General features: G+C 43.7%; 3 protein-coding genes across 6 annotated transcripts; all 3 read right to left on the reverse strand.

Annotated features, from left to right (window-relative positions):
* Positions 1-5,735: 5,735 nt before the first annotated feature.
* On the reverse strand, positions 5,736-42,174 carry LOC143806686 (transmembrane protein 272-like). Of its 3 annotated transcripts, none has more exons than XM_077287486.1 (7): positions 41,869-42,174; positions 29,608-29,643; positions 18,873-18,920; positions 11,142-11,201; positions 10,868-11,044; positions 7,916-8,070; positions 5,736-6,801 (listed from the first exon to the last, which is right to left on the reverse strand). In XM_077287486.1, the coding sequence occupies exons 2-7, from the start codon at positions 29,630-29,632 to the stop codon at positions 6,736-6,738; spliced, it is 531 nt and encodes a 176-aa protein (XP_077143601.1). In that variant the 5' UTR covers positions 29,633-29,643; positions 41,869-42,174; the 3' UTR covers positions 5,736-6,735. The 3 variants fall into 3 exon arrangements, with proteins under 3 accessions (XP_077143601.1, XP_077143603.1, XP_077143602.1); XM_077287488.1 differs by having other exon boundaries at positions 18,873-18,917; positions 41,869-42,001; XM_077287487.1 differs by having other exon boundaries at positions 41,790-41,887.
* A 6,561-nt stretch (positions 42,175-48,735) lies between these two features.
* LOC143806687 (uncharacterized) lies at positions 48,736-91,923 on the reverse strand. Of its 2 annotated transcripts, XR_013221537.1 has the most exons (8): positions 91,758-91,923; positions 90,074-90,315; positions 82,485-82,517; positions 74,402-74,461; positions 73,591-73,767; positions 68,953-69,100; positions 50,147-54,378; positions 48,736-49,897 (listed from the first exon to the last, which is right to left on the reverse strand). XR_013221537.1 is itself a non-coding variant. In XM_077287489.1 (7 exons), the coding sequence occupies exons 2-7, from the start codon at positions 90,294-90,296 to the stop codon at positions 54,327-54,329; spliced, it is 693 nt and encodes a 230-aa protein (XP_077143604.1). In that variant the 5' UTR covers positions 90,297-90,315; positions 91,758-91,923; the 3' UTR covers positions 50,121-54,326. The 2 variants fall into 2 exon arrangements, 1 of the variants encoding a protein (XP_077143604.1); XM_077287489.1 differs by lacking the exon at positions 48,736-49,897 and having other exon boundaries at positions 50,121-54,378.
* A 4,810-nt stretch (positions 91,924-96,733) lies between these two features.
* On the reverse strand, positions 96,734-113,836 carry LOC143809594 (uncharacterized). The gene is made up of 7 exons (XM_077292639.1): positions 113,808-113,836; positions 112,772-112,845; positions 101,081-101,113; positions 99,242-99,301; positions 98,988-99,164; positions 98,047-98,201; positions 96,734-96,865 (listed from the first exon to the last, which is right to left on the reverse strand). Exons 1-7 carry the CDS (start codon positions 113,819-113,821, stop codon positions 96,830-96,832), a joined length of 549 nt encoding a protein of 182 aa, XP_077148754.1. The 5' UTR covers positions 113,822-113,836; the 3' UTR covers positions 96,734-96,829.
* Positions 113,837-144,179: the final 30,343 nt, after the last annotated feature.

Genomic DNA, 144,179 nt, shown 5'->3' on the forward strand with positions numbered 1-144,179 from the left:
GGTTAGCGCGTGATGAGGGTAGAGTCATGCCCCTAATCCCTGGTAGCACCTCTGCTTCCCCCACTGGAGAATGGGTAGGTTGTAGAAGGACGGCAGAGACAGTAGCCCCCGGGCTGCAGCCCTCACACGACTGATCCCAGCTGTTCACTTCCCTAGTCCGCCAATCAATGACTGGGTTGTGTTTTCTTCAACCAAGGGAATCCCAAAACAATGGGTGTAGGCATTCCTTCCAAGACGTAGCACGACAGGAACTCCTCATGAGGAGTCCCTATACACATGTGTATATCATCCACGACTTGGATCACCCACCCCTGGCTGAGTGATACGGAATCAATGGCCTGGATGCTTAGGGGTTTAGTGTCCTACACCTCAGGCCATGGGTCTGGACAAAATGAGCATCCACCAGATTGACACCTGCTCCGTTGTCCACAAGCACCGGTATACACTGTTACCCTGCCAACCACCACTTCAGCAGGCAAGGTACACTGAGGGGAAGAAATATACACTCCCTGGTTGCCTCCGTCCACACGACAAGGGGGATGTGGCTTCTTAGGTGGGACAGGTATTTTGGCAGGAGCTGGACAAACACAGATGAAATGACCAGTCCGCCCACAGTAAAAACATCCCCCCACACCACGGTGAACCACAGGCAACCCCGTTTGGGAACCAACTCCTCCCAGCTGCATGGGTTCATCCACCTGCTCAGGTGTGTCCCCCTCCCTAGCAAGGCTACCGGGGGCACATTTGGTGTATGTCTCTCCCTCAAGCGTCTATCTACCCGGATGGCAAGGGACATGGCGGCCTCCAACGACCTGGGGGCGGCGTACTGCACAAGAGTATCCTGTAACCTTGGAGACAGACCCTGCCTAAAATGGGCACAAGAGTATCCTGCAACCTTGGAGACAGGCCCTGACTAAAATGGCTCCTAATGGCAGGGTCATTCCACTGTGTGTCAGTGGCCCACCTCCTAAACTCTGAGTACAGCAGTACTCCTCAGCTGGCCAACCCCCCTGCTTGATTTTACGCAGTCGGGATTTCACCAGGAAGACGCCATCTGGATCCCCATACACAAGTGCCAATGCCGCAAAAAACTCGTCCACGACCGTAAAGATGGAGAACCGGGTGGCAGGGAGAAAGCTCAGGATTGGGGATCACCCTTAAGAAAGGAGATAATCTCCAAACGCTGTTCCTCACGCCTTGATGAACAAGGGCGGAGCCATAAGTACAATTTACAGGCCTCCTGAAAAAACAAAAATGTATCTCTCCCTCCAGAGAACCTGTCAGGAAGAGATATCTTGGGTTCTGGTTGAACCTGCACCTGGGCCAAAGCCCAAAACCCCAACTGCTGCAGCTGTTGCACCCCCTCACTATGCAGCACCTTAAACTCCTCGGTGAGGGTCTGAAGCAGTTGGGCAAAGGCCTGCATTTGAGCCATGGGTCACCAGAAAAAATGGGTCGTTTGGTTATAATGTCACGAAGTGACTGTCCTAGCGTGACATGACCCGACGAGTGGATGGTCACAAAATGGCTTAACACAAAAGGGTACACCAGGGACACTAACAACGGTGGGCCCTGTCAGTAGGGAATGGACACCTTCTACACTCACCTGAGAATGTTCCCTGCTCTTACTAGCGTCCCTATACGGGTTCTATCACTCCGTCGCCCAGCAGGATACCTAATCCCTCACTTGCCCTGCTCCTAGCCCTAAGTAGGGAATTGGCAAGTGAGAACACTGGTCCTACTGCTGCACTAAGACAACACAAGGTAAGATAAGACAAACACCACAGGGAAAAGGAAACACAAAACAACAATTAGCTTTTCTCTGCTGAAATGCACCGCACAGCAGAGTAAGGCACCAAATTACTGCATTCAACTGAAGCACCACTGAACCAGCAACCTTCAGTCTTCAGTACGGTTGGTATCCAAATGGAACTGTATAACCAACAGTCAGCTGATGCATCAGGTGACCTTTTGAAGGATAGTGGGAGTGGTCACCAACCACATCAGCAGACTAGGCAGCAATGTAATTACACCAGCGGCCACCGGGGGAAAAACTGCATTAACTCCCGATGACGTGAAAGGAAAAAAGTTTTAATCTGAGGGAAACCAGATGTGCCACAAATCCAAAAATGGATCGTGACACTTCCTGTATGAATTATTCCAGATTTTCTAGAAACGCCAGTCACATTACCCTTAGCTATAAGCCTGTATCTACTGTAATCAACGAACATTATCAGCAGATCATCAAGCACTTTCCTAGTGAATGTTCTTAGCCTGCACTTAGTAGGATAGGATACATGAATAATGTAAAATTGTAAAATATAAATGCCAACATAAGTTAAGACAAGTGATGAATGAAATGGCCAAATATTCCAATATCGAGCAATAATTCCCAAGAGACAAGAGCATGTAGATGATAAGTAATTCAGTAGTATTGAGTATTTCCTGGAGTAGTCAGAATGCCATGACCATTGGTTAAAGACCTCGATCTCTACGATCCTGTTCAATTACTGTATACGACATACGTCGGGGTATACGTTGAGCAGACATATTGTAGTCAGTCGTGCGATCACTCATAGGGCAGTAGCACTTTATAAAGAAAAATCAAAAATAGAGGCAGCACTCAAAGGTTCAAAGTGAAAAAAGGTGGCGTTTTTGGCACTCATCTAGGTGCAATGTTTAAGTTTCCCAACTGAGACCTTTATCAAGGGAAACACAGTTGATTGTTTTTTTTTAGGCAGATCGCTAAGATCCTCACTTGCTTTTTAGTATTTGTAGGTTATCTGAAAATCTTTTTTTTGTCCTAATGGTTAAGTTGCTTGAAAATGATAGTCGATAATTAGATCGTAGTCAGAGCTCCTGCACACGACCCATCTTCTCGTATGAGTTGGTTTTCACGGATAGCACTCGCACCTATGATACCCGTCTATGGGGCTGTGCACCTGTCCAACTTTTTCCTCGGATGAGTGGGCCACAGAAAATTTTGGAGACGTACGATTTCAATCCAAGCATTGGATCAAAATAGTCAATGCAAACCTATGGGTCTGTGAAAAAAGTTGGGATGTGTAAATGATCCCTGAGTGTGCGATGGATTTTAAGGGGTTGACTGGCATCTTTATCTTAGGGATAGGTCATTACTAGGCGCATATTCCATCTTATGACATTTCTTTTAACCGCTACAGGGTTCGGAAACCCTAAAACAGTTAATAAAATTGACATGTTCAGTCTTTAGGTAGCTTATGGAGTAAAAGTATAGTGTAAAAGACACCGGCAGTGGAGCTGCTGAAAGAATTATGGCAAAACCACTGGCAAAGCTGCTCCAAAAAACGACCACCGGAGCTCTCCTGAAGCAGCTTCGGCTGGGACTGGTGAAACCGCTCCAGAAAAACCATCGGAGTTTACCTGAAGAGGCTTCAGCTGGGAAAACTAAAAGATGTTGTGTTAGCACAGCCTAAGATTTTACACAGCTATTAGAGTTGGGCAAAGAGATTTGCAGAACCCTGATCTACGTCGATACTCCATGGCAGCCAGACCGCTGGAGTGAAATCTTCCTTGATCGGACCTACAATGTCAGCATCCTGGGTGCCTCTTCTGATTAGTAGACCCTTGGGATGCCATGATGTCAAGCAAGATGGAAGATGTCACTTTAAGTAAAGCTTAGTGACTAGGTTGTGGACGTCTAGTAATCACAAGATGTGCTCAAGACACCAGTAATAAATGGGTCGGGCAAGGAAGTTCACAAATCTTTTTGCACAACTCTGACAGCTAGGCTTACAAGGCAGTTAGGAGAAGGGGAGAAGATATTAGAAATAAAACATTTTGAAAAGATGGAAACTTTCTTTGCAACTTTTACAGTTTTTACGCCAGTTTTGGCCACATTTGCCATGATGGGTGGAGACGGGGCTACACGAGTCCCATCGATATTCGCTCTTCTAATTTATGACGAGCTGTGGCGTACCTTACGCCACAAATCTTACTCCAATCTCCACTTTTAAAATGCGCCTGAGTCACTAAGAGATATGCGGGTTTTCATGAATCAGGCGCCTATAACTTCATCCTGCCCGCTCATCCAGGCTGGCGAGAATAATGCCAATCTCGATGAATTGGGGCCCTAATGTGTGATCAACAAAGGTACTAATGCCTCTTCTGACATATGTGGGCTGTAAAAAGGCTACATATACACAGAGAAAGACAAAAATCACACGCACGGTCGTCATAATTTAAGAACTTACATAATTAGTAAATCATGTGTGGTACAGTTAATTGAACCATTATTAATACAACAGCCTCCCGTACACTGACGAGCAGAAATACAGCAATACATAAGTTACAGATCTAGTAACTGTGCAAGAGCTTATAAGAAAATAAAAGGTGTAATAGACTATGAACATCTTTGACATAGAAAAATTGATTTTAAGTATGTAAGCGGTTAGCACCATGGGTTTGTAGCCTTAAGGTACCTTCACACTCAGCAACTTTACAACGAGAACGACAACGATCCGTGACGTTGCAGCGTCCTGGTTAGCGATATTGTTGTGTTTGACACGCAGCAGCGATCTGGATCCCGCTGTGATATCACTGGTCGGAGCTAGAAGTCCAGAACTTTATTTGGTCGTCAGATCGGCGTGTATCGTCGTGTTTGACAGCAAAAGCAACGATGCCAGCAATGTTAAACATGGACCTAACGACCTGTGAGAACGATAAGTGCGTCACCGTTACGTCACAGGATCGCTCCTGCATCGTTCTGGAGCTGCTGTGTTTGACATCTCTACAGCGACCTAAACAGCGACGCTGCAGCGATCAGCTCGTTGTCTATATCGCTGCAGCGTCGCGGAGTGTGGCGGTACCTTTAGTTGACGCCTGGCAGCTAACGCAATTGTACAAATGTAAAGTGATAAGTAATGGGACGCCTGGTCAGAGGTCTGTAAACAAGTACCGAGAGACTAGTTGAAAGAATTTAGATTTTTCAGGTCCAAGATGTGTAAATATGGCGGTCCAGTCTGGGCTCTGTATTCCAGGGGGTATCTAGTATGAGTCTAACCAGAATTATCTAGGTCTGGTCGGATCTCTATACTATTATTTAAAGCATCCAGTGGGTTATCTGTTTTCATTGCAGGATGGGGCATATGCAAACACTTGTTGCGAGTCTTGTTGCAAGTCTTCCTGATTTCTCAAAGGTTCGGAAGTATTTCATATGCAACCTAGGTGACCGATTCCTCCACTTCTCTTTCCTCCTACGGCTTGTATAATTTTCCTCCATGAAAATATGGATGCTTTTCTCCCCCCTCTCCGATTTGGCTTGTACCTCTTCCTACCCTTCCCTTCTGCTATCCATAACACTGAGAGAACGAGGAGAGGAGCAAAGAAGAAAGGATTCAGCGGGACAGTCAGCTACGTGAAATAGTTATGCAGACTCTACAGCAGCAAAATGGGGGGAAATTTTTGCACAATGTTATCTAGAAAGTTGATGAAATTTGCATTAAGGCAGAAAATTAACATTAATGAAAAAAAAAAATCAAAGCAAATGTGGAGATAGCCTTAATAATAATCAGTGATTTAGGACAGAAACCAATAGTAAGTAGTATAACATTAATACAGTTTATAGTCAGGTGTGCTCTAGGACCTATAAAAAGGTGCACAAAGCAAGGCAAATACACCACTCCGATTTCAAAGAAGCCGTAAATAACCGCTAAATAATGACTACCGCAAATAAATTGACATCACAAAGCAAAATGGACAGATGAGTGGTAGAGTATGTAATTCAGCTTCACAAGCTGCTCCATAAGAGGTCGACTACAGAAAGATAGGTGATCTAGTCACAGGCTTAATATTAGCAGAAAACATTCATTCCTTCCAAACAGACAAATCGTGTCATTAATCAAAGAGATCTGCTTGAAATCCTCTGAGCATCCGTTAAAAATAAATTATTCCTCTTCATGGCGGTGAAACAAAATTACTTTTTTTTTCGATTGCTGAACTAGAGCCACATAGAGCTCCTCCTAATTGCCGTCTGCCCAGGACGCATGTACTTTAGAGTTGCTGACGAATAAATGTGCTCCTATGAAGGTCAGACAGGTCTAGAAATACCCTCAAAGGCAACCAGTTGGGTCTAGAAATTTTATGTAAGTAAAAGTGGAGAATGTTTAGCATCCAGAACGCCGTGTTCAGCTCCTTTCCAGTCATCGGGCGCAGCATGGACCGGTCACGGCTGTTCAGTGGATTAATGTCCCCGCTAAGAACATTCACGAGCTAAGCGGGACGTCAAGTGGGAAGGATTGGAGAACAGCTGTGACCTCTCCGTCCTGCCCAGATCTCTCCGTGCTACCTCGATGGCTGGGAAGGAGCAGGACCCAGCGTAATTATAAGATTTAGGAACATCATCACACCACTATAAAAAAAATAATATATGTAATATTTGCACATTTCTCGTAATCTTCATTTGCAATATTTGTACTTCCATCTCACTTGCAGCAATATAGAATATAATATTAGAGATCTTTTCAGTAATTCTCTTTTCCCACAAACTTTATCTAGAATGACGACGTAGACGCTTCCTTCCATAGCCGAAGAGATCGCTTTAAAAAATATATATATTGAGCATATAAGGATCTTGAGAGAAGCCCCAGATTCTATCGGTCAGGGATTTTTCTATGTCCGCATCTCCTTCATCAGCACCCCTATATCCATCCCATAAGACTCAAATAGGTTTGAGGGATCAAGAGTTCAGGTCAGATTTTATTTCAGGGCTTCTTCATCTTCTGGGGAATGGTCTCCGGCAGGAGTCTCGGATGAAGATGCCACCTAAAACAAAGAAAAGGGGAAAATAAAAAGTAACATCGCATCCCGTCTTCGGCATAAGAGACACAACTCAATTTCTAGTAAGTTAAGGCCCAATACACATTAGACGAGGGAGATAACTGACGGACGAATGATTGTTGAGCCGATAGCTATCTCTCCTGACTCCACCACATGCAGGAGGGCTTGGGTTATCATACGCTCATGTGTTCTCGAAGAGTGGGCTTCTGCCAGACTCCACTGGCGGAAATTTAACATCCGGAGAACAAAAGATCGCCCACTGGAAATCTAATATGCTAGGACCTCCTCTGCCCCCGACATCATCTGTCAGGGAGTGTCAGAGGGAGTAGGGAGGCGCCCCATATACATCAGACTGTTTTTCGATCCTGTCGATATCGGTTGGTTCAGAATTTTAGCACAAGATCCTCTTTGACACAAATTTCAGAACTGAAACACATAGTTTTACTATAAAGAACAGCGGTACTCTAGCGCCACTTTTTTCACCTGTAAAAACTGCATAGAAAAAAAACACATTGCAAAACCATGGTAATTTGCTGTAAAACCAGTCTGTTTTTTATATGGTTTTAAGGTCTGTGGTCAAAAGAGTCTATTGTAAATGTGCTCTTGTAATGCTTTTCTACACATTAAGGCCTCATTAAGTCATCAGCCATTTTTCTCATGCACATAAAAAAAAAGTCCAATTTTCATTTGGTCAGTATTTACCAGCGGAGTTTTAACAGCAAATTTTTTGCAGAAAAATAAATAAATTGCAAAGCTTCTCCCACCCTTTACAATGTAGAAAAACGGACAGTACTCAGATGACTTCCATGATTTTCACACACCAAAAGACTTGTACGACCACGTTCACGGATTCAGTATTTGGTCAGTATTTTACATCAGTATTTTTAAGCCAAAACCAGGAGTGGAACAATCAGAGGAAAAGTATAATAGAAACACGTCAACACTGATGTAAAATACTGAACATGGCCTATGGGTAATTTTGAAACATGACTCGGATCAAAAATCGGACATGTGAACAGCCCCACAGACAAAACAGTGATAGAACAGGTGCATGAAAAATGGACGTCTAATGGCCTAAACGTACAAACTCACGACTTACCAGGACTCCAGCACAGAAGCAGAACAAGCAGATTACAGCAACTAAGAGAGCTAAAAAGATATACTCGAAGATCAGGATTCCAAAGGCAAATTTGTAAACAAGATCGTTACAGCGTCTTGGATTTTCTTGGTAAATTCTGAACACCCAGACACTGCCTGAGGGTAAAAAAAGAGCAAAAATACATAAGAGGGAGAAATAGAGCTTTTATGTATTTTTATGAAAAAACAGACAGTTCGATACACATAAGACACAGACATATGCATACCAATAAAACAACAAAGTGGTAAATGGTACATTGGAAACCACAGGCTTGTATTGTGCAGAGCTGTGAGAAATACGCCTTCTCTACAGCTGCTGGAGGACATCAATTTGTACCAAAGGAGCACAGACTTCTATACTGCTTTATGTCTCCTGCACACGTCCGTATAAAACACGTACGTGAAAAAGCGGCACCAGGGTTTTCCATCAGTGTGTCATCCATGTGTCAGAATGTCATCAGTGTCCATTTTTACCATCCATGTGTTATCCATGTTTAGCATCAGTTTTCTCCACCCGTGTGTCATCTTTCTCATCAGTGGGTCCGTTTTTAAAATCTGAATGTCATCCATGTTTTGCATCTGTGTGCCTGTTTTTACCATCAGTGTTTCATCCGGGTGTCCATTTTCACCATGTGTGTGTCATCCATGTTTTGCATTTGTGGGTTTGTTTTCACCATCAGTGTGTGGTCCGTGTGTCCATTTTTACCATTAGTGTCAGATAAAGAAATATATAAATGACAAAGCTTCTGCTATACTTTGCAGTGTTAAATACGGGCGGGACACTGATGCCATCCGTGTGCTGTAACGTGTTTGTCACGGAGCCATAGACTTGTATTGGCCCTTGTCATCCATGTTGTCAAATTAAAGCTGACATGTGTATAGGAGAACGGCGCACAGGGAATAAAATGCTGCAATGCCGTGTGGCTTTGAGGCATGAACACAACCCTGCGGAACTGATCAGGAGGAGAGAAGTTGCAGGAGGGACCGAATTAGCCAGTGCTCCGAGAGGTGACAGTGACAAAGCCAGCCTTGGATATAAAAGGCCAGCGCGCCAAAACAGAAGAGGATTGGACGCCAAGGGAAATGACAGGTGGTCCTACTGCAGATCCAGCAGCCATGACAGTTTACCGCAGCTGTGCGTACCTGTAAAGCCCAGACTCAAACAACGACGGTCAAGCACCAAAGACCAGAGCTACGCTAGGCAAGGTCCAGACTTCACCCGTCGACGGTCAAGCATCGAAGACCCAAACGACGTCGGTCAACAGCCAAAGACCAGCCCCCATCAATAAGGACCAAGGAGACACTGTCAAGTACCGAAGAAGCCTTGAGGATATTCAAGCCTGGGTTGGTGATCAGAAGAGACGTGTGGGATGGGCCGTTACTTTCAGCAGAGACTTACAGTACCGGGTGAGGGCAGAGGGAGGGCTGCCGATCAAATGGGTCTGATGCTAGAGCGGCCCAAAGAGAACTAATCTTTGTTAGGAAAACGTGCAGCTAGTGAGATGGAGCAGCGGTCCTTGCCAGGTCCAGGAACCCGCGGAGGTTCTAAGAGACTGTTCCCGCCAAGTACAGAGTTTACCCAAGTCCCACCTAGGATTAGGTTGGACTGTAGTCCTAGAGTTTAGCCTGATATTCCCCACTGTACATTAACCAATATATTCCTGTTTATACAATTGCTTTGCCATTGATTCTGTGAATACTGTGTCTGTGTAATCTGCCTCTAATAACAATCCACTATTCATATAATTCTGTTACGCAAATAAAAGTAGATTGTTGTACTGCCTGTGTCTCTGCTGTTGTATGTAGTTCACCAGCTTACAATGGTACCAAAGATTATAATGGGTATATGTGGTATCAGTGAAAGAAATGGATGACACAAGTACTGGGAACATGGATGTGTGAATGGGGCCTAAGAAGAACAAAACATTTTTTTATACCTATATTCAAGTTACACATTTTTTAAAACTTAAGTCAATGAAGGATTCACATTTATAAAATATTCCTTCTAAGTCCTCATTCACATTTCAGTTTTTCTCACAAAAAATTAATGAAAAATGGAAGGATTATTTTGATCAGATTTTGATTAAAATAATTTTAGCGTCATCAATTTTTCTCACTTGTAAGGGGGAAGAAAAAAACAAAAAACGTTTCTCCACCTTCTTCTTTCTGACAATCCATGAAGAATGGACAACATCCGAGTGTGGCAAGATTTTTTCATGGGAGGGACTCCTCTGCGAGGAAAATGGACGAGTGCAAATCAGATTAGGAAAAAAAAAAAATCGGATTGCACTCTGACCAATGTTAATCTATGAGTTACAGCTCATCTGCAATTTTTTTCTCAGCTCAGATCGAGATGAGAAAACAAGAGTGGAATGCTGCAGTTGTCCTTGTATCTTGGACGAGATGCGCCAATGCAAGTCAATGGGTGTGATTTAAAAAAAAAATAAAAATCACACGCCACTCAGACCACGTGATCATGTGAGTGCTGTCCGATTTTACACACCCATGTCCTTTGAAAAGATGGCAATTCCAGCAAAGGCTAGGCTGACATCTTTGGGCTGATATTATTAGCATAGGAAAGGACCATAGATATTGGCCCCCTCCCTGACTAAAAACATCAACTCTCAGCCACCAGAGAAATGGCGCATCCATAAGAGGCACCAATTCTGACACTTAGCCTCGCACTTCCCACTTGCCTAGTGGGGTAATAGTTGGGGTGGGGCGTTGGATGTCACTTTTGTATTGTCAGGTGACACGAAGCAAAGAGATTGGCAATGGAGAGGCATCTATAAGACGTGTTGGACCCTCTACACCCCTGATCTGACATTAATGACCTATGCATGGGATATATCCAGACAATCTCTATTTTGCAAGTAAAGTTATTTTCTTTTATAAGAAACACCATGAAATATACCTGCAATGAACCAACAAAAGGAGAAAATGCCCAGAACACTCTCTATGGAATACGCCAACTTTTCAGCGACGATCTTCAGCGGGATAAGTGCAAAAGCCAGTAAGTGAAATACTCCGGCCACTATCAGATAGATGGGGATTTTGGGCTCGATTGGACAGTTGTCGACATGCATGGATCCTGTAGTGAAAAACAAAAATCATTCCAATCAACGCGTTTCATATTTAGAGCCAATAAACTAGATATTCCAGTGTATCTGTATGGTCACCCGTCTTACCTATAATAACCATGGCAATGCTGAGCACCGTCCAGAGCAACACAGAGAATATCTGTGAGGCTGAAAGAAAAACACAAAATACTTCTGTAACTGAGCACTTCAGAAGGTCCCCCTGTGCCATTCCAGAGAAAGTCAAATATAGCATTTCAGCAGAATGGTGATCGAGCATGTGGATAACTTTTTCCATCTGGAATACCCCTTTAACACAGGGCAAATTTAGCTTTTTTTGTCCTAGTCTTGTATTTAAATATCCAGGCCAAAGTGGGGAGTGCACTCCCTCAGGTCCTGGGGCAATGTTCTGTTCTGGGGTAATGTTTCATATTACCGACACCTGTTACTTGCCACAGGTGAGTTTGAACGAGCATCACAGGCTTGAAACAAAGTTGTTTACCCACAATTTTGGAAAGGTGCCCACAATTTTATCCAGACAATTTTGTGGGTTTTGTGTGAAATTATGACCAATTTGCCTTTTTTTCCTCTCTTCTTTGTATTGCTCCAATACGCATAAAGGAAATAAACGTGTATTTGTACTTAATTTTTTGGTACAATTTCAAGGGTGCCAATATTTTTGGCCTTGACTGTATTAGCAATTTGGATATTTTAATATCTTAGATAAACAGAAAAAAAAAAAAAGATTCCATCACCAGATGGAAAATATTATCTCTCAAACTGTATCCTCTGCGATCTCCTGCTGTAATGTCAGGATTGTTTTTGAGCGGAGAACACAGCACAGGAAGGAGGGATAGCACACGGGGTAGACTGGTCAAAGAAGAGAGCACAGACGGGAGAAGTCAGCACATGGGGATAGACACTGGATAGGTGGGTGAGCACATGGGGGGAGAAATTCTCAACGCCGCAAAGCCTGCCCCCATCGTGACATTACCGCCCTCCCGATGCGATGGCATCGGGCCTCCACCAAGTTATAGTAATATTAGCAAAATGTAGTATAGTTCTCCTGATTCGCAATGTGGCTTACCCCATGTGCAGTGGAGCCCTAAGCTCAGATGTTACCGTAGTATGACAAAGTATTTCGGATGATCACCCATGTTGTGTTACGTGGAAATACATGGATCAGTTAGGTAAAGGTGTACATGTGCGAGTTTTCTTGCCGATTGGTAAATGTGGATTGTACTGACATCTAGTGTCAGATAAGAAAACTGCATTAAAGGGGTTGTCTGAATTTCATTTTGAGCTTTAACCCTTTGATCAAGAGTCGCAACGACATGATCAAAGAAAGTTCCTCCGGCAACTGGGTCCTTGGATTATTTTAGCGACACTATTGAGAACTGGGGGACCTGTCATGATACTCTGGGGTGTGCCCGACCAACCCCCTCCAACCCACCGATAAACCCAGCTCACTTTTAAAGAAAGTGCAAAAATGCAAAAAGTTGCAGAAATTAGGATTTAGGGCTCAAGCAGACGTTCGTGCTCGTACAGAAGTGCTCAAGGCTGGCTACGGATCTCCTGACCAGAGCATGGCGGATTCATATACTTCTATGAGACAATAACACTCGGGTCAGGACTCTGCACATTGCCGTCCGAGATCGGGACGCCTTGTTGTTTTTTTTTCATTTATTTATTTAATCATTAAAAGCTGTCCAATAAGCTCCACATGGTGCAATTTTATAATATGTTGGGGGGTTGTGCAATTATAAGTCTATATATCTGTCTGTTGATATAACTCTCTATTTCTATAGCATTTACTGATGTCTAAAAATGCATGCCAAAAATGCTACAGAAAGGCAACAAATCCACAGTCATTTTTAAAACCTGTGTTTTTGATTGACTTCATTGATGTCAATGGGTGAAAAAACACAGTAAAAATGTACACGCTGCAGATTTGAAACTCAACCAAATCTGCAAGGCATAAATAAGCAACGTGTGCACGTGACATCAGGATTCCCTTAAGGTTTTGTGACAAATCCGTGCGGCAAAAATGCAACGTGTGCACACCGCCTTACTGTCGCAAACTAGGTTGCCTGAGAATATATTTCCTTTGCAAGCAAACTTCCTCAAATCACTTGAATGGAAACTGTCAGCAGGTTTTTGTTATGTAATGTAGGAACAGCGTGAGGCTGAGACACTGATTTCAGCAATGTTTCACTTATTAGGCTGTATGCTGTTGTTTGACACAATGAGTGTTTTATCAGCAGGAGATTATCACTGTCCAGACTAGTGCTCATGTGCTTCCTGGTTCAGCTCTGACCCCAGCAGTGAATAGCAGCTTACTCTCAATATGGAGAAGTAGCCAAAAGTGTTGGCACCCTTGAACTTGTTCCAGAAAATGAAATATTCCTCCCAGAAAATTATTGAAATGACATGTTTTGTTATACACACAGTTATTTCCTTTGAGTGTATTGGAACAACACAGAAAAAAACGGCAAATTGGACATGATTTCACACTAAATCACAAAAATGGTCCGGACAAAATTGTTGGTACCTTTCCAAAATCGTGGGTAAACAACTTTTTTTCAAGCATGCGATGTTCGTCAAACTCACCTGTGGCAAGTAACAGGTGTGGGCAATATGAAAATCACACCTGAAACCAGATAAAAAGGGGAGAAGTTGACTCAATCTTTGCACTGTGTGTCTGTGTGTGCCACACTAAGCATGGAGAACAGAAAGAGGAGAGGAGAACTGTCTGAGGACTTGAGAACAAAAATTGTTGAAAAATATCAACAATCTCAAGGTTACAAGTCCATCTGCAGAGATCTTGATGTTGCTATGTCCACGGTGTGCAACATACTCAAGAAGTTTACAACTAGTGATGAGCGATCGTGCTCGTGTCTTAATTGAGTATTTTTTGACATGCTCGAAAAAGATGCTTGAGCTGCCATAGCTGCATGTCTAGCGGCTGTTTGACAGCCAAAAACCATGCAGGGATTACCTGTTTGTTAGGCAATGCCTGCGGCTGTCGAACAGCCATGAGAGACATGCAGCCAGGGCGAACCGAGCATTTTTTTTAGCTTGCCGAAAATACTCGATTATGACATGAGCACACTCGGATAACACCTTATCCAAGCACGATCGCTCATCACCATTTACAACCCATGACACTATAGCTATTCTCCCTGGACGTGGACAGCAGAGAAAAATTGATGAAAAGTTGCAATGCTGGATAGTCCGGATGGAGGATAAGTAGTCCCAATCAAGTTCCAAAGGAATTACAGCTGTCCTGCAAGCTCAGAGTGCATCAGTGTCAGCGTGAACTATCCATCAATATTTGAATGAAATGAAGCACTATAGCATGAGACTCAGGAGAACCCCACTGCTGACACAGAAACATAAAAAAGATGGACTGCAGTTTGCCAAAATGTACATAAGTAAGCCAAAATCCTTCTGGGAAATCTGTCTCTGGACAGATGAGACCAAGATAGAGCTTTTTGGTAAAGCACATCACTATTGTTTACCGAAAAAGGAATGAGGCATTAAAAAAAAAAGAAAACAACAAAAAAAACCACAGTACCTAAAGTCAAATATGGTGGAGGTTCAAATATTTTTTTTGCTGTTGTTTTGCTGCCTCTGGCACTTGGCGCCTTAACTATGTGCAAGGTCTCATGAAATCTGAAGATTACCAAAGGATTTTGGGTCACAATATAGTGTCCAGTGTCAGAAAGTTGGGTTTGCGTCCTAGGTCATGGGTATTCCAGGAAGACAATGACCCCAAACACACTTCAAGAAGCACCCAGAAATGGATGGAAACAAAGCTCTGGAGAATTCTGAAGTGGCAGCAATGAGTCCAGATCTAAATCCCATTGGACACCTGTGGAGAGATCTTAACCCCTTCATGACCTTGGGATTTTCCGTTTTTCCTTGTTTGTTTTTCGCTCCCCTCCTTCCCAGATCCATAACTTTTTTATTTTTCCATCAATATGGCCATGTGAGGGCTTATTTTTTGCAGGAGGAATTGTACTTTTGAACGACATCATTGGTTTTAGCATTTCGTGCACTAGAAAACGGGAAAAAAATTCCAAGTGCGGTGAAATTGCAAAAAAAGTGCAATCCCACACTTGTTTTTTGTTTGGCTTTTTTGCTAGGTTCACTTAATACTAAAACTGACCTGCCATTTGAATTCTCCAGGTCATTACGAGTTCATAGACACCTAACATGGCTAGGTTACGTTTTCTTTAAGTGGTGGAAAAAAATTCCAAACTTTGCTAAAAAAATAATAATAAAAAAATGGCGCCATTTTCCGATACCTGTAGCGTCTCCATTTTTCGTGATCTTGGGTAAGGTGAGGGCTTATTTTTTGCGTGCCGAGCTGACGTTTCTATTGATACCACTTTTGTGCAGATACGTTCTTTTGATCGCCCGTTACTGCATTTTAATGCAATGTCGCAACGACCAAAAAAACATAATTCTGGCGTTTCAAATTTTTTTCTCGCTACGCCATTTAGCGATCAGGTTAATACTTTTTTTTTTAATTGATAGATCGGGCGATTCTGAACGCGCCGATACCAAATATGTGTAGGTTTGACTTTTTTTTTTAATTGTTTTATTTTGAATGGGGCGAAAGGGGGGCGATTTAAACTTTTATATATATATTTTTTTTTTCACATTTTTTTTTAACCTTTTTTAAAACTTTTGCCATGTTTCAATAGCCTTCATAGGAGGCTAGAAGCTGGCACAACTGGATCGGCTCTGCTACATAGCAGCGATCATCAGATCGCTTGTATGCAGCAGAAATGCAGGTGTGCTATGAGCGCCGACTACAGGGTAGTGCTCACAGCTAGCGGGGATCAGTAACCATAGAGGTCTCAAGGACCTCTATGGTTACAATGCAGAAGCATCGCTGACCCCCGATCATGTGACGGGGTCGGCGATGCACGCATTTCCGGCCGCGCGTCCGGAAGCGGTAGTTAAATGCCGCTGTCAGCATTTGACCGCGGCATTTAACTAGTTAATAGAGGCAGGCGAATCGCGATTTCACCCACAAAACAGCTGACATGTCCCGGCTTTGATGCGGGCTCACCGCCGGAGCCCGCATCAAAGTGGGGATCCTGACCTTGGACGTACTATCTCGTGCGAGGTCAGAAAGGGGTTAAATTACTGTCGCCTTCAAATATGAGAGACCTGGAGCAATCTGCAAAAGAAGAAGAGTTCAAAATTTCAGTAGAGAGGTGTAAGAAGCTTGTTGATTGATTACAGTTATTTATTCCAAAGGGAGTGACCAAATATTAGGTTGAGGGTGCCAACAATTTTGTCCGGACAATTTTAGGGGTCTTAAGTGAAATTATGTCCAATTTGCCTTTTATTCTCTTTTTTTGTGTTGTTCCAATACACAAAGAGGAAATAAACACGTGTATAACAACACATATGTAATTGAACTCATTTTCTGGGAGAAATACTTTATTTTCTCTATTTTATATAAATACTCTATTTCTCTAATTTCAAGAGTGCCAACACTTCCGGCCGTGACTGTACCATGTGCATAAAGAGCCTGCTGTGGGCAGGTTTAGCTTTCTCAACTCTGCTTCATGCTGCATCTAAAAACTCTGATTGCATCATAACTGCTGCACCAAGTAAACTAAGTGATACATCATTGGAATCAGTGTCTCTGCCCCTACTTTATGCTGCTCTCAGATGGGGTATCAAAAACCTGGCGACAGATTCCCTTTAAAGAGTTATTCCCATCTGTACTCACAATGTACTGCAGAAGCTGCCTGCAGGCGTGGTAAGTGCTCTGTTCACATGAAGCACTTTAGATGCACAATTTCAGGAGAAAGGAGGGTCCAAAAAGGTCAAACCCCCAACAATCAACAAGAATAGGTGATAACCGGCTAAGATTCGAATAACCCTTTATGTCTTTAGATGGAGACCACGTTAGCTCTGAGCTGAGGGTGCAGAAGGGGAAAGTACGATTGCAATATTTCTATTTTTCATGAATTTTATTTTAATTATGTGGTCAAAAATTAAGAAAAAAATATGTGTAAAAATGTAAAAAAATATACAGTATATACAGTGGGGCAAAAAAGTATTTAGTCATTCAGCAATAGTGCAAGTTCCACCACTTAAAAAGATGAGAGGCGTCTGTAATTTACATCATAGGTAGACCTCAACTATGGGAGACAAACTGAGAAAAAAAAATCCAGAAAATCACATTGTCTGTTTTTTTATCATTTTATTTGCATTTTATGGTGGAAAATAAGTATTTGGTCAGAAACAAAATTTCATCTCAATACTTTGTAATATATCCTTTGTTGGCAATGACAGAGGTCAAACGTTTTCTGTAAGTCTTCACAAGGTTGCCACACACTGTTGTTGGTATGTTGGCCCATTCCTCCATGCAGATCTCCTCTAGAGCAGTGATGTTTTTGGCTTTTCGCTTGGCAACACGGACTTTCAACTCCCTTCAAAGGTTTTCTATAGGGTTGAGATCTGGAGACTGGCTAGGCCACTCCAGGACCTTGAAATGCTTCTTACGAAGCCACTCCTTCGTTGCCCTGGCGGTGTGCTTTGGATCATTGTCATGTTGAAAGACCCAGCCACGTTTCAACTTCAATGCCCTTGCTGATGGAAGGAGGTTTGCACTCAAAATCTCACGATACATGGCCCCATTCATTCTTTCATGTACCCGGATCAGTCGTCCTGGCCCCTTTGCAGAGAAACAGCCCCAAAGCATGATGTTTCCACCACCATGCTTTACAGTAGGTATGGTGTTTGATGGATGCAACTCAGTATTCTTTTTCCTCCAAACACGACAAGTTGTGTTTCTACCAAACAGTTCCAGTTTGGTTTCATCAGACCATAGGACATTCTCCCAAACTCCTCTGTATCATCCAAATGCTCTCTAGCAAACTTCAGACGGGCCCGGACATGTACTGGCTTAAGCAGTGGGACACGTCTGGCACTGCAGGATCTGAGTCCATGGTGGCGTAGTGTGTTACTTATGGTAGGCCTTGTTACATTGGTCCCAGCTCTCTGCAGTTCACTCACTAGGTCCCCCCGCGTGGTTCTGGGATTTTTGCTCACCGTTCTTGTGATCATTCTGACCCCACGGGGTGGGATTTTGCGTGGAGCCCCAGATCGAGGGAGATTATCAGTGGTCTTGTATGTCTTCCATTTTCTAATTATTGCTCCCACTGTTGATTTCTTCACTCCAAGCTGGTTGGCTATTGCAGATTCAGTCTTCCCAGCCTGGTGCAGGGCTACAATTTTGTTTCTGGTGTCCTTTGACAGCTCTTTGGTCTTCACCATAGTGGAGTTTGGAGTCAGACTGTTTGAGGGTGTGCACAGGTGTCTTTTTATAGTGATAACAAGTTTAAACAGGTGCCATTACTACAGGTAAGGAGTGGAGGAAAGAGGAGACTCTTAAAGAAGAAGTTACAGGTCTGTGAGAGCCAGAAATCTTGATTGTTTGTTTCTGACCAAATACTTATTTTCCACCATAAAATGCAAATAAAATGATAAAAAAACAGACAATGTGATTTTCTGGATTTTTTTTTTTCTCAGTTTGTCTCGCATAGTTGAGGTCTACCTATGATGTAAATTACAGACGCCTCTCATCTTTTTAAGTGGTGGAACTTGCACTATTGCTGACTGACTAAATACGTTTTTGCCCCACTGTATGTGTGTATATATATATATATATATATATATATATATATATATATATATATATATATATATATATATATATATATCTGAATATTTCTTGTAAAAAATGGAGATGATACTTTCTGCTGAAATTTGTGTCAACTTTTTAAGAAAACATTTTTTCTTTTAACTTACCCTTACATTCCATTTTTAGGGAAAACTTAGATGTCCCATGACTTCCTGCTGAAAAAATCAAAATAAACACTTTACAATCATTGAATTTCTAGCTGGCGTTCCAACACTTGGGCTTTGCTCCTTTTAGTGGATCGTGTTTGCAGAACGCAAACTATCAAAATAAATATTTTCCTTAGGAAGGAACGCATTTGTTCTGAGAGCTTCCTGTTATTCTAGGGAGGAAAGGTTCACATGGAGACGTGGGTCATTCCTGTGCCAGATATTTCACACCTAATGTTAAGTAGAATTTTACAAAGTTCAAATTCTTTCCACTTTCAATAATTCTCTAAAAGGGCTGTTCTCAGGTTTAAAAGTTCATTCTTAAAGGGGTGTTCTAAAGTCAAAAAGGTATCCCCTATCCAAGTGATAGGGGATAACTTTACAATCGATGAAGGTCCAACCACTGATCCTGAAAACTTGGGCTCTGAATGGAGCAGAGGTCAGTCAAGCACGCTGCCGCTATATCTTGGCAATCTCTGGCGCCCACATTATGTATAAATGGAGCAGTAGTGCACTTGACCGAACTCTGCGCCATTAAGCTGGGGTTGTTAAGATCCCAGGTTCTCGGGATCAGTGTGGGCCACAGAGGTTGAATCTCCAGCGATCAAAAGTTTTCCACCCAATCCTTTCATAGGACAGTGTACCCCAACTCCAGTCCTCTAGAGCCACCAATGGATCATGTTTTCAGTGTCATGACTCTATTGTCAGGTGTCCTGGGACCAAGGGATCCTTTCCTGTCCCTAATGCTAGGGGTGCCCTAGCTCGCCCTGTTTCCCGAATTACTTCTGATGGTGAAGATGCCAGGGCCAAGTACCTTGCCTTATCTGCTGAATCTGCCCTCAGTCTGTACCCTTCCCCCATCCAGGGAAGAGGAGAGTAGTAGAGTACTGTAATACTCCAACCAGACTAACAAGGTAATACGAACAGGGATAAAGGAAAATACTAATCATGCAAATATACTCACATAAACAACAGAGGTAAACACTGAAGAGTGGAGGATGGGGAAAAACCAAAGTAGGAGAAGAATGGGATTAGCACACACCCAAAACCTAGCAACAGTCTCAGATAAATCCATCAAACGCCTTCTCAAACAACAACCACAAACCACCATCTTCTAACCATGCAGCATAAGCTTGTTCTGAAAATGAGTGCTAGCTAGGGCCCAAAATATATAGGAGAGGGGAGTCGCTAACATTGAATAGCTGAGAGCCTTAATGCAGTAAAGCTTCTGGATTGCCCCCACATAAGGGCAGTGGGGTACTCGGTACCGGGTCCTTCGGTTCGGGGGATGTCACGGTGGCCCGAAACGGTCCATGGCCCTTTGAGGGACGTCCAATAAAGAGAAGAGTTTTTATGGTTTTGGGAAAGGTCTTTAAAGGGGTAGTTCATGACGCCACCTGTGGTAATCGGTCAGGGTGACCGACGCTGCTTAGGGGTCCACTGGGGGTGATGTGATGGCAGCTAGATGGTATACCTTCCCACAGGTGAAGTGTATCCCCAGGGCTTCCCAGAGGTGTAGGTGGTGATGGTGGATGGTATAAGGGTCAGTCAAGAACGAGGACACAAGGTTGCAGTCTCTTTACCTTTACTGAAGACTTCAGCATCCACAGTCCAGGGCACAGATCACAGGGTAGGCAGAGTCCGGCCGGTCTGAAGGCAAATCCAGAGTCCCCTTATCCAGGTGGAAATCAGTAGCCTTCCACTAGCGCCTGTGTGTTGTAGTACCTCCCTGCTGAGCTTCTCAGTAAGGTCCTCACAACTGTTCTAGATGTTATGTCTTCCTCTCTGTCCCCCAGATGGTGTGGATAGGGCAAACCCGTATGACTGATGGCCTGAGGCTTGTTTATAGGGACCCTAGAGACGCCCCGACCCCCACAAGTTGCCACCGTGTCTCCTAGGTATTAAGGTCGGGCAGCCAACTTGGAATTGACTGTCCTGCCGGTCTCTGGAGCAAGGCTTGGAGATGGTTGCTCCCTCGGTGTTCCGGCCACCGGCTACGCGCCTCAGAAGGAGGCAGCCTATTACAGGGCAGAACTCCTTCTGGTGTTATCTCCTTGTGCTATGACTTCGTTTCTCACCCTCTACAACACAATTCTCTTCGTGTCCTTTCTTAGGATGCTGCCACACGTGGGGCAGGCGCAGCTCCGTGTCTTTCTGTCTTGCTAGGCTTCTAACAGGATCCCACCCCTGTCAGGGACCCTCTGTCTGCAGCTCCGATGTTCCTCCTTTCCCCCTGTCTGCCTGACAGGTGTTGCCTAGGCAAAGCCCAGTCATCTTCTCTCTAACTTTCTATCTAGCCCACCAGTGGTCTGGAGTGTGAAGTGTGGTGTATGGTTTGTGATACCTGGTAGGAAGATCTCCTTTATTGCCATCAGATGCAATATCACTCCCCCTGGTGGAAGAACGACATTACTGCAACGACCAGGACCAAGAGCTCTCAATTGAGCAGATTAACCCCCGCACTGCTAAAAGAAACGTTTAATATGAAGGTGAAGTGCTTATACACAGTGAAGGAGTAGGAGAAATCAGACACGGCGGTTTTCTGGCTCCTCCCTGGAGTCTGGAGTTGAGGAACACTGGGATAGTAGATAATTCTTAAAGGGGTGTTCTAAAGTTAACTTTTGAACATTAATCAATAGTATAATATGTACTGGTCACATATTATCCTGTATATATCATGTTCTGCACATAATATTGATAATATCTTTTGATAAATTGTACATTTTTTATACATTTTTTTTTATCATGTCTGCAAACTACAGTAGATCGTTTCATCTTATTTTTGCACATGTCAATTTATTTAGTCTTGCATCTTCAAATCTGCTATTAGATAGGCACTAATACTGCATACATAATTCTGGCAAAAATCAGAATCGTGCTGAAGAAAAAAGGAGATTTTTGTGTACTCACCGTAAAATCTTTTTCTTCGAGCCAATCATCGGGGGACACAGGACCATGGGTATTATGCTGCTTGCCACTAGGAGGGCACTAAGTACACACAAAGCGTTAACTCCTCCTGTGCAGTATACACCCCTTGACTGGCCAGTAACGACTCAGTTCGGTAGTAAAGCAGTAGGAGTATAAGAAAACCAAGAAGCACCGACCGACCGAGTCAAATGCGCCCTAATCCCTGCTGGGACAGGGGTGTTCCTGACGCGGTAGGATTCCTGAATAGTGGAGCTAATCCACATGGCTAGAGTGGCCTTTGAGGCGGGTAGACCTTTCCTATGTCCCTCCAGAAGCACAAACAGGACATCCGACTTACGGAAGGGAGCCGTGCGAGATATGTACCGCCGAAGAGCTCTAACCACATCCAGAGTATGGAGCGCTTTCTCAATGCGATGGGTTGGTGCCGGACAGACAATGTCCTCATTTAGATGAAAGGAGGAAACGGCTTTAGGTAGGAAAGAGGGAGAGGTTCTCAAAACTACCTTGTCTGGGTGAAAAATCAGGAAAGGGGGTCGGCAAGAGAGAGCCGCCAACTCAGAAACTCTCCTGATTGACGTAATCGCCACGAGAAAGACCACCTTCCAAGAAAGAAGGGTGAGAGAGATGTCCTGCAATGGTTCGAAAAGGGCCTCCTGAAGAACTCCGAGAACCAATTTAAGATCCCATGAAGCCAAAGACATTCTATAGGGAGGGACCACCCGGGAGACTCCTTAGATGAACGTCTTAACTGGCAGTCTGGAAGTGATCTTTCGTTGGAATAGAACAGACAATGCAGACACTTGTCCCTTGAGCGAGCTTAGGGCAAGGCCTGACTTTAAACCTGATTGGAGAAACTCCAGAATGGACGGAATGGAAAAAACCAGAGGAGAACGTCCATGGGCATTGCACCATGAAAAGAAGATGCGCCAGGTGCAATGATAAATGCGCATGGATACGGGTTTCCTTGCGCGAATCATGGTAGAAGAAACCCCTGGAGAGAATCCGGCTTGGGCTAAAATCCAGGATTCAACAGCCACACCGTCAAAGACAGGGCCCTGGAGTTCTGGTGGCAAAACAGGCCCTGTGAGAGAAGATCCATGCGATCTGGAAGCCGCAAGGGAATGTCGGCGACCATTTGGACGAGTTCCACGTACCATGCTCGGCGCGGCCAGTCCGGCGCGACGAGGATCACCGGTCTCCCCTCTGCCCTGATCTTCTTGATGACTCTCGGGAGCAGAGGAAGAGGCGGAAATATGTATGGCAGCTGGAACCGATGCCACGGCAGGATCAGAGCATTTGCCCCAATGGCGCAAGGATCGCGGAATGAACTAGGGAACCTGGTTGTTGAGCCTCGAGGCCATGAGATCCACATCCGGCGTCCCTCAGCGAAGACAAATCTGCTTGAAGACTTCCGGATGGAGGGACCACTCGCCCGAGGCAAGACCTTGGCGACTGAGGAAGTCCGCTTCCCAATTCTCCACATCCGGTATGTGGATCGCTGAGATGAGCGAGTGATTGGTCTCGGCCCAGCGCAGGATGTGGGAGACTTCGAGCATGGCTGCCCTGCTGCGGGTTCCCCCTTGCCGGTTGATATACGTCACGGATGTGGCATTGTCTGATTGGATTCTGATGGGATGGCCTGCGAGAAGGTGGTGACAGTTGCGTAAGGCAAGTGTGATCGCTCGAATCTCCAAAATATTGATTGGAAGACGCGACTCTCTTGTGGACCAACGACCCTATGCTGTGTGGTGATTTAAAACTGCGCCCCAGCACAAAAAGGCTGGCATCGGTGCACACCACTAACAAGCGCACTGGGAGAAAGGACTTCCCTTTGTTCAGGGAGGACTGTAGCATCCACCACCTGAGGGTCTGCCTGACCTGTGGGGACAGGCGAAAATGACGGTCGAGGGAAAACGGACTCCTGTCCCAGGCTAACAGCAGCGCCTGTTGCGGCTTCCATCGCCGCAACCATTTTCCCGAGGATGTGCATTGCGAAGCGAATGGAGTGAGGGACTGGGCGGGAGAGCTTGCGCGCTCCCTGTTGTAAGGACAAGACCTTCTCTGGAGGGAGACTAACCCGCGGGAAGAGTCCAAAATCATGCCCAGGAAGCAGATTTGCTGAGCCGGCACTGGAGATTATTTCTCGAAGTTGATTTTCCAACCCAGGCAAGAAAGAGAATCCACAGTGATAGGCCGGGGTCACACTGGTGCGAGATACGGCCGAGTCTCGCTGGTTAAAAGCAAGCTGTGGCACCGGCACTCCGGAGCGGAGCGTGCAGCTCCATGTATTGCTATGCAGCTGCACGCTCCGCTCCGGAGTGCAGGTGCCACAGCTTGCTTTTAACCAGCGAGACTCGGCCGTATCTCGCAGTAGTGTGACCCCGGCCATACTTACAGACTCCTCACAGGCAGAATGGGACGGACCCTTGATTAATAGGTCATCCAGATAAGGCAGAACTACCACTTCCCGAGCGTGAAGAATGGCCATGACGGCCGCAATGACCTTCGTGAAGACTCTGCGGGCGGTGGCGAGTCCGAAGGGCAAGGCCACAAACTGGAAGTGTTCTTCTTGGACTGCGAAGTACAGGAACTGCTGATGAGAGGGAAAAATTGGAATATGTAGATTTGTATCCCTGATGTCTATGGATGCAAAGAACTCTCCTTTTTCCAGGGACGCGACAACGGAACGGAGCGAGTCCATCCTGAAGTGTCAGACCCACACGAACTTGTTCAGCAGTTTGAGGTCCAGCATGGGCCGTAGAGTCCCGTCCTTCTTTGGGACCACGAATAGGTTGGAGTAAAACCCCTTGAACCATTGGTCTCGAGGAACCGGAGCGATGACACCGTCCCTTTGAAGCGCCTGTATGGCCTGAAGAAGATGTGACGCCCTTGATTTGGGGGGAGAAGACTGGAAGAAGCGCGGAGGGGGATGGAAGAAAACTCGATTTTGTATCCGGAAGACAAGAGCTCTCTGACCCACTCGTCGTGAACGACCGAGAGCCAATTTTGACGTAACGAAAGAAGGTGTCCGCCTACTTTGTCGGTGTCCGCCAGACACGTCGACGAGTCATTGTGTAGAAGGTTTAAGGGATGCGGATGCCTTAGGGCCAGAAGGTCTCGGTCCGGGTTTCCAGGAACGGTTTGGTCTGTATGAGACCTGGGGAGTTCTGCTTTCCCGCTGTCCCGAACCAGGAAAAGAAGAGGACCAACTGGAATTGTTACGAAAGGACCGAAATTGAAACTGCTGTTGATTCCGAAAAGGCCGGGCAGGTTTTTGCTGGGGAAGAAATTTACTCTTCCCTCCGGTAGCGTCAGAAATGATTTGGTCTAGTTTCTCCCCAAATAAACGGCCAGTTTGGTAAGGTAAAGAACTCAGCGACTTTTTAGAAGCAGAATCTGCTCGCCAATCGCAGAGCCATAAGGCCCTCCTGATAGAAATTGCGTTTGCAGCCTCTTGTGCTGCGCAATTAGCCGCATCGAAGCGTGAACTACGAAATCTCCGGCCTGACCTATCTGGTTAGCTAGTCTGGCTGCCTCTGGGGAAAGATTACTGTCATGGACGGTAGAGGTTAACATCTCTGCCCAGGCCACCATTGCATTAGCCACTTAGGTAGCGGCAAAAGATGGAAGGAGAGCTGCTCCTGAGGCCTCAATGACTGAGCGAGTCAGGTCGTCAATTTGATGGTCAGAAGCATTTTTGACTGATGAACCGTCGGACAGAGATAAGACTGTTTTGGATGCGAGTCGCGATACGGCAGGATCCACAGAAGGAGGAGAGAGAAGCAACTCCTTCACCAGATCCTTGGAGAAAGGATATTTAGCTTCCGTGGCTTTTCGAGCCGTAAATCGCTTCTCCGGGTGTTCCCTGTGTTTTTGGACAATGTCCTGAAACTCAGGGTGATTAGCAAATACCTTTTGAACGTGTTTAGTCTTTTTAAAAGACACAACGTGTTCCTGAGTGGATACCGATTCCTCATCCACCATTAGTGTTTTGTTGACTGCCTCAATAAGGGAGTCAAGTGTCTCCTGACCGATAGAGGAGTCTTGGGTTAAAGATTCCTCCGACTCGTATTCTAAGTCATGTACGCTGCGACCCTCAGGAGTGCGAGAAGATGAGCTCACAGATGCTGAAGCTCCTGCATGGATGGGAGATGAGGGAAGGGTTCTTTTTCTGGCACCCCGAGAGTCCCGTAGTACGGTACGCCCCCTGTGGTCGGACGGCCCAGCACCGTAGCCAGATTCCGTTGCAGCCGACAGAGGTGACTTCTGGCTTAAGGAGGACCCCCGTAAAGAGTCCAATGCCTTGACCAAGGAATCCATTGAACGTGACAAGGACGCGGCCCACTCAGGAGGGTTAGGCTTGGCGGGGTCGGTGGGGACATTGGAGGTGGCGGCAGAAGGCGGCTGCGCACAGGCCGGGTCACAGTTCTGGCAAAAAGGGGTATTGTGGACACGTGGCAACACAGAATTGCAAGTGGCACATGAAGTGAAAAGCACAGTGTGCTTTTTATTGCCCCTTTTTGCCTCCTTAGATTGAGACATAGTGTATGTCTATTCTCCAGTAAACTGCTAATAGCAGGGCTATGGGTGTAGAGAAGGGGTTAAGCTTTTCCCTATGGAGTGGAGCAGCTTACCCACGGTCCTGTGCTGGTGTCCCCAGGAAGGAAGAGAGGGAAGTAGCGTTTTCGGCTGTATTTCCCTGCAGCAGTGGAGTCCCAAGATGGTGCCGAGATTTGCAGGGCTCTTCTCGTTCTGAACGAGAAGCGCCTGAGTAGTGGGCGGGGCTCCGGCGGTGGGCGGGATTTTTGAATTGTGGCCTAGTCCAGCTGAAGAAGCCGGGGACTAAATTAGTGGAGCCGGCCAGCGGAGCGCGCAGGCGGTCGCGACACCGCGCCTAACGATCTCCGCTGGCATCTAGCCAGTGCGGTACCTCTCCCCAGGGACCCGGACCGCACCTTCCCACGCCAGCAGCGTGAGGAAGGGTAGTACTCACCGAGGAGGGAGCCACCTCCAGCTCAATCGATCCTCCCTATGCTGGGGGACGGAGAGCGTCCAGATGTGTGCTTGCCGCAGGGGACTTACAGCTGTGCCTGCCGCAGGGGACTTGGATGTGCCTGCCGCAGGGGGCTTACGGCTACTGTGGAGACTACATGACGCCAACAGGTGAGGGCTTAATTGCGGAGGAGCCCGGGAGATGCACATAAGAGGTATACTCTATGTGCTCGCCATCTTACAGGGGGGAGATCGGGACCGTATAGGAACCGTCGCCCTAGCGTAGATTAGGTGTGCCCCAGTTGTCGCAGGAAAGGTACGGGGAGGCATACTCGCCGTGCTTGCCTGTTGATGGTTCGGGGGAGAGCGGACCCTGAAAAGGAATCTGTCGCCCCCTTCACTACGTTATCTTAAAAAACAAAAATTTACAGAAAAAATAAAAATAAAATAAAAAACGTTGGGGTCTGAGAACAGACCCAAGTGCCTCCTACAGACACTAAGCAAGAACTGGGTCGTTACTGGCCAGTCAAGGGGTGTATACTGTAGAGGAGGAGGAGTTAACTCTTTGTGTTTACTTAGTGTCCTCCTAGTGGCAAGCAGCATAACACCCATGGTCCTGTGTCCCCCAATGAGGCATAGGCGAAATGGCAAATTAATTCAACTAATTGAGCCGCAGTAAACAGTGCTATAAAATGTATAGTTTTCATACCCTATGGCGGACACAATATAAAAAATTATGGCTTTCAGAATATGGCCCCAAATTTTTTTTTAAAATAGACTGCCGGGATATTTATTTTGCAAAGGATTATTAAAAGACCACCTCAATTAGTGTACGGCCAGACAGTGTGGCTTAAACTTAACCCGACATGATGGCCAATTGGTGCTTGATTTTGCTTTGCAATTGTGCAGCCAATAGCCCACCCTGGGTGGACAGAACTTCGACAGAGCGGCCACTACACCATTTGGCCCTACCCTCAAAAAGAACCCATCAACAGGTAAAAATGTATAATTTTTTAAATTTATGTCATTCCCTTTGCTGTATTAAGTAATATATTCTATTTTTCTTTTTTTTTTTTTTTTTTTAAAGCCGCCATTTGGTTTCAGAGATATGGGCCTATTTATTCAGTGCCGATTTGTATGGTCTTTACAAAAGGGTATAGTTGAGTTAATCCCTTTCCTGAAAATACTGATCTACTTAAGGGCAGGTGTAGATCACCGTTTTCTCCACATCCAAGAAAATTGGTTTGATTATGCTAATTCGCCCGTATCCGAGGAAAAATAAAGTCATATGTGTGGTCCCATAGAATAACATGGGTACAAGTGTTATCAGCCAAAACCACGGATAGCACTCATCTGAGTTACACGTCCTAAAATTGTAAAATTTTATGTAACACGTAAACGCAAACAACTTTTCAGGACATGTCACAAAACCTATCTCTTCTTTGAAGAGCACAAAACCTAAATCCCAACATTCTCCGAAGCACTTTAGTCTGGGTCAGCTTACCAATTATGTGCTGTTTGGAGAAGCAGGAAAGAAGTTTTTAAGTTGGCCATATGCCAAAAAAATAAACAGGGGCGCACATAACTGGGAATTTTCGTTTTTTTTTATTTTTATTTTTTACACCCGCCACAGCAAGAATGACCATTTTAGGAGGGGAGCAGGACTTCCCAACCTTATCGATATCACTATAGCTATACAAGTTCTACTTTTAGCATTTTTTAATCGGGTGAAATCAACCATTCTAAACCCCTTGGGGCTTCATGGTGTGAAGTGTAAGTGTCACGGATAGTTTGGCTTAAAGGCTCTACGACGCACATCTAGATCTGAAGGATCGCAGGGACACAGCAGGAACCAAGAAGGTACTTACAGGGGTTTTCTCATTGTTATCGTTATTGTAAAGCAAACTTTGCAACTTTTTATTAAAAATCCATTCCATGCTCAAGAATGTTAATTTTATTGTATACTGCTTGTTGTCTAGGATACCTGCCACCTCCGTCCTCTATCAGCGGTGGCCAGTTTTCTAGGCAAGGAGTGCGCTATTGCAGGCTCTTTTTTAAGTCAGAAGTATTGCGGGGAAGCTGGCTGGATCCAGACATGGGTGGGCAAACAGTTCAGGAAAGCAACTCCTCTCGTTAAGTTAGGAGGTCAAAGGGCGGTGCGCTTGTGAATATATACAGATCCTTATTTAACAGTTGGTATTCGAGAAACCTTTGATCCCGGTGGTTCAAAGCCTTAGATGCGAAGGAGAATAGTCATGATGGCATCTGAACAGCTTGACAAAGAAGAGTGTTCCCTCTGTCAGTCCACTGATGGGTCGCAGTAGCAACCGAAGGAGACCTAACAAAGTCTATTTGCCACTAGTATCTGCCTATTAAGGCGCAGTCAGGCGGGTGTATAAATCGGAACGAGATTGGAAGACAGTGCAAGGACTGGCCGGCGGCTCTCCCTACCCAAGGATGACAGCTTCATGCATTTCTATGCAGCTGTCACATTCGGGTGGGTTGAGCCGCCGGTCAGTCCGTGTACTGTTCCGATTTATAAAGCAGTCTGACTGCGGTCTTAGAATGGTAATAGCTATTGGAGAATTGTCTTTCAGTTATTTAAAAAGAAAGAAATCCATTGTTTATTTAGAATTATGCAGTGAAAACATTAGAGTTTGGCTGAATGCCTAGGTCCCATGACAAGCATTCATATAAGGCAGGGCTATGGTAAACTTCAATTAATGTTTACTTCTTAGGATAGAATTTAATATAAGAAGTAAACATTATTACTCACCCGATGTGGCTGTAATTTCCCCCATCTCAGCGTCTCCTGAAATACAGAAAAGCAGGTTTAAACATTAGCGCAAAACAGAAGAAATGATAGAACATACTTGTCTTCATTATTTTGCCAAAAATTGAAAACAGTTTTACAATTGTAAAATACAAGGATGGCTGGATTCCACAATCCTGAAGCAAAACATTCTGGGGAAATGTCAGATGAACACACCTTGGTTCTGTCCACAGTTCAGCTGGAGGAACAGAAGGGTGCGGCTTATCAGGGAGTAGGTTATCTTTGTTCACAAGGAGGGGAAGTAAAACAAAATCCAGGAACAGGGAAATATCATGCAATAGGTTGGAAACTTAAAAGTTAGAAAAAAGTTATCTTTAAAAAAAGAAAAAAATATATATTTAAAGGGAGTTTCAATTATTTTAAGGTCCCGCTCACAGGAACGTACAACCCATCTGGGCCCATTTAATTCTATGGGGCAGTGCGATGTGTGATGGTGCGAGTGGCTCCCCAAACTGGCTCGCACACACCCATTCAAGTCTACGGATGTGTGTAAAACATCGGACTGCACTCAGATGTCATCCGAGTGCAGTCCAATTTATGTGGACTGTTGTGAATTCTGTTCTCGAACTCCCCCTGTGGTTGTGAATGGTACTTCGGCGAGTTCTGTCCATGGACTCCCTCTGGTGGCTGTGAATGGAGCTGCTGGTTCTGAGGTTCCTTCCCCAGCTGACATCGTTTAGGCCTTGGCTGGCTGCTCTATTTAACTCCACTCAGATCGTTACCTGATGCCAGCTGTCAATGTCCTAGTACTGGTTCAGTTCTCTTGGATCTTTCAGATGACCTGTCTACTTCAGCAAAAGCTAAGTCCCTGCTAGCTTATTTGTTACCTTTGTTTTTGTCCAGCTTGCTATCATGATTTTTTAGCTGGAAGCTCTGGGATGCAGAGTGGCACCACCGCGCCGTGAGTCGGTGCGGTGGTTTCTTTTGCACACTCTGCGTGGTTTTTTGTTAGTTTTTATGCTGACCGCAAAGAAACCTTTTCTATCCTCAGTCTGTTTAGTTAAGCCTGGCCTCCTTTGCTGAAACCTGTTTCATTCCTGTGTTTGTGACTTCCATCTTAACTCACAGTCAATATGTGTGGGGGGCTGCCTATTTCTTTGGGGAATTTCTCTGAGGCAAGTTAGGCTGTATTTTCTATCTTTAGGGGTAGTTAGCTCTTAGGCTGTGAAGAGGCGTCTAGGCAGAGTCAGGAACGCTCCACGGCTATTTCTAGTTGTTGTGGTAGGATTAGGGGTTGCGGTCAGCAGAGCTCCCACTTCCCAGAGCTCGTCCTGTATTGCTAGTTTGCTCATCTGGTTATTTCTAGTGCTCCTAACCACTAGCTCATCATAACAGTACAGCTGGCCCGTAAAGTGTTAATGCATCTCAATAGAGGGATAAGAGAAGTTCTGAGACCATTTTTTTTTTTTTTTCCTCTGCAGCGTGTTTTGTATCTCTTTTCCCCTAGATCTCTGGGTGGTTCAGGACACAGGTGTAGATATGGACATTCAAGGTCTGTCCTCTTGTGTGGATCAACTCACTGCAAGGGTACAAGGCATTCAAGATTATGTAGTTCAGAACCCGATGTTAGAACCCAGAATTCCAATTCCTGATTTGTTTTCTGGGGATAGATCTAAGTTCCTGAATTTCAAAAATAATTGTAGATTGTTTTTTGCTTTGAAACCCCACTCCTCTAGTGACCCCATTCAGCAAGTAAAAATCATTATTTCTTTGCTACGTGGCGACCCTCAAGACTGGGCATTTTCCCTTGCGCCAGGAGATCCTGCATTGCGTAATGTAGATGCGTTTTTTCTGGCACTTGGATTGCTTTATGATGAACCAGATTCAGTGAATCAGGCAGAGAAAATTCTGCTGGCTTTGTGTCAGGGTCAGGATGAAGCGGAGGTATATTGTCAGAAGTTTAGAAAGTGGTCTGTGCTTACTCAGTGGAATGAGTGTGCCCTGGCTGCAATTTTCAGAAAGGGTCTTTCTGAAGCCCTTAAGGATGTTATGGTGGGATTCCCCACGCCTGTTGGTCTGAATGTCCTTGGCCATTCAGATCGATCGACGCTTACGTGAGCGCAAAAAAGTGCATCATTTGGCGGTGTTTTCTGAGCAGAGGCCTGAGCCTATGCAATGTGACAGGACCTTGACCAGAGCTGAACGGCAAGAGTACAGACGTCAGAATGGGCTGTGTTTTTACTGTGGTGACTCCACTCATGCTATTTCTGATTGTCCTAAGCACAATAAACGGTCCGCTAGGTCTGTCACCATTGGTACGGTACAGCCAAAATTTCTTTTGTCCGTTACTCTGATTTGCTCTTTGTCGTCCTATTCTGTTAAGGCATTTGTGGATTCAGGCGCTGCCCTGAATTTGATGGACTTGGAGTTTGCCAGGCGCTGTGGTTTTTTCTTGGAGCCCTTACAGTATCCTATTCCATTGAGAGGAATTGATGCTACACCTTTGGCCAAGAATAAGCCTCAGTACTGGACTCAATTGACCATGTGCATGGCTCCTGCACATCAGGAGGATATTCGCTTTTTGGTGTTGCATAATCTGCATGATGTGGTCGTTTCGGGTTTGCCATGGCTACAGGTCCATAATCCTGTATTGGATTGGAAATCAATGTCTGTATCCAGTTGGGGTTGTCAAGGGGTACATGGGGATGTCCCATTGTTGTTTATTTTGTCTTCCCATCCTTCTGAAGTCCCTGAGTTCTTGTCAGATTACCGGGATGTATTTGATGAGCCCAAATCCAGTGCCCTACCTCCTCATAGGGATTGCGATTGTGCTATTAATTTGATTCCTGGTAGTAAGTTTCCGAAGGGCCGACTGTTCAATTTATCTGTGCCAGAACACGCTGCAATGCGGAGTTATATAAAGGAGTCCTTGGAGAAAGGGCATATTTGCCCGTCGTCGTCACCATTGGGAGCAGGGTTCTTTTTTGTGGCCAAGAAGGATGGTTCTCTGAGACCTTGTATAGATTACTGCCTTCTCAATAAAATCACCGTCAAATTTCAGTACCCTTTGCCGCTACTGTCTGATTTGTTTGCTCGGATTAAGGGGGCTTGCTGGTTCACCAAGATAGATCTTCGAGGGGCGTATAATCTTGTGCGTATTAAACGGGGCGACGAATGGAAAACAGCATTTAATACGCCCGAGGGCCATTTTGAGTACTTGGTGATGCCATTCGGGCTTTCTAATGCTCCGTGTTTCAGTCCTTTATGCATGACATCTTCCGAAAGTACCTGGATAGTTTCATGATTGTATATTTGGATGATATTTTGGTCTTTTCGGATGATTGGGAGTCTCATGTGAAGCAGGTCAGAATGGTGTTCCAGGTTCTTCGTGCTAATTCCTTGTTTGTGAAGGGGTCTAAATGTCTCTTTGGAGTTCAGAAGGTTTCATTTTTGGGCTTCATTTTTTCCCCTTCTACTATCGAGATGGACCCTGTTAAAGTTCAGGCCATTTATGATTGGACTCAGCCTACTTCTGTGAAGAGCCTTCAGAAATTCCTGGGCTTTGCTAATTTTTACCGTCGCTTCATCGCTAATTTTTCTAGTGTTGTTAAACCATTGACTATTTGACCAAGAAAGGTGCGGATGTGGTCAATTGGTCCTCTGCGGCCGTTGAGGCTTTTCAGGAGCTGAAGCGTCGTTTTTCTTCTGCCCCTGTGTTGTGTCAGCCAGATGTTTCGCTCCCGTTTCAGGTCGAGGTGGATGCTTCTGAGATTGGAGCAGGGGCCGTTTTGTCTCAAAGAGGTTCTGATGGCTCTGTGATGAAACCATGTGCTTTCTTTTCTAGAAAGTTTTCGCCTGCTGAGCACAATTATGATGTGGGCAATCGAGAGTTGTTGGCTGTGAAGTGGGCGTTTGAGGAGTGGCGACATTGGCTTGAAGGAGCCAAGCATCGCGTGGTGGTCTTGACGGATCACCAGAATCTGACATCTCGAATCGGCCAAGCGATTGAATCCTAGACAGGCTCGATGGTCGCTGTTTTTCTCCCGCTTCAATTTTGTGGTTTCGTACCATCCGGGTTCTAAGAATGTGAAGGCTGATGCCCTTTCAAGGAGTTTTGTGCCTGATTCTCCGGGAGTTCCTGAGCCGGCTGGTATTCTCAAAGAGGAGGTAATTTTGTCTGCCATCTCCCCTGATTTGCGGCGGGTGCTGCAGGAGTTTCAGGCTGATAGACCTGACCATTGCCCAGCGGAGCTGTTTGTCCCTGATAGATGGACTAGTAGAGTTATCTCTGAGGTTCATTGTTCGGTGTTGGCTGGTCATCCTGGAATCTTTGGTACCAGAGATTTGGTGGCTAGATCCTTTTGGTGGCCTTCTTTGTCACGAGATGTGCGTTCTTTTGTGCAGTCCTGTGGGACTTGTGCTCGGGCTAAGCCCTGCTGTTCTCATGCCAGTGGGTTGCTTTTGCCCTTGCCGGTCCCGAAGAGGCCCTGGACGCATATTTCCATGGATTTTATTTCAGATCTCCCTGTCTCTCAGAGGATGTCAGTTATCTGGGTGGTTTGTGATCGCTTCTCTAAGATGGTCCATTTGGTATCTTTGCCTAAATTGCCTTCCTCCTCTGATTTGGTTCCATTGTTTTTCCAGCATGTGGTTCGTTTACATGGCATTCCGGAGAACATCGTGTCTGACAGAGGTTCCCAGTTTGTTTCAAGATTTTGGCGGTCCTTTTGTGCTAAGATGGGCATTGATTTGTCTTTTTCTTCAGCTTTCCATCCTCAGACAAATGGCCAAACCGAACGAACCAATCAGACTTTGGAAACATCTGAGATGCTTTGTTTCTGCTGATCAGGATGATTGGGTGTCCTTCTTGCCTTTGGCTGAGTTCGCCCTTAATAATCGGGCCAGCTCGGCCACTTTGGTTTTGCCTTTTTTCTGTAATTCTGGTTTCCACCCTCGTTTTTCTTCAGGGCAAGTTGAGCCTTCGGACTGTCCTGGTGTGGATTCTGTGGTGGACAGGTTGCAGCAAATTTGGACTCACGTAGTGGACAATTTGACATTGTCCCAGGAGAAGGCTCAACGTTTCGCTAACCGCTGTCGCTGTGTTGGTCCCCGACTTCATGTTGGGGATTTGGTTTGGTTGTCGTCTCGTTTTGTTCCTATGAAGGTTTCGTCTCCTAAGTTTAAGCCTCGTTTCATTGGTCCTTATAAGATTTCTGAAATTCTTAATCCTGTATCATTTCGTTTGGACCTTCCAGCTTCTTTCGCCATCCATAATGTGTTCCATAGGTCGTTGTTGCGGAGATATGTGGCTCCTATGGTTCCCTCCGTTGATCCTCCTGCCCCGGTGTTGGTTGAGGGGGAGTTGGAGTATGTGGTGGAGAAGATTTTGGATTCTCGTATTTCGAGACGGAAACTTCAGTACCTAGTCAAGTGGAAAGGTTATGGTCAGGAGGATAATTCCTGGGTGGTTGCCTCTGATGTTCATGCTGCCGATCTTGTTCGTGCCTTTCATTTGGCTCGTCCGGATCGGCCTGCAGGCTCTGGTGAGGGTTCGGTGACCCCTCCTCAAGGGGGGGGTACTGTTGTGAATTCTGTTCTCGAACTCCCCCCTGTGGTTGTGAATGGTACTTCGGCGTGTTCTGTCCATGGACTCCCTCTGGTGGCTGTGAATGGAGCTGCTGGTTCTGAGGTTCCTTCCCCAGCTGACATCGTTTAGGCCTTGGCTGGCTGCTCTATTTAACTCCACTCAGATCGTTACCTGATGCCAGCTGTCAATGTCCTAGTACTGGTTCAGTTCTCTTGGATCTTTCAGATGACCTGTCTACTTCAGCAAAAGCTAAGTCCCTGCTAGCTTATTTGTTACCTTTGTTTTTGTCCAGCTTGCTATCATGATTTTTTAGCTGGAAGCTCTGGGATGCAGAGTGGCACCACCGCGCCGTGAGTCGGTGCGGTGGTTTCTTTTGCACACTCTGCGTGGTTTTTTGTTAGTTTTTATGCTGACCGCAAAGAAACCTTTTCTATCCTCAGTCTGTTTAGTTAAGCCTGGCCTCCTTTGCTGAAACCTATTTCATTCCTGTGTTTGTGACTTCCATCTTAACTCACAGTCAATTTATGTGGGGGGCTGCCTATTTCTTTGGGGAATTTCTCTGAGGCAAGTTAGGCTGTATTTTCTATCTTTAGGGGTAGTTAGCTCTTAGGCTGTGAAGAGGCGTCTAGGCAGAGTCAGGAACGCTCCACGGCTATTTCTAGTTGTTGTGATAGGATTAGAGGTTGCGGTCAGCAGAGCTCCCACTTGCCAGAGCTCGTCCTGTATTGCTAGTTTGCTCATCTGGTCATTTCTTGTGCTCCTAACCACTAGCTCATCATAACAGTGGACACAGACAATGGAGAAGATGGAGAAATTAAGTTCTCCATCTTCTCACCTGTGCTATGATTCTCAGCTGAGTGAATCAGTTGGCTCATACTCTGATCAGATTCATTACCATAATCGATCAGATTCTCTGGGAAGAGAGAATAAATGCTAGTATGAGTTAGTGAGTTATGAGCTAGTGAGTATGGGCCCAGGAAGGGGCAGTTTTGGCAATCTAAACCGGCCACATCATATAATAGTAGCTGCAAATTGTCATTTTTTCTTATTTCTTCCCTCTGTTGCAGAGAAATTAGTTTGTAAAGATTAGTTATAATTTACGTTAAATCCAAGGGGGTGTTATCAGAGAATCTCTTTTTTTTTTCGGGGGGGGGGGGGGGGGGGGGCGGCAGTTTCCTTTTTCCACTCCATGTCGTAGACCAATCATGAGCATGAAGCATCATACAGAGAAAAAAAAGAACAAGCCCCAAGATAAACTTAGAGCAGGCTTTCAGCTGGGTAAGGCCTCTTTCACACTTCAGTCTTTCAGCTCCCGACACAGTCCGCCGTTTTTTGAGAATGCAGGAAACTGCATTTTCCCATAGACTTGTATTAGCGACGGATTGTGACGGGTAGCCATCCGTTTCATCCGTCTTTCACTGGATCCTGCATAAAAAAACGGTCCGTCGGGCAGAGAAAACATTCAGAGGAACGTTTTTTCTGCACGTCGGAAAATCGGTCAGCGACGCATCCTGCGCTGTCCGTCACTGGCTACAATAGTAGCCTATGGGTGCTGGCTGTGAAAAGCAGGAATCCAGCAACGGGTCCCTCCTTTTCAAAGAGAGCATGCATGGAAGAATTTCCCGTCAGGGAAATTCTCTCTCGCTCGCTCGCTTTCTCTTTTTTCTATTGATGCTGCCTATGCAGCATCAATAGTAACAAGATAGAATGTGAAAAATAATTTTAAAAAAAATCGCAATATCCTCACCTACCGGCGTTCCCGCGCAGCGATGCTCCGGGCAGCTAGCGTTCATAGTAATACATTGCGAAATCTCACGAGAAGTCGCGGTCTCGCGAGACCACGACTTCTCGCGAGATTTCGCAATGTAGTACTAGGAACGCTAGCTGCCGGGAGCATCGCTGCGCGGGACGCCGGTAGGTGAGAATACTGTGATTTTTTTATTTTTTTTTAACCTGGTTTGTGTTGTGTATGTGTTTTCGCAGCGGAAAACCGCTGCGAACACACATACACAACAGGTGCAAATAGCCTCGACGGGTCCGTCAGAAACACGGGCCCCGTGCCCACGTTTTCCACAATCTGCACAGGATCCGTCATTTCAACGTCTTGACGGATCCTGTGCAGATTTGGAAGACGGAAGTGTGAAAGTAGCCTAAGACATTAATAGCAGGCAGCCATTCTTTCAGCTACTGTGCAGGATAAAACTGAGTGGAGTGTGATTACAAACATTTCTGGCTTCCATCTCCCTGCAGTCAGTGTGGGTGAGGCAAAGTAGAGCTGAACTGAGTTGGATTACAAGCACAATTGCAGCTCTTCTCACAGCCCTGCCAGCTTGGCTGTACCCCTTTACCCCCCCATACTGCCTGCCTGACATGAAAGCTGGAAGTGGAGCGCATGGAAAATGTTAAAATATTTCCGGTTTCAAAAAAGAAATGTGCAACTTTGGCATGAATAAGAAAGACATTACATTATTGCAGCATTGTATCATTTTACTCTGGGATCCATGTTATGACATGGACATGACATGCTATGCCTGACATGCCAAGCTGAGCATACTTTTAAGCCTTGCAATGCTCCTCTGGGAAATAAGTAAATTGTCTCTTGAGAGAGGAAGAGGACTAGAACAAGACTAGACTAGACTAGACTAGATGGCATGAGAGTTCTAGTCCTCTTCCTCTCTGAAGTGACAATTTGAATGTTTTACTCAAACACCGCGCCATTTCTGAGAAAACCGGCCAAAAACTATACATCTCAGATGACTAGTCAGAAGTTGGTCCCAAGCAGCTTTTCCCTGCCCTGCTTCCATAGGGGTCTCGTCCTATTTATATAGTTCGGGCAGCATGAACCTACTGTCTGCTTCCCTTTAAAAAATATGTATTAAACTTTTCGGTTTAGTAAATAAAGATTAAAGGATTGTTCTATTTTTTTCTTTTCAGGAGTGCGCCGCTCCCTAGCCAGCCAACTTTCTGGTTACTTGTGAGAATGGGAACTCCTTCTTGAGTGACAGTTCAGGCCAGGAGGATCGCCGCACTACTTGGCTGGACTGTTCACACTCCCAATGATGCCACGTGAGGCATCATCAGAAACGAGTGGTGATAAGAAGAAGTGGGATTAGAAGCTAACAATCCACTCCAGCAAAAGCGGCCGGCTTCAGTGCAGCGCTTACAAGCTTGCTAGGAAATAGATTGTAAGTGCTCTGCATCTTCTAGACTGTAGAAATGGCAACACAAAATAATTTATATACATCGGAAAAAAAATTTTTAAAGTTTTTTTTCTACTTTATGACCAAATAAGATTGCAAACTTCTTGGAGAGAGCAAGCAAATTTGCAATTTACTAGTTATGAGAAAATCGTCTCCGTTCTCAAGTACGGAGAGAATTTTAATTCCCTGTATTGTTCACTACTCTATGATTAGGTTAGCAGCCACCTCTGAGAATTGACAGTCTCCTAGGTAAGGAGAGCAGCACCTACAAGCTGTTTGCCAAAGAGCTTGCAAGTGCTTCTCTGAAGCTGGCCAGATTAATGGGTGCAGAAAATCTGCAATATCATTAACTCACCAAAAGCTCATTGTGGGAACGTAGCCTTAAAGGAAAAAAAAAAAAGAAAGAAAAGCAGCCCCCTCCCCCACAAATGTATAGTGCTTTAAAAAAAAATTAATAAATAAAAATTGACACATATTTGATTCCACCTTATCAATAACAAAACTTTAAAACTATCATGTTATATTTTCCACAATGTGAACTCTCTAGATTAAAAAAATAATGGCAGAAATGTTGATGTTTTGTTAAGAAAAAAAAAAAAGACGGAGTGAAGAATGATCAAAAAGTAGCTTGTATCCCAAAATGGTATTGACGAAAACTTGTCCTGCAAAAAACAAGTCCTCATATAGTTACATTGTCAATAAAAATAATAACAATGTTATTGTTCTGGGAAAATACATATCAAAAATGCCAAAAAACGTATTGAGTGTGTATCACTAATTGTTTTCTTTCATGTGTGAAAACAACAAACCAAACGCCTTGATTTCCATCAGTATTGGGTCAGGGTGTCCGTTTTTTCCATAGGAGATTCATGAATTTTATTGTGCACAAAAAAAAGAAAAAAAAACAACTGATGGAGATTTCTCACGTTTCTCCTAGCAGTCACTAGGATGACGCACTGATGCCGTCAGTTTACTGTCCGAGGTTTCCAAACATCCATAGACTTGAATGTGGAATTTTGATTTATGACTTAGATAAAAAAATGGACGTCTGTTTTGTTTTTTTTTGCTGACACTCGGTACACAAAAAACAGGGATTTATGAACAGCCTCATAGACTATAACAGGTGCTAATTCTAGCCGTGAAAAATAAGGATAGAATGTTGATGTCAGGTGTAACAGAAAATCTACTATATAATTGTCTAAGGGTCACTTCCATCTTTCTGTCTGTCTTTCTGTCATGAAAATCCCAAGTCGCTGATTGGTCGCGGTCAAATAGCCATGACCAATCAGCGACGGGCACAGTGCGGCAGCGAAATGGCCGCTCCCTACTCCCCTGCCGTCAGTGCCCCCTCCATACGCCCCTCCAGTCAGCGCTCACACAGGGTTAATGGCAGCGTTAACGGATCGCGTTATGCCGCGGTGTAACGCACTCCGTTACCGCAGCTATTAACCCTGTGTGACCAACTTTTTACTATTGATGCTGTCTATGCAGCATCAATAGTAAAAAGATCTAATGTTAAAAATAATTTAAAAAAAAATTAAAAAATCATTATATACTCGCCTTCCATCGGACCCGGATCCAGTCCAGGCCTTTCCCGCTCCTCGCGATGGTCCGGTCCATGCATTGCGGTCTCGTGAGATGATGATGATGTAGAGGTCTCGCGAGACCGCTACGTCATCATCTCGCGAGACCGCAATGCACTCTTAGGACCGAAGCGTCACGAGGAGCATCGGTAAACACCTGGGCTGGATCCGGGGGCCAACGGAAGGTGAGTATATAACTATTTTTTATTTTAATTCTTTTTTTTAACAGGGATATGGTGCCCACATTGCTATATACTACGTGGGCTGTGTTATATACTGCGTGCACTGTGTTATATACTACATCTCTGTGCTACATACTATGTGGGCTGTGCTATATACTATGTGCGCTGTGCTATATACTATGTGCGCTGTGCTATATACTACGTGGCTGTGCTATATACTACGTGGCTGTGCTATATACTACGTGGGCTGTGCTATATACTACGTGGGCTGTGCTATATACTACGTGGGCTGTGTTATATACTACGTGGGCTCTGTTATACACTACATGGGCTGTGTTACACGCTACGTGGGCTGTGTTATATACTACGTGGGCTGTGTTATATACTAGGTGGGCTGTGTTATATACTACGTGGGCTGTGCTATATTTCTCTCATGTAACTGTGCATCATGAATCGTGGTATGTGTTAAAGACGGGGGCCCACTGAGACTCTTTCGCCCGGGGCCCTCAAAAACCTGGAGCCGGCCCTGGCTTCACTGATTGGTCACGCCCGGGCGTGACCAATCAGCGACAGTCGCAGTCTGCCCGCGAATTGGTGCGGAATTTGAACCACGCTTCGCTAATTGGTCGTGGCCGGCCGAATCCTGTGTATTCATTGCATTATTCTGAAAACTTCATAAATAAACTACATACATATTCTAGAATACCCGATGCGTTAGAATCGGGCCACCATCTAGTAAATGCTATAAAAGTTTGATGTTTACTTTATAGTCAAACAAACAGAAAACACAAACACAAGAAAGATAATACAAATATACAACTATCATACAGTAAACGTGTGACAAATGTGGGCTGAGAAAGAACGGTATCAGAGGCGGAGACTCTTCAAACGGCCAATCACGAGATTAAATGCCCAACAATCGTTTTGTGCAGCCAATCAGCGGTTGTCTACTGGCGGAAGAACATTCTATGCATGGAATGTTGGTTACTATGACTCCAGTGCATGTCAGCACATCACCGAACCGGAAAAGGCGCTGACGATAATGACGATTTTTAAAGGGGTTTTCCACTTTAACAAAACTCGTCCCCAAACACATCACCGCTGCAGCCAATCACTCAGCTAATAAAACTTGTTCCCAAAAACACATCACCGCTGCAGTCACTCACTCAGCTCAGTGGCTCTAATGATAGAGATAGCATGAACCACGGAGATCAGTGATTGGCTGCAGCGGTGACGTGCGCCGTTACCTGTGATGTCACCTCTGCAGCCAAAACACAGAGATGGGAACTAGGACTAAAAAGCGGCACTGGAGGTGGAGAGGGCGTTTGTTATATGTTTATATGCATAAAGGAGTTTGTGGACCACATTTGTTAGAGTGGAAAGCCCCTTTAGGACAGACTAAAAATAATCCCCCCCAAACATCTGCTCCGCTCATTCCCCAATGTTTGGCTCGTCCACAGAGGCCATGAGGTGGAGACGTGCGTGGAGGTCCAGCGGGCTCCGGCATCGGGCGGGATACTCAGCACTTCTCCCGGGAAACTTTCCCCGACCTTCAGAGCTGTGCACCGCATCACCGCCTGCACCGACCACTCCCCTGCAGAAAGTTTATCGCGACATCCAGGGCAGCCATCACCTGCGATATGACTGACGCCCGCGCTTCCCCACACACTGCGGCCGCGTCCTCCTTACACCCCGCGCTGCCCGGATCTCACCTTGTACACAGTCCGGTGTGCGGCGCGTCCTGCTGCCCGGGATCAGCCCGTCCTGGTGCCAGTGTGAGGAGGCACGACAGCCGCAGGCCCGGCCCTCCACTGCAGCACAGGAGGGCGGGCGGGGGCCGGAGGAATTTGGAAGCAGTTCAAGTTCTGTGGAGAGAAACAGCTGAATGTGGAGAGAGGAGCCGAGAGTGACGGGGCCGAGCACACTGACTGGCTGAGGTGGAGAGTGAGCCACTACAAATCCCAGCAATCCACCCAAGATCACAGCCCCCCATCCAGGTCACCTTCACCACAGATCACAGCCCCCCATCCAAATCACCACCACAGATCACAGCCCCCCATCCAGGTCACAGCCCCCCATCCAAATCACAGCCCCCCCATCCAGATCACAGCCCCCCATCCAAATCACCTCCACCACAGATCACAGCCCCCCATACAGGTCACAGCCCCCCATCCAGATCACCTCCACCACAGATCACAGCCCCCCATCCAAATCACCTCCACCACAGATCACAGCCCCCCCATACAGGTCACAGCCCCCCATCCAGATCACCTCCACCACAGATCACAGCCCCCCATCCAGGTCACAGCCCCCCATCCAAATCACAGCCCCCCCATCCAGATCACAGCCCCCCATCCAAATCACCTCCACCACAGATCACAGCCCCCCATACAGGTCACAGCCCCCCATCCAGATCACCTCCACCACAGATCACAGCCCCCCATCCAAATCACCTCCACCACAGATCACAGCCCCCCCATACAGGTCACAGCCCCCCATCCAGGTCACCTCCACCACAGATCACAGCCCTCCATCCAGGTCACAGCCCCCCATCCAGGTCACCTCCACCACAGATCACAGCCCCCATCCAGGTCACCTCCACCACAGATCACAGCCCCCCATCCAAATCACCTCCATCACAGATCACAGCCCCCCATCCAGATCACCTCCACCACATATCACAGCCCCCCCATACAGGTCACAGCCCCCCAATCCAGATCATCTCCACCACAGATCACAGCCCCCCATCCAAATCACCTCCACCACAGATCACAGCCCCCCCATACAGGTCACAGCCCCCCATCCAGGTCACCTCCACCACAGATCACAGCCCTCCATCCAGGTCACAGCCCCCCATCCAGGTCACCTCCACCACAGATCACAGCCCCCATCCAGGTCACCTCCACCACAGATCACAGCCCCCCATCCAAATCACCTCCATCACAGATCACAGCCCCCCATCCAAATCACCTCCACCACATATCACAGCCCCCCCATACAGGTCACAGCCCCCCATCCAGATCACCTCCACCACATATCACAGCCCCCCCATACAGGTCACAGCCCCCCAATCCAGATCATCTCCACCACAGATCACAGCCCCCCATCCAAATCACCTCCACCACAGATCACAGCCCCCCCATACAGGTCACAGCCCCCCATCCAGATCACCTCCACCACAGATCACAGCCCCCCATCCAAATCACAGCCCCCCGTCCAGATCACAGCCCCCCATCCAAATCACCTCCACCACAGATCACAGCCCCCCATACAGGTCACAGCCCCCCATCCAAATCACCTCCACCACAGATCACAGCCCCCCATCCAAATCACAGCCCCCCGTCCAGATCACAGCCCCCCATCCAAATCACCTCCACCACAGATCACAGCCCCCCATACAGGTCACAGCCCCCCATCCAGATCACCTCCACCACAGATCACAGCCCCCCATCCAAATCACAGCCCCCCATCCAAATCACCTCCACCACAGATCACAGCCCCCCCATACAGGTCACAGCCCCCCATCCAGATCACCTCCACCACAGATCACAGCCCCCCATCCAAATCACCTCCACCACAGATCACAGCCCCCCCATACAGGTCACAGCCCCCCATCCAGGTCACCTCCACCACAGATCACAGCCCTCCATCCAGGTCACAGCCCCCCATCCAGGTCACCTCCACCACAGATCACAGCCCCCCATCCAAATCACCTCCATCACAGATCACAGCCCCCCATCCAAATCACCCACCACATATCACAGCCCCCCCATACAGGTCACAGCCCCCCATCCAGATCACCTCCACCACATATCACAGCCCCCCCATACAGGTTACAGCCCCCCAATCCAGATCATCTCCACCACAGATCACAGCCCCCCATCCAAATCACCTCCACCACAAGATCACAGCCCCCCATCCAGATCACCTCCACCACAGATCACGGTAACCCATCCAGATCATCTTCACGAAAAATCACCCCTCTTCACAATCAGATAACCTCCACCACAGATCCAGTAAGGCTACGTTCACATTTGCGTTGTTGGGCGCAGCGTCGTCGACATAACGCATACACAACGCAGCGTTTTGTGACGCATGCGTTCGACGTTAACATGAAATTTGCTGCAGAAAAAAGTGCATCATGTAGCGTCGGCTGCGCCCTGACTGTTGCGCCCAAATGACGCATGCGACACAAAACGCTTGACAACGCATACCGGCGCATGTCCATGCGTCCCCCATGTTAAAGATAGGGGCGCATGACGCATGCGTCGGTATCCGTCGACGACGCTGCGCCCAACAATGCAAATGTGAACGTTACCTAACCTGTCCAGATTATCTCCACCACAGATCACCCCCACAACCAACTCACCTAAACCACAGATTACAGCCCCCAAACAGATCACCTCCACCACAAATCACAGCCCTCAGTCAGATCTCCTCCACCGCAGATTAACCCCTTAACCCCAGAGCTTTTTTAGTTTTAGTTTTTCGCTCCCCTCCTTCCCAGAGCCATAACTTTTTTGTTTTTCTGTCAATATGGCCATGTGAGGGCTTATTTTTTGCGGGACGAGTTGTACTTTTGAACAACATCATTGGTTTTAGCATGCCGTGTACTAGAAAACGGGAAAAAAATTCCAAGTGTCGTGAAATTGCAAAAAAAGTGCAATCCCATACTTGTTTTTTGTTTGGCTTTTTTTTCTAGATTCACTAAATGCTAAAACTGACCTGATATTATGATTCTCCAGGTCACTACGAGTTCATAGTCACCAAACATGTCTAGGTTCTCTATTATTTAAGTGGTAAAAAAAATTCCAAACTTTGCTACAAAAAAAAAATTATTGTGCAATTTTCCGATACCCGTAGCTTCTCCAATTTTCCTGATCTTGGGTCAGGTGAGGGCTTATTTTTTGCGTGCCGAGCTGACGTTTTTAATGATACCATTTTGGTGCAGATAAGTTCTTTTGATCGCCCGTTGTTGCATTTTAATGCAATGTTGCAGAGACCAAAAAAACGTAATTTTGGCGTTTTGATTTTTTTTCTCGCTGGCAGAAAGGGGTTAAAGCCCTCGACCCAGATCACCTCCACTTCAGCTTATCGCACCCCAACCAGATCACTTCCACCATGGATCACAGTCCCCTAACCAGATACTTACACAGCTGATAACACAGGATCCACCAATCACAATAGGCGATGTCACAGCTCACCTGCTCTTCTTCCCTTTACAATGAGCTTTGCACATGCTCATTAGATGCTTCTATACAAAAGATAAGGTCAAAGTGAACCTGTCGGCAGGATTGTGCTCAGTAACCTACAGATAGTGTCAGGTTGGCGCAATTATACTGATTACAATGATACCTGGTGATGAAACCCGTCTTGTGGTTGTTTAAGCTTTATTTTCAGTTTTGTGTTAATGATATGCTCGTGCTCCAGGGTAGCTCGTGGGGGTCTTCATGTGGTGCTCTGATTATATATTCATAATGTAGACTGCTGACAGGTCACTGATCCCGCACTGACCTGCCCCCTAGTTTATATAATGAATATATGTACATAGTGAAAAGAAAACCCCTTCTGCAGGCCGGCACTAGCCGTGGCTCCTGCGCTGCTGCATAAGCGCATGTGTACTGTGTATATAATTAATATGTTTCAGGTTCTCCTGATATTAAAAAAATATAAATTTGAAAATGGCGCCCGCCGCACCTGCGCAGTAGCATCTATCGTGTATATAGAGGTGATCGCTGATAGCTGCTATTGGACAGGCGGCGCCATCTTGCTAGAGAAGAAAAAAGAAATCTCCAAGATGGCGCCACCTGTCCAATAGCAGCTATCTGATCACCTCTATATACACCGATAGCTGCTACTGCGCTGCAGGAAGCAGACTACTGTATGAGGAATCAAAGGGGAACACTGCTACTGTAAGGGGGCATTATTACTGTGTAGGGCCTAAAGTGGATGTGGTGAAATATGTGTATATATATATATATATATATATATATATATATATATACAGTGAACTATGTATGGGTTTATTGTGTGACTAGTAATAATGTAACATCTGTCCTGAGGGCTGTATGTCTCAACCAGGTGTTAATATGTATTTTCCTGAGACAGGAGACTTCTGTCCCCAATCTCACCAGGGGGTCGTGCTGGGAACCAAGAAGAAAGGGAACATTTGACACCTCCTAACTCTTTGGAAGAGAGATGTCAATTGCAGCCTGACACTGTCTATCTGTGGGAACTTTTACACAGGGAGTCTCGGAGCAAATGGTGTCTTCATTGGGGGAGCGGCCACGGTCCAAACAAAACCAAACAGTTATGGTGTTGGCCTGAGGGGCTGGTCTGGAAGTCTGACCTCCAGAGTAAATCTATAAATTAGGCATGTATACATAGAATCGTGTTCTCATGTGAGGGCAGCCTGGGAAGCTGCTGTGATCCAGTCTATATTCATCCTACCCTCAGGGAGCAGAAAGCAGACTACCAAGTTAGCTATTTTTGTAAGTTTTCTCCTGTTTATTTTATACTGTTTTGCATACCTGTATGTCTTTTTATTATCATATTTTTATAGCTTTTTCTTACTGTAAGCACTGAACCTTTTTGAAGCATAAAACTTTAACAAGTTGAACCTCGTATGTTCTAAAGAATCCATAGCCTTAAACTGTATGATAGCCTTATGAGTGGCAGACAGTAGTAGTATTTCCGGGACTCAGCATCCGTGTGTTCGGTGAGTGGTAGCAGCGTGTATGAGCGGGTGTGTGGCCTGAGTCGGTGTGTGATTTATGCTCCCTTTACTGCATAGGACAGAGGTTGAATGCTGGACTGAGAGTGGGGAGATAGATTAACCCTTGCAGGCACAACCCCAAGTCACGTGCTGAGAGCGGGTACGTGACAAATTAGTGACAGCAAGGAGAGAGGGATCCATGACAATTGGTGGCAGCGGTGGGATAGAATGATTTCTATTGGAGCATTAGTGCATGGTTTAAGCAATTATTCCCTGTTCTAAAGAATTGGTATCCTTGCGAGGAGTGCACCAGTTCTAAAAGGTTAACATGTGAGGGCAGCCTGAGATGCTGATGTGTTCCACCAATTCCATATTCACCCCCCCCCCCCCCAAGGAGCAGAAAGCGGACTACAAGTTAGCTATTTCTGTAAGTTTTCTCCTGTTTAGTTTATACTGTTTTGCATACCTGTATGTCTTTTTATTATCATATTTATAGACCTTTTTCTTACTGTAAGCACTAAACCTTTTTGTATTAAAGCATAAAACTTTAACAAGTTGTACCTTGAACGTTTTAAAGAATCCTTGGCCTAAACTGTGTGAGCCTTATGAGTGGTAGACAGTATTAGTAATAGTCCGGGACTGTATGAGTGGGTGTGTGGCCTGGGTCGGTGTGAGATTTATGCTCCCATCACAGCATAGGACAGAGGTTGAATTCAGGACTAAGAGTGGGGAGAGTTACCCTTGCAGGCACAACCCCAAGTCACATGCTGAGAGCAGGTACGTGACGAATTAGTGGCAGCAAGGAGAGGGATCCGTGACGGGGGCATTATTACTGTGTAGGGCCTAAAGGGGCATTATTACTCTGTAGGGCCTAAAGGGGGGCATTATTACTGTGTAGGGCCTAAAGGGGGCATTATGGATGGGGAGTTGGTATAGAAATGAGTAAAAGGTGGTGAGGGTGCTGGAAAAAATGGGCGTGAAATTGGGTCTCTAAAAAAATCTTCATGGTGCCTTTGTCTACATAACGAAAACTGGGAAACTGAGGGAGTCCAATCAAAGAAAACATTTTCTGTGAATCAATGTATTTTTTACACAAATGCTTGAAGTTTGAGCTGCAAATAATATTGGCTATTAGGCTTCATGAAAAGTTTTGCCATATTCCTTCTATAGCCGCTGTGTTGAACTGTCTATTGCTGTCCGCAGTGTTGTGGGAGTTTAGGGGAGAATAACGGTAGCACCATGAAAGGGCATAAAGTCATCAGATCAATAGCAAGCATATAAGGGTTCTGCACCCTACAGCTACATTTATGAAACCAGGAAATGTCTAAAACAATTCCCCCAAATTAACAAAACCTACAGTCTAGTTATTTAAAAAAAAAAAAAATGTGATGCAAAATAAAAAAAACAAAGTTATTTAGCTGAGATATAAATTGTCTTAAATGATAATAAAAGCAAGCCATAAAAAATAACTATAACACCTGGAATCCATCAGCCAGCTCAGTCTGATGGGGATTTTTGTTAACTCTTTTATCTCTTTTTTCTGGACTTCTCAGCTCATTTATCAACAACATTGAATGTGCAGGGAGGCTAAGAGTCCGTGAAAGTGGAATGGTGCCAAATTTTTAATAAAAACCATTTGCAAAAATCATTTTTAGCCCCAAATACATGCATTGGAACAAAAAATGTCCATGAAGGTGAAGAATGTTGACACATGGCACGAGCGACATGCAATAATTCCTCTAAAATGATGAAATGAATGCAGTCTTGGAGGATTGCTCTATGTGTGGCCGTGCTCATACTCTACTATGGAATGTCGTATTTAGAATTGCTTAGATTGCACACTTGGGCTCGCCAGGCAGCAGGACATGTTATATATTATGCATATACAGGAAACGTCTTTATTGAGCACATAGGGTTAGAACTGCTGATATAGGATATGTATTATCCACCAGTTACATGTCTTCCTATACAAGTAAATGCAAGGTAAATATTTACTACTCTTTGTGTAGTTGTGTGTTCTCTCCCCCAGTTATTTGGGTGTCTCTTGCCTCTCAATATAAGCATAAGGCTGAGTTCACACATAGCAGTTATGATGCATTTTAATTTCAATATTTTTATAAAATTGCTTAAAACCCTCCAGAATTTTTCATATTTCTCTATAAATTTGACCAAAAAACTACATCAGATTTTCACAAAAGTCCTAAAAGTAAATACAAAGTATCAAAGTAAAAAAATATATTTATTTGTTATTTTTTAGAAGGTGAAATTAGAGTCTGGTGTTTTCAAGCAATGGGATGAAAATCAGATGTGAGTGGGTGACCTGTTTTATTTAAAGGGAACCTGTCAGCAGGATTGTGCACAGTAACCTACAGACAGTCAGGTCGGCACTGTTATAATGATTACAATGATACCTGGTGATGAAGAACATGGTGAATGGTTAAAAAAAGGAGAGGAGGGGGTGATTGGAAAGGGATGGAGGAGGGACAGTTGTCAACGCGTTTCAAGATAAACGCTCTTAGTCCAAGACTAAGAGCATTTAGCTCGAAACACATTGACAACTGTCCTCTCCCCATTCCAATCATGCTCTCCTTTCCTTTTTTAACCATTCTTTGTGCCAGAACCAGACTTTTTTTACTAAATAAAAGTATAAAAATAAAATCAAACCATATAAAAAAAGTATTGACACCACTTTTACATAAAACACATTTTATTTTACTGAACACATCCAAAATAATACAGTCCCAAATATTTATTATCTCCATAACATTCAGAACATGTGAAATAAACACAGAGCAGCACGGTGGCTCAGTGGTTAGTACTGCATACTTGCAATGCTGGGGTCCTGGGTTCAAATCCCACCAAGGACAACATCACTGATTGGCTGATTTCTGTGCACAATCTACCATATATACTCGAGTATAAGCCGAGATTTTCAGCCCAAATTTTTGGGCTGAAAGTGCCCCTCTCGGCTTATACTCGAGTCATGGTCGGCGGGTGAGGGGGAGAGAGGACTGTCGCATACTCACCTGCTCCTGGCGCTGTCCCTGCCTGTCCCATGGTCTCCGGTGCTGCAGAACTTCCTCTATTCAGCGGTCACATGGTACCGCTCATTAAAGTAATGAATATGAACTCCACTCCCATAGGGGTGGAGCCGCATATTCATTCCTGTAATGAGCGGTACCAGTTACCGCTCACTACAAGAAGAAGCTGCTGGCACCCGGAGACATGGGACAGGCAGGGACCGCGCCAGGAGCAGGTGAGTATTTCATTTTCACCTGTCCGCGTTCCATCCGCCGGGCGCCGCTCCGTCTTCTGCGTCCTCTGCTGTGACTGTGCAGGTCAGAGGGCGCGATGACGTATTAGTGTGCGCACCGCCCTCTGCCTGAACAGTCAGTGCGGAGAGACAGGACGCTGAGGAGCAGCGGGCAGCGATGAGAGGTGAGTATGTAATTTTTTTTTTATTGCAGCAGCAGCACTACATGTGGCACAATGCTATATGGATCGTCTATGGGGCCATAAGTATGTGTGTGTTTGATGTTTAACCCCTTTCGGTCATTGGACGTACTATTCCGTCCATGTGGGGTGGGCCCTAATTCCCAAGGACGGAATAGTACGTCCAGCGCGATCAGCCGCGCTCACGGGAGCGCGGCCGATCGCGGCCGGGTGTCAGCTGACTATCACAGCTGACATCCGGCACTATGTGCCAGGAGCGGTCACGGACCGCCCCTGGCACATTAACCCCCGGCACACTGCGATCAAACATGATCGCAGTGTACCGGCGAAACAGGGAAGCATCGCGCAGGGAGGGGGCTCCCTGTGGGCTTCCCTGAGACAATCGGTACAAGGCGATGTGCTCACCTTGTACCGAGCGTCTCCTCCCTGCCGTCCCCAGATCCAAAATGGCCACGGGGCTGCATCCGGGTCCTGCAGGGTGGTGACGTCACAGCGCCTGCTCAGAGCAGGCGCCGGAAAGCCTTCCTGCTTTGCACGTCAGATCGCTGATCTGACACAGTGCATAGCAAAGTGTCAGATCGGCAATCTGTCACTTTACTGTGATGCCCCACCCCCGGGGCAAAGTAAAAAAAAAGAAAAAAATCACGTGTAAAAAAAAAAACCTAAATAAATAATAATAAAAAAAAAAATGTATTGTTCCAATAAATACATTCCTTTAGCTAAATAATAAAAAAAAAACGATAAAAGTACATATATTTAGTATCGCCGCGTCCGTAACGACCCGCCCTATAAAAATGTCCCACTAGTTAACCCCTTCAGTGAACACCGGAAAAAAAAAAACGAGGCAAAAAACAACGCTTTATTATCATACCGCCGAACAAAAAGTGGAATAACATGCGATCAAAAAGACAAGAAATAAATAACCATGGTAACGCTGAAAACGTCATCTTGTCCCGCAAAAAACGAGCTGCCATACAGCATCATCAGCAAAAAAATAAAAAAGTTGTAGTCCTCAGAATAAAGCGATGCAAAAATAATTATTTTTTCTATAAAATAGTTTTTATCGTATAAAAGCGCCAAAACATAAAAAAAGATATAAATGAGGTATCGCTGTAATCGTACTGACCCGAAGAATAAAACTGCTTATCCATTTTACCAAACGCGGAACCGTATAAACGCCCCCCCAAAAAAGAAATTCATGAATAGCTGGTTTTTGGTCATTCTGACTCACAAAAATCGGAATAAAAAGCGATCAAAAAATGTCATATGCCCGAAAATGTTACCAATAAAAACGTCAACTCGTCCCGCAAAAAACAAAACCTCACATGACTCTGTGGACCAAAATATGGAAAAATTATAGCTCTCAAAATGTGGTAACGCAAAAAACATTTTTTGCAATAAAAAGCGTCTTTTAGTGTGTGACGGCTGCCAATCAAAAATCCGCTAGAAAACGTGCTATAAATAGTAAATCAAACCCCCCTACATCACCCCCTTAGTTACGAAAAATAAAAAAATGTATTTATTTCCATTTTCCCATTAGGGTTAGGGTTAGGGCTAGGGTTAGGGCTACAGTTAGGGTTAGGGTTGGGGCTAAAGTTAGGGTTGGGGCTAAAGTTAGGGTTGGGGCTAAAGTTAGGGTTAGGGTTTGGATTACATTTTTACGGTTGGGATTAGGGTTAGGGGTGTGTCAGGGTTAGGGGTGAGGTTACAGTTGAGATTAGGGTTAGGGGTGTGTTTGGATTAGGGTTTCAGTTAGAATTGGGGGTTTCCACTGTTCAGGCACATCAGGGGCTCTCCAAACGTGACATGGCGTCCGATCGCAATTCCAGCCAATTCTGCGTTGAAAAAGTAAAACAGTGTTCCTTCCCTTCCAAGCTCTCCCGTGCGCACAAACAGGGGTTTACCCCAACATATGGGGTATCAGCGTACTCAGGACACATTGGACAACAACTTTTGAGGTCCAATTTCTCCTGTTACCCTTGGGAAAATACAAAACTGGGGGCTTTTTATTTTCACGGCTCTGCGTTATAAACTGTAGTGAAACCGTTGGGGATTCAAAGTTCTTACAACACATCTAGATAAGTTCCTTGGGGCGTCTAGTTTCCAATATGGGGTCACTTGTGGGGGGTTTCTACTGTTTAGTTACATCAGTGGCTCTGCAAATGCAATGTGACGCCTGCAGACCAATCCATCTAAGTCTGCATTCCAAACGGCGCTTCTTCTGCCATGCGCCCAAACGGTGGTTCCCCCCCACACATTGGGTATCATCGTACTCAGAAAAAATTGGACAACAACTTTTGGGGTTCAATTTACACTGATACCCTTGGGAAAATACAAAACTGGGGGCTAAGAAATAATTTTTGTGGGGAAAAAAAATAATTTTTATTTTCACGGCTCTGCGTTATAAACTGTAGTGAAACACTTGGGGGTTCAAAGCTCTCACAACACATCTAGATGAGTTCCTTAGGGGGTCTACTTTCCAAAATGGTGTCACTTGTGGGGGTTTTAATGTTTAGGCACATCAGTGGCTCTCCAAACGCAACATGGCGTCCCATCTCAATTCCAGTCAATTTTGCATTGAAAAGTCAAATGGCGCTCCTTCCCTTCCGAGCTCTGCCATGCGCCCAAACAGTGGTTTACCCCCACATATGAGGTATCAGCGTACTCAGGACAAATTGTACAACAACTTTTGGAGTACAATTTCTTCTCTTACCCTTGGGAAAATAAAAAATTAGGGGTGAAAAGATCATTTTTGTGAAAAAATATGATTTTTTATTTTTACGGCTCTGCATTATAAACTTCTGTGAAGCACTTGGTGGGTCAAAGTGCTCACCACACATCTAGATAAGGTCCTTAGGGGGTCCACTTTCCAAAATGGTGTCACTTGTGGGGGATTTCAATGTTTAGGCACATCAGGGGCTCTCCAAACGCAACATGGCGTCCCATCTCAATTCCAGTCAATTTTGCATTGAAAAGTCAAATGGCGCTCCTTCCCTTTCAAGCTCTGCCATGCGCCCAAACAGTCGTTTACCCCCACATATGGGGTATCGGCGTACTCTGTACAAATTGAACAACTTTTGGGGTCCATTTTCTCCTGTTACCCTTGGTAAAATAAAACAAATTGGAGCTGAAGTAAATTTGTGTAAAAAAGTTAAATGTTCATTTTTATTTAAACATTCCAAAAATTCCTGTGAAACACCTGAAGGGTTAATAAACTTCTTGAATGTGGTTTTGAGCACCTTGAGGGGTGCAGTTGTCAGAATGGTGTCACACTTGGGTATTTTCCATCATATAGACCCTTCAAAATGACTTCAAATGAGATGTGGTCCCTAAAAAAAAAATGGTGTTGTAAAAATGAGAAATTGCTGGTCAAATTTTAACCGTTATAACTCCCTAACAAAAAAAAAATTTTGGTTCCAAAATTGTGCTGATGTAAAGTAGACATGTGGGAAATGTTACTTATTAAGTATTTTGTGTGACATATCTCTGTGATTTAATTGTATAAAAATTCAATTTTGGAAAATTGCGAAATTTTCCAAATTTTCGCCAAATTTCCGTTTTTTTCACAAATAAACGCAGGTAATATCAAAGAAATTTTACCACTATCATGAAGTACAATATGTCACGAGAAAACAGTGGCAGAATCATCAGGATCCGTTGAAGCGTTCCAGAGTTATAACCTCATAAAGGGACAGTGGTCAGAATTGTAAAAATTTGCCCGTCATTAATGTGCAAACCACCCTTGGGGGTAAAGGGGTTAAGCTTTTCATTTATTTATTTTAAAAGTTATTTCGAAAAGCAAATGGAGGAAAATCACTGATAAAACTTGGTCTGTTTTTCTTGCGTGGTAAAAAAACTGATGTGTGAATGAGGCCTTACTGAGACATAGGCTTCACTTGTGCGACCCACTTCTACTCTGGGCCATACCATCTGTGAAGGGGGAGCCGGTTCTGCACAGCAACTGAATAGTAGGTGAAGCCTTGAACTTAGATCTGGCAGGATTTATGGTGAACCCGTCAATTCGCCTGTTTCAATGTTTTCTTGAGTTGTGGGTCTATAAAATATTAAAAGGAAAATTGATTTGCCTATTTTTCTCATAAATTTGACAAAAGCAAAACATAAACACGGTGACATTGTTCATCAATGCATCCAAATGGACACAAAACACAAATCAAATGAAAATTGTCCTCACCTCCCATCACAATATTTTTTAAGCCATCAGACATCCCTGTGTATTATTTAGTCTAGCTATAGGAGGAGGACATAGCTGCTTGTAAAGGATTAATCAGCAACAGGATTATAGAACTGCTAATAAAGGGCTAATCTTAAGGTACCGTCACTTTAAGCGTCGCTGCAGGATCGCTGTTTCGTCGTGTGGTCGCTGGAGAGCTGTCACACAGACAGCTCTCCAGCGACCAACGATGCCGAAGTCCCCGGGTAACCAGGGTAAACATTGGGTTACTAAGCGCAGGGCCGCGCTTAGTAACCCGATGTTTACCCTGGTTACCAGTGTAAATGTAAAAAACAAAAAACATACTCACATTCCGGTGCCTGTCATGTCCCCCGGCGTCCGCTTCCCTGCACTCCTGCATCCTGTGTAAGCGCCGCCGGAAAGCAGAGCGGTGACATCACCGCTGTGCTCTGCTTTACGGCCGGCCGGCGCTGACACAGTGCAGGGAAGCGGACACCGGGGGACGCGACAGACACCGGAATGTAAGTATGTAGTGTTTGGGTTTTTTTACATTTACAATGGTAACCAGGGTAAATATCGGGTTACTAAGGGCGGCCCTGCGCTTAGTAACCCGATGTTTACCCTGGTTACCAGTGAAGACATCGCTGAATCGGCGTCACACACGCCGACTCAGCGATGTCAGCGGGTGATCCAGCGACGAAATAAGGTGCTGGCCTTCTAGCTCCGACCAGCGATGTCACAGCAGAATCCAGATCGCTGCTGCGTGTCAAACACAACGATATCGCTATCCAGGGCGCTGCAACGTCACGGATCGCTATCGTTATCGTTGTTAAGTTGTTCAGTGTGAAGGTACCTTTAGTCTGTCTCTTCATACACACAGCACCAAGAATAACTACAATGAAGAGGAGACAGGACACATTTCACCTTTTGTTGCTGCTGTTTCTAATCTCCTCCTTCCGATGCTTCATAATACACAGGATTCTTCCATTACTTCCAATATAACTTCATTCAGCATGAAGACAGCAGCACAGATCATATTTGAGTTAACCAGCTGCAAACTCACAATCTGCCCCTTACACTGAGATCTCAACTTAAAAGATATCTCCCAACTCAGAGGCGGGAAGTCTCACAAAGCTGTAAAAGTAGTGAGACAGTGGAGAGCCTTTCTCCAGTCTACCTTTCTTAACCCCTTCCCAGCATCCATGATGTCAAGTGACAGCAGCAGCAATCAGAGCTAGTTCCAACTGCTGCTGTAAATAGCTGAAAGTGGCATTTAAAGAGTAACTCATTATTTTATATTGTTCAATAGTACATGTAAAAATAGCTTTCTAATAAACCATATTAGAGAGATCTGCATCTTTCTCTTCCTGGACTGATCTTTCATTTTAAATTCACATGTCTTGAGTGATTACACATTTTCCAATTACTGAGACAGAAGATGACAGTTGGTGCTCATAAAGTTCTATGGAGAACTGTAAGGCCATGTGCACACGTTCAGTATTTTTTGCGTTTTTTTCGCTATAAAAATGCGGAAAAAAACGCAAAAAAAGCTTACATATGCCTCCCATTATTTTCAGTGTATTCCGCATTTCTTGTGCAAATGTTGCATTTTTTTCCGTGAAAAAATCCCATCGCGGAAAAAACAACATGTTCATTAAATTTGCGGAATTGCGGGGATTCCGCACACCTAGGAATGCATTGATCTGCTTACTTTCCGCATGGGGCTGTGCACACCATGCGGGAAGTAAGCAGATCATGTGCGGTTGGTACCCAGGGTGGAGGAGAGGAGACTCTCCTCCACGGACTGGGCACCATATAATTGGTAAAAAAAAAAGAATTAAAATAAAAAATAGTCATATACTCACCTTCGATGGCCCCCGTAGTCTTCCCGCCTCTCATCAGTGCATGCCTCCGCTTCCGTTCCTATAGATGGTGTGTGTGTGTGAAGGACCTGCGATGACGTCGCGGTCACATGACCGCGATGACGTCGCGGTCACGTGACCGTGACGTCATCGAAGGTCCTGCACACACACACCATCTATAGGAACGGAAGCCGCTGAGGAGATCGGCTGTCTGCAGGTGCATTTTTTTATTTTTTTTATTATTTTTAAACATTCTCTCTTTTACTATTGATGCTGCATAGGCTGCATCTATAGTAAAAAGTAGGTCACACTTGTCAAACACTATGTTTGACAAGTGTGACCAACCTGTCAATCAGTTTTCCAAGCGATGCTACAGATCGCTTGGAAAACTTTAGCATTCTGCAAGCTAATTACGCTTGCAAAATGCTAAAAAAAAACGGGAAAAAAAGCGCAAAAAAAATGCGGATTTCTTGCAGAAAATTTCCGGTTTTCTTCAGGAAATTTCTACAAGAAATCCTGACGTGTGCACATACCCTAACTGTCATTTCAGGAGAACGTGCAGTAGAATGTCTATCTTCCTCTACCTCCTCCCCATCTCCATAGAATTTTTAAGCACCAATTGTCATCTCCTATCTCAGTAATGGGAAAATCTGTATTCACTGAATGAAATGAAAATTAAATTAAATGAAGGAAAGGAAAAATCAGTCCAGGAGGAGAAAGAAGCAGATTTCTGTAATAAGATATATTACAAAAGTTCCTTATTGTCATGAGTACTATTGATTTATGAAATAAAAATTAAACTGATGGATATGCGTTAAATGACTAGATCCTTGAGGGGTTCTTTTGTAGTGCATTGACCCATTCATAATGTGAGCACAGGGGCTTGTGCTGCCTTGTTTGTGGCTGCGCTTCACAGGAGACTGGTAATTTAACCCCTTTCTGACATCTGACGTACTATCCCGTCGAGGTGGGGTGGGCCCGTATGACCACCGACGGGATAGTACGTCATACGCGATCGGCCGCGCTCACGGGGGGAGCGCGGCCGATCGCGGCCGGGTGTCAGCTGCATATCGCAGCTGACATCCGGTACTATGTGCCAGGAGCGGTCACGGACCGCCCCCGGCACATTAACCCCCGGCACACCGCGATCAAACATGATCGTGGTGTACCGGCGGTATAGGGAAGCATCGCGCAGGGAGGGGGCTCCCTGCGGGCTTCCCTGAGACCCCCGCAGCAACGCGATGTGATCGCGTTGCTCCGAGGGTCTCCTACCTCCCTCCTCGCCGCAGGTCCCGGATCCAAGATGGCCGCGGCATCCGGGTCCTGCAGGGAGGGAGGTGGCTTACCGAGTGCCTGCTCAGAGCAGGCCTGCACAGCAGATCGCCGATCTGACAGAGTGCTGTGCACACTGTCAGATCACCGATCTGTAATGTCCCCCCCTGGGACAAAGTAAAAATGTAAAAAAAAAAATTTTCCACATGTGTAAAAAAATAAATAAAAAATAAATTCCTAAATAAAGAAAAAAATATATATATTATTCCCATAAATACATTTCTTTATCTAAATAAAAAAACCAAAACAATAAAAGTACACATATTTAGTATCGCCGCGTCCGTAACGACCCAACCTATAAAACTATATCACTAGTTAACCCCTTCAGTAAACACCGTGAGAAAAAAAAAAAAAACGAGGCAAAAAACGACGCTTTATTACCATACCGCCGAACAAAAAGTGGAATAACACGCGATCAAAAAGACAGATATAAATAACCATGGTACCGCTGAAAATGTCATCTTGTCCCGCAAAAAACGAGCCACCATACAGCATCATCAGCAAAAAAATAAAAAAGTTATAGTCCTGAGAATAAAGCGATACCAAAATAATTATTTTTTCTATAAAATAGCTTTTATCGTATAAAAGTGCCAAAACATAAAAAAATGATATAAATGAGATATCGCTGTAATCGTACTGACCCGATGAATAAAACTGCTTTATCAATTTTACCAAACGCGGAACGGTATAAACGCCTCCCCAAAAGAAATTCATGAATAGCTGGTTTTTGGTCATTCTGCCTGACAAAAATCGGAATAAAAAGTGATCAAAAAATGTCATGTGCCCGAAAATGTTACCAATAAAAACGTCAACTCGTCCCGCAAAAAACAAGACCTCACATGACTCTGTGGACTCACATATGGAAAAATTATAGCTCTCAAAATGTGGTAACGCAAAAAATATTTTTTGCAATAAAAAGCGTCTTTCAGTGTGTGACGGCTGCGAATCATAAAAATCCGCTAAATAACCCGCTATAAAAGTCAAACCCCCCTTCATCACCCCCTTAGTTAGGGAAAAATAAAAAAATTAAAAAAAATGTATTTATTTCCATTTTTCCATTAGGGTTAGGGCTAGGGTTAGGGCTAGGGCTAGGGTTAGGGCTAGGGCTAGGGTTATTGCTAGGGTTATTGCTAGGGTTAGGGCTAGGGTTAGGGCTAGGGTTATTGCTAGGGTTAGGGTTAGGGCTAGGGTTAGGGCTAGGGTTAGGGTTATTGCTAGGGTTAGGGCTAGGGTTAGGGCTAGGGTTGGGGCTAGGGTTAAGGCTACAGTTAGGGTTGGGGCTAAAGTTAGGGTTAGGGTTTGGATTACATTTACGGTTGGGAATAGGGTTGGGATTAGGGTTAGGGGTGTGGTTAGGGTTAGGGTTTCAGTTATAATTGGGGGGTTTCCACTGTTTAGGCACATCAGGGGCTCTCCAAACGGGACATGGCATCCGATCTCAATTCCAGACAATTCTGCGTTGAAAAAGTAAAACAGTGCTCCTTCCCTTCAGAGCTCTCCCGTGTACCCAAACAGGGGTTTACCCCAACATATGGGATATCAGCGTACTCAGGACAAATTGGACAACATCTTTTGGGGTCCAATTTCTCCTGTTACCCTTGGGAAAATACAAAACTGGGGGCTAAAAAATAAGTTTTGTGGGAAAAAAAAGATTTTTTATTTTCACGGCTCTGCGTTGTAAACTGTAGTGAAACACTTGGGGGTTCAAAGTTTTCACAACACATCTAGATAAGTTCCTTGGGGGGTCTAATTTCCAATATGGGGTCACTTGTGGGGGGTTTCTACTGTTTAGGTACATCAGGGGCTCTGCAAATGCAACGTGACGCCTGCAGACCAATCCATCTAAGTCTGCATTCCAAACGGCACTCCTTCCCTTCCGAGCTCTGCCATGCGCCCAAACAATGGTTTACCCCCACATATGGGGTATCAGCGTACACAGGACAAATTGGACAACAACTTTTGGGGTCCAATTTATTATGTTACCCTTGTAAAAATACAAAGCTGGGGGCTAAAAAATCATCTCTGTGAAAAAAAAGAGGAATTTTTATTTTCACGGCTCTGCGTTATAAACTGTAGTGAAACACTTGGGGGTTCAAAGTTCTCACAACACATCTAGATAAGTTCCTTGGGAGGTCTAGTTTCCAATTTGGGGTCACTTGTGGGGGGTTTCTACTGTTTGGGTACATCAGGGGCTCTGCAACTGCAACGTGACGCCTGCAGACCAATCCATTTAAGTCTGCATTCCAAATGGCGCTCCTTCCCTTCCGAGCTCTGCCATGCGCCCAAACAGTGGTTCCCCCCCACATATTGGGTATCAACTTACTCAGGACAAATTGGACAACAACTTTTTGGGTCCAATTTATTATGTTACCCTTGTAAAAATACAAAGCTGGGGGCTAAAAAAATCATCTCTGTGAAAAAAAAGAGGAATTTTTATTTTCACGGCTCTGCGTTATAAACTGTAGTGAAACACTTGGGGGTTCAAAGTTCTCACAACACATCTAGATAAGTTCCTTAGGGGGTCTCCTTTCCAAAATGGTGTCACTTGTGGGGGTTTTTAATGTTTAGGAACATCAGGGGCTCTCCAAACGCAACATGGCGTCCCATCTTAATTCCAGTCAATTTTGCATTGAAAAGTAAAATAGCGCTCCTTCCCTTCCGAGCTCTGCTATGCGCCCAAACAGTGGTTTACCCCCACATATGGGGTATCGTCGTACTCAGGACAAATTGCACAACAACTTTTGTGGTCTAATTTCTTCTCTTACCCTTGGGAAAATAAAAAAATGGGGGCGAAAAGATCATTTTTGTGAAAAAATATGATTTTTTATTTTTACGGCTCTGCATTATAAACTTCTGTGAAGCACTTGTTGGGTCAAAGTGCTCACCACACATCTAGATCAGTTCCTTAGGGGGTCTACTTTCCAAAATGGTGTCACTTGTGGGGGGTTTCAATGTTTAGGCACATCAGGGGCTCTCCAAACGCAACATGGCGTCCCATGTCAATTCCAGTCAATTTTGCATTGAAAAGTCAAATGGCGCTCCTTTCCTTCTGAGCTCTGCCATGCACCCAAACAGTGGTTTACCCCCACATATGGGGTATCAGCGTACTCAGGACAAATTGTACAACAACTTTTGGGGTCCATTTTCTCCTGTTACCCTTGGTAAAATAAAACAAATTGGAGCTGAAATAAATTTTGTGTGAAAAAAAGTTAAATGTTCATTTTTATTTAAACATTCCAAAAATTCCTGTGAAACACCTGAAGGGTTAATACATTTCCTGAATGTGGTTTTGAGCACCTTGAGGGGTGCAGTTTTTAGAATGGTGTCACATTTGGGTATTTTCTGTCATATAGACCCCTCAAAATGACTTCAAATGAGATGTGGTCCCTAAAAAAAAATGGTGTTGTAAAAATGAGAAATTTCTGGTCAACTTTTAACCCTTATAACTCCCTAACAAAAAAAAATTTGGTTCCAAAAGTGTGCTAATGTAAAGTAGAAATGTGGGAAATGTTACTTATTACTTAAGTATTTTGCGTGACATATGTAGCGCCCCCACTGCCGCAGGGCCGAGGGGTACCCGGTACCGGGCCTCTGAGTCTCTGCTCTGGGGTTGTCACGGTGGCTAGACCCGGTCCGTGACCCTGCTGAGGGGCGTACAGTAATAGATGTGGATGATGGTGGTAGTGTAGTGCCGGTCGCAGTCAAATAACTAGGACACCAGGTGTGCAGTCTCTTTACCTCTTTACTGAAGGTCTCTGGGTCCTCAGTCCGGAATACGGTTCACCAGGCTGCGCAAGTCCGGCCGGTCCAATGACACCTCCAGAGTTCTCCTTGCAGGTGGAAATCTGTGCCTTCCTGCTAGCGCTATGTGTTGTGGTCCTCCCCTGCTGTGCTTACGGAAAGTCCCCACAACTGTTGTGTCTGTTTCTCGTGTTCCCTCACAACTCGATTAGATGATGTTCTGCTAATCCGTCCCTCCCGGTGTTATGGTTGGGACGCACCCGTATGACGGGTAGGCTCGGAGCTAGATATATAAATACTTCCTCGGCGTTCCGGCCGCCGGCTGTGCGCCTCAGTAGGATGTTGCCTCGGTCTTACAGCACGACTCCTACTGGTATTCTCCTTGTTGCTTTGATCTCGTTTCTCACTCAGCACAATATATCTCGCTTCTGATCCTTTCTTTGGGCACCGCCGCTATGCTAAGCAGGCACGGTCCCGTGACGTTCTTTCTGGTAGCCAGGCCACTGTCAGGGTCCCAAACCTGACAGGGACCCTACCGAATCTTCCCCCCACAACACCCTCTGCCACAAAGTGTTGCCTGGTTCCAACCCAGTCAGCTTTCTTCTCTCACTTCCTGCCTGACCCCCAGTTTTACCAGTATGTGAGGAGTGGCCTAATGAATAGTACCCTTAGCTCCCCCTGGAGGCCCGACTGTGAAATGTATTGGTGTCTGTGATACCTGGTCAGATGAACTCCTTCAGTGCCATCAGACGTACCATAGCCCCCCTTAGCGGCGGAGCCACAGTACTGCAACGACCAGGACTCTGGGGCGCTGCACTCCCCCCCGGTTAAATCCAGTACTCCGGGACTGGGAAGAAAACAACAATACATGTCAGCAAAAAGACATACAATTTTGGAAATGCAAGTACAAGTAAACTTTTTAACAGTGCTTCCCTTTATGGGAGGTGAGGACTCTTGAACGTTACAAACATGGTTAAATACTTTCAATAACAGACTATAAATAACTTCTCTTACCCAACCGGGTATTCTACTAAGTGCAAAATTTGAACAATAGTTTAACATTGCCTTTAAGGACGTACTCGCTAAATCCACTAAAGACCTTCTTATAATCACATTATAAGGCTAATCAACTTTTATGCATTCTCCTTCTTTAAATCTGCAGGACCGCCTGTCCTAACTGCTCCAGACCTACTGCCTCTCCTTTCTGTTACAGGACCGCTCCTTTCCGCCCGAGCCTACTGTCCTTCCACTACTATACACAGTATAGAACATATCATTTTTCTTTCAGCTTAAGATCACTGAGCCATCCCTATATGGCCCCTAAGAGGACTCACCACTAACCCCTACGGGTTCACTTCCTGTCCTCATTCTCTATCACATTATTAAACATTTCTTACAATCAACTAGTTGGTTACATTTAACTTTCACATATCAACATCATCAATACTTTCTTTTCAAGGCATTATTGCCATCTAACCATCTTAAGGCAACACTGTTCATAAGTGCAAGATGTGAACATCCCCTTTAAGAGGGGACCAAGTCTCTACGAGGTAGTGCAACTTCTCAAGCCGCAAGTCCGTATGCAGCAAGGACTCCAGTGCAGGTTCCAAGAACCGTATCTTCGCAAAGAGTCCGTCTTTTATGTAAAACCAGTAGAGATCACCTTTAAGAAGGTGCAAACTATATACAAGGAGTTTGTATCATGCATTGTTCATGATTCAGCAGTTCTTTGATAACTTGTGCAAAACGTAGAAAACAAACAAAAACAATAGGGATCCCGGGTCAACAAAGGGATCCCTTTAAGAATAACCCTAGACGGGTTTTAGCAGCAAAGTAGCAGAAAACAAACAGTTTGAAGAACTATTTACATATTCGGAGTTTTAAGATCTTACTCTTGTGGTGCAGACGGTGGTTTTTGGTTCCCGGCCGATGCAGCACCTGTGCTGGTAGTTGGTCTCCCAGGTGCCATCATTTCAGCCGGTGTCTGGATTTGAAGGCTAATCCTGCTTGCAAGCTCGGCTGCTGCTACAAGGCGGACGGTGGTGATAGTAACGAGATCTGTCAAATCCGGATCAATCGGGGTCACGGCAACAGGTGACGCTCCCTCAGGCTCACACCGGTGGACGTTCCGAGCGCACCATCCTTGTGCGTTCCGGCGGCGAGTGTAAGTCACCTGATCCCCCCTTTGCAATGGGTCACCATCTCGACTGCAGCAGGGAGTTTTTACGTTGTAGCTAGTAACGAAGACGTCAGTTGGCAGTCCCGGTTCCTGTATGGAGCCCCAACCCCTCTTCGGGTGGAAGGCTAGCACAGTCCCCCGCTTTACCACGTCGTTCCTGCGTTGCGTCTTCGGCATATCAGATTGTTCTGTTTCGTCTCGGTTTTTCCAGTGTTGGATCAGACATTGTTTATACTGTTCCCAAGTGAGCACAGCAAGGGTGAGGCTCTCCCCCGGAGCTCCATATGGCTCGTTCCAGGGGGTGTCTCACCGGAGGATCACCCCATCTGGGCCCACATCTATGGGTTCCCCCATCTTGGTCGGTAGGGGAGGTACCAGCTTCCCCATCACGTCGGGGGTGAGTACCACCCGTTCCACCGTAAAGGCGCGGTTATTGCTGCTGGGGTGAGGAGCGGTCACCGGAGCGGGATCGGTCAGGGGAGCCGGATCGGTCGGGAGAGCAGAATCGGCCGGGGGAGTAGGGGTGCCGTCCATACCTGCGCCTGATGTGATTCCACCGATGTCGATCTGTTCCGTTGACGAGGACACTGGAATCGGCTGCAGCCCGGACCGCGGCCCTTCCGGAATGGCCTCTTGATGTGGTTCCGCCCTCCATGGCTCCGTGGCTGGGATAGGTAGGCTCGGCTCCTCCACTGGCGGCTCCCAGGAATTCAGGTCCTTCACGGGCGGTGGACGCGAGTCCGCCTCTGATGGGTGAGGGCAAGCCGGGATCACCTCGCCGTTGCTCGGGCACTGGCTGCTCATCGTCGCTGTCTGGCATTCGGCGGCAACGCATGCACCTGGCTCCGCCATTTCTCCGAGGTTGAGCTCCTTCTTCACCTCGTTCCCGCCGTTGCAGATCAGGGGGCGGTTCTCCTCTGCTGCTGGGTAGGTCGTCCTCTCGCAGCAGGAGTCGGAGGGGGCGGTCGCTACTTCTGGCGCCGCTTTGGTAGTCTCCTCCCATGGCACGCCCTTCTTCTCCCCCTGCGCTCCCCGTGGCGCTGCAATGGCGGCGACTTTTGGCGGGAACTTTTGGCGGTAAATGGCACAGTACAGTCTTTGCAATAAATCACAGTCCCAAGTATAATAAATCACAGTTCCAAGTATAATAAATCACAGTTCCAAGGCACACATGACCTGATTCTTCAAGCTTAAGTAGATTCTGTTCGTGACGCCAAGTTGTAGTGCCCCCACTGCCGCAGGGCCGAGGGGTACCCGGTACCGGGCCTCTGAGTCTCTGCTCTGGGGTTGTCACGGTGGCTAGACCCGGTCCGTGACCCTGCTGAGGGGCGTACAGTAATAGATGTGGATGATGGTGGTAGTGTAGTGCCGGTCGCAGTCAAATAACGAGGACACCAGGTGTGTAGTCTCTTTACCTCTTTACTGAAGGTCTCTGGGTCCTCAGTCCAGAATACGGTTCACCAGGCTGCGCAAGTCCGGCCGGTCCAATGGCACCTCCAGAGTTCTCCTTGCAGGTGGAAATCTGTGCCTTCCTGCTAGCGCTATGTGTTGTGGTCCTCCCCTGCTGTGCTTACGGAAAGTCCCCACAACTGTTGTGTCTGTTTCTCGTGTTCCCTCACAACTCGATTAGATGATGTTCTGCTAATCCGTCCCTCCCGGTGTTATGGTTGGGACGCACCCGTATGACGGGTAGGCTCGGAGCTAGATATATAAATACTTCCTCGGCGTTCCGGCCGCCGGCTGTGCGCCTCAGTAGGATGTTGCCTCGGTCTTACAGCACGACTCCTACTGGTATTCTCCTTGTTGCTTTGATCTCGTTTCTCACTCAGCACAATATATCTCGCTTCTGATCCTTTCTTTGGGCACCGCCGCTATGCTGAGCAGGCACGGTCCCGTGACGTTCTTTCTGGTAGCCAGGCCACTGTCAGGGTCCCAAACCTGACAGGGACCCTACCGAATCTTCCCCCCACAACACCCTCTGCCACAAGGTGTTGCCTGGTTCCAACCCAGTCAGCTTTCTTCTCTCACTTCCTGCCTGACCCCCAGTTTTACCAGTATGTGAGGAGTGGCCTAATGAATAGTACCCTTAGCTCCCCCTGGAGGCCCGACTGTGAAATGTATTGGTGTCTGTGATACCTGGTCAGATGAACTCCTTCAGTGCCATCAGACGTACCATAGCCCCCCTTAGCGGCGGAGCCACAGTACTGCAACGACCAGGACTCTGGGGCGCTGCACATATGTCTGTGATTTAAGGGCATAAAAATTCAAAGTTGGAAAATTGCGAAATTTTCAAAATTTTCGCCAAATATCCATTTTTTTCACAAATAAACGCAAGTTATATCGAAGAAATTTTACCACTATCATGAAGTACAATATGTCACGAGAAAACAATGTTAGAATCGCCAAGATCCGTTGAAGCGTTCCAGAGTTATAACATCATAAAGGGACAGTGGTCTGAATTGTAAAAATTGGCCTGGTCATTAACGTGCAAACCACCCTTGGGGGTGAAGGGGTTAACAATATACGGTTCTGCAATAGTAAATATTGCAGGATCAAGTGCTCTGGTGGGCTTAAAAAAAATCACTAAACAAAAACTAAAGTAAAATTCAAGGTCAAATCACCACCTCTATTTACATTTACAAGGTTTGATATTTTGGTCTCCTTTAACTCTTTGAAGTTTGCACCATGTGCCGGAATACTCCTCCTATTCCACTCCACTATGCCACATGTGTGGGCACCCTTACTGAGCAGGTATCTGGATGGGTAGGGGTATTCTGCTACATTCAGGACACAACTGACCTATTGAATAAACTATTAGCAATAGGTGGATGTGGAATCTATGTACTCCAATATCCCACACCAGGATGGATTAAATGCCTGCAAATTCTTCCTGGGAAACACAGGGACTGATGCAGATTCTGTGGTGAAACTTATAAAATTCATCCTCACCCACAATTACTTTGAATTTGACAAGAAGATCTATCTGCAGTAGACTGGCACAGCAATGGGAAGTAAAATGGCCCCACAGTATGCAAATCTTTTCATGGCCAAACTTGTAAGCGACTTTTTATCCTCATGTCCCATCAGGCCTCTGGCGTACTACCGCTACATTGATGACATTTTAATCATCTGGACGGAGTCTGAGCCACAGCTAAAGACGTTTCATGAACAGTTTAATCAATTTCATCGCACCATCAACTTAACACTCAACTACTCCTGCACTGAAATTAACTTTTTGGACATCCTCATTAGGCTGCAGAACAATGAAATAGAAACATTCCTGTATCAGAAGCCAATCGACCGCCCAACATACCTTAAATGGGACAGTTTCCATCCAAAACACATAAAAAACTCCATTGTCTACAGCCAAGCCATCAGATATAATCGTATATGTTCCAACCCCGTGGATAGAGATGAACACCTTGGTCGCCTCAGAAAGGCCTTTTTGAATCAGGGCTACCAACCAAGAACAATTCAAAACCAAATTACAAGTGCAACTAGGATATCAAGGAATCACCTGCTACATTACAAAGCTAAAGAAGAAAATAACCGGGTACCTCTAGTACCGTAGTTACCTACAATCCAAATCTGGAGGCACTAAGGGGAGCTGCATGGAAATTACAACCTTTACTACAAAAAGATGCCCGATTACAATCCATTTTCCCAGACCGCCCACTACTGTGTTTTAGGCAGCCCCCAAATCTAAGAAGCATCATTGTCAAGAGCTCCCTGTCCTCTCCAACAGCTGCAGGAACCTTTCCTTGCAATCAGAAAAAATGTAAAACCTATCCATTTATAATGACCACGGACAACATAAAGATCCCCAATTCACATCAGGACTACAAGATCCCAGGTACTTTCAGCTGCGACACTTCTAATGTGGTATACCTAATTATTTGTACTAAATGTCCAACTGGGGGTCTGTGTGTGGGGGATACAGGGCGAAAACTGAGGACAAGGATGAATTCTCACCGCCACACAATAAGAGAAAAAAAGAATGGATCTACCTGTGGCAATACATTTTTGTATGCCCGATCATAGCACCATGGACCTGAAATTACTTGTATTGAAAGGTAACTTCAAATCTCAGAGAGACAGGAGAATCTGGGAATATAAACTTATGATGACCTTTGACACATTCAGTGCAGGAATGAATGTGTCTCATGGATTTATGTCTTTTTACATCAATTAAGGAATTTGCACTTCAGACCATGTTGGGTCATCATTACAGAACCAGACCCCAATCAGAAGACAACAAAACATTCACTCCTAATCTAGGAACTTTCCAATATTTATGGACACAACTATTTATCACTTATCACTCTCCCATAATGACAGTTCTGTGCTGTGTTGTGTATAAATATGTGACTCTTCAGAATTTGCTTTAGTCTATGCCTGATGAAGAGACCTGAGTAGTCTCGAAAGCTTGCAATTTGTTATCATCTTTTCAGTTAGCCATTAAAAGGCATCAACCACTGAGGACCCTCAATTCTAAATATTTTTCTATCTACTGCCTAACACAGTACCAAGATATTTATCTTTCCTGTATCACTATGCCACATACATTTAAAAAGTAGCAAAACTTCCACAACATTTTTTTAAATATTTGGCAAGAAGTGTAATTGCCTGCAGATCGGTGGGGGTCCTGATCCTTAGACCCCCACGATCACTCAATAGACCCCTGAACAGTGCACAACTCCGCAGCATATGCTTTCTATTGAATATACTGCTCTATGTGCGCTCAGACAGGAGCTGTGTGCTGCTGTCTCCCCATATGTGCACTGTTTGGGGGTCTCAGGACCCAGACCTCCACTAATCTGCCACATATGAAAAACACCCATAAACTCCTTGAATCTGCCAATAAAGCTACATGTTTGTCATCCTTTTGGATCCACTTTAAATTTTTTTTTTTTTTGCATTTCACTCTTTAAGCACAAGTGTGAAGAATAGGGCAACGTTGTATATAAAGTATATTCTTATGTGACTGATAGTGAGATGTTACACTGTTGGTTTAAAAAATAATAATTCTGGTGTAAAGTATGTGAATGTTTATTAAACATGTTCACTTTTGATATACTTTTATTCCAAAGGCATCATTAGAATTATTACAGTTTACACATCATCATTACATTTTTTTTTTTTATAAAATCCAAAACAAAGAATAGCAAAACCTTGGGCGCAGCATTGTAGTCATATAGCAACGGTTGGATTATAAGGTATTTGTGCTGACTCTTTCCTATAAACCGTTCTGTATTCAGATCCCGGATGACAAATATTTCCTCAACGTATCAATACAGTGAAACAAGTAAATGTGATACTAACCCTTTAGGTTTGGAACAGCAGAAATAAAATATACATGCCAGCCATAAAACAATCCATTCAAATGTCATAACGCCATATGCAAATAAGTAAAGGTTTGTAGCGCATTTGCCTTCTTTTTGGTCAAACATGTTAAAAATCCAGAAACTTCCTAGAAGTAAAACAACAGAAATGATTAAATATTCCCATATATATAATATATATATAATGTGTGCATGGGATATTAAAAAACACTGTTTGCATGGAACCAAATCTTCACTTGGAATGCCACCTATCTTGGATTTTTATGTATGAAAAAAATAGTTAAAGGGTTAATCCAGGACTAAATTATTATTATTTTTGTTTTACTCTGGGGCAAAAAAACTGGCAGCGATTCATCTGCTCCTTGTTAACACAGCAGCTCGTCTTCTTCCAGACTGCTCTGTTGATAGGGCTGTGCCTGCCGACATCATCATGCTGATTGACAGCCGGCACCCCGCAGCTCTGCAGTAGGAAGCCGACTGTCAACAGAACTGAGCAGAAGAGAAGCCACTGCTATGTCGATGCGACGTCAGCAAAAGCCACAGAATTGCAAGCGGGAGCGGTCAACCACTCCGTACCGGCAGAGATCGGCGCTGAGCACAATAGGTATGTAGATAGCAACTACCTGCCCTTAAAAAATATATATATACACACTGTGTTCCAAATTATTATGCAAATTGGATTTAAGTGTCATAAAGATTTAAACGTTTTGTTTTTCAAATAAACTCATGGATGGTATTGTGTCTCAGGGCTCAATGGATCACTGAAATCAATCTTAAATACATGTGATAATTAGTTTTCCAGGTGATTCTAATTAAAGGAAAACTACATAAAAATGATGTTCCACATTATTAAGCAGGCCACAGGTTTCAAGCAATATGGGAAATAAAAAGGATCTCTCTGCTGCTGAAAAGTGTTAAATAGTGCAATGCCTTGGACAAGGAATGAAAAAATTATATATTTCACGAAAACTTAGGAGTGATCATCATACTATGAAGAGATTTATGACTGAAACAGAGTTCATGCAGATAGAAGCATATTGAGGAAGGTTTCTGCCAGACAAATTCATTGAATTAAGAGAGCAGCTGCCAAAATACCATTACAAAGCAGCAAAAAGTTATTTGAAGTTGCTGGTGCCTCTGGAGTCCCTCAAACCTCAAGGTGTAGGATCCTTCAAAGGCTTGCTTTGGTGCATAAACCTACTATTCGGCCACCCCTAAACAGTGATCACAAGCAGAAATGGTTGCAGTGGGCCCAGACATACATGAAGACGATTTTTCAAGCAGTCTTGATTGCTGATGAGTGTCGAGCAACCCTGGATGGTCCAGATGGGTGGAGTAGTGGATGGTTGGTGGATGGCCACCATGTCCCAACTAGGCTGCGACGTCAGCCAGGAGGTTGAGGAGTCATGTTTTGGTCCAGAACAGCTGGTAGGACCCTTTAAGGTTCCTGAAGGTGTGAAAATGACCTCTGCAAAGTGTATAGAGTTTCTGACTGACAACTTTCTTCCATGGTATAAAAAGCAGAAACGTGCCTTCAGGAGCAAAATCATCTTCATGCATGACAATGCACCATCTCATGCTGTCATGCTGCAAAGAATACATCTGAGTCATTGGCTGCTATAGGCATAAAAGGAGATAAACTCATGGTGTGGCCACCATCTTCCCCTGACCTCAACCCTATCGAGAACCTTTGGATTATCATCAAGCAAAAGATCTATGAGGGTGGGAGGCAGTTAACATCAAAACAGCAGCTCTGGGTGGCTATTCTGACTTGACCTGTTGGGATGTTTTGGAGTTAAATAGCTTTTTTGTTCAGTGAATGTGACCTCCTAATCCTGCAAATTCTTTTTTTCAGTTCTTTAAAACATATCAAATGTTTAGAAATTCTACTGTGCCTAATAATTTGGAACAGTGCATTTTGAGTTTTTATTCATTTTAGAGATTATACTGTTATCATTGGGAGGTTTCTTCAATAAAATTCAATGTATACGCTAAGGGGTGATGACTTTTATTAGACTGACTGTCATTTGCACCGACCATTTAGGACACTCAGAGAAAAATGTCACTTGCATAATAATTTGGAACATAGTGTGTGTATATATATATATATATATATATATATATATATATATATATATATATATATAGTCCTAGATAACCCATTCGATTTTTATTCACCCATGTGCAACATTTCACCTCTGTTTTTTTATTTTTACCATTCAGTCAGTTATTTGATGTGATAAATAAAGTGTAGAAGCCAGGAGAGCCAACATTTTTAAATTGAACCCACCTATAAAAATGTTTTTGTAAAATGCATTTAAAGGGGTTTAACCGGACTGAAGTATCTGCAGGTTAATAGTGTTATGAAGGTACTTGGCTGCTTTACTAAAACTGCAGCACCTGGGAGTAAATGGACTTTATTTCTCCCAAGAGCCGCTGACTTTCAGCCATACAAACAGGCTGGCACAGCTACAGTCGTCACTCACTAAACTGTAAGCGGCGACGGTAAGAACACAGCGGCACTATGACTGACAGCCAGCTCTGCAGTGTATCAGTGTAGAGCCAACTTTCAGTCATTCAAGCGTGCTGGTGTGGCTACAGTCATTGCTCACTATACAGTGAGCGGCAGCCGTAAGCACACAGCGGCACTATGACTGACAGCCAGCTCTGCAGTGTATCAGTGTAGAGCCGACTTTCAGGCATGCTGGTGCGGCTACAGTCATTGCTCCCTATACAGTGAGCGGCAGCCATAAGCACACAGCGGCACTATGATTGACAGCTAGCTCTGCAGTGTATCAGTGTAGAGCCGACTTTCAGTCATTCAGGCATGCTGGTGCGGGTACAGTCATTGCTCACTATACAGTGAGCGGTGGCCGTAAGCACACAGCGGCACTATGACTGACAGCCAGATCTGCAGTGTATCAGTGTAGAGCCGACTTTCAGTCATTCAGGCATGCTGGTGCGGGTACAGTCATTGCTCACTATACAGTGAGCGGTGGCCGTAAGCACACAGCGCCACTATGACTGACAGCCAGATCTGCAGTGTATCAGTGTAGAACTGGCTGTCAGTCAAAATGCAAGGGCATGCTTACAGCTGGCGATGTTCTTCTGCCTACCAGTTTCCTGCCTGTCGGAGGCGTTGCGCTCCTGATTAAATGACAGTTCGGACTCTGCGTGGCTGAGACACTGGTCCAAACTGTGCGCTCTACCTCGCTCCAAGTAAAAGCAGCTGCCTCTGCAGAATCAGAAGAATGCACATCCTCTGAAGCTGATTTATTCTGGCCAGGTATACATATAAGATTCCTCCATTTACAAGAACGGAGAATATTTTTAAAAAGCAGTGAATTGCAAAGCGTCTTGATTTGTTTTAACAAAAACTTTGCAATTTAACCCTTTTAACAAGATGAGAGAAGATCCCTTTAAGTTAACAAAAAAAAATTGTATCAAAGTTGGAAATTAATTTTAAGTTGGGCTCACAGTTTCTGGAAAAAAATCCCACAGTTTGTCTAGGCAGATTTTGCCATAGGCTGTGCTGAAGATTTACTTTGGATTTCACCCCATATCTTCAATGAGTAAAATCCATGGTGGAAAACCGCATCATCTTTACAATATAATGCAATTTGAAAATCTGAAAGATGGCGGTTTTGACTCCCAGTTAGGGATGGGTGGACCTGTGGAAGTTCAGGATGAGCGGACCCGTGGAAGTTCGGGATGGGCGGACATGTGGAAGTTCGGGATGGGCGGACATGTGGAAGTTCGGGATGGGCGGACCTGTGGAAGTTCGGGATGGGCGGACCTGTGGAAGTTCGGGATGGACAGACCCATGGAAGTTCGGGATGGACGGACCCGTGGAAGTTCGGGATGGGCAGACCTGTGGAAGTTCAGGATGAGCGGACCTGTGGAAGTTTGGGATGGGCGGACCTGTGGATGTTTGGGATGGACGGACCTGTGGAAATTCAGGTTTTGGTACCCAACCAAACTTTACTCCAAAGTTCGGTTCGGATACCAGAACTTAAACCTGAATCCCATTGAAATCAATGAGGACCTGAACTTTGGAGCTGGAAAATCTCACATTTATGCAGCAATGATGACATTATTACAGCATAGGATGAGCGGTATAAGTAACATACAAAAGGGAATTTATTAAAGGGAATCTGTCACCAGGTTTTTGCTACCTAATCTGAGAGGCGCATGATATAAAGACAGAGAACCTGATTCCAGTGATGTGTCAGTTACTGGGCTGCTTACTGTAGTTTTGATAAAGTCACTTTTATCAGCAGGAGATTATCGCTAGCGGACTAGTAAACCTGCTGCCTTGTAGTCCAACCCCGCCCCCACCACTGATTGGTATATTTCTGCATATGCACAGTGTACACAGAAAGCAGCCAATCAGTTTTGTGGACGGGGTTATACAGAGCTCAGCATTCAGAGAACTGCTATATCTACAGAAGATAAATCCGTGATTTTATCAAAACTGCAGCAACTAGTAATGTAAGTGATACATCGCTGGAATCAGGGTCTCTGCCCTTATATCATTCTGCTTTCAGATGGGGGAAACAAAAACCCGTGACAGATTCCCTTTAAGACTGTCTTTCTTTAAAAATATATAAATACATACCTGCAGCGAACCAGCAAAATATTAATACAAACATCACGTTGTCTAAACATACACTAAATAGATGCCGTAAGATTCTTAGAAGTAGAATGGTGGAAATCACAACGTGAGTAACTCCTGTCCCCAAAAGGAATATCGGTATTTTCGGCTGAATGAGGCAATCGTTTTTGTACAGACCTCCTGTTAATAAAAAAAAAAAAAAAAAAGAAAGAAACGCGGAAGTCTTAGACAAATTGTGTCTTTTGCTCGATATATCGGATAAGAATATGCATAAACTGAAGTTAAAGGGAACCTGATAATACTATTAACCTAGAGATATGGGGCTAATCTGCAGGTCGATAGCATTATGAAGGTGCAGCACCTGGGAGAAAATGAGCTTTATTTCTCCCAGGAGCCGCCAGCTTTCAGTCACACAGGCGATTACAGTCACTGGTGACAGCACGAAGAGTGGCAGCTGTAACCACGCAATGACACTGACTGGCAGCTGGCTCAGCAGCACTGGTGGACACAAACAGAAGAAGCCCCTGTGCCAGAATAGTGTATGGGCCCTTTACAGTCCAATTCATCAGAATGCAAAATTCCACTTGCTTTGGAGCTGGATGTGGCCGCCTGCCTCTTAGGCCGCTGTGTGGATGCTCCAATGGTAGGTCCACACCTGCTCAGCAGGGTATAGTAATGACTGACAGGTATCTCCCTATACATGCACACAAGGAGAGACCTGTCACTCAAGGGGAGTGGGCGGGGAGAAGTCAGGAGACCCGCCTTTCCAACTAGTCTCCCTTGCCTCTCAGGACCTTTCACATAATCAACTTACCCATAACAATCATGGAAATGCCAAGCATGATCCAAACTGTTATCGCTGATATCTGTAAATCTAGAGAAAATGTATAACATTCAGTAAAATAAAAATAATATATGTAATGTTATGTCCCAAAACAACAGGATTCCAACTCTGGAGGGGAGGTAGGGTACACACCATGCATGTACTAATGTCCGAATAGACAGAAGAAAGTTACCCTACTGCAATCATATCCACTAGCATTATTAAAAGATCACTTTTGTTAGGTATTATTTCAAATGAATAATGTAATATACCCGACAATTACTAAATTACACAGGTCAACAAAAAAAAATTTTTTTTCTGGTGTCCAAAATATTTTAATGAATTTAGGGTATTTTTGGGGTGCTGATTCTGAATATGCTATCAGTTTTGCCAGATTGGCTCAAGTTTTTGACATTTTTGGTATCTTATTTATAGCACTTGTTGGTAAATGCGACGCATCATCTCATTAATTTCTTTGGATTAGTACTTGAACTGAGCAGTTCTCAATATAGTTTTGTGTTAAATAGTGTTCTAAAAGTTTGTTCATAGCTTGATTTTTGCACTAACTTTATGTTGTTGTCTGTTTTCCAGTGAAAAGCATGAACTCATCAAGAAGAAGTTGTCTTAACGATCCAGACTCATTCTGTTACATTTGTGGTGAATACACACTGCCAAAACATAGAAGAAACATAACAGACTTCGTAAAAAAAGTGTATTTTGCCTATTTTGGGGTTATGCTTGGGGACCAAGACAAGTTTTGGGCACCACACATAGTGTGCAAAGCATGTATCGAATTATTACGAAAATGGAGCAAAGGACAAAGAAAAAGCTTCAAATTTGGTGTTCCAATGGTGTGGAGAGAGCCAAAAAATCATCATGATGACTGTTATTTCTGTGCAGTGCAAGTGCAAGGATTCAATAAGCATAAGAAACGAAAATGGGAGTAACATGGAATCTGCAAGAAGGCCTGTCCCTCATTGTGAAGATGTGCCTGTACCTGTGTTTACCATAAATAACAGTCATCATGATGATTTTTTGGCTCTCTCCACACCATTGGAACACCAAATTTGAAGCTTTTTCTTTGTCCTTTGCTCCATTTTCGTAATAATTCGATACATGCTTTGCACACTATGTGTGGTGCCCAAAACTTGTCTTGGTCCCCAAGCATAACCCCAAAATAGGCAAAATACACTTTTTTTACGAAGTCTGTTATGTTTCTTCTATGTTTTGGCAGTGTGTATTCACCACAAATGTAACAGAATGAGTCTGGATCGTTAAGACAACTTCTTCTTGATGAGTTCATGCTTTTCACTGGAAAACAGACAACAACATAAAGTTAGTGCAAAAATCAAGCTATGAACAAACTTTTAGAACACTAATTAACACAAAACTATATTGAGAACTGCTCAGTTCAAGTACTAATCCAAAGAAATTAATGAGATGATGCGTCGCATTTACCAACAAGTGCTATAAATAAGATACCAAAAATCTCAAAAACTTGAGCCAATCTGGCAAAACTGATGACATATTCAGAATCAGCACCCCAAAAATACCCTAAATTCGATGAAATATCTTTGGCACCAAAAATGCTGTTGACCAGTGTTATTAATGTAAAAATGATGGACTGAGTCCCTAATGTGCAGATTTTTCTGTCTAATTGAAAATCACTATTTTTCAACTTTCCTATTGCTGCAATAGTTATATCGATGTGTTTGCAGAACACGAAGCATTACTTCGTTTGTTTAAAAAAACAATAACACACAAACTCCCAGGTTTCGCCACTAATCTGGCTTCTGCAGGAGTAAAGGAACTTTTTGTGTAGATCTGACAATCTTTGGTGCCCCACACAGTAATAGTACCCCTCCTCCCCTACAGTACTAGTGTCCCTTTTGTGATGCCACACAGTGCGACGATGACATACTCAATATGCCCTGAACTCAAGTTTAAAAGGCAGGTCAAGGGGTTATTAAGTTACATTCCTTCTTTTATATTAAGAGCATTATTTATAACAAAAAAAGTCATTACTTTTCAAGCTCACGATGAGACTAAAATGATAGAAAATAAATTTATACTTACAGAAAATAAAATGACTGTGCATATCTTGTACATCTGAAAAAAAATACAAAAGAATAATCAGATTACAGCTACAAAGAATGGAAAGATCTGTAATTTTTATCGTAGGTACACTTCACCTGTGAGAGACAGAATCTTAAACAAAAATCCCCCAAATCACATTGTATGATTTTTACATAATTAATTTGCATTTATTGCATGAAATAAGTATTTGATACAATAGAACTTAATAATTGTCACAGAAACCTTTGTTTGCAATTACAGAGGTCAGATATTTCCTGTAGTTCTTGACCAGGTTTGCACACACTGCAGAAGGGATGGTGGCCCACGCCTCCATACACATCTTCTCCAGATCTTTCAGGTTCCGGGGCTGTCACTGGGCAACATTGAATTTGACTCCCTCCAAAGATTTTCTGTTGGGTTCAGGTCTGGAGACTGGTTTGGCCACTCCAGGACCTTGAAATGCTTCTTACGGAGCCACTCCTTAGTTAACCTGGCTTTTCGGATCATTGTCATGCTGGAACACCCACCTACCACCCATATTAAATGCTCTTACTGAGAGAAGGAGGTTGTTGGCAAAAATCTTGTGATACATGATTATATGATTATAGAGCATCGTGATTATATGGTATAGCAAGACTTTTACTGATTGATTTGATACCATTATGGAGTCTGATGCAGCACCTGTACGGGGCAGTTTACGAGCCGGCCGGGAAGATGCTGGTAATTATTTTAAAGAGTGCGAAAAAGCGGACGAAGTGCATATGCTTAGTACTAAATCATTAGAATACAAACTTACTAACCTCTCTGAGAGAGAGATTAGACTCTTCTGGACAAATAACTCGTTACAATCGTATGTGGATAATAATCGGGTTCCCAGAGGTCTAAGAGTATGGAAGGAGATTTCTCACCACAGCGGTGATGCGGCTTTTAAAATCGAATGGGAGCAAATCATGCTCAAATGTTCTCAAGACCTTTTAAAATTGGTTTTGAAATCAAATGTACAAAATTATGAACTACTAAATACCGACATTTCCAAAACACAAATTGAACTTAAGAGCAGATTGTCGGAAAGTCAATGGGCAGCCTTTAATAAGAAATTGGATTCCAGGCTAGTCCTTGTACAAGCAGAAACGAAACAAAGAAAAAGAGACAAGTTTTTACGGGACAAAAATGACTATGAATCTAATAATATTTTCTCCTGGAATAAAGGATACAAAGACAATTCTATGATGCACACCCAAGGAAGTAGATTTAGACAACGCAAGAGGAGCTTTAACAAAAAGAAGAAATCTCATCCACCAAATAGCAGAGATTATTTAACGACAGAATCTGACTCCAGCCTGAGTGAGAGTTTATCCACTAACATGGACTCCCCAGGTGAAATTCCCCTTGAAGCACAAGCTACTACATCGATCCCTTTAGGAGGAAAACACGGAGGGGCCAACGGAAACACCGGTCCCGAATGGCGACGCAAAAGGAAATTCGTCTCATGGAGACAGGAACGATATTGAGAGTTTCTCCTGATGACTGTGTGGTGAATTTAACCCATCGTATATTGAATCCGGCCCAACTTTCTTTACTTGCAAAAGGCTTGAATTATTGTGTACCCGATAATTTTGACTTTGTTTCTTTCCAGATAGATATGTTTAAGGCGACAAGAAAAATGCATCTATATAAGTTTTTTCGTTCCAGCACTAAAGAGCCAAGCAGCTTTGAAGGAGAACACCCTTGTAAGGTGGGACCTCTAGGTTTCATGGCAAATACACAAAACGAAGTATTGGCAGATTTTCATGATGATGCTAAATTTCTACTCAGCCTTAATCATCCTATGTTAGACAGTAATGTTTCTATGCCTAGTAATAGTGAGATTTCTCCCTTTTTAGGTGGAGTGCCTTCTTCATACATGCCCCCAACTTCCCCGGGCAACATGATAGATTTATTCGAAACCCTTGTTTTGAAAGACATGGAGGCCCTGATATACAAAAAAGCTGCCCCCAATTTAACAAATGAGGAGAATAAGGCCTTAAAAGAAATAACTAGCTGGACGGATGTAATTATCCGCCCTGCAGACAAAGGGGGAAAAACCGTTCTCTTACCAAAAGAAATGTATTTGGCTGAAGCCAATCGGCAATTGTCAGATACATCTACTTATATTAAATTGCAAGGTGATCCAACTTCTAAGTATAAAAGTGAACTATGCACGTTTCTTAGAATAGCTGTAGAAAATGGGGTTATTCCACAAGGGAAAGCAGAGAAATTACTTCCCAACTTTCCCATCAAACCCCATTGGTACTACCTCCCTAAAGTTCACAAATCTTTGATTGCCCCCCCTGGGAGACCAATCGTATCTGGGATTGGCTCCTTAACAGAGCCTTTATCCCAGTACATTGATTGGCTCCTACGTCCTCTTTTGTCTGATGTGCCGTCCTACATTAAGGACACTAATTCATTTTTGAATCAGGTACAAGGCTTTGAATGGCAGCCGGGGTTCTCCATGGCCTCCATTGACGTGGTCAGCCTGTACACTAATATTCCCCAGAGATTGGGTGTGAATACTATTAGACGTATATTGAATACCACAAATAATAGTCAAGGATATATTGAATTTGTATGTGGAGGCTTGGACTTTATATTAAGCCACAATGCCTTCACTTTCCTTGACATCTGGTACAGGCAGACCACTGGGACTGCCATGGGGACCCCGGCTGCATGTACATTCGCCAATCTGTACATGGCTGTCTTCGAAGAGGACTATATCTATTCACAAAAAAATAAGTTCCTGATTCACATAAAACTCTTTGTGAGATACGTCGATGATTTGTTCATGGTATGGGACGGCACCGAAATCGAGTTCAACCAATTTGTAGACTATCTGAATAGTGACAATACAATGGGTATGTCTTTCACCCATAAATTTGGGGGCACCAATCTGGAATTTTTAGACGTATTTGTGGAGGTGATACAGGATAGGTTATGTACATCAGTTTTTCGAAAACCTATTGCAGTAAACTCAATCTTACACTATAATAGTTTTCACCCCAATCATATAAAAAGATCGCTGCCATACAGCCAATTATTGAGAACGCGACGTACCAATAACACACAAGAAGGTTTTGAGCGACAGTCGGAAGAACTTTTGACCAGGTTGCATGATAGAGGTTACCCTGATGAGGTGCTAGAATCTGCGGTGAGCCTGGTTAAAGCTTTATCACAGGGCAAAAAAGAAAGTAGGCAGAACAGGTCCGAGCGACAATTTACTTTTAGCTTTCAATTCGGTCCGTTAGATCGAGAGATCAGATCAATAATTCGAAAGCACTGGCATATTTTGGAGAGAGATAGAGAATTGGTGGGTAAAACTGAAGGTGGCCCATTAATATCGAATCGACGAGGGACCCGTATTAGAGATATGCTGATACACAATCGAGTGACAATAGATAGAACTATGTGGCTAGAACGAGCCACCCCGAAGGGGAATTATCGATGTGGCCATTGTCACTATTGTCGGTTTCATATAACTGGACAAGCATTAAATATTGGTCCTGTTGTGCATACTGTGCGACAATTTATTTCCTGCAAAACGGAGTATGTAGTTTATGTAGTGTTCTGCCCGTGCAAAAGGTTCTACATTGGTAAAACCATTCGGAAATTATATGTACGGTTTAGAGAACATTTTAAGTCGATTAGTTCGGGGAAGGGTGTTCCGAGATTGATTGATCATATCAGAGAGATTCATGGAGGGAACCCAGACGTTTTGACCTTTGCAGGTATTGAGAGAGTTTTTCTCCCTGCGCAGGGAGGCGATCTCCATAATATACTGTTACGACAGGAGACTAAATGGATTCTACGTACGCGAGCTACTGGCCCCGCTGGCATGAATGACAGAGTAGATATGTCTGTTTTCCTTTAAATCTAGGATTGAGAAATAATGTTGTCCCGTATGTTCGTTTTTATAATTCGTTAGTAGCATTCATTTGATTATGTTTGTATACGGAGTTATTTTTTTCTAAATGTTTCTCTTTATTTCACAGGTCCTGTGATAATTCATGTTTTGATCACAATTATATATAATGGTTGCTTACCACCGCTGTGATTATGGTGTAGTTCCCGCAGTGAATTTTCTGTTATTCTTCTTGTTTTCTTTTCTTCTATTTAAAAAATGTCATCATGTATAAATTGTATTCTTAAGCGATGCATTTCATGCTTGTTTTAAGTTGTTTTTAATAGCACTGTGCACTTTCACACCTGATTGGAAATTGACGCAGGAGGAGTATTGTAATTACTTACCTTCTTAATGTGGCGTCATTTCCTCTCAGATAGACCCGTAGAAGCGCTCTCATTCAGCGCGAAACGGCCGTCGTCTCGTCTGCTATTGTCTTGCACTCTCCCACACCCTGTGCCGTGAAGATGTCTTTGTGTGTAATCCAATAAAGAGAACGTGAACTGCAACCTGGTGAGTGCTATGGCGCAATTTCTTCTGGCAACTACTAACTTTATGTTGTTGTCTGTTTTCCAGTGAAAAGCATGAACTCATCAAGAAGAAGTTGTCTTAACGATCCAGACTCATTCTGTTACATTTGTGGTGAATACACACTGCCAAAACATAGAAGAAACATAACAGACTTCGTAAAAAAAGTGTATTTTGCCTATTTTGGGGTTATGCTTGGGGACCAAGACAAGTTTTGGGCACCACACATAGTGTGCAAAGCATGTATCGAATTATTACGAAAATGGAGCAAAGGACAAAGAAAAAGCTTCAAATTTGGTGTTCCAATGGTGTGGAGAGAGCCAAAAAATCATCATGATGACTGTTATTTCTGTGCAGTGCAAGTGCAAGGATTCAATAAGCATAAGAAACGAAAATGGGAGTAACATGGAATCTGCAAGAAGGCCTGTCCCTCATTGTGAAGATGTGCCTGTACCTGTGTTTACCATAAATAACAGTCATCATGATGATTTTTTGGCTCTCTCCACACCATTGGAACACCAAATTTGAAGCTTTTTCTTTGTCCTTTGCTCCATTTTCGTAATAATTCGATACATGCTTTGCACACTATGTGTGGTGCCCAAAACTTGTCTTGGTCCCCAAGCATAACCCCAAAATAGGCAAAATACACTTTTTTTACGAAGTCTGTTATGTTTCTTCTATGTTTTGGCAGTGTGTATTCACCACAAATGTAACAGAATGAGTCTGGATCGTTAAGACAACTTCTTCTTGATGAGTTCATGCTTTTCACTGGAAAACAGACAACAACATAAAGTTAGTGCAAAAATCAAGCTATGAACAAACTTTTAGAACACTAATTAACACAAAACTATATTGAGAACTGCTCAGTTCAAGTACTAATCCAAAGAAATTAATGAGATGATGCGTCGCATTTACCAACAAGTGCTATAAATAAGATACCAAAAATCTCAAAAACTTGAGCCAATCTGGCAAAACTGATGACATATTCAGAATCAGCACCCCAAAAATACCCTAAATTCGATGAAATATCTTTGGCACCAAAAATGCTGTTGACCAGTGTTATTAATGTAAAAATGATGGACTGAGTCCCTAATGTGCAGATTTTTCTGTCTAATTGAAAATCACTATTTTTCAACTTTCCTATTGCTGCAATAGTTATATCGATGTGTTTGCAGAACACGAAGCATTACTTCGTTTGTTTAAAAAAACAATAACACACAAACTCCCAGGTTTCGCCACTAATCTGGCTTCTGCAGGAGTAAAGGAACTTTTTGTGTAGATCTGACAATCTTTGGTGCCCCACACAGTAATAGTACCCCTCCTCCCCTACAGTACTAGTGTCCCTTTTGTGATGCCACACAGTGCGACGATGACATACTCAATATGCCCTGAACTCAAGTTTAAAAGGCAGGTCAAGGGGTTATTAAGTTACATTCCTTCTTTTATATTAAGAGCATTATTTATAACAAAAAAAGTCATTACTTTTCAAGCTCACGATGAGACTAAAATGATAGAAAATAAATTTATACTTACAGAAAATAAAATGACTGTGCATATCTTGTACATCTGAAAAAAAATACAAAAGAATAATCAGATTACAGCTACAAAGAATGGAAAGATCTGTAATTTTTATCGTAGGTACACTTCACCTGTGAGAGACAGAATCTTAAACAAAAATCCCCCAAATCACATTGTATGATTTTTACATAATTAATTTGCATTTATTGCATGAAATAAGTATTTGATACAATAGAACTTAATAATTGTCACAGAAACCTTTGTTTGCAATTACAGAGGTCAGATATTTCCTGTAGTTCTTGACCAGGTTTGCACACACTGCAGAAGGGATGGTGGCCCACGCCTCCATACACATCTTCTCCAGATCTTTCAGGTTCCGGGGCTGTCACTGGGCAACATTGAATTTGACTCCCTCCAAAGATTTTCTGTTGGGTTCAGGTCTGGAGACTGGTTTGGCCACTCCAGGACCTTGAAATGCTTCTTACGGAGCCACTCCTTAGTTAACCTGGCTTTTCGGATCATTGTCATGCTGGAACACCCACCTACCACCCATATTAAATGCTCTTACTGAGAGAAGGAGGTTGTTGGCAAAAATCTTGTGATACATGACCCCATCCATCCTCTCTGCAATACTGTGCAGTCATCCTGTCCAATTTGCAGAAAAGCACCCCCAAAGTATGATGTTTCCCCCACCATGTTTCACAGTTGGGACAGTGTTCTTGGGTTTGTACTCATCCTTCTTCTTCCTCAAAACACGGCGAGTGGAGTTGATAACAAAAAGTTCTATTTTGGTCTCATCTGATCAAATGACCTTCTCCCATGCCTCCTCTGGATCATCCAAATGGTCACTGGGGAACATCAAACGGGCCTGGACATGTGCTGGCATGAGCAGGGGGACCTTGTGTACCCTGCAGGATTTTAAGTAATGTTTAAGACTGTGTGTGCATAAATACCAAAGTAAAAAAAGCAGCAATTCCTGAACGTGGGTACATGCCCTGAGAGACAGAATTCTTGCTGGTTGGTCGGTGATCAAATTCTTATTTCATGCAATAAAATGCAATTTAATTATATAAAAATCATACAATCGATCACAGCATTTAGAAAGTAGGCAGAGGGAGGAAGCCCCTTCTGCCCTTGGATCAGCCCCCCCACTAAATCATTGCGGGGGCCCCGATCGTTGCTATGGTGAACCGATTTCGTCAAAGCCAGCAAACTTGCTAGATCATTCTCAGCGCATGATCTAATAAGTTTGTCAGTGCAGCGCTGAGTTTTGTACAGCATAGGGATAAAAAAGTGAAAGTCTCATAGTGGGACAGAGTAAAAAAGTGAATAAAAATTGTAAAAATATTTTTTTAAAATCACAAAATAATAATAAAAAAAATATATTGTACCCATAAATAAATATTTTTATTAAAAAAAAGTACTCATATTTGTTGTCACCACGTCCGGAATGACCCAACCTACAAAACTATCGCACTACATAGTAACATAGTTATTAAGGTTGAAGGAAGACTTTAAGTCCATCTAGATCAACCGATAGCCTAACCTAACATGCCCTAACATGTTGATCCAGAGGAAGGCAAAAAAAACCATGTGGCAAATAGTAAGCTCCACATTGGGGAAAAAATTCCTTCCCGACTCCACATACGGCAATCAGACTAGTTCCCTGGATCAACGCCCTATCAAGGAATCTAGTGTATATACCCTGTAACATTATACTTTTCCAGAAAGGTATCCAGTCCCCTCTTAAATTTAAGTAATGAATCACTCATTACATCATACGGCAGAGAGTTCCATAGTCTCACTGCTCTTACAGTAAAGAATCCGCGTCTGTTATTATGCTTAAACCTTCTTTCCTCCAGACATAGAGGATGCCCCCTTGTCCCTGTCTCAGGTCTATGATTAAAAAGATCATCAGAAAGGTCTTTGTACTGTCCCCTCATATTTATACATTAAAATAAGATCACCCCTTAGTCTTCGTTTTTCCAAACTAAATAGCCCCAAGTGTAATAACCTATCTGGGTATTGCAGACCCCCCAGTCCTCTAATAACCTTGGTCGCTCTTCTCTGCACCCGCTCCAGTTCAGCTATGTCTTTCTTATACACCGGAGACCAGAACTGTGCACAGTATTCTAAGTGTGGTCGCACTAGTGACTTGTATAGAGGTAAAATTATGTTCTCCTCATGAGCATCTATGCCTCTTTTAATACATCCCATTATTTTATTTGCCTTTGTAGCAGCTGCCTGACACTGGCCACTGAATATGAGTTTGTCATCCACCCATACACCCAGGTCTTTTTCATTGACGGTTTTGCCCAGAGTTTTAGAATTAAGCACATAGTTATACATCTTGTTACTTCTACCAAAGTGCATGACCTTACATTTATAGCCATTAAAGCTAATTTGCCATTTGTCAGCCCAAGCTTCTAGTTTACATAAATCATCCTGTAATATAAAATTGTCCTCCCCTGTATTGATTACCCTGCAGAGTTTAGTGTCATCTGCAAATATTGAAATTCTACTCTGAATGCCCCCTACAAGGTCATTAATAAATATGTTAAAAAGAAGAGGGCCCAATACTGACCCCTGTGGTACCCCACTGCTAACCGCGACCCAGTCCGAGTGTGCTCCATTAATAACCACCCTTTGTTTCCTATCCCTGAGCCAGCTCTCAACCCACTTGCACACATTTTCCCCTATCCCCATTATTCTCATTTTATGTATCAACCTTTTGTGTGGCACCGTATCAAAAGCTTTTGAAAAGTCCATATACACTACATCCACTGGGTTCCCTTGGTCCAGTCCGGAACTTACCTCTTCATAGAAGCTGATCAAATTAGTCTGACATGAACGGTCCCTAGTAAACCCGTGCTGATACTGGGTCATGAGGTTATTCCTCTTCAGATACTCCAGTATAGCATCCCTTAGAATGCCCTCCAGGATTTTACCCACAGTAGAGGTTAAACTACTACTAGTTAAACCCTTTAGTGAACACCGTAAAAAAAAAAAAAGAAGAGGTGCTTTATCATCATACCGCTGAACAAAAAGGTGAAATAACGCATGATTGAAAAGACGAATGTAAATAAAAATTGTACTACTGAAAATGGCATCTTATCCTGCAAAAAATAAGCCACTATACAGCTCAATCAGCGGAAAAATAACAAAGTTATAGTTATCAAAATAAAGTGGTGAAAAAATAATTATTTTTTCTATAAAATAGTTTTTATTGTGTAAAAGCGCCAAAACATACATTTTTTTTTTAAAATGAGGTATCGCTGTAATAGCACTGACCCGAAGAATAAAGCTGCCTTATCAATTTTACCAAACCCAGAATGTTATAAAAAAAAAACAGAAGCAATTCCTGAATTGCTGGTGTTTGTTCATTCGGCCTCTCAAAAATCTGAATAGAAAAGCGATCAAAAAATGTCACCAAATGGTGCTAATAAAAATGGCAATGGCAAAAAACAAGTGCTCACATGACTGTCACACCAAATATGTAAAAATTATAGCTTTCAAAATATGGCAATGTAAAAGCTAGTGTTTGCAAAAAAGCTAAACATAAACATAAGAACCTGATACAAATCTGGTATCGATGTAATCTCACTGACCCAAAGAATAAAGTTGCCTAATCACTTATACCAAATGAGGAACGACGTAAAAATAAGTAAAACCATTTTTTCACCTGCTGTTGATTTTTTCATTCTGCCTCCCAAAGATCTCACTAAGGCTCGGCTCTATCCTGTGCTCTGCGCAGAGCGCTTACATCGGAGTTTCTATATAAATCTATGAAATAAGTGATTGAGACGGAATCTCCGGCAGAAGGTTCCCTATAATGAGGCAGAGAGAGGCACTATATACGCCATAGGACCTGTGATCCAGCGGTGTTCATGTTATTAGGGGTGCATAAAAGTGCACTCGGCCACAGTTTTGTGTACTTCTGAAAAGAAGGACACCACTGAACAGAGGCCAGACGGAGTCCAGAATGACTCTGCTGACTCATTATAGTGAGTGGCTCCCTCGAGGTTTTATCTGAATCACATCACTCAGAGAGTTAGATGGAATCTCCAAAGTAAGTGCTCAACATACAGCACAGGATAAATGTGATCTCAAATGTTATGTAAAATGTTCCTAACTAAAGATTCAAATAAATCTAGAAATAAAGCAAGTCCCCACTCAAGCCTGTCATCTGTGAATGGAAATATAGGGGCTTCCATGTTACTGGTAGCACAAAGCCCCTGGAAAAGCGCTATGGCTCCTCGCTTCCCAAAAGAAATCCAGCAAATTCTGCGCTCCCCAAACCAAATGCCCCCTCCCTTCTGAGCACCACAATGTGCCTAAAACCACTGTTAGCGTCCATATGTTTGGCATTTCTGTAGAGATGAGAGCTCGCCTAATTTTCGGGTGCATGTCTCCAGAAGCACGACCTGGCCACAACATACTGGTCATTACAACGTACTGGTCACTACAATGGCAGTTTGCAATTTTCTCTCAGCAGCATCCACTGCTGCTTGTTTCTGGAAAACACCCATGCAGTCAAAATCATCACTACACCTGTAGGTAATTGTTAAACAGGTATAATTTGCAAAATGGGGTCACTTGAGTGGCAATTCTGCTCTTCTAGCCCTTGGGGCTCAGTACATGGAGTCCACATACTATTCTAGGAAAATCTGCACTCCAGGAGGTAAATAGGGTTCCAGGAGGCAAATAGCACTCAGTCCCTCCCGAGTCTCGCTATATGGTGAGTACAGCTACATATTTCTACATTCAGTGTAAATTGTGGGGTAAATTTTGGTGCAATTTTTACCTATTTCCAAGTGTGAAAATGTAAAATCTAGTATAAAATTCTGTGACCCTCCTGTGGTGTCAATATGATCACTGCACCCCAATATGAATTCATTGAGAGTTGTAGTTTAAAAAATGGGGTCGTATGGGGGGGAGGTCTGCTGTTCTGGCTCCTCAGGGGCTATGCCAATGTGAAATGGCACCCTCAAACCAGTAGAGCAAAATCTAAACTCGAATACGGCGCTTCTTCCCTTCTGAGCCTTGCACTGTGCCTCAAAAGTAGTTTTCGACCACACATAGGGCATCATTCTACTCAGGAGGAATTGCGAAAGAAATATTATGGGCCATTTTCTCCTGCTATCTTTGTGAAATTGAAAAAATATGGGGCTAAAACAACAGTTTTGTGGGAAAAATATATATTTTTTTGTTTTCGCAGATCAATGTTGTAAAATTCTGTGAAGCGTCTGTGGGTTCAAGGTGCTCACCACACATTTAGCTAAATTCCTTGAGGTGTCTAGTTTACAAAATCGCGCACTGTTGTGGTTTTCCACTCTTTAGGCACATCAGTGGCTCTCCAAATGTGACATGACACCAGCAGACCATTTCTATAAAATCTGCATTCCAAAATGTCACTTCTTCCTTTCTGAGCCCTGCAGTGCGCCCAAACAGTAGTTTCCCCCCACATATGGGGTATCTGCGTACTCAGAAGAAATTGCACAACAAATTTTTGGATCCATTTTCTATTGTTACCCATGTGAGAATAAAAAATGTGGGGCTAAAAGAACATTTTTGTGGCAAAAAATTGATTTTATTTATTTTCACAATTTTCTATGTTATAAACTTCTGTGAAGTACCCCGGGGGGGGGGGGGGGGGGGGGGGGGGGTTTCAAAGTGCTCACCACACATCTACACAAGTTTATTGAGGGGCCTAATTTTCAAAATGGTATCACTTTTCAGGGGTTTCCACTGTTTAGGCTCATCAGTGGCTCACCAAACGAACATGGCGTCCGCTAATGGTTTGAGCAAATTTTACATTCAAAAAGTCAAATGGCGCTCCTTCCCTTAAGAGCTCGGTCGTGCACCAAAACAGTAGTTTTTTTGCCATTATCGAGCAACAAATTGGTAGGTGCAATTTCTCCTGTTACCCTCATGAAAATGCAAAATTTGGGCTAAAAAACATTTGTGTGAAAAATTTGATTTTTTATTTTCACGGCTCAACGTTATAAACTTCTGTGAAGCACCTGGGGGTTCAAGGTGCTCACCACACATCTAGTTAAGTTCCCTGAGGGAACATGAGGTGCTCTCCAAATGCGACATCGCGTCCGATAATTAATCCTGCAAATTTTATATTTGAAAGGTCATAAATGGCGCTCAAACAGTGATTTTATGTCACATATGGGATATCTGCATGTTCAGGAGAAATTGCACAACAATCTTTTAGGTCTATTTTTTCCCCGTTACCCTTGCGAAAATAAAAAAAAATTTGAAAAAAAAAAGGTTTATGAAAAAAGTTAGCGTAAATGTTAATTTTTTTCCTTCCATATTCCATTAATTCCTGTGACGCACCCAAAGGGTTAATAAACTTCTTGAATGTGATTTTGAGCCCCTTGATGGTGTAGTTTTTAGATTGGTGTAAGTTTTGGCTATTTTTGGTCATATAGGCTTCTTAAAGTCACTTCAAGTATGAGGTGGTTCTTAAAAAAAAAAAAATGGTTGTGTAAATTTTGTTGGAAAAATGACTGGTGAACTTCTACCCCTTATGACTCATAACTTCCTACTAAAAAAAAAAAATTATGCTTCCAAAATTGTGCTGCTTTAAAGTAGACGTGTGGGAAGTTTTATTTATTTACTATTTTGTGTGACATAATGCTCTGATTTAAGGTTATAAAAATAAAATGAAAATTGCAAAATTTTCAAAATTTTTTGCCAAATTTACATTGTTTCACACATAAATGAAAGTCATATCGAATAAATTTTAGTACTATCATAAAGAACAACATGTCGCAAAAAAAACTATTTCAGAATGAGTGGAATCCGTTAAAGCGTTTCAGAGCTATTACCACGTAAAGTGACACTGGTCAGAATTGTAGAATGGTCAGGAAGGTGAAAACTGGCTTTGGGGTTAAAGGGGTTAAGCTTAAAGCGGACCTGTCACCAATTTTGTCCCATTTGAGATAAGGCCACCACTTTTCAACCCTGATATACAGCATTCTAACGTGTTGTGTATATGCCCCCAATCTGGCCTGCAAGACAAGAAAAGACCTGTTATAATACTCACCCACAGGGTGGTCAGGTCCGATGGGTGTTGCTCTTCTTACAATGCCGTCCTCCTTCTTGCTTGGTGTGGATGACGCTTCCTATGTCATCCACACAGTCTCCCCTGATATCATGCTTCTGCGCAAGCGTACTTTTTTCTGCTCTGTCGAGAACAGTGCAAAGTACTGCAGTGGGACAAGGCAAAGGTCACAGGGACCTTTTTTCCTTTTTTCAATGGAGCATTATTAAGCACTAAGATCTTTACAGACTGAAACGCATCCCTGAATTTGTCATTGTAATTCAAGTTTTACTACTTTTTTGTCTCGGATTATATATCCTTTTTACTTCTGCTAATAAATATAGACCTTTAGAATATTTTTTTCTACTGGACCTACATTTCTTAGTTAACATGCCTAGTTCTGCTTCTTTAATATTGTTTACATAATATATTCAATATTTTTCATTTCCTGAAAATCAAGGTGGAAATTATGGAGAAATGACCAATCACACTTCATTGGCAAATTACCGGTAGATACTGAGTTAGAACCAAACAGACGGCTTCTTACCTTGTATCGATAAGGCCATGTGCGCACGGTGGATTTTTGACGCAGTTTTGCAGCGTTTTTTCTGTATGGATTTTTCACAAAAACCTGAAGGGAATCCTGGTGTCAGCAAAGTGAAAGAGAGTCCTGAAAGTCTGGATTGCAGGTTTCTTTCCGAATAGACTGAACCTACAGAATGTGTACGATGTGCTGTGGGTGAAGCTGCGGTATTTCTTTTAGGTTCCATAGAACTTTCTTCTTGGATGCTATGAGTTACAAAAAAAAAAAAAAAAAAGAAATAAGCATTTTTTTTTCCATTGGGACCATGTTATCAGTGATGTTCCAAATGGAAAAAAAACCCATGCTTATCAGTGATTTTATATGGCTCATTATAAGAAAACCTTTCTAATTTGAAATTGTGTTTTTTTCTCCTCTACCATCAGATGATCAGCTGTTATGGGAAACTCTGGAGTCTACAGAGCTGGTGTGGTATTGTTTGCAAGTGAAAAGCTGTTTTTACAGTACTGTTGAGGAGAGCCATAAGATCAAATACTTAATTAACCTCAAGATATAAGAAATTGAGAGAAGCGACCCATAACGTGTACTGTTTAACTTTACATAAGCTTTCTTAGATCACAGTGAGCCGCTAAAGATGGCTGCCATTTCCTGTATCAGCATGCCATGTGCTGATATCCAAGATGACCAGTGGGACACTAAAGATGGCTGCCATTTCCTGTTTCAGCACACCATGTGCTGGTATCCAAGATGACGCCCACCCTGATGACCTCATGGATCCACCCACAGTGACGCCCACCTTGATGACCTCATGGACCAACCCACCCTGATGACCTCATGGATCCGCCCATGGACTAGATCATTGCCCAACCCACTAACCAATAGAATACATACAATCACTCCCATCTCAGAGCTAACCGAGCCCCCCTTACAGGGGTTATATAAACCTGTGTTCTGATTAAATAAAGGCCCTTAGAGCTGAGCCATAGATTGATCAAGGAGAGTTTACATCTGACTGTGTGTTGTCTGATGTTATTTCTTTAGTGCGCACCTGATCAATATCCATTAGGCCAGGAGTAGGCAACTTGGGTGTGCATTTCTTAATTGTTCAACCTAACAGTACCAGCAAAAGCTGACATTTCAGAAATCTTATGCAAATACCGCACTTGTTTTATTTTCCTGACCGAATTGGAAAACTGCAGCTTTTTTTTAAATAATCTTCAGCATGTCACTTCTTTCAGCATTTTTAGTGTTTTTTCACCCATAGAAAAACTAGTGCAAAAAGCCCAACCATGCATTTTTGCAGTGTTTTTGGTTAATAAAACTTTACTAAACAAAGTAAACATATAATCTGCACCAAAAAAAATAAGCAATAAGTCACAAAAATGCACCAAGAAAGGCATTTTTTTTTTATGAGCTTCTTTGCTACCATGACAGCAGGTTTTGCCTGCAGAAAAAAAAAATGCTACAAGAGCACAACTTGTGATCATAGTCTGAAACTACGTTTCAATTTTCTACCGATTCCTTTATCACGCACATCGTAATGAAATTAGCAATTTTCCTTGTGTCGCTATATTACTAGTCTAAATTTCTTCTAGTCTACAAGATTGCCATCCTCTTATTTTTTCGTCTTTTCATAGGCATTCGAGATCATATTAAATTATTAGTTGACAGATAAATATTGGGTACTCACCTTTTTTACCCCACAATTTAAATTATCCCTGCTGCTGTTCTATGTAAAAAATAAAATAAAAAAAATTATGGATTATGATTGAAGCAATGGTCTTTCTGGTCGGCTAAGCGAGCAAGATGTGGAAGCTGTTCATGACGTTCTTGTCCTTTGTACCTTGAAAGGTTGAAGAATGCAGTAAATCTGCTCCTGTTACCTTCTATAAATTCTTTGGCTGAAAATTTGACTCAGAAAACAGTGCCATGGGCAGGGTGCATAATTATCATAGGTGCAGTGGTTGCAATCTCATCCGGGCGCTGGAGCTTAGGGGGAGAAAAAGGTCCATTTGGCCCATGTGAAAAGACTAATTGTGACGACAACATTTAATCTTAATTATCCAAACAAATTCAGTAGACATACACTATTATCTTTATGTTGACTGAAATGTATGTGTCTTTTTTTTGGTTGGTTAATTAACTGACTATTGTTTCTAGGAGCCTGAATGGGACTCTGGCGTTGCAGTTTGCTGCAAGCTCATTGTCTGCAATCTTTGAGGGAGAGAGACCTAGGGTAATGGAATAGATGTTTGATAATACGTTGATTGATTATTACGTGCGATCCTGTGGCTTATTGACTTGCAAACGAGAGTGTAAAAAAAAAAACTATGCAGATTGATTAAATATGCAAACAATATGAGTTACTCTCATCACACCTTCCTCTTACCATATGGATGATGTCTTGAAGGACAACAGTTGTAAACTATATCAGGTGGATATGCTTCTGTAACATGAGACCCAGAGACTTTTCAAAACCACAGACAGCAGCGAGAACATCATGGCTCCATCATGAGGGGCACAGATTTGACATTCTACAGGATGCCAGCTTTTTTTTGGGGGGGGGGGGGGGGACCACAGCCCCAGCTGAAAGAAGACAGATCTGCTTCATCGCTGAAACTATGGATATGTTCGAGGAAGTCAGAGTTTGAACCCACCGGTCACCTGGTTCCATTGAGTTGTTCGGAGAAGCAGGTCTCAATGGCGCGTCAGCTTTCTAAACTTGTAATTCCGTCCTCTCTGTGGGTGTAAGGGTATGTGTCCACGTTCAGGAAACGCTGCGTTTTTGACGCAGCATTGAGCAGCATGCATAAAAAACGCAGCGTCCAGATGCAGAGGCGTATCTAGGGTTTCTGGCACCCGGGGCAAGATTACATTTTGGTGCCCCCCCCCCTCCCCCAGGACATATGTGATTTTCACACTCAGTCATGTGCCCGCGAGCTCCTCTAACTAATGCTTTCAATATTCAGTGAAAAATTGAGAGAAGCAGAAGAGAAGCTCGTTGTCACAGGACCATAAGTATGAAAATCGCATATGAGTGAAGTGTCCATGTGACGACTACTGGAACCTGCAGAGCTGAATCCTGACATTGCAGCTTCTGAATTCTCACAACGCATGCACTGCACACTTTTAGGATTCTCCCTTGCCGGTGGACGGTCATGTCAGCACAAGCATGTGATTTATATACTTCTGACCACATTCCGACTAGACGTGCCCAGCCTCTCTTAGTTCATTTTCATTGACGGAGGCCACACATGTCTAGTCAGCATGTGACCGCATGTATGTAAATCCCCAGCACGAGAGAATCCTGACAGCGTGCAGTGCGCACTGAGAATTCAGAAGTCTGCAGTCACAAAGAATGACTGCAGACTCATCACAAACCTGGACATCCCCTTTAATACTCCTAACAAATAAAAACATGAGAGTTAGTCAGTATCACAAATAACATTTACATCCAGGTACCTGATAGATGATGTCGCCTCTGGAGTCGTTCTCCTTTTCTTCATCTTGTCCAGACCCCATGATGAGTTTTCTCATCCACAGCCGTCTCTGCAGACTTCCACCTTCTCCGTTCTTTTGCAGAAAATCTCCACATGATCCCCTTAAAGATACAAGTGTCATTATAATGCTCCTGAGTTAAAAATTGCCCCTCACTATATTGTCTGCACAAAATATGACCCCACATTGTCCCTCTTATGGTACATGCTCTTCACACTGACCTCTCCTTTCCATACCGGCCCTCTCCACACTGTCCTCTCACACTGTGTCCCCCCTATAGGGCCCAGTGTTTATACTGTACTCTCTCATCACAGTCCCCCTCCTTGGTATACTGTCCCCTCCTGGCTGTGCCCTTACACTGTCCCCCCATGATACGAACCCACTACTGTTTCTATTCTGTGCCCACTCACTTTTCTCCCCCATAATGTCTCCTTACTCCATTCCACCTCATCCATCATTTCCTCATCCCCCTCCATCCCAATTATTGCACTCTCCCTGTCAGCCCCATCATTGCCCTCGCCTCTCCTCCCCGTACACACACAAAACCATTTACGTCTCTGCACATTCACCCGCAGCGCTACGCATGCACGCACACACACACTGCGTACAGTATAATGGCCGCATCTAGTTACTCCTACACACGCAGCTGAGCTCCGTACACCTTGCACACGCGGCTCTGCTCCGTACAGCTTGTACACACGCGGCTGTGCTCCGTACACACACACGGCTCCGCTCCGTACACCTCGCACACACGGCTCCGCTCCGTACACCTCGCACACATACGGCTCCGCTCCATACACCTCGCGCACACACTGCTCCGCTCCATACACCTTGCACACACGGCTCCGCTCCGTACACACCCAGCTCTGCTCCATACACGGCTTCCGCTCTGTACACCTCATACACACACAGCTCTGCTACATCCACACAAACCACTCCTGACCCCACACAAACCTTTCCTTCGTCCAGCACCATGAGAACCAGTAGAGTCCTGCACTACACGAAGGCCCTTGATCATGTGACTCCTGACTCCTCCCCTCCTCTGACCTCATCCCAGGTCCTGTGCGCACAGAGCAGCGGCAATAACAGCTGTGGTGTGTGGCTCTGCTGTGGGGTAATTACGCTGCTGGGATTCCACGCGCAGAACTTTCTCTGAGCCGGCTGTTAAATTGACAGCCGGCTCAGAGAACGGGACTCTCAGTGTGGGGGCGGCAGAAAGCAGCCGACGAGGAGCCTCCTTGGCCCGCCGCATCATCAGGCAGCCCGCTGGCGCCCCCTGTCGGCTGCGCCCGGGGCACATGCCGCGGCTGCCCCCCGGATACGCAACTGTCCAGATGTTACTGCATAGTGGAGGGGATTTCATGAAATCCTGTCTCCACTATGCAGTAAAAGACGCATGCGGCACAACCGAGAAAACTCACATGCGGCGCGTCTTTTAAGAACGCAGCATGTCCTTACATTGCAGAAAAAAAAAAAAAAAAAAAAAAAAACCTCAAGGACAACGCAGGTGACCTGCCAGTGACCTCAGGTGAAGATTTGGTCAGGATTTTACCTGCATAAAATCCTGAATGTGGACACATACCCTTAGGGTATGTGTCCACATTCAGGATTGCATCAGGATTTTCCATCAGTATTTGTAAGCCAAAACCAGGAGTGGAACAATTAGAGGAAAAGTATAATAGAAACACATGCACCAATTCTGCATTTATCACCCACTCCTGGTTTTGGCTTACAAATACTGATGAAAAATCCTGACCAAATCCTGAACGTGGACACATACCCTTACAGATTGGGGTAGTTGTTCCTGGAAGCCACGGCTGCTTTAATCCCAGCAAGTCAGCTGAAGGGTGAGACTCTAATTTTGCACCATCTTAGTTATTTGCTGTGACTGTTCGAGGTGTTTGTCATTTGGCAAAGTATTGCCACTCTGTTTTACCCTCACCCTGTGTTGTCCGAGCAGTATTATGCCCATGGATAAAGCGAAGGTATTTATTAAAACCATCAAAGTCAGAATGGGAGGGAGTACATGTATCTTTAAAGCCTGGCCAATCTACATTTCTTCTGTATCAAAATTCCATTAGTATAGTGAAGCTGCACACTGCTCCTTAGCATCAGAGCTCCCATCTTTTAAGGATCATGCAGACAACCACGAAACCCAGTCTGAGCATAGACAATATGCGCACAGACTGTCTGCAGGTCTTTTAACTGGAGCGTTACCACCTCCTAGGCATAGATCAGGCTAGCAAGTTCGTGTCAGGAGACCCCTGGGCAGTCTGTACTCCAACATCTGCATGAGCCCTTACTGTGAGCCAGCCAGCCGTGCCAGGGTGTATTAATAGTAATGATGAACCTTGGTGACTGCCATTTATAGAAATATGATGTTGCTGTCACATACGATGGCCAGCCTGTTTACCGTTCTGAGATTTTTTCTGGCACAGTGATAACACTGACCATTACTCTTCACATATTTATTGTGGTAGTTACTGTAGTTCTAATTGTTTCTTATGCGGCGAGATCTTACTTTTCATTTTGTTAAGTGCCAAGATGAATGTCACCAGGCAACTAGGTTCTATTTTCCTGCACAACACTCCGACAGAGAAACACACCCACCTCTTCAAATTGAGGACCCATACACGCCAGTAATCAGATTTACACAATCATTTAGGTTATGAACACTTGATTTACACAAGTTAAAGCTCCTTGCTGGCTCTTGTACGTGAAAAGTTTGGCGCTTTGTGAAAACAAAAAAAACAAAAATTTGGCAGTCGTGAAAGGTCACACTATCCAACGGATTTTTTTTTTTTTTTTTAAACAAATTAAGGATGTATTCCAGCACTCTGGTGGAATTTTCACATCACAATAAAATAAGCAAAATCTTCAGTGGCAATAATCAAGGTTTCCAAACTTTGAAGGGATTAAACGACGTGATACAAGATGTAACATTTGCACAGCAATGATTTTACATTGCTGTGCACCATGTTCACTTTCAGTAAGTTTCTCTGGGCTTTTTCAGGTGGGTTGCAGGCAGGATACCCCTGAAAAAGATATATGCACATAAGCTTTACTCCTTTAATGCATTTTGCCATTCAATATTTGTAAGTGAGAAAATCATTCACGCTAGAGATATTTAGTTGACTCTATGGGGCAAGGAGTAGAAAAACCAAAAGATATTTCAAAAATGCTTTATTAAAAAAAGATAACAAATCTAAGTACATCAAAAAGGCAATTTATGGTGTCTTAACATTCTCGTAGAAATAGATGTACTTATTCCGCATTAACATTTGTGACAAATCTTGCAGCCTAAAAAAAAGAAAAAAAATTAGTTTTAATTATTTAATATAAGCAGTAATGGTTAACCCATATATTACATGGCTGCAGAGTGAGAACAGACTGTAGCTAATATTTTCTATTGCAACTCCTATCTAATTAGGGCCCATTCAGATGTCAGTTTCTCATCCATGTATTTAATGGACAGAACATGTACCCGTGATAGCCTGTGGCTGTTCGATTTTCAAAATCGAAGACCTGTTTTACGGAAATAAAACTAATGATAGAAATTGGTGAATAGAGGACTTTTTGCATTTAATAGTCATTTGAATGAGCCCCAACTTGATTAGGATTTGCTGCAGTTCCACGCACAACCAGTGAACCTGTGTGGCGCTGCTTAGCTCATTCAGCCTTCTGAAAAATCACCATTTGAGAAGTGAAGTGCAGCTGTGATGTAGTGCAGTTACAGTTCGGTGTCACGTTAAAGGGATATTCCAGCATCGGATGGAGACATTGACATCACATCTTCTGCCAGGATTTGTGAATCCGTCCTATTCTAGGGTCTAGAACATGTGCACAACACCAATTCTACAGCAACCTCACAGGTATCGGTAGAATAAAGTAAACTGGGCATACAAGTATACCAATAAAATATATTGAATTAAAAGGATTGTCCTGTGCCGACCTAGTCTAAGGACACAGCACCAATTTCATGCTTCTACCCCATCCCACATTGATGACCCATCCTAAGGGTACAGTTGGACGGCCATATAAAATCGAACGAGATCAGATTGCACTACACAGACTGGCCGGCGGCTATACCGAACCGAGGATGGCCACTTCATGCATTTATATGCAGCTTTTGCACTCGGGAGAGCCGCCAGTCTGTACACTTAATTCCGATTTACATGGCACCTTAAGGATTGGTCATCGATAACTCAATCCCGGATAAACAAGGCACACAGACACGTCTCACCTTCATGTCTGCACTATGGTTTATTACCAGCTACAAGCTGAATGGTGCCATAGTGCTACAGTCATAAAGATCCACACTGCCCTACTATACCAATGCAATTTAATATAAGAAGTCTGGGACTCAATGGCAAACAAAGCCTACAACTGTAGTAGAGTCAATGCAAGTGCAGCTCTGCCATGTGTACGATGTCCAGGAGCATGCCGATATATCGAGGATTTCTAACGGTACAGACACTTACCATGAAACTTAAGCAAGATGAGCAAACGCAGAAAAATGACAATATAAAAGCTAATAAGATGTATTGAAATAGGAGGGCTCCAAAGGCAAAGTTGAAGAGAATATAATGGCAGTCCTTGGAAGCGTCATTATAAATTGTAAACACCCAGATGCTGCCTAGAAAGAAGGGAATACATTTCTTAAGAATGAAATCTAATAGTGTGGCATACAACTGCACGGCAAACCGTGTCCATTAAAGTTAGCAGGTAAATTGCATAAATACACAGTACATAATTTTTCCCATATATTGGGGAGGACTTCATTCAAAATGGATTAATCACCAGATTTCACAGGCAAGCTTGCATACTAGTAGGCTTGTCCATTTACTTTGAAAAGTCATGTAAGAAAGAATGTACAATCCTGTAATTAAGATGAGCATTTCAAGAATCAAGCCAAAGAGTTCTCCTGAGTCCAAGTGTATTCAGTCTCTGCTGGCACAGCCTGACAAATTGCCGCAGCTTGTAGTGAGCAGTGTCAGATCGCAGCAGGGAGGAGTGTCACTGAGAAGCTGTTAAGGCGTTAGAAGTTTCACAGAGTATTATACCGCCATTCTGATATGGATTTTAAAAATATCCCAGTTTCTCCATAAACTAGATACATTTTAGAACTGAAAATGGAATATTTTGAAATTCCATATTAGAATAGCTGTATTAAAAAAAAAAAAAATTTAAGTTTAACTCATTCCCTGTCCACTTAGCCTAATTAAACAGCTTCTCAGTGACCCTCCTCCCTGCTGCTATCTGACACTACTCAGTTCAAGCTGCAGCAGTTTGTCAGGCTAGAGACTGACTACGCGTGGACTCGTAAGCACTCTTTGGCTTCATTTCTAAGATGCTAATTTTAGCCTTTCCAACATCCATTTTCAAATTAAGTGGACCACACGCACCCACGTTTTTACTTTACCTAATGCAAACCAACAGACTGAGAAGATGCACAGGAACACCTCCAGGACAAATATCAGCTTTTGACAAGCCTTATGAATTAACAGCAGCACAACGCCAAATAGAAATACTGAGCCGGCCACGATCAGATAGATGGGAATCTTTGGATCCGTTGCGCACCGATTCATATACAAGGTCCCTGAATAGACGAGAGGAGTTTGGTAAGAAATTACAGCAGTATATTGTCATTACTCATAATCCACGAGAAAGCTTTACCTATAACAACCATGCCTATGGTGAAGGGTATCCAGACCACCACACAGAAGACCCGGGAACCTGAAATTAAACCATTGTAATAAACAGAAGTGAGGCCATCAGTAGTGATCAGGCACAGGTCAGACATTTTCTCAATATAGTATTGATCTAATTTCCCCCCCCCCCCCCATTACTAATTAGTCAAGGGGGCTTGAACCTGTGATCGCACTCTTTAAAGTGATCGCTCATGGCCGTTGTACATGTATGGCAGTAATAGCAAAGGTGATAAGGAGGCAGGTGAAGTATGGGGTCTTACAGGAAATATTCCATCATCAAAAAGTTAATAAATCATGCACCTCAAACGTAAGAAACTTGCAAAGAAGTTTTATTTTATTTTTACAACAAAATCTGCAGCAATATTCACTACTGAAATGTCCTTCTATCCCACCCCCACACTTGTAGAGGTCCACAGTGCAAGGGTCACGTGGACACAAACCAAGGCTCATGAAACAAGGATCATGTCTTCAGTTACGCTGTGCTGAAGTGTTGACCACTTTGTAACTGCAGCAACTAACTCACAACAGCAAACAGGACAATGATCTGAACAGCTGCTCCATGGCACCACAGCTGAGTAAAAGTGTCATCTTTTAGCAAAAATACCCCCCAAAAAATCCAGATCAATGGCAGTTTTTTTTTTTTTTAAGTCACTTTTCTTTCTCAACTTTCAACTTTAGTTGTTGACGATTTTTTTGCCTTTTATTCCTATAACTGGTTTTACAACTTATGGTATTCGTGAATGGTGCTAATATTTGTTGGACTATAACATCTTTTTTCCCCAAAATTTTTTTTGGGAGAAAATGGAGGTGTGTCTTATAGTCCGAATGCACTTACCAGGAGTCAGGCAATTCTGCCAGCCCACAGCTGGGAAGAGGGATTGTTTCATGGTCCAATGATCTGACTCCCATCCCAGGCTGCTGCGGCAGGTTCAGTGGTGTGGGGGCTCCGCCAACATTTTGTTAAAGCCCCTGCACATCATTTGATGAAATGCAGTGGCCTCCTTGAAAACGGCCACCGTAGGCGAGATGAGATCTCATTGCCAAGATCTGTCTGCACATGCGCCACCTCCAAGTGGCCATCGCATTATAGCAATGGGAGTGCAAGAGGCTCCAGGCTTTCATAAATTGTCGGCGGAGCCTCTGCACCACCAAACCTGCCTGGGATAAGATTCAGATAGTCGCCAGACCACCAAACGCCTCCTGTGACTGCGTTCCCGATTCTCTCCCCCCCCCCCACCCACGCTGAATTCTAATTGTAAGGCCGGGGTCACACTTGAGGGTACAATGCAAGAAACTGGCATGAGCCTCTCGCATCAATACTGCCAGGTATTGAGGCTAGTGCCCGGCCTCAGACAGACCCCCCCCCCCCCTTATTTGATGCATTAGTTCAACCGCCCCCCCCCCCCCTCCTTTTCCTTCTGAAAGTTTCAGGTGCATCCTATAGTCTGAAGATTACAGTAATGCATCAAAACACTCAAAGTTACTCCGTCCAGTGCTGGAGTAGACTTACACAACAACTTAAGGTTGCAGAAAAATTCTGCAACTTACCATATCCACCAGAGTGAATGGATCTGGGGTGGGAAAGGGCATGACCACTTCATTAAAACCCCCACACAACCTGACTGGAGTATCATTTCTCACAAGGGGCAAACACATCATTATAAAATATATAACATGAGCTGCATTCCTTGGGTTGCCAGCCTATGACATTAGCAAAGAAAAAAAAATAAAAATAAAATTATATATAATACTAACTCAGAATGGAAAAAAAAAAACACAAAAAAAAAACAACACATCTTCTCACCTGGATTGCCTGAAAGACGTTCCACTGATGCTTCTGAAACAAAAATAGGTTTTAGTAGATTTTATTGAAAAGAATCCCAAAATCAACTTAATGTTTAAAGTCCACAGGAATGCTGCAAAATCAAAAACTAACTAAATACTCATCATAGGAACATAGCCCAAGAAGCCATAGAAGGCTATGAGCCCACATTGTAGAATAGTAGCAGATTTTTCCTCAACAAAACCGCATGAGGATTGAGGGTTTTTTTCCTGCACAAATAAAGTTGGGACAAAAAAAAAAAAAAAAAAAAAAAAGTATGCATCATACCAGCCATCATCCAGGAATGATCCGAGATTGTCGTCTCCCTGGATTATGGGATGGCATGATGGGATACCCATGATATCACTTCCCATTTGCTGCAGTTTTGATTTACAAAACCACAGCAAATGTGCTTGAAGCCGCAAACATTTTTAATTTGCAGATTTCAAGTGTTCAAATACAAGTCTATGGTGGTGGCATAGCCGCGATTCTGTAAAAAAAAAAAAAAGCCAATGAAAGTCAATGGGGCGAGAAAAATACGGATTACACACGGACCATGCGTGTGACTTGCGAGAAATACGCAGCGGTGTTCTCTAGAAAAGCCGGCAATTCAGTGCCATGTACAGTAAAATCACACTGAGAATAGATATAGATATTTCATACAGCGCTAGATATCATAAAAGCTGGTAATTCAATTGCCGGCTTTTGCCATCTCCTTCCGAAGCCCGACATGATGATATGAGACACGGTTTACATACAGTAAACCATCTCATATCCTTTTTTGCATATTCCACACTAATGATAGTAGTGTGTATGTGCAAAATTTGTGCGCTCTAGCTATTAAATTAAAGGGTTAAATCACGGAAAAAAATTGGCATGGCCTCCCACGCAATTTTCTCCACCACAGTGGTAAAGCCAGTGACTGAGGGCAGACATTAGCCTAGAGAGGGTCCATGGTTATTGGCCCCCCTGGCTAAAAAAAAAAAAAAAAAAAAAATTATAAATAAATCTGCCCCCAGCCACCCCAGAAAAGGCAAATCTGGAAGATGCGCCTATTCTGGCACTTGGCCACTCTCTTCCCACTCCCGTGTAGCTGTGGGATATGGGGTAATGAAGGATTAATGTCACCTTGCTATTGTAAGGTGACATTAAGCCAGATTAATAATGGAGAGGCGTCAATTATGACACCTATCCATTATTAATCCAATAGTACGAAATGGTTAATAAAAACACACAGAATTACAAAGTACTTTAATGAAATAAAGACACAAGGTGTTGTAATATTCTCTTAATCCACCTGAAGACCCTCGTTCTGTAAAAAAGGAAAAAAAAAAACAATATCCCATACCTTCCGGCGTTCTGGAACGTCCAACGATGTAAATCATTTTACACCCAGGAGCTCTGCTAATGCAGTTATGCTCGTGGATGTAAAACTCCAGGGAATGAATGGAGTGCAGGGGAATGTCCTGTAGTTACCTTGAGTTGCGGTGATGCGCCCTCTGCTGGATGTCCTCATATGAACTCGAGCGTGGAAAAAAAAAAAAAAAAAATGGGGATATGAGATGGTTTACTGTATGTAAACCATGTCTCATATGTCGGGTTTGGGAAGGAGATAGAAGCCGGTAATTCAATTGCCGGCTTTTGCTATGCCATCTAGTGCTGAAAATTATATATATATATATATATATATATATATATATATATATATATATATATATATATACACACATACACACACACACCCGCTAGTGTGATTAGTGCCCTATCACCTACACGGAAAGGGGAGACAAGAAACAAAAACAATGATCGACTAACCAGCACTGACAGTACTAGGATTGCTTCCAATCCGAATGTTTCTATTATCACAATGGGTGTATGCAAACCAATTATATGCAACTCTCCAAAGATATGGGTATATGGATGTAGATTGCACCCATTAAAATCAAGTTACATAGTGTAATTGTGTCTTGGTATCAGACCTGTATCAACTTAGGCCTAAAAAGTTGCCTATAATCTGTTAGAAACAAAAAATGTATGTTATGTGTCCAATACAATTATCAAGACACCACATGTAGTTATTCCTACTCATATGACCAATGAAAAAAAAATGCCATATGTGTTTGAATTAGAGCTCTGTCAGTGCAAATGTGCAGCACATATCTAGCATTTCAAAGTGCCATTAACATAAGAATAACCATCCATACATCTATGGGATACAAATTACTCATTTACATCATGAGTTTTCCCCATAGATTCATTCAGGACACGTTATGTTCAAAGGCAGACAGTGGAATAATGTATTTGAGAACTAAGATGCATGAGACCATGTATATTAAATAAACCCATGCGTTTGGGTAGATCTCACCACATATTCATCACCCGCCATTCCTCTGTCTCTGTACACATTGTGCCGAGCCCTTGTGTAGAAACTCAGTGCTGTGAAAATCGTCTCCCAACGCATTTCTTCCTCATGGATTCATCAGGGGAGAATGCTAGTCCTGTCCGCTGCTATTGCGGGTCTCACCCCTCTGTGATATTTGTAGATTCCGCTCAGTGCCGCGTTGAATAGACTCCGCCCTTTGGCGTGTAACACGCATCATGAGCTTACTCTATTTCCGGTCCTAAGGCCGGCGTCACACTCGGCGTAAGACAATACGCCACGTATTTTACGGCCGTAATACGGCCGAAATACGGTGAAATGTTCCCAAAATAGTGATCCGTAGTCAGGGTGTGTCAGCGTATTTTGCGCATGGCATCCTCCGTATGTAATCCGTATGGCATCCGTACTGCGAGATTTTTGCGCAGGCTTGCAAAACCGACATCTAATGGATTTATGTGCTCAAATGTTCGGGAAACTATATATACATATATATGTGTCATTGAGACACATATATATATATATATTCTGTATTTAGATTTCATTCAGCGCGATATCTGTGAACAGCCGGTAATTCAATTGCCGGCTTTTCATTTCTCCTGCACAAACCCGACATGATATGAGACATGGTTTACATATAGTAAACCATCTCATATCCCCTTTTTTTTTGCATATTCCACACTACTAATGTTAGTAGTGTGCATGTGCAAAATTTCAGCGCTGTAGCTGCTAAAATAAAGGGTTAAATGGCGGAAAAAATTGGCGTGGGCTCCCGCGCAATTTTCTCCGCCAGAGCGGTAAAGCCAGTGACTGAGGGCAGATATCAATAGCCAGGAGAGGGTCCATGGTTATTGGCCCCCCCTGGCTAAAAACATCTGCCCCCAGCCACCCCAGAAAAGGCACATCTGGAAGATGCGCCTATTCTGGCACTTGGCCACTCTCTTCCCACTCCCTGTAGCGGTGGGATATGGGGTAATGAAGGGTTAATGCCACCTTGCTATTGGAAGGTGACATTAAGCCAGATTAATGATGGAGAGGCGTCAATTATGACACCTATCCATTATTAATCCAATTGTAGGAAAGGGTTAAAAAACACACACACACACACAATTGAAAAGTATTTTAATGAAATAAACACAGTGGTTGTTGTAATAATTTATTGTTCTCTCAAATCCATTTGCAGTCCCTCGCTTGGCAACATAATAAACGCACAAGATACATACCTTCTGCTGTCAGATCAGGTCCCACGATGTAATCCATCTGAAGGGGTTAACTAATATTACAAGCAGGAGCCCTGCTATAATGCAGCTGTGCTCCGTGCTTGTAATTCCCCTGCGAATGAATGAAATGTAGGTCATTGACCTACATTTCATTCATTCGCGGTGATGCGCCCCCTGGTGGATGTCCTCATATGACCTGGAGCGTGGGAAAAAGTTCCCAGGCTGCAGTTCATGAGAACATCCACCAGAGGGCGCCTCACCGCGAATGAATCAAATGTAGGTCAATGACCTACATTTCATTCATTCGCAGGGGAATTACAAGCACGGAGCACAGCTGCATTTGCAGGGCTCCTGCTTGTAATATTAGTTAACCCCTTCAGATGGATTACATCTTGGGACCTGATCTGACAGCAGAAGGTATGTATCTTGTGTGTTTATTATGTTGCCAAGCGAGGGACTGCAAATGGATTTGAGAGAACAATAAATTATTACAACAACCGCTGTGTTTATTTCATTAAAATACTTTTCAATTGTGTGTGTGTGTTTTTTAACCCTTTCCTACAATTGGATTAATAATGGATAGGTGTCATAATTGACGCCTCTCCATCATTAATCTGGCTTAATGTCACCTTCCAATAGCAAGGTGGCATTAACCCTTCATTACCCCATATCCCACCGCGAGTGGGAAGAGAGTGGCCAAGTGCCAGAATAGGCGCATCTTCCAGATGTGCCTTTTCTGGGGTGGCTGGGGGCAGATGTTTGTAGCCACGGGGGGGCCAATAACCATGGACCCTCTCCTGGCTATTAATATCTGCCCTCAGTCACTGGCTTTACCGCTCTGGCGGAGAAAATTGCGCGGGAGCCCACGCCAATTTTTTCCGCCATTTAACCCTTTATTTTAGCAGCTACAGCGCTGAAATTTTGCACATACACACTACTAACATTAGTAGTGTGGAATATGCAAAAAAGGGGGATATGAGATGGTTTACTGTATGTAAACCATGTCTCATATCCTGTCGGGTTTGTGCAGGAGAAATGAAAAGCCGGCAATTGAATTACCGACTTTTCACTAACAGCGCTGCGTATTTCTCGCAAGTCACACTGCAGGTCCGTGTGGAATCCGTATTTTTCTCGCCCCCATAGACTTTCATTGGCGATTTTTTTGCGCAGTACGCTGACAAACGCAGCATGCTGCGATTTTGTACGGCCGTAGAAAGCCGTATAATACTGAACCGTAATATACGGCTAATAGGAGCAGCCCCATTGAGAATAATTGTGCCGTATGTTATGCGAGTTTTACGGACGTAGTTTCTGCGCTCTTACGTCCGTAAAACTCGCCAGTGTGACGCCGGCCTAAGGGGACGCTCTCCCGGTTTGTCAAGCGCTGGAATTCCCTGTCATGGGGCGCATGCGCTCCACTATACAAGGGCCGAGCGTAGTGCGAGATATGAGCTGGCTCCTGCCTATGAATTAATGGGATGTAAATGCATATGTGAATGCCAAGTAGTCCCCCAAAGTGCCTACTTCTGTTATAGTGCAGATATTTTCTTTTACGCATTATGCTGCATATATGATTGACACCTTGGAAACAGGAAATTTAATATGACTTTAACATAATCCTGTTCACTGATTGATAAGATTCATGAATTACTTAGCATATTTCTATGACCCCTATTGTGGCCAAACAAAGGCTGGTTGTTTACCTGTCATACTCAATTGCACCATATGTTGTTTGGATAAGGAGAGTGAGCAAGGACGCAAGAACTTTATAATTGAAAAGCCGGATTACTTACCGGTAATGCTCTTTTAATGAGTCCAAGACAGCACCCCACATGAGAGAGAGGGATCCACCCCATAGGAACAGGAAACCTACAGAATAAAAGGAGGCGGTCCCCTCTCCTCAGTTTACAGAGTATAAAAAGGGAACCGCAAAAGCTTTAGTATTAATTCTTATTCAGCAACATCAATTTCTTAAACTCTATACAACCATTATTTGTGAACTTAAAAGAGCTGTGTATAATCAGCGAGGGTTGTAAATGGGTGCTGTCGTGGACTCATTAAAAGAGCATTACCGGTAAGTAATCTTGCTTTTTACCCTTCACCACGACAGCACCCCACATGAGAGATTCAGAGTCATTATCTGGGTGGGATTACTGTACTAAGAACAGCTCTACCAAAGGTTAGATCAGAAGATGTGGATAGATCAAGTCTATAATGGTTGTAGAAGGTATAGACCAAGTTGCGGTCTTACATATCAAATGAATTGGTACATCCGCCTGTTCCGCCCAGGAGGAAGCCATGGCTCGTGTTGAATGTGCTTTTATGCCCACTGGAGGAACTTTGCCCTTTGACGTATAGGCCAAACAGATTGCTTCTCTGATCCACCGAGATATGGTAGCTCTTGTAACCCCATGTCCTTTCTTGCGGCCCTGAAAGGAGATAAACAGAGCCCTACTCTGCCTCCATGTCTGAGATCTCTCTATGCAAGTCAGGGTGGCTCTTCTGACATCTAAGGTGTGGAACTTATGTTGTTCTGGGGTTACAGGGAATCAAAAAAGGAAGGGAGAAAGATTTCCTGAGATCTGTGATAGGTGGATGCCACTTTAGGGAGGTATGAGGGATCAGGCTTTAAGACTATACAATCTTGAAATACTAGCAAGAAGGGTGGGTCTACTGAGGGCCTGGATGTCACTAACCCTCCTAGCTGAGGTTAGGGCTACCAATAGGGCTACTTTATACGTTAGAACATTTAGAGGTGTGGAATCTAGTGGTTCAAACGGGGAGCCAGTTAAGGACTCTAGTACTAAATTTAAATCCCATGGAGGTAGACGGGGAATATGGACCCGATTACTTTGTTCACAAGATTTAATAAATCTGGAGACCCATCTATCAGCTGCTATATTACATCCATATAGGGCTCCTAATGCTGAGGACCTGGACTCTTAAGGTGTTTACTGATAATCCTAATTCTCTACTTTTTCGTAGGAACTCTAGAATAGGCGTCACTGGAACTTGCCTAGTGAATGGTATTGTATAAAAGTTTAAGAATTTTTTCCATACCCTACTATATATTAGGGTGGTAGATTTTTTCTACTTAGTAGCAGGGTGTTTACTAGTTGTTCTGAAAATCCCCTTGAACTTAGTAACTGCCGCTCAAATTCCACGCCGTCAAGTGAAGCCCTTTCACTTGCGGGTGGAAGAAGGGCCCCTGGAACAGCAGTTCCTTGTCTATTGGGAGAATCCATGAATCGCATAGACACATGCTCTGGAGACAAGAGAACCACGGTCTCTTTGGCTAAAAGGGTGCAATGAGGATTACCCTTGCTTGTTCCCTCCTGATCACTAGTGGAATCAGAGACATAGGAGGAAATGCGTATGCCAGTTTGAACTTCTAAGGATGGTGTAGAGAGTCCAACATGTCTGGAAGATCCCTGAAGTTCAGGGAAGCGAATCTTTTTACCTGTCTGTTGCTTCTTGTGGCAAACAGATCTATTTGAGGTATACCCCATGATCTTGTTATTGCTCTGAATAGGTCTCTTTTAGGGTCCATTCTCCCTGGCGTAGCATGTTTCGACTGAGGTAGTCCGCTTTGGTATTTTCTACCCCTCTGATATGTAGGGCTGTTAGAGATGCAAGATGAGTCTCTGCCAATTGGAAGATCTCTCCTGCTATGGTGAGACTTCCTGACAGTGTACCCCCTTGACGATTTACATAGGCCACTGTGGTGGAATTGTCCGAGAAAACTCTTACATGTGCTCCTTGAATCTGTGGAAGAAAATGAATGAAGGCATTTTCTACCGCTCTTAATTCTTTCCAATTGGAACAACATGTTAACTCTGCTCGTTTCCAGGTGTCTTGGACCACATTATTCTCCCTATGTGCACCCCACCCCGTAGGGCTGGCGTCAGTAGTAATTATTTTAGATGGGTCTAATATCCAAAGGTACACCCTCTGAAAGGTGTTCCATATCTAGCCACCATGATAGGGATTTTATGACATCCCTGGAAAGATTTAGTTTACTCTCCAGATGTAGTTTTTTCCCCTGGATTGATAATACTTCATACTGTAACTGACGGGTATGAAATTTAGCCCACGGTACAGTTGGGATACATGAGGATAATGATCCTAATAAGGACATAGCCTTTCTTAGTGTCATGTGGGGGGTTTCTATTGCGTCTGACACCTTTGACTGTATAGTTACTTTTTTTTAATGCGGGAGGAAGCTTTTTTGATTTGAGCCTAGCTGGATCCCTAGAAATATTTGAATGGTCTCTGGGTTCAGTCTGGACTTTTCGATGTTGACGATCCAACCCAACTCCTGTAGGGATGAGATAGTGTTAGACAATCGTATTTTACACTGAGTTATAGAATCTCCTACCACCAGAAAATCATCCAGGTAGAGTATTACCAAAGTGTCCCGTTGGCGTAGATGAGCCATCACTTCTAATATCACCTTTGTGAAGATGCGGGGAGCCATAGAAAGCCCAAAGGGCATTGCTACATATTGAAAGTGACGAACCTGTCCCTCCAGGACGACTGCTACCCTTAGGTACTGCTGGTGTTCAGCATGTATGGGAAGATAATAGGCATCTTTTAGGTCTATCCCAGCCATGACACACCTAGGGAACAAAAGTTTGATGGCAGAACTAATAGATTCCATCTTGAAAGTATGGTTACGCAAAAAGGAATTTAATCTCTTGAGATTTATGATGGTTCTAAATGAACCATTGGTTTCTTGATCAAGAACAAAGGGGAATAGAACCCCTTTCCTTCTTGATCCCGGGGAACTTCTATCAATACTTTAGATAGAAGAGATAGGATCTCAGATTCTAGAGCTTTTTGTTGTTCCTGTCCTCTTGGAGATGTTACTATAAAAGAATCCCAAGGGATGCTCTCAAACTCTAAATTTTAATCCATATTTAATAATGTCCAGAATCCAATGGCTAGATGTTATTCGCTCCCATTTAGAAAAGAAATATTTTAATCTACCGCCCACTTCATAGTTAGCGGTACTTGCTACGTTTTGGATTATAGGATCCAGTAAACAGAGCACCTTTTTGTTTTGAATCCTTTGTTTCCCAGCGCTCCCTTTGCTCAGTTGGTTTGTTCCTGGTAAAGGGGCGTCTTCTGAAGGCTCTCCTGTAAGAGGGAAAATATTGGTTAGGGAAGCCCTTCTTTGACTCTCCTGCTTTATTTAAGAGCTCATCCAGTGTTTTCCCAAACAGGAGCTCACCCTGGCAGGGGAATCGCACAAAGTTTTGCCTTGGCCTGTGCGTCCCCTTTCCAGTTTTTTAACCAGAGTGTTTGCCGGGCTGTGTTCACTAGGCCGGTTGACCTGGCTGCTAGGCGTAGCGAATCCACAGAGGCACCGGCTAGGAACGCTGCTGCCTCCTTTATTAGAGGGATTTTCGATAGGATTGTATTTCTCGAAGATCTACCTCTAATTTGTTCCTCCAGCTGCTCCATCCGCTCTAGCAGCGACCTTGCAGTGCATGTACCAGAAATAGCTGGCCTGAATGCCCCAGTGTTAGCCTCCCATGACCTTTTAAGTAAGGCTTCTGCTTTTCGGTCTAATGGGTCAGTTAGAGTCCCCGAGTCTTCAACAGGCAAGACCGATTGCTTGGAAGTTGAGGCTACTGCGGCATCAACTTTTGGTATTTTTGACCAAGAATTTAGCTTTTCATCACTGAAGGGGTAGCGTCTCTTAGCAGATGATGGTAAGAATCCTCTTGTATGCTGTTTTTCCCCACTCCTTTTTAACTAGTTCTTCAATTGTGGGTATGATGGGGAAGGATCTACGCTTTTTTTGTCCTAACCCTGCAAACATAATGTCTTGAGCTGATTTCTTTCCCTTCTCATCTGGGCACCCCATCGTGCTTCTAACAGCTTTTACTAAGTTGTCTACGCTGCTATTGGGTAGACAAAGTCCCCCTTCATTTTTGGATGAACTCGGCTGAGTTTCATCTTCCTCTGAGGATCTATGTACCACCTCCGACTCCGAGCTTGCTGGAGATTGGGACCCGCTTGGCTGTCGGGTAATGGTGCTACTTGCATGCGCCAAACCCTGCATCTCCTCACGGATTATGGCTCTAACGTCAGACGGAGTCATTACATTTTCCTGCCGTAAAGTTAGTATGATGCATTCTGAGCATAACCTCTTTGTATATGAGTCCGGGAGGGGTTGCGAACATAAGGCACATTCTTTGTGTTTGGATTTATGTGTCCTTTTCTTAGTCTAGAGGAAGGGGATACAGGAGGAACATATATCAGCATATGGGAAGAGGCTTTTTAAAAACTCACCCAGTGAACCTGACAGGTACCAGTTCTGGAGGCGGATTCTTTGGTAAAAGATCCCTCTGTTTGGTGGCAGATCGCTTTCCTGAGGTCAATCCCCACTTTTAGCACTGCTCCTGGCGCTTGTCTCCTTGCTGGGAACGCTCTGTCGCAGGCAAGTGCGCTACATCAGCCGGTGAAGCCATACTTACACACACACACACACACACACACACACACACACACCATCCGACGCCAGCGCTGCATTTTTAAATCTGGCGCCGAATCTCTTGCCTCCCTGGACCCAACCCGGAAGTGCTCCAGCGACTTCCGGGTTAGACGTGCCGTTCCTCCTCACCATGCAGCGGCTGCTGGATAAGAAGCCGGCCGCTGAGCGCACGCGTCCTCATGAGCCGGGCGGACCAGTGGCACCGGACCCGGACCATGGTGGCTGACCAGACGAGGGGGAAGGCTGCAGACAGTGGCTCCCCCGCCGCTGCCTCTGGAACCGCAGCCCCTGCCGTTCCCACAGACACCGACGCAGGTGGGTGCATGGCCCAGGAATCCTCTTGCTGCAGGTACTTCGGATTCCCATAGAAACAGGAAACCTAAACTGAGGAGGAGAGGAGACCACCTCCTTTTATTCTGTAGGTTTCCTGTTCCTATGGGGCGGATCCCTCTCACTCTCTCATGTGGGGTGTGGTCGTGGCGAAGGGTAAAAATCACTGCAATATTGAAGGGATAAAAAGGAAAAATACAGGCTAAAGGGATAAAATCCCAGTATGCCGGACAACACCCACCACCATATGTGGGAAACAGTGACCCTGTGGATACCCTACTTTCATATATCTATACTCCTTGTTACCTACCTATTGCGGAGGTTGGCACCCCAAAGAGAAACCTGCGCATATGGCGCCCCCACTCGACGTAGACTGTCCCTAAATAGCGTTCCCTGTTAAATCCTCAAACCTACAAAGGATAGCTAAAACAGTATATAATATATATATATATATATATATATATATATATATATATATATATATATATATCTCAAAAGTTGGTTAACAAAAGTGTATGTATAACCCTATTTAGATGACCCTACCTGTCGTGGGGGTTGGCGCCCTAAAATCCTGCGCATATGGCGCCCCCACTCAGCAGAGGCCATCCTTAACAAAACCCTACCAGATGTTGCATATAAACTGTTGGAACATAAGAGTAACTCTCTACGATTGTTGCTGTGGGTTTATATAAACTAGCTATACGATTGTAACTCATTCAATCCAGAGGGTTGTACAGTTTTTAGCATGAATAACCATCTTGTCTCCTTTTGGAGTATTAGTTTGTCCCAGTCACCCCCTCTTTGTGGAGGCACTATCTTATCAATGCCCATGAAATGAATTTTTTTTTTTTTTTTTTTGGAGGTTTATGTGGATTGCCACTGGAGTTTCTCTTATTCGCAGTGTCACGAAGGTGCTCGCCAATCCTTTTGCGAAACTCCCTTATCGTCTTGCCCACGTACTCTAAACCACAATCACATGTGGCCTTATAAATAACACCTTTTGTGCGACAATTTATGACCATGCAGTTGCCGATTACCTGATTGATTTTTTTGTGCATACCACTACTAGCAGCACAGTGTCCCATTTAGGCTAGGTTCACATGTGCAGTGATCATGCTTAAAAACTGATCCAGCAGCAGTTTGAAAAAAAAAAAAAGTTCTTAGCAGTAAAAAAAAAAAAAAAAAAAAAAAAAAAAAAGTGTAACACCTCTGGTATTGTCTAGTTTCTTAAGACTTGCATTCACCTGGATTAATTAAAGTATGTTCATCAGTCATTGCATCATTGGAACTTGCTGAAGGTTCTCCCATCATTGATGTTCTGAAATATAAAAAAAAAAAAAAAAATTATATATTATTTAGTTTAAATGAACAGTTATGTTACCTAGTCATTGGCAAACAGACAGAAGAGGCCCCTAGGTAACAATATATGGGCCCTGTGCAATCCAATAGATTTGGAGGTGGCTAGTTTATTTTGCAGTTTCATTGACTGTTTCTAATGACTACAGTATTACATACAATCAAATGACTTGCACCCTGACCCTGGAATTCAATTTTAATCCTTCTTTTTGGCACAGTACACTGTATGATAAAGCAAATAATGCCACTAAAATCCACAACTTTCTAAAAAAAAAAAAAAAAAAAAATTTATATATATATATATATATATATATATATATATATATATATATATATATATATATCAATTATTTTTGCAAAAATTCCTGCAACAAATAACATGTACACATACCCTTTGTGGGATTACAGATGGATGAAGGAAGAAATCATACAGGGTGAAGACGGAGCCTGAATATCTGCAGCAAAGACCAGTGTGTTCCTCCATGCTCAATCAGGTTTAGGCTAGGTGCACACGTAGGAAGAGAGGTGCAGAATTTTCTGCACAAAATCCGCATCTCCTGGCAGAATCCGCAGCCGCAGATTTGCCGTGGTTTTTATGCGGAGTTGATGCCGATTTTCTGCGGTTTTTACCATTGCGGTTTTTTTATCATGGAGGGGTGCAGAAACGCTGCAGATCCACACAAGAGTAGTGACATGCACTTCTTTGAAATCCGCAGCAATTCCACACTGATTTTTCCACACCATATGCACATTTTTTTTAATCCCATTGAATAACATTGTACTGTGCATCACAGTACGGATCTGCAGCGTTTCTGCGCAGAAAAATCCGCTGCGGATCCACAGCAAATCCGTATCTTGTGCACATAGCCTTATACATTAATGGATCATTTTTAGGTCAGTACATAGCATCCCGGGCTGTGTTACCTGCCATTCCTCATCACATATAGTACATAAACATTCAATGAAGAAGAATGACCACCAGCCCCACCATGCACAAAGCAGGCACCGGTACATACCTTAGTGGGACAGCATGCAGAATGTGGCTGCTGGACTTGCTTTATTATAAGAACACCTAAGGTTTCTCGTTAAGACATGGAGCCAAAGTTAGATTCAGGTGTGTATGACTGCGATCACATGTGTGACTGGCAAAAAAAAAGCCACAAAACACTAAGGGTTAAGTCTGTTGTGCAATTTTTCCACGCACATTAAAAACAAACTTCTGACAGTCCGTGATGTCATCTGAGTGTGGTCTGATTTTTTTTCACGGTTCCATAGACTTACCAAGTTAGATCCGACCCTCTGATCAAAAATCGGTCATGTCTCCCTAAGGCTACATTCCCACGATGAGTATTTAAAATTGCAAATTTTAGCAAAAATTTAAGTAAGCTATTTTAATCAATGGGTGCGGAAATAGTGCAAAAACATCTGCAACATCAAAAACTCACCAAAAGATCAGAGCGGGAATGTAACCTAAGGCCATGTGCACACGTTGCGGAATTGCCTGTGGAATTTTTTGTGTGGATTCTGCATATCTTGGCCGAAAACGCAGGTGCGAATTGGATGTGTTTTTATGCGGATTTTGTTCGGATTTGCTGCAGATTTACTGTGGATTTTGTACAGATTTCTTGCATTTTTTACCCCTGCGGATTTCTATAATGGAATGGATACAAAAACACTGCAGATCCGCAAAAAGAAGTGACATGCTCCTTCTTTTAATCTGCAGCGTTTCCGCACGGAATTTTCCACACCATTAGCACAGCATTTTTTTTTCCATTGATTTACATTGTACTGTAAATCACTTGCGGAACTGCAGCGTTTCTGCACAGTAAAAAACGCTGCAGATCCGAAGGAAATCCGCAACATGTGCACATAGCCTAAAAGAGACATAAAGCGCAGTCAAAAACACAAGAAAAACGCTCTCAGAAATGCAATGAAAAAAGGCAAATAGCCTAATTTATCGAATAGGTGCAGAAAATCTGCAACATCAAAACCTCGGCAAATACTGATCATGGGAATATAGCTTAAAAAACAGAATACACATTACGTTTTTCATGGCGAGAACACGTATCCATTATTATTATTATTATTTATTGTTATAGCGCCATTTATTCCATGGCACTTTACAAGTGAGGAGGGGTATACATAATAAAAGCAAGTACAATAATCTAAAACAATACAAGTCATAACTGGTACAGGAGGAGAGAGGACCCTGCCCGCGAAGGCTCACAATCTACAAGGGATGGGTGAGAAAACAGTAGGTGAGGATAGAGCTGGTCATGCAGCGGTTTTGTTGATCTGTGGTTACTGCAGGTTGTAGGCTTGTCGGAAGAGGTGGGTCTTCAGGCTCTTTTTGAAGGTTTCGATGGTAGGCGAGAGTCTGATGTGTTGTGGTAGAGGGTTCCAGAGTAGGGGTGATATGCGAGAGAAATCTTGTATACGATTGTGGGAAGAGGAGATGAGAGGGGAGTAAGAGAAGGAGATCTTGTGAGGATCGGAGGTTGCGTGTAGGTAAGTACTGGGAGACGAGGTCACAGATGTATGGAGGAGACAGGTTGTGGATGGCTTTGTATGTCATGGTGAGGGTTTTATAGTAAATAGATCAATGGCTGCACTCAAAATTTACTGTTCTAAGACAAGGAAAATGTGCAATACATGAAATGTGAACAGCATAATGGCTAGGGAAATATATGAAAAAACACATGAGATTCTTAGCACAATATTTGGCCAAACGTTGTGAGCCCATCCACCAAACGTCAAGGTGATCTCAGATCGGATGGGTAACTGAGCTGACTGCCTAGTGTGAACACGTACCTATGGCTAATAACATGGTAAAGCCTGCTTTTATAGGAAGCTCAGAACCAACTGTGTATGGATGTAATTAAAATCACAGCATGGTGAAGGGCGAGGAGTTCAAGCCAGAAAAATAGTATATACTAAATATAAGAAAACTGACCGAACAACAATATAATATGAACTGGTGCATAGCCAAAAAAAGTCATATAGCAAATACATCAATGGCTGCACTCAAAATTTACTGTGCTAAGACAAGGAAAATGTGCAACACATGAAATGTGAATAGCATAATGGCTAGGGAAATATATGAAAAAACACATGAGATTCTTAGCACAATATTTGGCCAAACGTTGTGAGCCCATCCACCAAACGTCAAGGTGATCTCAGATCGGATGGGTAACTGAGCTGACTGCCTAGTGTGAACACTTACCTATGGCTAATAACATGGTAAAGCCTGCTTTTATAGGAAGCTCAGAACCAACTGTGTATGGATGTAATTAAAATCACAGCATGGTGAAGGGCGAGGCGTTCAAGCCAGAAAAATAGTATATACTAAATATAAGAAAACTGACCGAACAACAATATAATATGAACTGGTGCATAGCCAAAAAAAAGTAATATAGCAAATAGATCAATGGCTGCACTCAAAATTTACTGTGCTAAGACAAGGAAAATGTGCAATACATGAAATGTGAATAGCATAATGGCTAGGGAAATATATGAAAAAACACATGAGATTCTTAGCACAATATTTGGCCAAACGTTGTGAGCCCATCCACCAAACGTCAAGGTGATCTCAGATCGGATGGGTAACTGAGCTGACTGCCTAGTGTGAACACTTACCTATGGCTAATAACATGGTAAAGCCTGCTTTTATAGGAAGCTCAGAACCAACTGTGTATGGATGTAATTAAAATCACAGCATGGTGAAGGGCGAGGCGTTCAAGCCAGAAAAACAGTATATACTAAATATAAGAAAACTGACCGAACAACAATATAATATGAACTGGTGCATAGCCAAAAAAAGTCATATAGCAAATAGATCAATGGCTGCACTCAAAATTTACTGTGCTAAGACAAGGAAAATGTGCAATACATGAAATGTGAATAGCATAATGGCTAGGGAAATATATGAAAAAACACATGAGATTCTTAGCACAATATTTGGCCAAACGTTGTGAGCCCATCCACCAAACGTCAAGGTGATCTCAGATCGGATGGGTAACTGAGCTGACTGCCTAGTGTGAACACTTACCTATGGCTAATAACATGGTAAAGCCTGTTATGACCCCAATGGCGAGGGTCTCAGAGGAACGTGGAAGTCTGCAGAATACAAAAATCCAGCTCATAGGGCAGTGGTAACTGGGTTGACCATATATCTACTCCTAACGCCAACACTAGAAGTAGCCGGGGATCATTCCTACGTTGATTCTAGATGACACGCGCCAGCCGGAGAATCTAGCTACCCCTAGTAGAGGAAAACAAAGACCTTTCTTGCCTCCAGAGAAGGGGACCCCAAAGCTGGATAGAAGTCCCCCACAAATAATAACGGTGAGGTAAGAGGAAATGACAAACACAGAAATGAACCAGGTTTAGCACAGAGAGGCCCGCTTACTGATAGCAGAATAAAGAAAGGTAACTTATATGGTCAACAAAAACCCTATCAAAATCCACACTGGAAATTCAAGAACCCCCGAACCGTCTAACGGTCCGGGGGGAGAACACCAGCCCCCTAGAGCTTCCAGCAAAGGTCAGGATATAGATATGGAACAAGCTGGACAAAAATACAAAACCAAAACAAATAGCAAAAAGCAAAAAGCAGACTTAGCTGATATAACTGGAACCAGGATCAGTAGACAAGAGCACAGCAGACTAGCTCTGATAACTACGTTGCCAGGCATTGAACTGAAGGTCCAGGGAGCTTATATAGCAACACCCCTAACTAACGACCCAGGTGCGGATAAAAGGAATGACAGAAAAACCAGAGTCAAAAAACTAGTAACCACTAGAGGGAGCAAAAAGCAAATTCACAACAGTACCCCCCCCTTAGTGAGGGGTCACCGAACCCTCACCACGACCACCAGGGCGATCAGGATGAGCGGCATGAAAGGCACGAACTAAATCGGCCGCATGAACATCAGAGGCGACCACCCAGGAATTATCCTCCTGACCATAGCCCTTCCACTTGACCAGGTACTGAAGCCTCCGCCTGGAGAGGCGAGAATCCAAGATCTTCTCCACCACGTACTCCAACTCGCCCTCAACCAACACCGGAGCAGGAGGCTCAGCAGAAGGAACTACAGGCACAATGTACCGCCGCAACAAGGACCTATGAAATACATTGTGAATAGCAAACGACACAGGAAGATCCAGACGAAAAGATACAGGATTAAGGATTTCCAATATCTTGTAAGGCCCAATAAAACGAGGTTTAAATTTGGGAGAGGAGACCTTCATAGGAACAAAGCGGGAAGAAAGCCATACCAAATCCCCAACGCGTAGTCGGGGACCCACACCGCGGCGGCGGTTGGCAAAGCGCTGAGCCCTCTCCTGTGACAACTTCAAGTTGTCCACCACATGATTCCAGATCCGCTGCAACCTATCCACCACAGAATCCACCCCAGGACAGTCAGAAGGCTCCACATGACCCGAAGAAAAGCGAGGATGGAAACCAGAGTTGCAGAAAAAAGGCGAAACCAAGGTGGCGGAACTAGCCCGATTATTAAGGGCAAACTCAGCCAACGGCAAGAATGTCACCCAATCGTCCTGATCAGCAGAGACAAAACACCTCAAATAAGCCTCCAAAGTCTGATTGGTTCGCTCCGTCTGTCCATTAGTCTGAGGATGGAAAGCAGACGAAAACGACAAATCAATGCCCATCCTACTACAAAAGGATCGCCAGAACCTGGAAACGAACTGGGATCCTCTGTCTGACACAATATTCTCAGGGATGCCGTGCAAACGAACCACGTTCTGGAAAAACACAGGAACCAGATCGGAAGAGGAAGGCAGCTTAGGCAAAGGAACCAAATGGACCATCTTGGAGAAGCGATCACATATCACCCAGATAACGGACATGCCCTGAGATAGCGGAAGATCAGAAATGAAATCCATGGAGATATGTGTCCAAGGTCTCTTCGGGACAGGCAAGGGCAAGAGCAAACCGCTGGCACGAGAACAGCAAGGCTTAGCTCGAGCACAAGTCCCACAGGACTGCACAAATGACCGCACATCCCTTGACAAGGAAGGGCACCAAAAGGACCTGGCCACCAGATCTCTGGTGCCAAAAATTCCCGGGTGACCTGCCAACACCGAGGAATGAACCTCGGAAATGACTCTGCTGGTCCACTTATCCGGGACAAACAGTCTGTCAGGTGGACAAGACTCAGGCCTATCAGCCTGAAATCTCTGCAACACACGTCGCAGATCCGGAGAAATAGCTGACAAGATAACTCCATCTTTAAGAATACCAACAGGATCAGCGACTTCAGGAGCATCAGGCACAAAGCTCCTAGAAAGAGCATCGGCCTTCACATTCTTTGAACCTGGTAAATACGAGACAACAAAATCAAAGCGGGAGAAAAACAATGACCAGCGGGCCTGTCTCGGATTAAGGCGTTTAGCAGACTCGAGATACATCAGATTTTTGTGATCAGTCAAGACCACCACACGATGCTTAGCACCCTCGAGCCAATGACGCCACTCCTCAAATGCCCATTTCATGGCCAACAACTCCCGATTGCCCACATCATAATTTCGCTCGGCAGGCGAAAACTTCCTAGAGAAAAAGGCACAAGGTTTCATAACAGAGCAACCAGGGCCTCTCTGCGACAAAACGGCCCCTGCTCCAATCTCTGAAGCATCCACCTCAACCTGAAAGGGAAGTGAGACATCGGGCTGGCACAAAACAGGCGCCGAAGTAAACCGGCGTTTCAACTCCTGGAAAGCCTCCACGGCAGCAGGAGCCCAGTTAGCTACATCGGAGCCTTTCTTGGTCATATCCGTCAAAGGTTTCACAATGCTAGAAAAATTAGCGATAAAACGACGGTAGAAGTTAGCGAAACCCAAGAACTTCTGAAGACTCTTAACTGACGAGGGCTGAGTCCAATCAAGAATAGCTCGGACCTTGACTGGGTCCATCTCCACAGCAGAAGGGGAAAAAATGAACCCCAAAAAGGGAACCTTCTGTACACCAAAGAGACACTTTGAGCCCTTGACAAACAAAGAATTTTCACGCAAAATTTTAAAGACCAACCTGACCTGCTCCACATGCGAATCCCAATTATCAGAAAAAACCAAAATATCATCCAGATAAACAATCAAAAATTTATCCAGATACTTCCGGAAAATGTCATGCATAAAGGACTGAAAAACTGAAGGCGCATTGGAGAGCCCAAAAGGCATCACCAAGTACTCAAAATGACCTTCGGGCGTATTGAATGCGGGTTTTCCATTCATCACCTTGCTTAATGCGCACAAGGTTGTACGCACCACGAAGGTCTATCTTGGTGAACCACTTGGCACCTTTAATCCGGGCAAACAAGTCAGACAACAGCGGTAAAGGATACTGAAATTTGACAGTGATCTTATTTAAAAGCCGATAATCAATACAAGGCCTCAAAGATCCGTCCTTTTTTGCCACAAAAAAGAATCCCGCACCAAGAGGGGAAGAAGACGGACGAATATGTCCTTTCTCCAGAGACTCCTTGATATATGAACGCATAGCGGTATGTTCAGGTACCGACAGATTAAACAGTCTTCCCTTAGGAAATTTACTGCCTGGGATCAAATCTATAGCACAGTCACAGTCCCTATGAGGAGGCAATGCACTGGACTCAGACTCACTGAAGACATCCTGATAATCAGACAAATACTCAGGAACTTCCGAAGGCGTAGAAGAAGCAATAGACACAGGCAGGGAATCCCCATGAATACCACGACAGCCCCAACTTGAGACTGACATAGCCTTCCAGTCCAGGACTGGATTATGGGTCTGTAACCATGGCAGCCCTAAAACAACCAAATCATGCATTTTATGTAAAACCAGGAAACGTATCACCTCGCGGTGTTCAGGAGTCATGCACATGGTAACCTGTGTCCAATACTGCGGTTTATTTGCTGCCAATGGCGTAGCATCAATACCCCTAAGAGGAATAGGATTTACTAATGGTTCAAGAGTAAAACCACAGCGCTTAGCAAATGACAGATCCATAAGACTCAGGGCAGCACCTGAATCTACAAACGCCATGACAGGATAAGACGACAGTGAGCAAATCAAAGTTACAGACAGAATAAATTTAGGTTGCAAATTACCAACGGTGACAGGACTAACAACCTTAGCTATACGTTTAGAGCATGCTGAGATAACATGTGTAGAATCACCACAGTAGTAGCACAAGCCATTCCGGCGTCTATGAATTTTCCGCTCATTTCTAGTCAGGATTCTATCACATTGCATTAAATCAGGTGTCTGTTCAGACAACACCATGAGGGAATTTGCGGTTTTTCTATCACATTGCACCGAATTAGGTGTCTGTTCAGACAACACCATGAGGGAATTTGCGGTTTTGCGCTCCCGCAACCGCCGGTCAATTTGAATAGCCAGTGCCATAGTATCATTCAGACCTGTGGGAATGGGAAAACCCACCATAACATTCTTAATGGCTTCAGAAAGGCCATTTCTAAAATTAGCGGCCAGTGCACACTCGTTCCAATGTGTCAGCACGGACCATTTCCGAAATTTTTGGCAATACACTTCAGCCTCGTCCTGCCCCTGAGACATAGCCAGCAAGGCCTTTTCTGCCTGAATCTCAAGATTGGGTTCCTCATAAAGTAAACCGAGCGCCAGAAAAAACGCATCAATATCAGCCAATGCCGGATCTCCTGGCGCCAGCGAAAAAGCCCAATCCTGAGGGTCGCCCCGTAAGAACGAAATAACAATTTTTACCTGCTGAGCAGAGTCTCCAGAAGAACAGGGTCTCAGGGACAAAAACAATTTACAATTATTCATGAAATTCCTAAACTTAAACCTGTCTCCGGAAAACAGTTCAGGAATCGGTATTTTAGGTTCTGACCTAGGATTTCTGATAACATAGTCTTGTATGCCCTGCACACGAGTAGCCAGCTGGTCCACACTTGTAATCAAGGTCTGGACATTCATGTCTGCAGCAAGCATAGCCACTCTGAGGTAAAGGGGAAGAAGAAAAAAAAAAAAACTCAGAATCTTCTTTCTTATAATCCCTCTTCTGCAATGCATTAAACATTTAATACTGGCCTGGCAAACTGTTATGACCCCAATGGCGAGGGTCTCAGAGGAACGTGGAAGTCTGCAGAATACAAAAATCCAGCTCATAGGGCAGTGGTAACTGGGTTGACCATATATCTACTCCTAACGCCAACACTAGAAGTAGCCGGGGATCATTCCTACGTTGATTCTAGATGACACGCGCCAGCCGGAGAATCTAGCTACCCCTAGTAGAGGAAAACAAAGACCTTTCTTGCCTCCAGAGAAGGGGACCCCAAAGCTGGATAGAAGCCCCCCACAAATAATAACGGTGAGGTAAGAGGAAATGACAAACACAGAAATGAACTAGGTTTAGCACAGAGAGGCCCGCTTACTGATAGCAGAATTAAGAAAGGTAACTTATATGGTCAACAAAAACCCTATCAAAATCCACACTGGAAATTCAAGAACCCCCGAACCGTCTAACGGTCCGGGGGGAGAACACCAGCCCCCTAGAGCTTCCAGCAAAGGTCAGGATATAGATATGGAACAAGCTGGACAAAAATACAAAACCAAAACAAATAGCAAAAAGCAAAAAGCAGACTTAGGTGATATAACTGGAACCAGGATCAGTAGACAAGAGCACAGCAGACTAGCTCTGATAACTACGTTGCCAGGCATTGAACTGAAGGTCCAGGGAGCTTATATAGCAACACCCCTAACTAACGACCCAGGTGCGGATAAAAGGAATGACAGAAAAACCAGAGTCAAAAAACTAGTAACCACTAGAGGGAGCAAAAAGCAAATTCACAACAAAAGCCTGCTTTTATAGGAAGCTCAGAACCAACTGTGTATGGATGTAATTAAAATCCCAGCATGGTGAAGGGCGAGGCGTTCAAGCCAGAAAAATAGTATATACTAAATATAAGAAAACTGACCGAACAACAATATAATATGAACTGGTGCATAGCCAAAAAAAAGTCATATAGCAAATAGATCAATGGCTGCACTCAAAATTTACTGTGCTAAGACAAGGAAAATGTGCAATACATGAAATGTGAATAGCATAATGGCTAGGGAAATATATGAAAAAACACATGAGATTCTTAGCACAATATTTGGCCAAACGTTGTGAGCCCATCCACCAAACGTCAAGGTGATCTCAGATCGGATGGGTAACTGAGCTGACTGCCTAGTGTGAACACTTACCTATGGCTAATAACATGGTAAAGCCTGCTTTTATAGGAAGCTCAGAACCAACTGTGTATGGATGTAATTAAAATCACAGCATGGTGAAGGGCGAGGCGTTCAAGCCAGAAAAATAGTATATACTAAATATAAGAAAACTGACCGAACAACAATATAATATGAACTGGTGCATAGCCAAAAAAAAGTCATATAGCAAATAGATCAATGGCTGCACTCAAAATTTACTGTGCTAAGACAAGGAAAATGTGCAATACATGAAATGTGAATAGCATAATGGCTAGGGAAATATATGAAAAAACACATGAGATTCTTAGCACAATATTTGGCCAAACGTTGTGAGCCCATCCACCAAACGTCAAGGTGATCTCAGATTGGATGGGTAACTGAGCTGACTGCCTAGTGTGAACACTTACCTATGGCTAATAACATGGTAAAGCCTGCTTTTATTGGAAGCTCAGAACCAACTGTGTATGGATGTAATTAAAATCACAGCATGGTGAAGGGCGAGGCGTTCAAGCCAGAAAAATAGTATATACTAAATATAAGAAAACTGACCGAACAACAATATAATATGAACTGGTGCATAGCCAAAAAAAAGTCATATAGCAAATAGATCAATGGCTGCACTCAAAATTTACTGTGCTAAGACAAGGAAAATGTGCAATACATGAAATGTGAATAGCATAATGGCTAGGGAAATATATGAAAAAACACATGAGATTCTTAGCACAATATTTGGCCAAACGTTGTGAGCCCATCCACCAAACGTCAAGGTGATCTCAGATCGGATGGGTAACTGAGCTGACTGCCTAGTGTGAACACTTACCTATGGCTAATAACATGGTAAAGCCTGCTTTTATAGGAAGCTCAGAACCAACTGTGTATGGATGTAATTAAAATCACAGCATGGTGAAGGGCGAGGCGTTCAAGCCAGAAAAATAGTATATACTAAATATAAGAAAACTGACCGAACAACAATATAATATGAACTGGTGCATAGCCAAAAAAAGTCATATAGGAAATAGATCAATGGCTGCACTCAAAATTTACTGTGCTAAGTGTTATGATCCTTAGTGGCTGAGGATCACAGATCTGACCAGCTAAGTAACTGAACATAGGACGAGCTCTAGGGAGGTGGTAACTGGACTGACCGCAATCCTGATCCTATCCAATACACACTGAAAGTAGCCGTGGAACGTTCCTAAAATCCTAGACGTCTCTTCACGGCCTGAGAAACTAGCTACCCCTAAAGAGAGAAAGCCAAGACCTCACTTGCCTCAGAGAAAATACCCCAAAGATATAGAAAGCCCCCCACAAATAATAACGGTGAGTTAAGGGGAAAATACAAACGTAGAAATGAAACAGATTTAGCAAATGAGGCCCGCTAATCACTAGATAGCAGAAGATAGATAGGAAACTGTGCGGTCAGTAAAAAACCCTATACAAAATATCCACGCTGAGAGTTCAAGAACCCCCACACCAACTAACGGTGTGAGGGGAGAAACTCAGCCCCCTAGAGCTACCAGCAAGCAAGGAAATCACATATTAGCAAGCTGGACAGAACTCATCATAAACAAAGAAACATATTGAACACTGATGAGCAAAAAATGAACAAACAGAAACTTAGCTTCTCTTGGAGAGACTGATAACGAATGTAGTCAGGAGAGATCAGAATAGCACTGAATACATCGACAGCAGGCAACAAATGAAGGTCCAGGTGAGCTAAATAGGAAACCAACTAGCAGATGACGAGACAGCTGATCCCAGCCACAGACCCGCAGAATGACAAAAAGAGCCACCAGAGGGAGCCCAAAGATAGCACTCACACAGTACCACTCGTGACCACAAGAGGGAGCCCAAGAACAGAGTTCACAACAGTACCCCCCTTGAGGAGGGGTCACCGAACCCTCATCAAAAACCCCAGGGCGATCAGGATGAGCCACATGGAAGGCATGAACCAAATCGGCCGCATGAACATCAGAGGTGACCACCCAGGAATTATCCTCCTGACCATAGCCCTTCCACTTAACCAAATACTGAAGCCTCCGTCTAGAAATACGAGAATCCAAGATCTTCTCCACCACGTACTCCAATTCTCCCTCAACCAGCACCGGAGCAGGAGGCTCAACAGAAGGAACCACGGGCACCACATACCTCCGCAACAAAGACCTATGGAGCACATTATGAATGGCAAACGATGCTGGGAGGTCCAAACGAAATGACACAGGGTTAAGGATTTCCAAAATCTTATAAGGACCGATGAAACGAGGCTTGAACTTAGGAGAGGAGACCTTCATAGGAACATAACGAGAAGACAGCCATACCAAATCCCCAACACGAAGTCGGGGACCCACACAGCGACGGCGGTTGGCAAAGCGCTGAGCCTTCTCCTGTGACAACTTCAAATTGTCCACCACATGGTTCCAAATCTGCTGCAACCTATCCACCACAGAATCCACCCCAGGACAGTCAGAAGGCTCCACCTGACCCGAGGAAAAACGAGGATGAAAACCAGAATTACAAAAAAAGGCGAAACCAAAGTAGCAGAACTAGCCCGATTATTAAGGGCAAACTTGGCCAATGGTAAAAAAGTAACACAATCATCCTGATCAGCAGAAACAAAACATCTTAAATAAGTTTCCAAGGTCTGATTAATTCGCTCGGTTTGGCCATTCGTCTGAGGATGGAAGGCCGACGAAAAAGACAAATCAATGCCCATCTTAGCACAAAAGGTCCGCCAAAATCTGGACACAAACTGGGATCCTCTGTCAGACACAATGTTTTCAGGGATGCCGTGCAAACGAACCACATTCTGAAAAAACAGAGGAACCAAATTGGAGGAGGAAGGCAACTTAGGCGAGGGGACCAAATGGACCATTTTAGAAAAACGATCACACACCACCCAGATGACAGACATTCTCTGAGAGACTGGAAGATCCGAAATAAAATACATGTAAATGTGCGTCCAAGGCCTCTTCGGGACAGGCAAAGGCAAAAGCAATCCACTGGCACGAGAACAGCAAGGCTTAGCCCGAGCACAAATCCCACAGGACTGCACAAAGGAACGCACATCCCGCGACAAGGAAGGCCACCAGAAGGACCTAGCCACCAAATCTCTGGTACCAAAAATCCCAGGATGACCCGCTAACACCGAAGAATGAACCTCAGAAATAACTCTGCTGGTCCATCTATCTGGGACAAACAGTCTCTCTGGTGGACAACGGTCAGGTCTATCCACCTGAAATTCCTGCAGCACTCGTCGCAAATCTGGGGAAATGGCAGACAAAATCACTCCCTCTCTGAGGATATCAGCCGGCTCTGAAACTCCAGGAGAGTCAGGCACAAAACTCCTAGAAAGAGCATCAGCCTTCACGTTCTTCGAACCAGGCAGGTACGAGACCACGAAATCGAAACGGGAGAAAAACAATGACCAACGAGCCGGTCTAGGATTCAGCCACTTGGCAGACTCGAGATAAATCAGATTTTTGTGATCAGTCAAGACCACCACACGATGCTTAGCTCCCTCGAGCCAATGTCGCCACTCCTCAAATGCCCACTTCATTGCCAACAACTCCCGATTACCAACATCATAATTCCGCTCAGCAGGCGAAAACTTTCTTGAAAAGAAAGCACAAGGCTTCCTCACACAGCCATCAGAGCTTCTCTGCGACAAAACAGCCCCTGCTCCAATCTCAGAAGCATCAACCTCGACCTGAAAAGGAAGAGAGATATCTGGCTGACATAAGACTGGAGCCGAAGAAAACCGGTGCTTCAGCTCCCGAAAGGCCTCCACGGCCGCAGGAGACCAATTAGTCACATCAGAACCCTTCTTGGTCAAATCCGTCAAGGGCTTAACCACGCCAGAAAAATTAGCGATGAAGCGACGGTAAAAATTAGCAAAACCCAAGAACTTCTGAAGACTCTTAACAGATGTAGGCTGAGTCCAGTCATGAATAGCCTGGACCTTGACTGGGTCCATCTCAATAGTAGAAGGAGAAAAAATAAAACCCAAAAAGGAAACCTTCTGGACTCCGAAGAGACATTTTGAGCCCTTCACAAATAAGGCATTGGCACGCAGGACCTGAAATACCATCCTGACCTGCTTCACATGGGACTCCCAATCATCAGAAAAGACCAAAATGTCATCCAGATACACAATCATAAATTTATCCAGATATTCTCGGAAGATGTCATGCATGAAGGACTGAAACACAGAAGGAGCATTAGAAAGTCCAAAAGGCATCACCAAGTACTCAAAATGGCCTTCGGGCGTATTAAATGCAGTTTTCCATTCATCACCCTGCTTAATACGCACAAGGATATACGCACCATGAAGATCTATCTTGGTGAACCAACTAGACCCCCTAATCCGAGCAAACAGATCAGACAATAATGGCAAAGGATACTGAAATTTGACCGTGATTTTATTTAGAAGGCGATAATCTATACAAGGTCTCAGAGAACTGTCATGATTTCCCAATGGCAAGGAAATAAAAAAAATAACAAAACGGACTAGCTCTCGGGTGATGGAAACTAAAGTTGACCGTGACCTGAACCTGACACAACACTTGAAGCAACCAGGGAGTGTTCCTACGATGCCCTAGACACCACGCGCCAGCCGGAGATCTAACTACCCCTATCAGAGGAATATACAGGCCTGTCTTACCTCCAGAGATGTACCCCAAAAGGAGATAGCAGCCCCCCACAGATATTGACGGTGAGTTCAGAGGAAATGACATACGTAGGATGAACAGCAGGTTTAGCATAGAGAGGTCCGCTTTACTAGATAGCAGAAGGATAGGAAAGTGTTACTTCACGGTCAACTTAAAACACTACTCAAAAACACCATCCTGAAATTACTTTAAAACTCCAGTGACAACTCATGCCACTGGAGTGGCAATTTCAGTCCACAAGAGCTTCCAGCTGCAGAGAGTCACATTACTGCAAGCTGGACAAGAAGTTAGCATAAACTCAAAACAAAATTCAACTTAGCTGAACAGGAACTTGAGGCAGGAGAATGCAACAGAATGCTACTGATACATTGTTGGCCGGCATAGGACTAACAGCCAAGCAGCCTTAAATAGGAAACTCCCCTAATGGGTGGCAACAGGTGAGCAGGGATAGCAGAAAGCACACAAGTGGCACTACCATCAAACACCACCGGGGGAGCCCACAAACAGAATTCACAACAGTACCCCCCCCTTAAGGAGGGGGCACCGAACCCTCACCAGAACCACCAGGGCGATCTGGATGAGCACTATGAAATGCACGAACCAAATCAGGAGCATGAACATCGGATGCTGTCACCCAGGAATTATCCTCCTGACCATAGCCCTTCCACTTAACCAGATACTGAAGTTTCCGTCTGGAAACACGGGAGTCCAAGATCTTTTCCACCACATACTCCAATTCACCCTCGACCAGCACAGGAGCAGGAGGATCAGCAGACGGAACAACCGGCACCTCATACCTCCGCAATAATGACCGATGAAAAACATTATGAATAGTAAAAGATGCTGGGAGGTCCAAACGAAAGGACACAGGATTAAGCACCTCCAGAATCTTATAAGGGCCGATAAACCGAGGCTTAAACTTAGGAGACGAGACCTTCATAGGAACAAATCGAGAAGACAGCCACACCAGGTCCCCAACACAAAGACGAGAACCAGCACGCCGATGACGATTAGCGAACTGTTGAGTCCTCTCCTGGGACAACTCCAAATTGTCCACAACCTGTCCCCAAATCTGATGCATCCTATTCACCACGGAATCCACTCCAGGACAATCCGAAGACTCCAATTGACCGGACGAAAAGCGAGGGTGAAACCCCGAATTACAAAAAAATGGAGAAACCAAAGTGGCAGAACGGCAAAAAATCAATCCAATCATCCTGATCAGCGGACACAAAACACCTCAAGTAAGTCTCCAAAGTCTGATTAGTACGCTCAGTCTGGCCATTAGTCTGAGGATGGAATGCAGACGAAAAAGACAAATCAATGCCCATCCTGGCACAGAACGCCCGCCAAAATCTAGACACAAACTGAGTACCCCTATCAGATACTATATTCTCAGGAATACCATGCAAACGCACCACATTCTGAAAAAATAGAGGAACCAGCTCAGAGGAGGAGGGCAACTTGGGCAAGGGTACCAAATGAACCATCTTGGAAAAACGGTCACACACCACCCAGATGACAGACATCCTACGAGAAACAGGAAGGTCAGAAATAAAGTCCATAGAGATGTGCGTCCAAGGCCTCTTAGGAATAGGCAAGGGCAACAACAACCCACTAGCCCGAGAACAGCAAGGCTTGGCCCGAGCACAAACATCACAAGACTGCACAAACATACGCACATCTCGAGACAAGGAAGGCCACCAAAAGGACCTAGACACCAAATCCCTGGTGCCAAAAATTCCAGGATGACCTGCCAACGCGGAAGAATGAACCTCCGAAATAACTCTACTGGTCCAGTCATCAGGGACAAACAGTCTACCAGGCGGACAGCGATCAGGCCTATCCACCTGAAACTCCTGCAATGAGCGTCGCAGGTCTGGGGAGACAGCTGACAATATCACCCCATCCTTCAGGATGCCAGTAGGTTCGGAATCACCAGGCGAGTCAGGCTCAAAACTCCTAGAGAGGGCATCCGCCCTCACATTTTTAGAACCAGGCAGATATGAAACCACAAAGTTAAATCGGGAGAAAAATAACGACCAGCGCGCCTGTCTAGGATTCAGACGCCTGGCTGACTCAAGATAAATCAGATTCTTGTGATCAGTCAAGACCACCACCTGGTGTCTAGCACCCTCAAGCCAATGACGCCACTCCTCAAATGCCCACTTCATGGCCAAGAGCTCCCGATTTCCAACATCATAATTTCGCTCAGCGGGTGAAAACTTCCGAGAAAAAAACGCACATGGTCTTCTTACTGAACAGTCAGGACCTTGCTGCGACAAAACTGCCCCTGCTCCGATCTCGGAAGCATCCACTTCAACCTGGAAAGGGAGCGACACATCAGGCTGGCGCAACACAGGAGCAGAAGAAAAGCGGCGCTTAAGCTCCCGAAAGGCCTCCACAGCCGCAGAGGACCAATTAGCAACATCAGCACCCTTTTTAGTCAAATCAGTCAAAGGTTTAGCAATGGCAGAAAAACCAGCTATGAATCGGCGATAGAAATTAGCAAATCCCAAAAATTTCTGAAGACTCTTCAGAGAAGTAGGTTGTATCCAGTCACAAATAGCCTGAACCTTAGCAGGGTCCATTTCCATAGATGAAGGGGAAAAAATATATCCCAAAAAGGAAATTCTCTGAACCCCAAAAATACACTTTGAGCCCTTCACAAAAAGAGAATTAGCCCGCAAAACCTGAAAAACTCTCCTGACCTGTTGAACATGAGATTCCCAGTCCTCCGAAAAAATCAGAATATCATCCAGATACACAATCATAAATTTATCCAGATATTCACGGAAAATATCGTGCATAAAGGACTGAAAAACGGAAGGGGCATTCGCGAGACCGAAAGGCATTACCAAATACTCAAAATGGCCTTCAGGCGTATTAAATGCGGTCTTCCACTCATCCCCCTGCTTAATCCGCACCAAATTATACGCACCACGAAGATCGATCTTAGTGAACCACTTAGCCCCCTTTATGCGAGCAAACAGATCAGTCAGTAAGGGCAAAGGGTACTGGTATTTAACTGTAATCTTATTCAGAAGTCGATAGTCGATACAAGGTCTCAATGAACCATCCTTTTTACCCACAAAGAAAAAACCTGCCCCTAGTGGAGACAAAGAGGGGCGAATATGACCCTTTTCCAAAGATTCTCTGATATACTCCCGCATAGCAGCATGTTCAGGTACAGACAAATTAAACAAACGACCTTTAGGAAATTTACTACCGGGAATCAACTCAATAGCGCAGTCACACTCCCTGTGAGGAGGGAGAGAATCAATTTTAGGCTCCTGAAAGACATCATGAAAATCTGACAGAAATGCTGGGATCTCAGAGGGAGTAGATGAAGAAATGGGAACCAAAGGAGCATCCCCATGAATCCCCCGACATCCCCAGCTCAACACAGACATTGATCTCCAGTCCAAGACTGGATTATGAATTCGTAACCAAGGTAATCCAAGCACTAAAACATCATGTAAATTGTATAACACAAGGAAACGAATAATTTCCTGATGGTCTGGGGTAAGATGCATAGTCACTTGTGTCCAGTATTGTGGTTTATTGCTAGCCAAAGGTGTAGAATCAATACCCTTCAGGGGTATAGGAACTTCCAGAGGGTCCAAATCAAACCCACAACGCTTGGCAAAGGACCAATCCATGAGACTCAGAGCGGCGCCAGAATCCACATAAGCATCCACGGTAACAGATGATAATGTACAAATCAATGTCAGGGACAAAATAAATTTAGACTGCAAGGTACCCATAGAAAAAGATTTATCAACCTTTTTATCAACCTTTTTTATGCGTTTAGAGCATGCTGATATAACATGAGCTGGATCCCCACAGTAGAAGCACAACCCATTTTTACGCCTGTATTTCTGTCGCTCGCCTCTAGACAGAACACTATCACATTGCATATGCTCTGGTGCCTTTTCATAGGTCACCGCCAAATGGTGCACAGGTTTTTGCTCAGAAGACACCGCCAAATGGTGCACAGGTTTGCGCTCCCGTAAACGCCGATCAATCTGGATAGCCAATTTCATGGCATCATTCAGACCTGTAGGCACAGGGAACCCCACCATGACATCCTTCACGGCATCAGAGAGACCCTCTCTGAAATTTGCTGCTAGAGCGCACTCATTCCATTTAGTAAGCACCGACCATTTACGAAATTTTTGGCAGTAAATCTCAGCTTCGTCTTGCCCTTGGGAAAGGGCTATTAAGGCTTTCTCAGCCAAAATCTCTAAATTAGGTTCTTCATAAAGCAACCCCAAAGCCAGAAAAAACGCATCCACATTTAGCAACGCAGGATCCCCTGGCGACAATGCAAATGCCCAATTTTGTGGGTCACCCCGCAGTAGAGAAATAACAATTTTAACCTGTTGTGCAGGATCACCAGCGGAGTGAGATCTCAGAGACAAAAACAATTTGCAATTCTCTCTGAAATTCAAAAAACGGGATCTGTCTCCGGTAAAATATTCAGGCATAGGGATCTTAGGTTCAGACATTGGAGCACGTATAACAAAATCTTGTAAGTTCTGAACCCTTGTAGCAAGGTTATTCAAACCTGCAACCAGACTCTGTGGATCCATGATTCAAACAGGTGTAACCAAAGCCATTCAGAGATTAAGAGGAGAGGAGGAAAAAAAAAAGGCTGAAGACTGCAGTTTAAGCAAGAAGTACAAATGAACAAACTAAGGAGCAGTTTCAAACACAATAGAAAAAAAAACTTTTCTAATCCTTTCCTGCTTTAGTGCATGGTTTTAACACATGGCCGGCCAAACTGTCATGATTTCCCAATGGCAAGGAAATAAAAAAAATAACAAAACGGACTAGCTCTCGGGTGATGGAAACTAAAGTTGACCGTGACCTGAACCTGACACAACACTTGAAGCAGCCAGGGAGTGTTCCTACGATGCCCTAGACACCACGCGCCAGCCGGAGATCTAACTACCCCTATCAGAGGAATATACAGGCCTTTCTTACCTCCAGAGATGTACCCCAAAAGGAGATAGCAGCCCCCCACAGATATTGACGGTGAGTTCAGAGGAAATGACATACGTAGGATGAACAGCAGGTTTAGCATAGAGAGGTCCGCTTTACTAGATAGCAGAAGGATAGGAAAGTGTTACTTCACGGTCAACTTAAAACACTACTCAAAAACACCATCCTGAAATTACTTTAAAACTCCAGTGACAACTCATGCCACTGGAGTGGCAATTTCAGTCCACAAGAGCTTCCAGCTGCAGAGAGTCACATTACTGCAAGCTGGACAAGAAGTTAGCATAAACTCAAAACAAAATTCAACTTAGCTGAACAGGAACTTGAGGCAGGAGAATGCAACAGAATGCTACTGATACATTGTTGGCCGGCATAGGACTAACAGCCAAGCAGCCTTAAATAGGAAACTCCCCTAATGGGTGGCAACAGGTGAGCAGGGATAGCAGAAAGCACACAAGTGGCACTACCATCAAACACCACCAGGGGAGCCCACAAACAGAATTCACAACAGAGAACCATCCTTCTTGGCCACAAAAAAGAATCCTGCACCAAGAGGGGAGGAGGACGGGCGAATATGTCCCTTCTCCAAAGACTCCTTTATATAACTCCGCATAGCGGCATGTTCTGGTACAGACAAATTAAAAAGTCGTCCCTTAGGGAACTTACTACCAGGAATCAAATTTATAGCACAATCACAATCCCTATGAGGAGGTAGGGCACTGGATCTGGGCTCATCAAATACATCCTGGTAGTCCGAAAAAAACTCAGGGACTTCAGATGGAGTGGAAGAAGCAATCGACACCAAAGGTGCGTCGCCATGAACTCCCTGGCAACCCCAACTTGACACAGACATAGCTTTCCAATCCAGGACTGGATTGTGAGTCTGCAACCATGGCAGACCCAACACGACAACATCATGCAAATTATGTAGCACAAGAAAGCGAATCACCTCCTGATGTACAGGAGCCATGCACATGGTCACTTGAGTCCAGTACTGAGGTTTATTCTTAGCCAATGGTGTAGCATCAATTCCCCTTAGTGGAATAGGGAATTTTAAAGGCTCCAAGATAAAACCACAGCGCCTGGCAAATGACAAATCCATCAGATTCAGGGCAGCACCTGAATCTAAAAAAGCCATAACCGAGTAGGATGACAGAGAGCAAATTAAAGTAACAGACAAAATGAATTTAGGCTGTATAGTACCAACGGTGACAGATTCAGCGATTTTTTTTTTAAGCGCTTAGAACATGCTGAGATAACATGAGCAGAATCACCACAGTAAAAGCACAACCCATTTTGAGGTCTATGATTTTGCCGTTCAATTCTGGTCAGAATTCTGTCACATTGCATAGACTCAGGTTTCTGTTCAGAAAACACCGCCAGATGGTGCGCAGGTTTGCGCTCCCGCAAACGCCGATCAATCTGAATGGCCAAAGCCATTGACTCATTCAGACTTGCAGGCGTGGGGAATCCCACCATAACATTCTTAATGGCTTCAGAAAGACCTTTTCTGAAATTTGCAGCCAGAGCACACTCATTCCATTGAGTAAGCACCGACCATTTCCTAAATTTTTAACAATACACCTCTGCTTCATCCTGACCCTGAGAGAGAGCCAGCAAAGCCTTTTCTGCCTGGTTCTCAAGACTAGGTTCCTCATAAAGCAATCCAAGCGCCAGAAAAAAACGCATCCACATTCAGCAATGCAGGGTCTCCTGGCGCCAGGGAGAATGCCCAATCTTGAGGGTCACCACGTAATAAGGAGATAATAATTTTAACTTGCTGAGCGGAATCACCAGAGGAACGAGGTCTCAAAGAAAGAAATAATTTACAATTATTCTTAAAATTTAGAAACCTAGATCTATCTCCAGAAAACAACTCAGGAATGGGAATTTTTGGCTCTGACATAGGACTGTGAACAACAAAATCCTGAATGCTTTGAACCCTTGCAGCAAGATGATCCATACTAAAAGTCAGACTCTGAATATCCATGTCTGCAGCTGAACTCAGAGCCACCCAGAGATTAAGGGGAAGAGAAAAGCTGGACAAACTGCAGCAAAGGAAAAAAAAAAAAAAAGCACTCCGGACTTCTCTTATCCCGCTTCTGCGATGCATTAAACACTTTTTGGCCTGCTGTACTGTTATGATCCTTAGTGGCTGAGGATCACAGATCTGACCAGCTAAGTAACTGAACATAGGACGAGCTCTAGGGAGGTGGTAACTGGACTGACCGCAATCCTGATCCTATCCAATACACACTAAAAGTAGCCGTGGAACGTTCCTAAAATCCTAGACGTCTCTTCACGGCCTGAGAAACTAGCTACCCCTAAAGAGAGAAAGCAAAGACCTCACTTGCCTCAGAGAAAATACCCCAAAGATATAGAAAGCCCCCCACAAATAATAACGGTGAGTTAAGGGGAAAATACAAACGTAGAAATGAAACAGATTTAGCAAATGAGGCCCGCTAATCACTAGATAGCAGAAGATAGATAGGAAACTGTGCGGTCAGTAAAAAACCCTATACAAATATCCACGCTGAGAGTTCAAGAACCCCCACACCAACTAACGGTGTGAGGGGAGAAACTCAGCCCCCTAGAGCTACCAGCAAGCGAGGAAATCACATATTAGCAAGCTGGACAGAACTCATCATAAACAAAGAAACATATTGAACACTGATGAGCAAAAAATGAACAAACAGAAACTTAGCTTCTCTTGGAGAGACTGATAACGAATGTAGTCAGGAGAGATCAGAATAGCACTGAATACATCGACAGCAGGCAACAAATGAAGGTCCAGGTGAGCTAAATAGGAAACCAACTAGCAGATGACGAGACAGCTGATCCCAGCCACAGACCCGCAGAATGACAAAAAGAGCCACCAGAGGGAGCCCAAAGATAGCACTCACACAGTACCACTCGTGACCACAAGAGGGAGCCCAAGAACAGAGTTCACAATAGCTAAGACAAGGAAAATGTGCAATACATGAAATGTGAATAGCATAATGGCTAGGGAAATATATGAAAAAACACATGAGATTCTTAGCACAATATTTGGCCAAACGTTGTGAGCCCATCCACCAAACGTCAAAGTGATCTCAGATCGGATGGGTAACTGAGCTGACTGCCTAGTGTGAACACTTACCTATGGCTAATAACATGGTAAAGCCTGCTTTTATAGGAAGCTCAGAACCAACTGTGTATGGATGTAATTAAAATCACAGCATGGTGAAGGGCGAGGCGTTCAAGCCAGAAAAACAGTATAAACTAAATATAAGAAAACTGACCGAACAACAATATAATATGAACTGGTGCATAGCCAAAAAAAGTCATATAGCAAATAGATCAATGGCTGCACTCAAAATTTACTGTGCTAAGACAAGGAAAATGTGCAATACATGAAATGTGAATAGCATAATGGCTAGGGAAATATATGAAAAAACACATGAGATTCTTAGCACAATATTTGGCCAAACGTTGTGAGCCCATCCACCAAACGTCAAGGTGATCTCAGATCGGATGGGTAACTGAGCTGACTGCCTAGTGTGAACACTTACCTATGGCTAATAACATGGTAAAGCCTGCTTTTATAGGAAGCTCAGAACCAACTGTGTATGGATGTAATTAAAATCACAGCATGGTGAAGGGCGAGGCGTTCAAGCCAGAAAAATAGTATATACTAAATATAAGAAAACTGACCGAACAATAATATAATATGAACTGGTGCATAGCCAAAAAAAGTCATATAGCAAATAGATCAATGGCTGCACTCAAAATTTACTGTGCTAAGACAAGGAAAATGTGCAATACATGAAATGTGAATAGCATAATGGCTAGGGAAATATATGAAAAAACACATGAGATTCTTAGCACAATATTTGGCCAAACATTGTGAGCCCATCCACCAAACGTCAAGGTGATCTCAGATCGGATGGGTAACTGAGCTGACTGCCTAGTGTGAACACTTACCTATGGCTAATAACATGGTAAAGCCTGCTTTTATAGGAAGCTCAGAACCAACTGTGTATGGATGTAATTAAAATCACAGCATGGTGAAGGGCGAGGCGTTCAAGCCAGAAAAATAGTATATACTAAATATAAGAAAACTGACCGAACAACAATATAATATGAACTGGTGCATAGCCAAAAAAAAGTCATATAGCAAATAGATCAATGGCTGCACTCAAAATTTACTGTGCTAAGACAAGGAAAATGTGCAATACATGAAATGTGAATAGCATAATGGCTAGGAAAATATATGAAAAAACACATGAGATTCTTAACACAATATTTGGCCAAACGTTGTGAGCCCATCCACCAAACGTCAAGGTGATCTCAGATCGGATGGGTAACTGAGCTGACTGCCTAGTGTGAACACTTACCTATGGCTAATAACATGGTAAAGCCTGCTTTTATAGGAAGCTCAGAACCAATTGTGTATGGATGTAATTAAAATCACAGCATGGTGAAGGGCGAGGCGTTCAAGCCAGAAAAATAGTATATACTAAATATAAGAAAACTGACCGAACAACAATATAATATGAACTGGTGCATAGCCAAAAAAAGTCATATAGCAAATAGATCAATGGCTGCACTCAAAATTTACTGTGCTAAGACAAGGAAAATGTGCAATACATGAAATGTGAATAGCATAATGGCTAGGGAAATATATGAAAAAACACATGAGATTCTTAGCACAATATTTGGCCAAACGTTGTGAGCCCATCCACCAAACGTCAAGGTGATCTCAGATCGGATGGGTAACTGAGCTGACTGCCTAGTGTGAACACTTACCTATGGCTAATAACATGGTAAAGCCTGCATTTATAGGAAGCTCAGAACCAACTGTGTATGGATGTAATTAAAATCACAGCATGGTGAAGGGCGAGGCGTTCAAGCCAGAAAAATAGTATATACTAAATATAAGAAAACTGACCGAACAACAATATAATATGAACTGGTGCATAGCCAATAAAAGTCATATAGCAAATAGATCAATGGCTGCACTCAAAATTTACTGTGCTAAGACAAGGAAAATGTGCAATACATGAAATGTGAATAGCATAATGGCTAGGGAAATATATGAAAAAACACATGAGATTCTTAGCACAATATTTAGCCAAACGTTGTGAGCCCATCCACCAAACGTCAAGGTGATCTCAGATCGGATGGGTAACTGAGCTGACTGCCTAGTGTGAACATTTACCTATGGCTAATAACATTTTAAAGCCTGCTTTTATAGGAAGCTCAGAACCAACTGTGTATGGATGTAATTAAAATCACAGCATGGTGAAGGGCGAGGCGTTCAAGCCAGAAAAACAGTATATACTAAATATAAGAAAACTGACCGAACAACAATATAATATGAACTGGTGCATAGCCAAAAAAAGTCATATAGCAAATAGATCAATGGCTGCACTCAAAATTTACTGTGCTAAGACAAGGAAAATGTGCAATACATAAAATGTGAATAGCATAATGGCTAGGGAAATATATGAAAAAACACATGAGATTCTTAGCACAATATTTGGCCAAACGTTGTGAGCCCATCCACCAAACGTCAAGGTGATCTCAGATCGGATGGGTAACTGCGCTGACTGCTTAGTGTGAACATTTACCTATGGCTAATAACATGTTAAAGCCTGCTTTTATAGGAAGCTCAGAACCAACTGTGTATGGATGTAATTAAAATCACAGCATGGTGAAGGGCGAGGCGTTCAAGCCAGAAAAATAGTATATACTAAATATAAGAAAACTGACCGAACAACAATATAATATGAACTGGTGCATAGCCAAAAAAAGTCATATAGCAAATAGATCAATGGCTGCACTCAAGATTTACTGTGCTAAGACAAGGAAAATGTGCAATACATGAAATGTGAATAGCATAATGGCTAGGAAAATATATGAAAAAACACATGAGATTCTTAGCACAATATTTGGCCAAACGTTGTGAGCCCATCCACCAAACGTCAAGGTGATCTCAGATCGGATGGGTAACTGAGCTGACTGCCTAGTGTGAACACTTACCTATGGCTAATAACATGGTAAAGCCTGCTTTTATAGGAAGCTCAGAACCAACTGTGTATGGATGTAATTAAAATCACAGCATGGTGAAGGGTGAGGCGTTCAAGCCAGAAAAATAGTATATACTAAATATAAGAAAACTGACCGAACAACAATATAATATGAACTGGTGCATAGCCAAAAAAAGTCATATAGCAAATAGATCAATGGCTGCACTCAAAATTTACTGTGCTAAGACAAGGAAAATGTGCAATACATGAAATGTGAATAGCATAATGGCTAGGGAAATATATGAAAAAACACATGAGATTCTTAGCACAATATTTGGCCAAACGTTGTGAGCCCATCCACCAAACGTCAAGGTGATCTCAGATCGGATGGGTAACTGCGCTGACTGCTTAGTGTGAACATTTACCTATGGCTAATAACATGTTAAAGCCTGCTTTTATAGGAAGCTCAGAACCAACTGTGTATGGATGTAATTAAAATCACAGCATGGTGAAGGGCGAGGCGTTCAAGCCAGAAAAATAGTATATACTAAATATAAGAAAACTGACCGAACAACAATATAATATGAACTGGTGCATAGCCAAAAAAAGTCATATAGCAAATAGATCAATGGCTGCACTCAAGATTTACTGTGCTAAGACAAGGAAAATGTGCAATACATGAAATGTGAATAGCATAATGGCTAGGGAAATATATGAAAAAACACATGAGATTCTTAGCACAATATTTGGCCAAACGTTGTGAGCCCATCCACCAAACGTCAAGGTGATCTCAGATCGGATGGGTAACTGAGCTGACTGCCTAGTGTGAACACTTACCTATGGCTAATAACATGGTAAAGCCTGCTTTTATAGGAAGCTCAGAACCAACTGTGTATGGATGTAATTAAAATCACAGCATGGTGAAGGGCGAGGCGTTCAAGCCAGAAAAATAGTATATACTAAATATAAGAAAACTGACCGAACAACAATATAATATGAACTGGTGCATAGCCAAAAAAAAAGTCATATAGCAAATAGATCAATGGCTGCACTCAAAATTTACTGTGCTAAGACAAGGAAAATGTGCAATACATGAAATGTGAATAGCATAATGGCTAGGGAAATATATGAAAAAACACATGAGATTCTTAGCACAATATTTGGCCAAACGTTGTGAGCCCATCCACCAAACATCAAGGTGATCTCAGATCGGATGGGTAACTGAGCTGACTGCCTAGTGTGAACACTTACCTATGGCTAATAACATGGTAAAGCCTGCTTTTATAGGAAGCTCAGAACCAACTGTGTATGGATGTAATTAAAATCACAGCATGGTGAAGGGCGAGGCGTTCAAGCCAGAAAAATAGTATATACTAAATATAAGAAAACTGACCGAACAATAATATAATATGAACTGGTGCATAGCCAAAAAAAGTCATATAGCAAATAGATCAATGGCTGCACTCAAAATTTACTGTGCTAAGACAAGGAAAATGTGCAATACATGAAATGTGAATAGCATAATGGCTAGGGAAATATATGAAAAAACACATGAGATTCTTAGCACAATATTTGGCCAAACGTTGTGAGCCCATCCACCAAACGTCAAGGTGATCTCAGATCGGATGGGTAACTGAGCTGACTGCCTAGTGTGAACACTTACCTATGGCTAATAACATGGTAAAGCCTGCTTTTATAGGAAGCTCAGAACCAACTGTGTATGGATGTAATTAAAATCACAGGATGGTGAAGGGCGAGGCGTTCAAGCCAGAAAAGTAGTATATACTAAATATAAGAAAACTGACCGAACAACAATATAATATGAACTGGTGCATAGCCAAAAAAAGTCATATAGCAAATAGATCAATGGCTGCACTCAAAATTTACTGTGCTAAGACAAGGAAAATGTGCAATACATGAAATGTGAATAGCATAATGGCTAGGAAAATATATGAAAAAACACATGAGATTCTTAGCACAATATTTGGCCAAACGTTGTGAGCCCATCCACCAAACGTCAAGGTGATCTCAGATCGGATGGGTAACTGCGCTGACTGCCTAGTGTGAACATTTACCTATGGCTAATAACATTTTAAAGCCTGCTTTTATAGGAAGCTCAGAACCAACTGTGTATGGATGTAATTAAAATCACAGCATGGTGAAGGGCGAGGCGTTCAAGCCAGAAAAATAGTATATACTAAATATAAGAAAACTGACCGAACAACAATATAATATGAACTGGTGCATAGCCAAAAAAAAGTCATATAGCAAATAGATCAATGGCTGCACTCAAAATTTACTGTGCTAAGACAAGGAAAATGTGCAATACATGAAATGTGAATAGCATAATGGCTAGGGAAATATATGAAAAAACACATGAGATTCTTAGCACAATATTTGGCCAAACGTTGTGAGCCCATCTACCAAACGTCAAGGTGATCTCAGATCGGATGGGTAACTGAGCTGACTGCCTAGTGTGAACACTTACCTATGGCTAATAACATGGTAAATCCTGGTTAGGGTTTTGTACTGGAGTCTCTGGGCAATGGGGAGCCAGTGAAGGGATTGACAGAGGGGAGACGCCGGGGAATAGCGGGGGGACAGGTGGATTAGTCTGGCAGCAGAGTTTAGAATAGATTGGAGGGGTGCGAGAGTGTTTGAGGGGAGGCCACAGAGCAGGAGGTTGCAGTAGTCAAGGCGAGAGATGATGAGGGCATGGACTAGGGTTTTTGCAGATTCTTGGTTGAGGAATGAACGGATTCGTGAAATATTTTTGAGTTGAAGTCGGCAGGAAGTGGAAAGGGCTTGGATATGTGGTTTGAAGGAGAGATCAGGGTCAAGGATTACCCCGAGGCAGCGAGCTTGTGGGACTGGGGATAGTGGGCAGCCATTTACTGTAATTGTTAGGTAATTGTTAGGTTCGTTGGGGGGGTCGCGTGAGATGGGGGAAAGATGATGAATTCTGTTTTGTCCATGTTAAGTTTCAGAAATCTAGCGGCGAAGAAGGATGAAATAGTGGACAGACATTGAGGGATTCTGGTTAGTAGGGAGGTGATATCTGGTCCAGAGATGTAGATCTGTGTGTCATCAGCATAGAGGTGATACTGAAAGCCATGAGATTCTATGAGCTGTAGCAGGCCAAAGGTGTAAATGGAGAAGAGCAGGGGCCCAAGGACTGAACCTTGTGGGACTCCGACAGATAGGGGACGAGGTGAGGAGGTGAAGTGTGAGTGGGAGACGCTGAATGTCCGGTCTGTTAGGTATGATGAGATCCAGGATAGGGCCAAGTCTGTGATGCCAAGGGATGAGAGGGTCTGTAATAATAGGGAATGGTCCACTGTGTCAAAGGCAGCCGACAGGTCGAGGAGGAGGAGAACAGAGTAGTGTCGCTTGCTCTTGGCGGTTAAGAGGTCGTTGGTGACCTTAGTTAGGGCAGTTTCAGTGGAATGGTGTGACCGGAAGCCAGATTGTAAGCGGTCAAAGAGGGAGTAAGAAGAGAGATGGGAGGACAGTTCAAGGTAAACGTGTTGTTCCAGTAGTTTGGAGGCATAAGGGAGAAGTGATATAGGGCGATAGCTAGATACAAAGGATGGGTCAAGAGAAGGCTTTTTGAAGATAGGTGTGATGGAGGCATGTTTAAAGCTTGAGGGGAAAACACCAGTTGTTAGTGATAGGTTGAAGAGATGGGTTAGGGTTGGGATGAAGACTGTGGTGAGGTTTGGGATGAAGTGGGATGGGAGCGAGTCAAGTGCACAGGTGGTGAGATGCAATCTTGAGAGTAGAGTGGAGAGTTAATCTTCTGCAATGGTGGAGAAGTTGGTTTTGGATGCTATTATAGTCTAGGATACTGTTCACACGTCCGTGCAAAAATCACAGAAAAAAGGTCCAATTTATTTTTTAAGAAGTCTATTGGTCTGTGAAAATCACGGATGACATCACGACTGACGTGCAAGAGTGCAAATTTACATGAGGTTTTCCTTTTAGGCTGTGCGTTCAAAACTTTGTGAGCAAACTCCTGCCTGATTTTGCACTGTGGGTTTAACCCCTTCCCGACATTTGACATACTATCCCGTCGAGGTGGGGTGGGCCCGACGGGATAGTAGGTCATACGCGATCGGCCACGCTCACGGGGGGCCGGGTGTCGGCTGCATATCGCAGCTGACATCCGGCACTGTGTGCCAGGAGCGGTCACGGACCGCCCCCGGCACATTAACCCCCGGCACACCGCGATCAAACATGATCGCAGTGTACCGGCGGTATAGGGAAGCATCGCGCAGGGAGGGGGCTCCCTGCGGGCTTCCCTGAGACCCCCAGAGCAACGCGATGTGATCGCGTTGCTCCGAGGGTCTCCTACCTCCTGCCTCGCTGCAGGTCCCGGATCCAAGATGGCCGCGGCATCCGGGTCCTGCAGGGAGAAAGGTGGCTTACCGAGCGCCTGCTCAGAGCAGACGCTGGTAAGCCTGCACCGATGTAAGTGAGATCGGTGATCTGACAGAGTGCTGTGCACACTATCAGATCATCGATCTGTAATGTCCCCCATTGGGACAAAGTAAAAAAGTAAAAAAAAAAATTTCCACATGTGTAAAAAAAAAAAAAAAAAAAATTCCTAAATAAATAATAATAATAAAAAAAATATATTATTCCCATAAATACATTTCTTTATCTAAATAAAAAAAACAAAACAATAAAAGTACACATATTTAGTATCGCCGCGTCCGTAACGACCCATCCTATAAAACTGCCCCACTAGTTAACCCCTTCAGTAAACACCGTAAGAAAAAAAAAAAAAAAACGAGGCAAAAAACAACGCTTTATTACCATACCGCCGAAAAAAAGTGGAATAACACGCGATCAAAAAGACGGATATAAATAACCATGGTACTGCTGAAAACGTCATCTTGTCCCGCAAAAAACGAGCTGCCATTCAGCATCATCAGCAAAAAAATAAAAAAGTTATAGTCCTGAGAATAAAGCGATACCAAAATAATTATTTTTTCTATAAAATAGTTTTTATCGTATAAAAGTGCCAAAACATAAAAAAATGATATAAATGAGGTATCGCTGTAATCGTACTGACCCGAAGAATAAAACTGCTTTATCAATTTTACCAAACGCAGAACGGTATAAACACCTCTCCCAAAAGAAATTCATGAATAGCTGGTTTTTGGTCATTCTGCCTCACAAAAATCGGAATAAAAAGTGATAAAAAATGGTCACGTGTCCGAAAATGTTACCAATACAAACATCAACTCGTCCCGCAAAAAACAAGACCTCACATGACTCTGTGGACCAAAATGTGGAAAAATTATAGGTCTCAAAATGTGGAGACGCAAAAACTTTTTTGCTATAAAAAGCGTCTTTTATTGTGTGACAGCTGCCAATC

Source organism: Ranitomeya variabilis, chromosome 2, assembly GCF_051348905.1.
Source record: "Ranitomeya variabilis isolate aRanVar5 chromosome 2, aRanVar5.hap1, whole genome shotgun sequence".
Lineage (NCBI taxonomy): Eukaryota > Metazoa > Chordata > Amphibia > Anura > Dendrobatidae > Ranitomeya > Ranitomeya variabilis.

Excerpts from the sequence above, each read along its gene's own strand:
- LOC143806686 (XM_077287486.1), bottom strand. The coding sequence starts at position 29,632 with ATGGGGGAAATTACAGCCACATCGG. Across the intron at positions 18,921-29,607 it reads GGAAATTACAGCCACATCGG|CAGGAAGTCATGGGACATCT; the intron begins GTGAGTAATAAT and ends TGATTTTTTCAG. Across the intron at positions 6,802-7,915 it reads GCTTCTGTGCTGGAGTCCTG|GTGGCATCTTCATCCGAGAC; the intron begins GTAAGTCGTGAG and ends TCTTTGTTTTAG.
- LOC143806687 (XM_077287489.1), bottom strand. The coding sequence starts at position 90,296 with ATGGAACCTAAAAGAAATACCGCAGCTTCACCCACAGCACATCGTACA. Across the intron at positions 82,518-90,073 it reads CATGGCCTTATCGATACAAG|ATGTACAAGATATGCACAGT; the intron begins GTAAGAAGCCGT and ends ATTTTTTTTCAG. Across the intron at positions 54,379-68,952 it reads TGCTGTTCCAAACCTAAAGG|ACCCACAACTCAAGAAAACA; the intron begins GTTAGTATCACA and ends AATATTTTATAG.
- LOC143809594 (XM_077292639.1), bottom strand. Across the intron at positions 99,302-101,080 it reads ACGTCTTTCAGGCAATCCAG|GTTCCCGGGTCTTCTGTGTG; the intron begins GTGAGAAGATGT and ends GTTTAATTTCAG. Across the intron at positions 99,165-99,241 it reads CATAGGCATGGTTGTTATAG|GGACCTTGTATATGAATCGG; the intron begins GTAAAGCTTTCT and ends TCGTCTATTCAG.